At 38.7% G+C, this 143037-nt stretch overlaps 12 protein-coding genes across 16 annotated transcripts in view; 4 read left to right on the top strand and 8 right to left on the bottom strand.

Moving 5' to 3' along the window:
• Positions 1 to 1377, bottom strand: part of LOC122006645 (G-type lectin S-receptor-like serine/threonine-protein kinase SD2-5) — a 2761-nt gene extending 1384 nt beyond the window's left edge. The window contains exon 1 of the mRNA XM_042562216.1: positions 1 to 1377. This exon is cut by the window's left edge and continues 1384 nt beyond it. Within this exon, the coding sequence (XP_042418150.1) occupies positions 1 to 1318 (1318 nt within the window). The 5' untranslated portion in view covers positions 1319 to 1377.
• Positions 1378 to 1483: 106 nt separating this feature from the next.
• Positions 1484 to 4259, top strand: LOC122006646 (transcription elongation factor 1 homolog). The gene is made up of 5 exons (XM_042562217.1): positions 1484 to 1629; positions 2510 to 2642; positions 2825 to 2895; positions 3892 to 3913; positions 3982 to 4259. The coding sequence occupies exons 2-5, from the start codon at positions 2530 to 2532 to the stop codon at positions 4040 to 4042; spliced, it is 267 nt and encodes an 88-aa protein (XP_042418151.1). The 5' UTR covers positions 1484 to 1629; positions 2510 to 2529; the 3' UTR covers positions 4043 to 4259.
• Positions 4260 to 16968: 12709 nt separating this feature from the next.
• LOC122006647 (serine/threonine-protein phosphatase 5-like) lies at positions 16969 to 38880 on the bottom strand. 2 transcript variants are annotated; one of them, XM_042562218.1, is made up of 13 exons: positions 38726 to 38880; positions 34424 to 34568; positions 31208 to 31377; positions 31063 to 31134; positions 30608 to 30758; positions 25765 to 25873; positions 25573 to 25690; positions 23040 to 23187; positions 22708 to 22956; positions 18512 to 18637; positions 18341 to 18441; positions 17651 to 17725; positions 16970 to 17335 (listed from the first exon to the last, which is right to left on the bottom strand). In XM_042562218.1, exons 2-13 carry the CDS (start codon positions 34536 to 34538, stop codon positions 17276 to 17278), a joined length of 1494 nt encoding a protein of 497 aa, XP_042418152.1. In that variant the 5' UTR covers positions 34539 to 34568; positions 38726 to 38880; the 3' UTR covers positions 16970 to 17275. The 2 variants fall into 2 exon arrangements, with proteins under 2 accessions (XP_042418153.1, XP_042418152.1); XM_042562219.1 differs by lacking the exon at positions 38726 to 38880 and having other exon boundaries at positions 16969 to 17335.
• A 151-nt stretch (positions 38881 to 39031) lies between these two features.
• LOC122006648 (transmembrane protein 258-like) lies at positions 39032 to 41654 on the top strand. Its single transcript, XM_042562220.1, has 4 exons — positions 39032 to 39135; positions 39255 to 39355; positions 40695 to 40773; positions 40854 to 41654. Exons 1-4 carry the CDS (start codon positions 39133 to 39135, stop codon positions 40899 to 40901), a joined length of 231 nt encoding a protein of 76 aa, XP_042418154.1. The 5' UTR covers positions 39032 to 39132; the 3' UTR covers positions 40902 to 41654.
• A 2306-nt stretch (positions 41655 to 43960) lies between these two features.
• LOC122006649 (pentatricopeptide repeat-containing protein At2g36240-like) lies at positions 43961 to 46743 on the bottom strand. The gene is made up of 2 exons (XM_042562221.1): positions 45184 to 46743; positions 43961 to 44929 (listed from the first exon to the last, which is right to left on the bottom strand). Exons 1-2 carry the CDS (start codon positions 46698 to 46700, stop codon positions 44887 to 44889), a joined length of 1560 nt encoding a protein of 519 aa, XP_042418155.1. The 5' UTR covers positions 46701 to 46743; the 3' UTR covers positions 43961 to 44886.
• Positions 46744 to 51586: 4843 nt separating this feature from the next.
• Positions 51587 to 72628, top strand: LOC122006650 (S-adenosylmethionine carrier 1, chloroplastic/mitochondrial-like). 3 transcript variants are annotated; one of them, XR_006118736.1, is made up of 14 exons: positions 51587 to 51830; positions 52918 to 52988; positions 61563 to 61667; positions 65113 to 65195; positions 65657 to 65733; positions 66897 to 66987; positions 68619 to 68672; positions 68732 to 68827; positions 68979 to 69068; positions 70050 to 70101; positions 70750 to 70811; positions 70891 to 70971; positions 71781 to 72072; positions 72492 to 72628. XR_006118736.1 is itself a non-coding variant. In XM_042562222.1 (13 exons), exons 2-13 carry the CDS (start codon positions 52934 to 52936, stop codon positions 71895 to 71897), a joined length of 963 nt encoding a protein of 320 aa, XP_042418156.1. In that variant the 5' UTR covers positions 51587 to 51830; positions 52918 to 52933; the 3' UTR covers positions 71898 to 72140. The 3 variants fall into 3 exon arrangements, 2 of the variants coding, with proteins under 2 accessions (XP_042418156.1, XP_042418157.1); XM_042562222.1 differs by lacking the exon at positions 72492 to 72628 and having other exon boundaries at positions 71781 to 72140; XM_042562223.1 differs by lacking the exons at positions 61563 to 61667; positions 72492 to 72628 and having other exon boundaries at positions 71781 to 72140.
• On the top strand, positions 72627 to 76540 carry LOC122006652 (ATP synthase subunit d, mitochondrial-like). The gene is made up of 5 exons (XM_042562224.1): positions 72627 to 72818; positions 73717 to 73798; positions 75148 to 75212; positions 75355 to 75441; positions 76152 to 76540. The coding sequence occupies exons 1-5, from the start codon at positions 72645 to 72647 to the stop codon at positions 76251 to 76253; spliced, it is 510 nt and encodes a 169-aa protein (XP_042418158.1). The 5' UTR covers positions 72627 to 72644; the 3' UTR covers positions 76254 to 76540.
• A 5893-nt stretch (positions 76541 to 82433) lies between these two features.
• On the bottom strand, positions 82434 to 84770 carry LOC122004635 (zinc finger MYM-type protein 1-like). Its single transcript, XM_042559489.1, has 2 exons — positions 83440 to 84770; positions 82434 to 82461 (listed from the first exon to the last, which is right to left on the bottom strand). The coding sequence occupies exons 1-2, from the start codon at positions 84768 to 84770 to the stop codon at positions 82434 to 82436; spliced, it is 1359 nt and encodes a 452-aa protein (XP_042415423.1).
• Positions 84771 to 89672: 4902 nt separating this feature from the next.
• LOC122006653 (cyanidin 3-O-rutinoside 5-O-glucosyltransferase-like) lies at positions 89673 to 91464 on the bottom strand. The gene has a single exon (XM_042562225.1). The coding sequence runs from the start codon at positions 91390 to 91392 to the stop codon at positions 90004 to 90006; it is 1389 nt and encodes a 462-aa protein (XP_042418159.1). The 5' UTR covers positions 91393 to 91464; the 3' UTR covers positions 89673 to 90003.
• Positions 91465 to 96694: 5230 nt separating this feature from the next.
• Positions 96695 to 98652, bottom strand: LOC122006654. Its single transcript, XM_042562227.1, has 2 exons — positions 98549 to 98652; positions 96695 to 97393 (listed from the first exon to the last, which is right to left on the bottom strand). Exons 1-2 carry the CDS (start codon positions 98630 to 98632, stop codon positions 96821 to 96823), a joined length of 657 nt encoding a protein of 218 aa, XP_042418161.1. The 5' UTR covers positions 98633 to 98652; the 3' UTR covers positions 96695 to 96820.
• A 395-nt stretch (positions 98653 to 99047) lies between these two features.
• Positions 99048 to 100296, bottom strand: LOC122004636 (protein ALP1-like). The gene is made up of 3 exons (XM_042559490.1): positions 100009 to 100296; positions 99697 to 99922; positions 99048 to 99593 (listed from the first exon to the last, which is right to left on the bottom strand). The coding sequence occupies exons 1-3, from the start codon at positions 100294 to 100296 to the stop codon at positions 99124 to 99126; spliced, it is 984 nt and encodes a 327-aa protein (XP_042415424.1). The 3' UTR covers positions 99048 to 99123.
• Positions 100297 to 127918: 27622 nt separating this feature from the next.
• LOC122006655 (crocetin glucosyltransferase, chloroplastic-like) lies at positions 127919 to 129497 on the bottom strand. 2 transcript variants are annotated; one of them, XM_042562229.1, is made up of 2 exons: positions 128417 to 129495; positions 128107 to 128372 (listed from the first exon to the last, which is right to left on the bottom strand). In XM_042562229.1, exons 1-2 carry the CDS (start codon positions 129422 to 129424, stop codon positions 128253 to 128255), a joined length of 1128 nt encoding a protein of 375 aa, XP_042418163.1. In that variant the 5' UTR covers positions 129425 to 129495; the 3' UTR covers positions 128107 to 128252. The 2 variants fall into 2 exon arrangements, with proteins under 2 accessions (XP_042418162.1, XP_042418163.1); XM_042562228.1 differs by having other exon boundaries at positions 127919 to 129497.
• Between the last annotated feature and the right edge of the window lie 13540 nt (positions 129498 to 143037).

The raw sequence follows: 143037 nt of genomic DNA on the forward strand, positions 1-143037 counted from the left end.
CATTTGAAACATTCCCCCCAAACTGAAAAAGTGCTGCTTTGCATGAACAATTCTTCAAACAAGCCTGCTTGCAGCTCGCCTCATCTATATTCTCAAATGCTGCAGTTCCTGAGTATCTGAAAGTGAAGTAAGAAACATCATCAACAGTTAACAGATGGTGATCTTGCAAGGATTGGCAGGAAAGAGGAGTCACAAGGGAGCAACCGAGACTAATTCTCCGGCCATCAACCGGCTTGAAGTAGCTTGAACTAGCACTTCCTCCAGCAGGGCAGCTGCACTGCCCGTTGAAACAAATACCATATTGTCCACAAACCATCGGGTAGGCACAAACATCCAACACCAAAACATCAGCAGTCACCTGCCATCCTTGGTTCCACTCAAAAATTCTGAGATGACCATCAGACTCAAATCTCATAAATTGGACGGAGGATGAGGCCGGAGGCAGTGAGATTGTTATGTCTGGCGTGCCCGGAGTAGCAAACAGTGTGAACAGATCGAGGCTGCCATTGGTGTACTTCACATAAGATGGGGTTTTTGCAGATTTATTGCCATTAAGCGTGTACTGATAGTAGTTTTGAGGAGGAGAAGAAGCGGTGAATGCATATAATCCATCGGAAAGGACAGTTAGGTATACCGGACCCTTGGACCAATTGGTAATGGAGACGTTGGCATCAAGATTCTGCGCTTCCTGGAGCGTCTGCCCTAGAACCAAGGTGTCCGTTGGGTGTTCGAAAGATTGCCACACAGGCGCGCCACTCTGATCGAACAGAACTAGGTTTCCAGATTGGGAGATATTCATACCCGCGACGGATTTGGAGGCGGTGCCGGTGGACCAGACGACGGTGCCGTTGGCGTGGGCGAGGACGAGGTCGCCGAGGTCGGTGAGGTGGAGGGTGGCATCGGCCCCCACGGGGGCGGCTCGGTTGGCTGACCAGACGACCTGAGGAGGGGCGGTCGTGGGGTTGGTGATGATGCCGCCGCTGTTGGCGTAGACGGCGAAGATGGCGAAGAGGAAGGCGTCGCATGCGGCGTTGCAGTAGAAGCCGCAGGCGTAGGTGGGGCCGTAGAAGCGGGGGTTGCGCCGGAGGAGGATGGACCGCACTTGGGAGCCGTCGTCGAAGGTGCCGTTGTGCTGGATCTGGGAGGGGTTGTTGACCCAACGCGTGGAGAGGTTGGCGGATGGGTAATCCAGCTGTTCCTGGGCCAGGAGGAGAGGGGAAACGGTGAAGAGGAGGAAGAGGACGAGGCGGCGACGGTGGTGCGCCGGAGCCACCATGGCTGTCCGTTTGGCGTCAGCATGCGGGAGGACATCGAGCATTTAATAATACTGTTTCTCTAATAAAAAAAAGTCAACTGTCGGCGCATGCAAAATAAAAAAAAAGGAAAAAAAAATATATAAAAATATTATTATTAAAGGAAAAATTATTTGTGAGAATCAGATTCATCATAATGGGCCTCTAGCCCACATAAAGAGGAGATTGTAATGACCTCGTCTCTGGGCCATTGCTTTGTTCCTTTCGTCACACTATATATATGCTCTCTTTCTCTCCCGACTTCATCCTGGCAATCGGCGTTGGGCATCGTCTCTTTTTGATCGCTTGCTCGTGTCGCTGTAACTCGGTTTTAGAGGTAAGTCTTTGATTTCTCTCCTTTCATCTCTTTGATCTCCTCGATTGTTTCGGGTTACCATGAGCCTATCCTTCTGTGGCGTCTTTTGCGTCTCGTTGCTTCGACCTTCGACTCGATTTGCGGATTTAGGTTTTTTTCTTTCTTGCGTTTTGGTAGCGTATGAATGTTTGGTATTTATGATTCTTACGTTGTTTCCTTACGTGATTGTTAACTGGATGGGATTTTGCAATTCGGTTTGTTTTTGTTGTAGCGGGGACGAAAATTAGGGTTTGGGAATCTGGATCGGATATGGGCTAAAATTACGTTTAGTTTAAGGATAGAGGTGAAATTTGATTATTCAACTATGCTCATTCTGAATCCTACCCTATGATCATTAATCCTTCCTTTGTAGAGGTAATTTTCACATGCATGTGATCATGGTTCCTGTCTGATGCTATGTAAAAGAAAGGAATTGTTTTGGAGATAACTCTATTGATCTGATTCGCTATAAATATTACTGTATCACGTTGATCTTCTGTAGTTGTGCCCCTCTTGCCTGCCTTGATTCAATTCCTAAGGAATATCTTCAAGACGAGTAATAATTATCAGTAATAGTATACTCTTTATCCTTGACAGCGTTTGCATAGGCTTCATCCTTTCCTGTGGAAATCATTTTAGTGACTATAGTTAGAGGCATAAGGGTATTGTGAATCTTAGATTGGTTAGTCATTTCTTCATATCTGTCTCTTTTTTTTTTCTCATCTGTGAGAATGCTTTTATTTTCTAGCTTGAGCACAGCACCTCTTAATTAGGATTTGTTTTTCATATTTCCTTTCACGATATGTGACATGGTTTTTTACTAATTATATTTGGTGTAATACATATCATAAAACTGCAAAAGGGAACAAAGAGAACATCTTAATGGGAAAGAGAAAGTCAAAAGCGAAGCCACCTCCAAAGAAGAGAATGGACAAGCTTGACACTGTTTTCTGTTGCCCTTTCTGCAACCATGGCAGTAGTGTTGAATGTCGCATGTAAGTGACCATTAATATCACCTTCAATTAGTAAGAACGCAAATGAAACATTTTTTTGAAGTTTCCTTCCTCTGACTTTGATCATATTATCTAAAGTTGCCTTGTTGATATTCGATTTGTCAATTATTTTCTTCTGGTATTATGGTGGTTTAATTATTCTTGATCTGTTTTTTTTCATATAGTGACATGAAGAACTCGATTGGTGAAGCTTCATGCAGGATATGTCTTGAAAGTTTCAGCACTACTGTCACTGGTATGACTACTTGGTTTCGAAAACTCAATTTTACATGATACAGACATGCTGCACCAATGTTTAACATCATGATTCCTTTTCAGCCCATCTATGAATATTACTAATTTCATAATAGGGATAGCATGAAGTGTTTTCTATTATGGCTTAATATAGTAGGAACACTCCAAAGGCAACGCCAATTTATGATATGCCATTTCTCACTTGGGGTTCTATCTCGTACAAATGTGACTTATATACCCTCAAAATGAGCAAAGGAAGAAAGCAATGCGCTATCTAGCAGTGCAAAGATAATTATTGGGGAACAAAGCCCAACTTAAGTTGCCGTGAATAGGTTGCTGATCGGCTGTTTTTCATCTTGCTGATGAATCATAGATAGCTAGCTGTTGTGATCTTTTTTCCCACATTAATTATGGTGTTGGCTATTCTTAGAATGAAACTCATGGTTTTGCTCTTTGTAAAAGGTACGCCACAATACTAAGAAGCTTGAGTTTCTAGGAGAAAGTTTGTTAGGAAGTGATATCAATTTTTTATATATATAAAAAATCATGAAAACCTAATTTAAACTAACTGAACTTTCCTGAGATCAAATCCCTACTTGCCCCCAGTGGAAAGTAATACAATTTGAATGTGTCGGAAAATTACAAAAGAAATGGTAAGAAGCATTCATGAGGAACATAAATCAGTGATACAAGGTTGCCAGAGTGTCCATGGTTTTTCATCTTTCAGAAAGATTTCTATAGCTGCTGTATATAAATTTGATGGTGGGCATTGTTTACAGTTTGCATGTGAACTTGTTTTACAGTAAAAATAATTACTCAGTTTTCTGAGGAATGCCATGAGTTTCTTCATGAAATTTATAGATTACTGTTATTAATGTCGACCATTCTATTTTTAGAGTTTATGACCCTTTGTTACGCTTTGTCATCCGCTGTTTATCTACCTACTATTTCTATCATTCAAAAACCCTACATAACTCACGTTTTTTTTCCTTTGCAGCACTCACTGAGCCTATAGATATGTAAGTCAATCTACTTCTCCATGTTTGTTTCAACACAAGGGATTTTTAGCTAACTCGTCTGCTTGCAGATATAGTGAATGGATAGATGAGTGCGAAAGGGTAAACACCGTTGAAGACGACGATGCTTAAAAGTCTTGACTGGTTCTTCTATCACAAATGGGGTAAAATGTATTAGCTAATATGCCTGTATCGAATGTGTTTGGACACTGTGGTTTTGTTAATTTCCACTTCCAAGAGTATTGGATGCCTGTATATACTAGACAAAAATTTATCCATAATTAAGATGAGAAACGCCATGCAACTGAACATCTTAATCTGCATAATTGATGGGCGTTGTACTTGGTCAGTGTGGATTTCCATTAATTACTTTGATACTTCTTTGTTTTCGTTTTTATTTTGTTTAATCATTCTTGTGCCACTGCTAAGTATTTATAGTGCACTTAGAAAAAAAAAACATAACAAATGAACTCTTCCCTGCCTAAATAGTAAGTTATATAAGACTTCCAAAAACGTTGCAGTGAAAATTTTCTGAATTACTGCTAAGAGGATTAATGGAGTGTTTGGAAAAGTTTTTGCTTATTTAAAAGTGGTTTTTATATAGATTATTCTAAAGTTTGAGAAGTTAAAGTAGGATTTGAAAATAGAAATTAAAAGGTAATATAAGATAAAGTTAGAGAGTTATTATTATTATATTTTAAATATTGTATCAAAATTAATTTTTTTATATATAAAATATATAAAAATAATAAAAATAAAAATATGTATAAAAAATTTTAAAAATATAAATTATATAAAAATATAAAATATTATTTTAAAAATAAATATAGTAAAAGTATAGTGATACTTATGTAAAATGATAAATTTATCAAGATAAAAAATGTGATGATAATTATATAAAATGATAAATTTATTAAGGACATTGATCATGTCCGATAGTCGAGGTGACGGAAGTTGGGTTGGGAATGTGGCGCTTCGGTTGATCGTGCGATGACTCCGCGCGACCCTACAACTATGACTGCGTCAGTGCCGAGCCAGGGAAAGGGTCCCTAGAGTTGGCCCTCCGACGCTCAAGTCAGTCACCGGCGATGTGTGGAAGCAAAGTAATGAATAGTGGTAGCAACAGTAGATTCTTGCATACCTCCGTCGAAACTTGGACCCCCCCCCCCTTATATAGGCCTCCTGTAGCGCGTATGCATGCTTCCCAAGGAGTGCACGCTTCTCGAACCTTCTCTGAAAAGATGTATCAGTAAAGTATCCTTGACACAATACCTTAACGAGCCAAGCATATCTCTGAAGTGACAGTGGAAGCTTCTGCTGTACGATCTTCTTTCTAAACCAGCCGCCGACCATGCCGCCTGTCAACGGCGCATGCTCCCAAAAAGATAACATCCAACTAACGGTGTCTTTTACTGGGCTGAGCGGGATAGTCACTCGAAGGATAATCGCTCGACTCGAGGTTCTTACTTTCTGCTCGGATGAGTGTATTATTTGGCCGAGCGAGAAGGTCGCTCGACCGGCGCTCTCGCTGTCCTAATCCATGAGTCATTATTTGGACGAACGGAAAAGTCGCTCAGCATGTCCTTGCAGATACCTAGCAGTCTTTCTGAGCGTCGGAAGCTCGGAACCCGACCGAGCTATTATGATGTCGGATCGGGTCTTCATTATCCCGATCGGGCGAGCGTGCTCCCCGATCGGCCAGTGATATAGGGGTGTTTTGACCACCTTGACACTGACCTCCACCATGGTACTGACCTCCACCATGGCATCGGGGTGGGGCCTCCCCCCTTATCACCGCATCACAAGCCTCCCCTTCAAGTCTAGTCGAAGAAGGCTGTAGTTTGACTGACTGTACCAGTGTGCGCCGATTTCCTCCCGATCGACCCTCATCATTATATGGACTCCGGTCAGGATGTACCTAATCCTCGCCGATCGACCTTCTAAAAGTAGTCGCTCAATCAAGCATGCTCCTTTGATCCGGTCGGGAAAGCAAAGGCTTACACTTAGAAAAATTCTTCCTCCGTCTATCCTGGGCGAACGCAGATAGGACTGACGTCGCCCTGATTTCTCGGGAAGCATGCAAATCCTTTTTCATTAAGGCGGAGCGGGTTCCCATGCCAATCTTAATTGCCGACCAGTGATAGCGCGCCACGTGTCATGCCTGCAGCCGTCGCACGTCTGACGTGACAGGCATTGATGGCGACGTTTGGCGGCTTGAATTCAATAGTCGGATCGTCGCCTAGGTTTTCACGACCTAGATCGGACGGCTCCAGTCAGCCAAGCCCGGGTTATATGAGCTCGCTTCCTAGTCGCCTTCTCCACTTCTGCAGCCGCGTCCCCGACTTTCGTGTTCTACGGCGATCTCTCGTTCTCCTCCTCCGACGGCCTTCTGTGCGTCTTCTTCGACCATTTTTCTTCCGACGATCTACATCTTCGTAAGCTTCCTTCCTTCTTCACTTGCCTTCGATCTCCGGCTTCTTCCCGTTCTTGGTGACCTTCTAGTGGTCTTTTCGCTCTTTCAATCACGTTTCTTCCGCCGTTTTTGCTTCTTTCACAATGGCTAGTTCTTCTTAGCCGTCGGACCCCCCCTCCCGGACTCTGGTACACCACCATAGAGACCAGGTTCGATGCGGGCGACGCTAAGAGCCTCAAGAACTCTTTTTAGATTCCTCCTGATCACGAGATCATTTTAGCTTCCTCATCCGATCGGCCAAATGAACCGCCGACCGGCACCATCTGTCTATTCGGGGACCTATTTGTTGTTGGTCTCCGCTTCCCTATCTATCCCTTTATTGTTGAAGTCTGTAATTATTTCCGTGTTCCCCTTCCGCAACTTGTGCCGAATTCCATTCGCCTTCTGTGCAGCGTCATTGTGTTGTTTCGGATGCACGACATCCCTCTAACTCCTCGAGATTTTCACTACTTCTATTACCCCAAACAATCCGAACTGTGTACCTTTCTATTTCAATCTTGGATCGGGGTATTTTTTTTTTTGACAAAATGTCGATTTTCAATAAACATTGGAAGGAATACTTCTTTTTTGTGCGTCTCCCTGAGCGATCGAGCTTCCGGGCTCGCTAGCAGGTCAGCGTACCACCTCAACCCAACATAAAGAAATACAAGAGTCGTTCGGACTACCTTCATGCCGCATCCATGCTGGTCGGCCAGAAGAATGACATCCACAAGTTGTTGCTTGAGGATGTGTTGTACATCTTTGGCCTGAGTCCGATCTGCACTGGGCTCCCGACCAGCTTAGGTAAGAGGTTCCATGTACGTTTTTCCTTTGATTCTAATTGATTTTTCTGCTTCTTTTGTAGCCGAAGTCATGTTGTGTGCTCGGATGTACGGCCTTGCGAAGTTTCAGAACACCCAGATCGAAGCGGTTGCTACTGAAGAATTGGCAAGCCGCGGCCTATAGCCGGTCGACTCTCAAGATGAGAGCACAGCGACTCCCGCCCTTGCGAGTGGAGGGGTGGCTAGCCAATCCCCTAGTGTTGAGGTTGCTAGCGGCTCGAAGCAACCATTTGAGCAAGTGCCTGTCGTCCGAGCGGAGAGTTCAGACTCCTCTGACGAACCATTGTTAAGGCGCAAGAGGCGTCGAACATAGTCTTTGCGCTCTGCTGCTTTGGCGGTGGGATCTGCTGAAAGGGTTGAGGTCGGCACCTCGAATCCCTTCGCAGCCCCTGAGACCACGCCCGAGATATCCTCCGACTGGACTCCTTCGATGGTCGAGCTATCGCAGGAGCCTATTGCCGCAGAGCCCCTGGCCTCCATGCCGCCATCCTCGCAGCCGAGGGTTCTGCGATCGGTCGTCCTCATGGCGTCTGCGTCCCGATCGGTTGGCCCAACAACCTCGGCCCACTCGACTCCGGGCAGCCGACGATCCTTCATTTACCAATGGAGGAGTACAGCGAGCCGAGCGCCCAATCGCGCACTCCTAAGCATCAAATCATCATCCGGGGTCCGCTCGCCCAAGTCTGGGAAGAAGCCCGAGCCCGAGCGATGGTGATGCCCCCGGGAGCGCTCGCCAATAGCCATACCCAAATAACAACTGGGGTAAGCTCTTATTGCAATTATCTTTTCTCCGATCGACTCTAATCCTTTTACCTATTTGTAGTATTGGGTGGAGAGTCTGGTCATATGCCACAGGCTGACTTATCTGGAGGATGAGTTCAGGAAGCTCCAAGTCTCAAGCAACCAACCATCCGCCGATCCGAAGGAGATGACCAAGCTGAAGGCCGACCTGGAGAAGGCGACCAAGCTCCTTGACGCCGAACGGGCTAAAACCTCTTGCCAAGAGGAGATACTGGGCCGACTCAAGAAACAGGTCAGCACCTTTGACAAAAAGATTGAGTTGCCCACTGCTAGGAAGAACCGAGCATTCGAGGACCTAGAGCTGAAGAACAAAGAGGCTTGAGACCTCGCCAGCAAGTTCAAGGAGGCTGAAGATTTCATGGTGACCGAGCGAGCTAGTCAGTCGGCGCGAGAAACTGAGCTCCAAGGACAGCTCTCCACTAAGGACGTAGCACTGAAGCTGGCCCAGGATGAGCTAGGGAAGGTGAAGGCCGAGCTGGAGGGCTCCCGAACGGCAATGAAGATTTATTAGGACGTCGAACCGAGTCGATTTGCAACACTGAAACAGAATTACATCCGCTCGGACGCCTTCAATGATAAAGTAGTCGCCCGTTATCTTCAGCTCTGTAACCTCGTGATAGATGAGACGATCAACCCTCAAGACGGGCGGCCACCTTCCCGAGACCTTGAAGGATAGTGTTATCAGTCAGGATAAGATGACCGAGCACTACCCGACGACGCTCTGCCTTGAGTGAGGTTGAGCGCTGAAAACTTTTTGAAGTCTTAATGTAAGCTCGCCCATTTGGCGAAGCTCTTATCTTTATCTTGCAACTGTAATCCTAAAATGTAATCTTGAAAATTTTGGTTTTAATATATGTGTGCTCGTTCGGCAAAGCATTTCCTTTCACAGCGTTTCTTGTCTTTGACTGTAAATGCCCATGATCTCGTATCTGCGACTAACCGCTCGACCATAAGAGCAAGCTCGGATTTAAGGTCGTTGTTCGACCGTTAATGAGGACACGCGTTTAACGTCGCCGCTCGACAATTCGGTGAAGACTCGGGTTTAAGGTCACCACTCGACCATTGATGAAGACGAGAATTTAAGGTCGTCGCTCAACTGTTGGTGAAGACTAGGGTTTAAGGTCGTCGCTCGACCGTTGTTGCATACATGCGTTTAACGTCGCCGCTCGATAATTTGGTGAAGACTCGGGTTTAAGGTTGTCGCTCGACCGTTGATGGAGACGAGAGTTTAAGGTCGCCGCTCGGCCGTTGATGGAGACTAGGGTTTAAAGTCGCCGCTCGACTATTGTTGGAGGCATACGTTTAATGTCGTCGCTCGATAATTTGGTGAAGACTCAAGTTTAAGGTTGCCACTCGACCATTTGTGGGGGCACACGTTTAATGTCGTCGCTCGATGATTTGATGTAACATTTGGCATGTAGTTTAGAAATCTTTTATTTTAACCTTGCATTCAGAGAGGATGTACAAAAATGTATAAATACACTTCTACACTTGCGCACCTCTCATCCGGCCCAATAGGGTTGAAGATGGTTTGCGCTCCATGGTCATTCGAGCCGCCTCCCCGTCTCGTCCTCCAGATAGTAAGCGTCTGAGCAGAGCTTTTCCACGGCCTTGAAAAGCCCTGCCCATGGAGCTTTGAGCTTGGTGACGTCCCCAACTGACTTGACTTTCTTCCAAACGAGGTCACCGACCTGGAAGGACCTCGGGATCACCCTTCGGTTGTAGGTTTGCTTCATCCGCTGTCGATACACCATCAGCCGAACGACTGCTTTGTCGGGCACTTCGTCCACCAAGTCCATCTCCAAAAGCCTCTGCTCGGTGTTGCCATTATCATAATGTTGCACCCGATCAGACCCTAATCCAACTTCGACGGGGACGACCGCTTCACCGTCATACACCAGGTCAAATGGGGTCAGACCGGTCCCCTTCTTGGGTGTTGTGCGGAGGGCCCACAACACACTCGGGAGCTCATCGACCGAGTTGCCTCCCATATGATCGAGCCGAGCGCGCAAGACTCGGAGGATTTCCCGATTGGTGACTTCTGCTTGCCCGTTGCTCTGCGGATAGGCCACGGAAGTGAAGGCTTGCTGAATGTTGTATCCCTCGCACCATTCTTTGAGCCTTTAACCCGCTAACTGCCTCACTTTGTCGGATATGAGCCGTCGTGGTATGCCGAACCGGCATATGATTTGTTGCCAAATGAACCTTATGACCATCTGTTTGGTTATCCTTGCAAGCGGCTCGGCCTCTACCCACTTTGAGAAGTAATCCACGACCACGAGCAGAAACTTCCGTTGGTCGGTCGCCATGGGGAAGGGCCCGACAATGTCCATGCCTCATTGGTCGAACGGACAAGAGACTGTGGATGCCTTCATCTCCTCGGCGAGTCAGTGCGAGATGTTATGATACTTTTGACAGGACAGGCACGTGGTCACCATCCGAGCGGCGTCCTGCTGGAGGGTTGGCCAAAAATATCTGGCCAGTAGTATCTTCCTTGCCAATGATCGACCGCCTGGCTGTCCTCCGCAAGATCCTTGATGTACTTCTTGCAATACGTAATCGGCGTCTTTCGATCCGACGCACTTGAGAAAAGGTCGGGAGAAGGCTTTCTTGTACAGCTGGTCTCCAATTAGAGTGAATCGCCCGGACCTTTTTCTCAACAACCGAACCTCCTCCCGATCGGACGGTGTCGTTCCTGACCGTAAGAATTCTATCAGTGTTGTCCTCCAGTCGTTCGGGAAAGTAAGTCCTTCCATTCGATCGATGTGTGCCACCAAAGAGACTTACTCGATCAGCTACTCTATGATAATAAGCGACAATGAACTGGCTAGCTTGGCTAATTCATCAGCAGCCTGATTTTTCGATCGGGGGATCTTCTGTATGACGACCTTTTGAAAGTTGGACCTCAGTTTTTCAAAGGCCTCTGCGTAGAGCTTGAGTCGGACATTGCTTTTCTTGAACGCTATGGCCAGTTGCTGAGCGACCAACTGAGAATCCGAGTGGATCAAGACTTTGACTGCTCTGACGTGTCGAGCGGCCTATAAGTCAGCTATTAGCGCCTCGTACTCGGCTTCATTGTTGGTGGCCTTATAGTCTAGCCGAACGGGCAACTGCATCCGATCTTCTTTCCCGGAGATGAGTAGTATGCCGATACCGCTCCCCTGTCGAGTGGATGAACCATCCACATATATCCTCCACACGGCTTCTGGCTCTGGGCTCTATACCTCCAATGCATCCATCCAATATGCAGCATATAAAGTGCATCAACCACAAGCAAAAAAATGCATATCCCATATGCATGTCAAACAATGCATCCACAAAAAATGCAGCATATAAAGTGCATCAACCACAAGCAATAAATGCATCATGCATATGATGCCAATGACATGTCCTAGTCACCCCTGATGCTAATCAGCCATCTCACACACAATGATGAGACCGAGTGGGTAGGGCTGTGACAACCGTGCACTCTGTTGTCACTGCTCCTGATGAGTGACTGAGTGGACGGGATGCTATCCGAGTACGCTTATCCTCCTACCCCAAATCATAAGTGAGGGAGCGCAATGCTCTCATCTCCCTGAGCTAGTCTAGAGGAGGGATCTCTGCCGGCTACCACGCTGCGTCACACTACCCATGAGCGGACCAACGGAGCCAAACAGAGCAAAACTCGTCTGCCGGCTACCACGCAGCGTCACTAGACCAGCGGAGCCTAACAGAGCAGAACTGTCTGCCGGCTACCACGCTGCGTCACCAAACCAGCGGAGCCTAACAAAGCAGAACTACCACACACCCTGCCTGATATACCACTAACCCATGAGTGGTGGTGTGTGCAGATCCATGTAACTGGCGATGTGCTCAACAATAATGGAGTTAACTATTGCACAGCATGCAATCATGCGAGATGGTGCATGACACTAAGCATAGAAATATCCTGATCCTATCTACCTCTATAAAAACATGTACCATATACGTGGATCAAATAATATGATCTAGGTACACGGTCAGGTATGGTATCTAACCAGTCTGGTATATCATAGAGCATGACATGTCACTACCTCTATAACATAAATAGTAAATAGAGCATGAACGCTAAACAAGTAACAAGCAAAACATGCTCGGAAACAAATAGTGGCATGCCAATGCAGATATAAACATAATTATTACTACTTGTTAAGATATACTAAACATATCAACAAGACATATCAAAATGGATAGGTCAAGGTACCCGCCTCCAATGTAGATCAAGCTAATCAACCTTTACTTCAAAGTGCTCATCCCGAATCCGAATACTGCAATAAATCGTATAGTTTAGCTAAGTTTAATTATAAGCAAAATAGCTAAACCCAATTTATTTTCTCCAGGAACCATAATTAAATAGTTAATCCAAGTTAACTATCCCTAATCTGAAACTTAGATTAAACCCATTATTTAATCCCTATCTAAATTTAGTCATATTACATTATCAACCAATGAATCACTCCTTTCAATTACCTTCACAAATTTTAATTAAAACTTAGCAACCAATCCTCCAAAACTAGATCTACATTTGTGTCAACTCCAACTCATACCAACTACTGACCTAAATCTGAGTTTAAACAACAAGCTACAAATGCTAGCCGAATTCATGAAATCAATTACATACCCTATAGCCAAGCTTCTCCAACAAGCCCCACCATTCCGGCAGTCACCCAAAACCTAATAATCAGTTAATCCAATCCACATGTTAATCCAAATCTTATCCCACTTATATAAAGAATTTAGTTTTTCATAGATCCTGGAACTTGGAACTCAAAGCTTACCCTATGTGGCAGTCCCTCGCTAACAATCAAGTGGCAAGAAGAGCAAAGCTGGCTTGATCTGCTGGCACAACACGGCAGAGGGAAGAAGATGCCCAAGGGAGAAGATCAGTCACGATCGACTCAGGTGATCGCTGGAAGCGGTGCCTCGGTGATCGGCTCTCAAGCCCCTCCAGAGCTTCACAACGATCGGCTGCAGTGATTGGGTGGCGATCAGCGTTGCCTAAAGTGATCGACGGCAACACGGACCCAATCTAGGGCAAAGGAGTTTGGTCGGCTGTCGACGCTCGGGAGAGGAGAAGAGGAGAAGAAGCTCAACGTCGGTGCTGCTCTGTGCGGCGCCGACGGCGAAGCGACGCGATGGAAAAAGGCGACGAGCTCGGGTGGAAGAAGAGGAATCAGGAAGGGCGAAGGAAGAGGCGAAGCCCTTGGCCGAGGGGTTTTGTACACTCGGGGAGGAGGAGTGTCGCGTGCGGCGACGGTTAGGGAAAAGGAGCGGTTAGGGCACGAGTTCGGCGCCGTCGGGTGAGGGAAACGGGGAAGAAAACGGTGATGGGAGGAGAATAGAGAAGGAAAAAGGGAAAATAAAATAAAAATAAAAATAAAATTTTTCCTCATTTAAATGGGGTAGCCTAAACAGGCTTTTCGGGACTCAATATTTACCCCCGTAACCTAAGCCATACGAGCTCCAAAAAATTTCTAAAAATTTTAAAATTTTCCTTATAATTATTCGCCCTTTTTTTGGCATTTTACACCTTTGGGCATGCCTTGTTCAGGTTACAGAAGTCAATGCAGACTCGCCACTTGTTGCACGATTTGGAGACGAGGACAACGTTGGCGAGCCAGCTTGGAAATTGAACTTCCCTCATGTGTCCGGCTTGCAACAGCTTTTCTACCTCCGCCCGGATGATCAGGTTCTGCTCGGCGCTAAAATCCCTTTTACGCTGCTTTACCGGACGAGAGTCCCGTCGGACATGTAGCTCATGTTGAGCTATGCTTGGAGAGATGTTGGGCAGCTCATGTGTTGACCATGCAAACACATCATGGTTTTGTTGGAGACAGGCGATCAACTCCGCCTTCTGCTCGGCTCCCAGATCCGCAGCTATGAAAGCAGTTGCCTCCGTTGGGCGAGAATGGATTTGGACTTCCTCTTTCTCTTCATAGACTAGGGCAGGAGGTTTTTCAGTAACAGTATTTACCTCTATCCGTGGAGTCTTTCTGCCAGATTTAGCTTCGGTTTTGACCATTTCGACGTAACAGCACCGTGCGGCTAGTTGATCGCCCTTGACCTCCCTTACCCGGTCGTCTACTGGGAACTTGATCTTTTGGTAGTAGGTAGAGACTACTGCCCGAAACTCATTGAGGTCGGTCGGCCCAGGATGACGTTGTAGGCTGAGGGGGCGTCTACCATGATGAAGTTCGTGGTGCTGGTCCTCCTGAGCAGCTCCTCTCCGAGCGATATGGCCAACTTGGTCTCGCCAATTGGCAAAACCTCGTTGCCGGTGAACTCATACAATGGGGTCGTCATTGGTAGCAGCTCGCCCTGGTCGATCTGTAGCTAGTCGAATGCCTTCTTGAAAATTCTGTTCACCGAGCTTCCTGTGTCAACAAAGATACAGTGAATGGTGTAATTAGCGATCACTGCTCGGATGATCAAGACGTCATCGTGAGGGATCTCGACTCCCTCCAAGTCCTGGGGTCCGAAGCTGATCTCCGGCCCATTAGCCCTCTCCCGGCTGCATCCTACTGCATGGATCTCCAGTCGTCGTGCGTACGACTTCTGGGCTCGATTGGAATCGTCGTTGGTTGGACTACCGGCGATGATGTTTATTTCTCCCCAGAAGGCATTGCTCCGATTCTCTTCTTCCCGAGCGGAGGGTCTGCTTCAGTCGTCTAGGCCCCGGGCGTGCTCAGTGTGCTCTCTTCGTTGGTGTTGTCACTCGGGCGATCTTCCCGCATCTCGCTGCCCAGCCGATTGATGTCTGTGTCGCCGGTCGGGAGAGGGGGATCGACGGCGGTAGCTTCGCTAAGCCGGTCGACTGACGATAGGCGTCAATCCTCGGCAGTCATGTGTGTTGTGCGATGCGGATTGGTGGAAAGAGCAAAACATAGGTGTCCATACCTTGCCCTTTGAGGCTTTCGGTCGGCCGAAGGCAACATGCTCCACGGCACGCGTCCTTGTCTTATGCGGCCGCCCTCCTTCGGCTCTTGGCCCCCTGGGGGGCTGGTGGTTGCTCATTGGTCCGCGTTCGGTCGGCGCCGAGGGCTCGGCTAGTGTCTCCTTCCTTCTGGCCGCTTGGGCTTCTTCCACGTTGATGTACTCATTGGCCTTTTTTAGCATGTGATCATAATCCCTGAGCGGCTTCCTTATGAGCGATCTGAAGAAGTCTCCCTCGGCGAGCCCTTGAGTGAATGCATTCATCATGGTCTCGGATGGGACCGAAGGAATATCCATGGCCACCTGATTGAAGCATTGAATATAGACTCGTAGAGCTTCTCTCGGTCCTTGCTTTAAGGAAAATAGGCTGACGCTTATCTTTTGGTAGCGTCTGCTGCTCGCAAAATGGTGTAAGAAGGTCGTTCGGAAGTCTTTGAAACTTCGTATTGATCCGTCCGGCAGCCTTCTGAACCAGCGTTGCGCCGAGCTAAAAAGTGTGATGAGGAAGACTCGACATTTCACTCCATTCGTGTACTGGTGGAGTGTGGCTTCATTATCAAACCTACCCAGATGATCGTCTAGATCGGTCGACCCGTTGTAGGACCCGATCGCCAGCGGAGTGTAGTGCTTAGGGAAAGGATCTCGCAATATGTCTTCAGAGAACTGGCGGTTGATCTGCTCGGGAGATGTGTTGCCCCGAGGCACCTTGCCCTTCCGTGCGTCCCGAACGGGCGCTTCGTCCGAAGAAGATCCCCGCTCTTGGTTGGCTTGGGCTATCTTCAAGGGTATTTGGAACAATGCCTGATGAAAAGGTATAGGCGTGGGTGGCGCCTCTCCATGCGTGCCGGTTGGCACTGGGTTCTGCCCCAGATAGAAAGTTGCTCCGAGCGGTCCTCCTGCGCTGCTCGGCCTCCTGCTGCGGGCGTTGCTTGTTATGCTTGCCGATCGGCTAACGCCTTCTGTTGTTGCTGCTCGACTATTTTCTGCGCTCGGGCTCACATGAGCAGGTCAAGCTCTTCTTGGGTGAGTGTCACTGTGTGAAGTCGTCCAACATCTTCCATCCTCTCGGCTCAAATACAGGTTGTGTTCCCACAGACGGTGCCAAATTTGATCATGTCCGATAGTCGAGGTGATGGAAGCTGGGGATGTGGCGCTCCGGTTGACCGTGCGTTGACTCCGCGCGACCCTACAACCACGACTGCGTCAGTGCTGAGCCAGGGAAAGGATCCCCGACGTTGGTCCTCCAACGCTCAAGTCAGTCACCGGCGATGTGTCAAAGCAAAGTAATGAACAGTGGTAGCAACAGTAGATTCTTGCATACCTCTGCTGAAACTTGGATCTCCCCTTTATTTAGGACTCCTGTAGCGCGCGTGCATGCTTCCCAAGACATGCACGCTTCTCGAAGCTTTCCCTAAAAAGATGTACCAGTAAAGTATCTCTGACACAATACCTTAATGAGTCGAACATATCTTTGAAGTGATATAGTAGAAGCTTCTGTCGTACGATCTTCTGTCTGAACCAGTCGTCGACCATGCCGTCTGTCAGCGGCGCATGCTCCCAAAAAGATAATATCCAGCTAGCGATGTCTTTTACTGGGCTAAGCAGGATAGCCGCTCGGCTCGGGTTCTTACTTTCTGCTCGGATGAGTGTATTATTTGGCTGAACAAGAAGGTCGCTCGACCGACGCTCTCGCTGTCCTGATCCATGAGCATTATCTGGACGAGCGAGAAAATCGCTCGGCGTGCCCTTACAGATACCTAACAGTATTTCTGAGCGTCAAAAGCTTGGAACCCCGTCAAACTGTTGTGATGTCGGATCAGATTTTCATTATCCTGATCGGACGAACGTACTCCCCAATCAACCAATGATATAAGGACATTTGACCACCTTAATTCTGACCTCCACCATGGCAGCGGTCTTACTAATGGCTGAAAACTTAGAATTCAGCGTGCAAGGCAAGCAACAGCTTTTTACAGAAATACTCAAGCCAAGACAAATATCAGCAGGGAGGAATTATTGTGTTCAAGTGATTAATTTCTCTTAAATGAAAACAAACCATTGTACATTTACAATGCACCTATTTGACCTCGTGAAAAAAATAATGATAAAGATGGCAAAAAAATCCTTAACTAAACTAGAATTTCAGATAGTACTGAAACAACAATGCAAAACTGTATTGTAGCAAAATTCAGCTGCTGCTTGTGTGAAAAAATTCTGCGTCATTGCTACAGCTACAGCTGTGGATACGTATAAGTAATGAAGCAAGAGAAGGTATTATAAGTTGGATCCTAGGCGGCAGCAACACTCTTGATTGGATCATGAGAACATCCGCAGGAAATTGCTAGCATATGCCATCGGCTTGACATCCGGATGTGGCTGCATGTCACAAACATGAGAGGATTTCATTAGCTCGTTGCAATCTAATGGACCAATGTTCTTGACAGACCCTGGAGACTCTTAAGGATCAAAATAGTTGGGCATTAATTGAAATGATACAAGAATTGGGTTTTTGATTATCATCTATCCAGCAAAGGATACAACAGTCATTTCATCTATATGCAGGAGGAACATTCAGGTTATCAGTTCAAGTGTTCTTTGAGGAGATAGATGGGAAACAGAGATCAGCAGCTTATTTCCAATAAGGTGAATGATTATGAAAAATTATTAGTCTAAAATGAATTTAATACCCACCACAGATGAAAAAGAAATGATGTCCGGCTTCAAATCAGGAGCGGTGAAACGAATAAAAGCACCCTTGTTCGCCATCTGTCAGAATTGTAAGCTCATATTAGCTTTTCAAACAAGATGGCTCATGATAACAAAGTAATATAACAACCAAGTGCAACTGAATATGTATACAAAGTACAAGCGAGATAAATGGCCCTCATTCTATGTCTAATAATAGCAAAGTACATCCACTCACGAAAAAGTGCAGACAGATTCTTATTCTCGTCGCCAAAGCACATGCATGAACAGGTAAAAAATGAGACAGAATGATAATGTCCCAAAACTGAAAAATTAGAAGATGCAATAAGCAAGAGTATAGAGCTAAGCATAATGATAATGTCCACCTTTTAGAAGCAAAAATGGTTAAGTTGATGAACTACAACCCTGTTCGCTACTCGATGCATTTCTAGAAGACAAAAATATTGCTATATATCTCCAGTTCTTGAAGTTGGCCTTCTACTGGATCAAGTCATGTGTGAATATTTGTTTCGCTACAAAATTAAGAATGTCAATGTTTTGTTACAGATCTCTCTGTTCAAACAAGTTGTGATCTCTCATGATCAGGTGCGAATACTTATCTTTATAGACTTTTCAGTTATTACTTCAAAACAGGAAAATACAAAATCAATGTCAATACAATTACACTATAGTCACCTGATCACAATAATTTGGAGCAGAAAATACAGTAATAAGCTTTCCATCATGTTCAATCTCATATCCCTCTTCTTTAACTTCGTGTGATCGAACCACAAGATCTGTAAACACAAATGCTTTATTAAAGCATCACATCCTCAGGCACAAAACTGTAAAAAGGAAAAGTATTACCCAGATTGTTTTCTTGTAGAAATCTCTTGGTGACATCTTCTCCAAAAGAAAGTCCAACTCCTCGCTTGCTAGGGCCTCTTCCATATTGAGGTTGTGGGTCACTCCAAAGCAGCTCACACATTAAACCTACAAAAAAAAAAAAAAGTGTGCTAAAATAAGCAATAAAAAAAATATCATACATAAAATACTTTCACACTTGTGATACTTGGACTCTTCAGTTTGTACTAGTGTCAGATATTAACTTGGCACAGAGAACACATTAAGACCCAACACAAACTGAGAATATTTCAATGAAAATTCCAAATAAGGAAAGGAAACACCCACATTAAACAGAAGGTTAAGCTTAATAAGGAGTACCCTCCTAAAAAGAGATGAAAGAAGCCATCAACGAGTAAGAACTTGAAAGAAATAGAACCAATAAGCATAAACAAGTTACTTGGTTGTGTACCTTGTGGCTAAGTTGAATAACCAAAATAACTACTCAAAAACTGGAAAAACAGAGAGTTTTCTATAAACAACTTAAAATTTTCCTTATTCCAGTGATAAACAAATTTTAAATAAACCTCTTATTCCCATTTGAGGAAAAGATATGAATTTGTAACTAAAATTTAATATAAACAAATTATATAGGTTCCCCTAACTACAATTGCCAGCTAAGCTTTGAACTGCAAAACCAATCTAAAATATTAGATGTATGATCAAGAATGTTCTAATTTCTTGCCATAATGAGGTCTGGGGTTCGAATCTCGGCAAAGCTGAGGTAAATACCTCTCTTATGTGCTAGTCATTATTCCAAAGGCTAGTAGCCACCCGTGATTTACCTCCTCCGTGTTGGCCTTGGGACGGGTTGGCGGGGGCGCTGGGGGCGAGCGTATTCGCCTTTTGCCATAAAGAATGTTCTAATTTCTAGGCAGTGATCTAAGCTATGACGAACGATCACGAAGGGCTCGTCACTGTCGTTTGATGTGGCAGATTTCAACGAGTTCGCAGAGGTGATGAAGCAACTGAAGCAAGAGACCCAGGAAGCTCACTCCAGAAAGCCAACTGCCAAAGCTCAGGAATCTCAGCAAATACATGTTGAGGCAGATAAGAGAACGGAGAAAAAACTGTGAAAGCCCAAGATCAACCAGAGCAAGCAGGCAAGAAAGTGGAAGAAAAACTGTGAAAGCTCAAGATCAATCAGAGCAAATGGCAGCAGCCAAGAAAATGGAGGGGAAAATGTTAGATATATTTGAGGATAAGAAATGCTTGACATAATATATTTCTTGGTTCCTAACAGAAAAAAGGTAGATATACTATGACTACTTTATATGCATTTGGAAGGTACAAATTTGTATGGAAATAAATATTGGAGAATCTTATGATTGAAGAATAAGATGACACAAAGCTAACTGAAGAGGAAATGTTTGCACTTGGAGACTATTGAATAAAGCCTATCATCAGAGACTACTGAATAGAGCATATCATGCATAAAGTGGAGACTAGAAAAAAATTAGCACCATGTGATACGATTAGGGAACTAGGTGACAAACGCCTAATACTCATACAGAAACTTCTACATGAACCCACATAATATAGCTTGCACAAAATAGAAAGCAAGTCCCATTGAAATATTTGGTGAAGATATCTAGAATCTACCATTAGAAGAGCATATGTTTGGTCTGATAACCCCTCAAATTGGCAATGGAAATATGATCTTCAATGCTGAAATTGATAGAGAGAGAACTAGAGATGAAATGAGAAACATAGTAACAGCTTAAGGCAGAAGGAGAAGAAGATTTGCAACTTCAGGATCTAAGTTGCTGCTTGTGATGGAGAACAAGGGTAACCAAGGATTGTTGCTAGTAGAGAGAAGACAATAGTAAGCTTTTAAGGAACTTTTGTCAATGAGAAAAGATGTATGACTAGAAGCATTCAAGATTTTTGTGTCAAAAAGTATGACTTTCAATTACTTCAAAGCTTGTAACTTCTTCTAAGGTACCACCCATTCTTTTCGAACATGATTTTAGCTTAGTCTGAATCCTGCTTCAGATCTGTATCTACCAAATTCTCTTTGGGATTTAGGGTCCATGTAAAGCTTGAACAAAATCTAGATGAAAAATGGTTCACCACAAAATTGTACCTTCCTTCCCATGCTTGATCTTGAAAGAAAGGGTAGCACTAGGGCTCTTTGATGACACATGAGAAACAGGTTTACAAGGGCTGTCCATTGGCTAAGGTTCACCAAGAATGCACCTCGGTTGGAGATGACATGTTCAGGAGCACCATGGACATCTAATAGGAATCTTGGTCCATTGTTCATCAGAGAATCATTGTCTGTCCATTCGCCCTTTCCAAGCTTTTCAAGTTATGGGACAAGAAAGACAATAGATCATGAGCTTGAGAGATTGAGACTATATGCTTTTAGCAGGGTCACAATTGATACTTTAGGAAAAAGCAGCCATATTCCTGGACAGGGTAATGTGGTTGCAACTTGAAGTTGCAAAATCTATGGAGGCATGTGAAGCCGGTTTTGTTATCCACAATCTTATTGCAAACTTGGCAACCCTGGTTGTGACCTACCGTGGTCCTAGGGCAAACTTTTTAGTGGCTTGGGGGAGAGAGCTGGCAAGGTTGTGAAGCAACATTATGTGTTGGGCTTCAGATGAGGGGGTGTTCATCATATGGTTCAACTAAAAAAATTAAACTGAATTGTATTAAAAATTTAATGTGCTTTGATTTTCTATTAAATCATTTTAATTTGGTTCAGGTTGATGGACAAACATTCAGATTTAGATCTGTTGCTAGTTTAGTGAATTGTAAACCAAACCAAACAAAAACAAATTATTATTTTTTAAATAATAAGAAAAAAGACTTAAAAGTTCGTCAAAATATCATGATATGACAATTTAATTTAATTTTTTTGGTCCATAAATGTTGAAATTTAATATTAAAATTACAAATTATTACATTTGGATGCAAATTTAGGAAAAATTAATAATTTTAGCTCAGTTTTAATTTGAATTACATCAGTTCAATTCATTTGGTTCAGTTTGGATTGAACCGAAAAAAGCTCCTAGCTTTGGTTTTGTTAGCTGACATGGGTATGAGAGGTAAACTATGGTGTTCAACAACAACTTGAACAAAGGAGGGGATGGGAAGGGACATCAAATCCTCAGCCTCCCCTTACAACAAGCGTGGAAAAAAAAAGAACACCAAGAAAAAAAACTATTTAATAAAGGGGAAATAATTACATTCAGATGCTTTATTAGTGACAAGTATGAGGCTCGAGCTCGGGCTCGGTTCGTTATCCCTAAGCTCGAGCTCAGCTCGAGTTCGATTCGAGTTTTAGTTCGCTCGGCTTGTAATAAAATTAAATAACTCGAGTTCCGCTCGAGCTTAGTTAAAAAAAAGGTCATTTAAAAAATTAAAGGAGTTTACTTCGAGCTCGTTTAAGATAATCAACTATATAATAATTAATAATACATTATTATATATATATATATATATATATATATATATATAAACGAGTCTCTTAATGAACATATTCGCAAGCCTCTTAACGAACACGTTCACGAGCCTCTAAACGAACATGTTCGTGAGTTCACAAGCCAAATACCGTTAAGCTCGAGCTTGGCTCGATAATGTTTTCGAGCTCGAAATCAAGCTCGAGCTCGGCTCGTTAACTTAATTGGACGAACTTTTTTTCGAGCCGAGATCCGAATAGCTCATGAGCGGCTTGGCTCGTTTACACTCCTATCTATATATAAAGGAGAGGGTTATGAAAAATGACCACAAACTAGTCTAACATGAGTACTATAATACACAAAAAAGTCTTGTCATTGTCTGAAAAAGAGATAAATCATACAGCTTTGCACTGTGGGTAACCTACAAAAAAGAATCCCCTCTATATATAAAGGAGAGAGTTAAAAAATAATGACTATGAACTAGTCTAATATGACTAACACAATACATAAATCAATAAAAAAGTCTTGCCATTTTCTGAAAAAGAGAGACATACAGATTGGTACTGTGGATAACCTACAGAGTCAGCTTTTGAAGTAGCATAAACAAAAATATAATGTAATTGGCACGTTATATATGGTGATACAACAATAGTAGCACATAGAAATAGTTGATTTAATGGGTTTTAAATGCAAGCTACTTTTTCTCACCATGCGAAAAATAACAGAATAGATCAAGAACTATAAGAGTACCTTCTTCAGGGGGCTCACAGAAGCGGTCAATTGCCTGAATGTCAGAAAGTTTGACACCATCGACGCTAAACAGTCCTCCATGAACTACAAAGATTTTCTCATTTATAACATGTGCCAAGGGCAAGTAGCAAAATACTTCAGCAAAGAGTTCAACAAATGTCTCGCCCAATTTGGATTTGACCTCTCCCTCAAAACCATAGATTTTGTTCATGCTCTTACTTTCATGATTACCCCTTGCAAGATGCATAGCTGAAATTTTATAAAGCAGACATCTCATTTTAACTAAAATTAAGGGAATTGCAACAATTTTGCTTAGGATAGTAAGTGTTGACCTGTTGGACACATGCACTTGAATGCAAATAGAGTAAGAATAACTTCGACAGAAAAAGATCCTCTGTCCACAAAGTCTCCATTGAAGAGATAGGGGTTCTCCTCCGAAGGAAGCCCATTAAGCTCAAATATATTTAATAGATCATAAAACTGCAATCGTTCAGAGTATACAACTTAGGTACAGTCCAATAACATGATAAATAAAGTTTTAATAGAAAAAATAGGCCCGAAACAAAATAAGAGTTAAAATTAACAAATATATGATTGACACTAAATCAAGTGTTCACTTCACAAGATAAATTCAGTCCACTTGCATTATACTATGAGGTAAGCATATTAGAAGAAAAGAGAAGCACAAAATCAATAAAGCTAGCTTTAAATGGAAAGAAGTGTCGGCGAAATAGAAGCACATGCCACCAGAAGCCTAGAGCTAGTAGTTCCAATCTGATGCAAGTGCATTGTGTAAAAGTAACAAGCAGGAAAAAGATAGAAAAAAATTTCTATTCACATCAGTTTATTCATTTGGTCTAAGCAATTGGAACTTCTAAGTTGTGAATCTTCGACCAAAATATTCTTATGCAAAATTAAAATTGAGACAAAAAGTGAGCAAAAACTATATATCATTCCCAGTTAAAAAGGAGTACCAAATCATCAAAAACAAATCGGGCTATGCAATATTATCAGTATAAAGATGTATGAAAACTAGTGCACATTCAGTTCTAAAATCTTAACTTTCTACACAAAATGCCAATCAAAACATTTAAAGTTGACTTTCATGAGTGTTATCATAAATCCACGGCAAGATTAGTCTCTGCGTCAAAAAAACAACATGCTATGCAATTGATAAGTTCATAAAGACAATTAAATTCTTGAAGCAGAAAAGGATATTTGTGTGACTAATCACCAGATACTAAGCAATTGATAAGTTGATAAGACAACAAATTCTTGAAACAGAAAGACATATTCGCTGATTCATCTATATTCAAAATTAGATATAACCTGCAAGTTTAAAATATTGTGTCATTCCATAATTTGGTCTCTAGAACAGTTTTTCACTGTCATGCCGACACTCAACATGCATTGGTATGCACCCAAGCATGTCAAGATGAATTCAAATATTATAATTATCATCCACTTAGCTTGTTTCAAACATATCTATGGCGATTAAAAAGTTATTTGTCTAATTTGTCCATTTGTTTACCTCAATGAAAAAAATTAAATTAATATTTCAAAGCAATAGGTTACAAAATATCAGAATCGCCATAACTACTAACTACACCTTGCTAATACCATCAAGTGTTGTGGATTGAACAACATTAAAGTTAAAGTATCATTTCATGTTAGAATTTTGGTCACCACCTATAGCGATATGATTTCTTCATCATGTTGCTGATGCTCGACGTACATCAAAGCATGCCAAGATAAATTTAGATAGCTTTTACACCTTAAATATCATTTCACTTAGTTTATTTACTTCCCCCTTCCTCTTCCCATCCCAGTGCTACAAATAAAGCAATCGTCTTCCTCTTTCTTACTCAAGAAACAACTAGGCCCCTTTACCTCCCTGCATAATATCGTTCAACTCCAACCTCCCTCGGTGCGTGACATAAGCCATTATCATGCCCACAACCCATGAAGTGTTATGTCAACACGAATACAAGAAGGGTCTTGATCTCTTAGTCTTTTAGGCAAAAAAATGACAATCATGTGAGGGAGGAAACCAAGGGATAATTTATAGAATTTAGGGTTTAGATTATTTAATTGAGTTACGAATTAAATATTAAATATGAAGTTAAATAATAAGTTAAAGCAAAAATAAGCTTTGTAAGATTTACCCTCGACTTTAATTAAATCTAGGGATTAAAGAGACTTACAATAATTAATCTCTAAAGTTTAACCAAACACTATTAAAATGCTTATATAGTTGAATTAACATATTATTATGGTTATCTATAGTAGTTTAAAAAGTTATTAGTGATACAAAATATAAATTAGTATTTTTAAGGAAAATTTACTAAAATAATAATCTAAATCCTATCTTAAATAACTTTAATTAGTTAACAATTATAAAGGATGAGGTTGTTCTAATGATAATAAATTAACAATTTGAAATATATTGATAATGTAATGAAATTCAAATGCTAGAATTATCATTTATAATTCATGAAAGAAAATTTACATCTTAGGTAAGATCCAACTCAATCTATCTTTCTTAATTTTCCATGAGGATAGTCTCTTGCACCCATCATTGGCAGAATTTTTATCTTTTGCATATCTCCTCCATTAATGAATTTTATTCATTTATTTTTCTAAAGAAAAGAATATCATCAATTGGATCCAGCCAATCCTAACAATCCAATACAACAAATACTTACTTTTTGAATAGCCAATGCCACTACTGATACCAATTCTATCAAACCATGATGTAGATAAAATAAACTCACAAGCAAGAAACAAAACTTTCCAGACAAAATATTTGCTAGAAGTAATGAGACATATTGTTAGTTCAAACTTCAAACAAATCAATAGTAATACTTGGCCATGTACATCCCCACAGATTGTAAAAAGGTGACTATCTGGAACGTTGATATCTACAAGAGAAGGCATAGCTCGCAACATTTCTCGGACTTCCAGTACAATCTGGTAAGCATATCTGCAGCAATAATTCAGAAGAAGAATTAAAATGGGAATAAGTAGTAGACACAAGAAATTAGTGGTTGTAAGAACCTTTTATGTAGATGTTTCTGGTTTTTGAAATCATTCATCATTTTCTTCACAAAATCCAAGGTAACAACTTCACCTTCTATTCTTGCACCAGTGTACTGTGCATCCACCTCTGATAACATGTTTTGAGAAGACAGAACATTAAAAATAGGAAAATTTTCAAAATATAGCGAATGTTTTTGGATTTATTTCACAAAATTTTCTATTATGTACCATATTTCAATTTTGTCATTTCAGCATGTACTTTTGAACGTCTCAATTATATATACCAAAACTTTAATTTGGTTTCAATTTTAGCTTGCACGTTAAGAAGTTAAATATATGCATCAAATTATTATTTCAGTCTCTAATTTATAAACTTTTTTCAGAACATAGTTTATAATTTTTTTTATTAAATGTGGCACACCAATATTGTAATATTAATTGAGAATGTAATTTTATGTAAAATTAATAACTAATTTAAAAAGTATTTATTTAAAAAAGTAAAATTACAGTGATAAGTAAATTATTTTTCAATCTGTTAACATTTCAATTAAAAATTATTTTATTACTTATATCTATCATTTGATTTATTTTCAAACTGAAATTTAAAAAAAATAATATAAATATTTGTATTTTAAAAATAAAAAAATCAAATGAATTGCTAAATTTTAAAATTATATAAATTTAAACTATCTATTCCTTCTTAAAACTAAAAAAAATAGGTTTAATTTTTAAAAAAAAATAGAATTCAAAGATACTATTAAAATTTCGTGCTGGAACTGGAAAAAAAAACGTGATGGATATAATTAAAATTTTCTAAATGTGCTCAAATTGAAAGAAAACAAAACTTTGTACATCAATTAAAACTTTCTAAAGTATGTGCTACATTTTAGAATAAACTCTAAAGTGTGTGCTATATTTCAAAATTTACCATAAAACTAATAGAAAAGCTAAATGCATTTATAAAATTTCATTCAATCTCCAAGATAAGAGTTCAATAAGTGGATGACGATGCAAATGTTTCCCTATATTGTTGCACAAGGGGGAAAAATTATAGCCCCAGTAAGTCTCTACATTTGTGAACGCTTAGCTAAAGTCATTCACAGAGAAGCTGCAACTCTCAAGTGAAAATTCTAGCCCCAATAAGTCACATCATTTGAAGTCAAAAGAATTTTTTAGAGACTCCATTTCTTCATTAGAGAGCGACCCTGAAAATTCTATGATTTCTCAGAGCGCCCCTAAAAAAGTTTCCTTATTCCATAATTTAAGTCACCTGCTAGTTCAGGGGTATAATATAGATTGGGCAGGTTCATCTACAAATAGATGATCTACTTAATTTCATAGAAAAGTTTTAAAAAAAAAAACTATAGTAGTTCTGGTCAAGTGACGCAGAATCCAGAACAATGGCACTAGCAGCATATGAACCTATTTGGTCAGGTAGCAAACAATCGCTGACCGAGTTAGGTTGTGATCTCATGGAACCAACAAATCTCTTCTGTGAGAATCAAGCCACTATGCGCAAAGCTTCCAACCTAGTGCTTTATTGCAACAAAAGTGAAGCCGTCACCTTAGCAACCCCTTCAAAGCAGCCCCCACACGCTCTGGAAGGGCATAAATCCAGGGGGCATTTGCCCTAGCGCAGCAATTCTTTGCATGGAGAGGCCAGGCACCCAGCGAAGTGTTAGAGTGTATACTAAAAGCCTAGCTTTTTGTAAACATTTATTTTGAAATAAAGAATCACATTGGTCATATGTCTACATTTATATGCTAAGTGTAGTTGTTCAATTAATTTGTATTGTAGATAACATGGTGTGCGGTGTCACACACAGAAGATCATGTTATCAGTGCCTTATAAATTACAAAAAATAGCTCACGACTAAGATGGAAAGGAACAAATCATTGGAATAGTCGTAGTGTAATTTGATATTAGTTTATCTTAACTATAAAATTACACTAGTACACTCTGAGTGTATTGAGCAGGACCATTTAAGGAAAGTTCTTTTCATACTGACTGCATAAAAGAACAAGACCTTTGTTATTATGGAAGTGTGTGCTCTTAATCATGATATAATAACAAACGCATATATTTAGTATTTATTTATTTAATTTATCAAAAGGTGTGATTTAGTTCGATAAATCAATAGGTCCGATAAGTTGGGAAATAATATTATTTATAGTGTGTGTTGTTGATTATAGAAGGAAACTGTGTCCTAAGAATCTAGGTTGATGATGTCCCCAAGAGGAGCTCATAAGGATTGTCATATAAACCCTGCAGGTAAACTTAGTCCGACATGACGATAAGGTTGAGTGGTACTACTCTTGGAGCTAGATATTAATTGAGTTGTCAGTAACTCATTTAATTAGTGGACATTCTATATCTTAAACACAGGGAGACTAACACACTCATGATAAGAAGGAGCCCATATAGTAATATGGGATTGGTGCGGTAGTTCAATAATAACTCTTTAGTGGAATGAGATATTATTGATGAACTCGAGTTGGGTGTTAGGGGCGAACACGGGAAGCTCAAGTTCATCGGGAGACCAAAACCAATTCCTCCTCTCGGTCTCTGTCGTAGCCTCTTATTTATAAAGTCTTATATCCACCTATACCCACCTTCTTACTCATCCTTAGGTGGTCAGCCAAGCCAAGCTTGGAGCCCAAGCAAGGGTCGGCCAAGATAATCCTTGGATGGACCAAGTGGTGTCCGGCCCTAGCTTGGAGCCCAAGCTTAGGTGGTCGGCCACATAAAAAAAATAAAAGGAGTTTATTTTAAAATCTTTCCTTATGTAGAAGTCATGGTTTTAAAAGAGAGTTTAAAATTAAAATTTTTCCTTTTATAGCTTTCTACAAAAGATTAAGAGAAAGGTTTGATATCTTTCCTTATTTGTAGTTAAAAGGAAGATTTTAATTTTTGATAAAACTTTTCTTTTTTTGTAACTATCCTCATGGTTTTAAAAGAGAGTTTTAAAATTTAAATCTTTCCTTTTATAGTTTTCTACAAAAGATTAAGAGAAAGATTTGATATCTTTCCTTATTTGTAGTTAAAAGGAAGATTTTAATTTTGGAGAAAACTTTCCTTTTTGTAATCATCCACATGTTTTAATAGAGAGATTTTAATTTATAAAAGTTTCCTTTTATAACCAACCATGAAGGGAATTTTTAAAAGAGAAATTTTTATTTTAAAATTTCCGGAAACAAATTAGGAAGTTTTAATTTTGTGTTTAAAACTTTCCTTCCTTGGAGGATTTGATATGGCCAGCCACATTCATAGAAGAAAAGGAAATTTTTATCAATTAAATTTTCTTTTCATTGGCAAGAAAAATAAGGAAGTTTTTATTAAAACTTTCCTTATTTGCCAAGACCAAGGAATATAAAAGAGAGGGTAGAGGTGTCTCACATCACAACAATATAACATTTATTATTGCCTCTCCTCTCTTCCTTGGTGATGACCGACCCTCATCCTCTCCTCCTTTTCTTCTTCTTTGGCCGGCGGCATCAACTCTCTAGGAGACTCTTGGTGGCCAGATTTTGCTTGGAGAAGAAGTAGAGAAAGGAGGATTTGTTTCTTTGCATCCCTTGGAGCTTGGTTGGTGGCCGAAGTTCTTCATCTCAAAGAGTTTGTTGATTGGCCGAAACTTGCTTGAAGAAGAAAAAAGCTTGGGTGGATTCTCGTCTCGGTAGATCGTCGCCCACACGACGTCCGAGATAAGAAGAGGAATACGACAGAAGATCGTGAGATCTATAAGCTATAAAAAGTATAACTAGTTATTAGTTTCCGCATCATAACTAGTTCATCCTTTTATTTAGATCTTGAAATACCAAACACAAGAGGCTAACGTTTCTAGGTTTCGAATTTATGATTCGAGTTTGTATTTTTTTTTTTTTTTTTGTCTTTTTCGATCTTGTGATTCGATTGTTCTTAATGGTTAAACCTAGGGTTACTATAAGGAGATTAAATATTGAATTTCGTTGAAAGACTTTGTCTAGGAAGTGGTGGATGATCCCATACCGAAAAAGACCTAGTGCCTCGTCATGTTTAACCTGGAAGTCGATATCTGAAATAAATATTTAATCAAATTTGTAACATAGGTGGATTTGGATTAATAATGTCAAGCATCGTTTGCGATCCAAGTCTAAACCTCTCAGAACAGATAAGTTGAATTTGGAATCAATAATGTTAAGCTCTGTTTGCGATTCCAAATTTAATTTTTAAATAACACAATAGGTTGTTAGGAATGATTCAAGACTTGTACAAAATTTTTATACAAGGAACCAGTATGATATTCCGAGTAGCAACCAACATGAGGCATTTTCACACCTACTGAGAATTCGGACTTATTGCAGCAAACACCCATGCAGGTACCAAGTGCACCAACCCGTGGGCGCACCAACCTAGTGCTTTATGAAAGAACAAAACTTATCAAGATTGACTGTAACTTTATCAAGTGTAGTCCAATATCAAGATTGATTGTAACTTTATCAAGTGTAGACCAATAAGATCACTCCTTTCCTCATTAAATCTGATGTTCAGTTAGCTAACTTGCTCACTGAACAAAGTCCCAAGATTGAGTATATTGTAACAAGTTGAGTTTCCATCATATATTTGAATCAACTTGAGGGACAATGTTAGATATGTAAAGAGTATAGAGATCAAGATGTAAATAGTACAATAATCAAAGGATCTATTTGTAACATTGTTTTGTGAATAATACAAGGTGAAAAGAGGTAATGAAAACCTCTGGAACAATCTTTTCCTGTTACAATAAAAAAAATAGGCAAACAATAACAAAAGCAAAGCAAATACTATATGCAGAAAAGTGGAAGGATAAGCAATAAGGACAATTTTGGTTTTGCATATCACCTATAGTACGGAAATCGATAGAATCCGCAACTGAGCGCCTTTCTGATTCATCTACAGCAATGGCTTCTTCAAATCTAATTTTCTGCACAGCTTTTTCACATTCCTTCAACTTCTTAGCTGCATCAGGATCATTTGGGGAAATTTTTTTCACCTATTGATATGCATAAATGTGAAAACAATTGTACAATATAACAACATGGCTTGAATTTAGCATTAACAAGGCAAGAAAGCATAATAAAAACTTTGTCCCAATTAGATCATTGTTAAAAAATGAAGACATAATAGGAAGCAGGAGGTTCCAAGAAATAACAAAGAATCATGAAGCATACTAGCAATCTAGTGCATCAATAAGTCTACTTCAAATAACTAATTATAGCACCATTAACTTGATAAATGGCACCAATATGGACTTCTCTTAACACGAATGAGGAAGCTGGATGTGATTAAGAATATGCCTGTTGGAAATCTTTCAAAGCTTCCTTAAACTTTCCCATGGCAAGATATGCTGCACCTCGTCTGTAGTAAGCCTGCCAACAAAAATCACGAATGTAATTAACCTAGTCAAATAGAACAGGAAATAATATCTATAAATTTTCTCACCTTAGAATATCTAGGATCAATCTCAATAGCCTTACTAGCATCTTGCACGGCACTACCATACTCCTCGAGCTTGGTGTGCGCAAATGCACGATTTGCCCAATATACAGCATTAAGGCCGTTCAGTTCAATAGCTTTGCTATACAGAACTATAGCTTGCGAAAACTTGTTGGCTGAATGAGAAGCAAACAAGTGAATCAAAGATTGCAGAGCATGTGTTCTATCATCATGAAAATAAAGAATAATACACAAAACATGCTTCAGTAAAAGCCTAATTCAACTAAATGCATCTGAATAGCCAAAATATACTGCACTGAACCAATATACAAAAAACAAATTAATTTTTATAAAAACACAATATACAAAAATTAAATTAATTCTTATACAAATACAATATTCAATAAAATCAAGTTATTTAATTCATATTTATCATGATTCATTAATGTCAAGAATATAAAAGTATAAATGAGTTATTTCCTAATAGCTTTACCTTGTCAAACAAGCGGTCATCCAATATAACAAACATGGTACTAAAGTATTCTTTCAATAGTGCTAGCATCAGTACACAACAACAACAACTAAGACTTATCCCACTAGGTGGGATTGGTTATATGGATCCTTCTACGTCATTGGGCTCCATCTCCTACTATATCATCATTTGAATTTAAATAAATTTTATCTTATTTTATTATTGCTAACCAAGTTTTTTTTTACTTCCTCTTTCTCGTTTGATATGTATATTTGTTACAGTTTCACATCGTCTAACTGAAACATTTATTGATCTTTCTAACTATATATTTGTACCCTCTTAAACGTGTCTTTCGGAGTTTTCCAATAAATGCAACCTGACTTTCTCTCTAATATTTTCATTTATTATCCTATCTATCCTTATATGTCCACACATCCACTTAACATCCTTATCTCTACAACTCTCATCTTCTAGTGCTCGATTCATAATCCAACATTCAACTTCATATAACATAACAAATCTAATCGTCATTTTGTAAAACTTTCCTCTTAAGTCTTAGAGATACTTTACAATCACAAAGAACACCTAATGCTTTCCTCCATTTCAACCATCCCGTTTGTATTCAATATAAAACGTCTCTCAATCCTTCCATCCTTTTACAAAAATAATCCTAAATAGTTACATAAAACTCGTCATTTCTATCTTAACAATTGTCTTATTACATTTAATATTGCTAAATTTAAATTTCATATTTGTGTTTACTCTACTAAGCCTAAAACCTTCCACTTCTAACATTTCTGGCCAACATTCGAGTTTAATATTTACTCTTCACATGTCTCATCTACCAAAATAATATCCTCTGTAAATAATATGCATCACGGTACTATATCTTGGATGTGTCTAATAAGTTCGTCTTGATTAGCATAAAAAGTTAGGAAATTAGAGTTGATCTTTGATGTAATACTATCCTTAGGAAACACTTCGGTTAATCTACTTAGAGTCTTTACTTTTGTCATTATATCCTCATACATATCCTGAATTAGTTCGATATACGCTATACTAACACTTCTCGTTTCTAGAATTCTCCATATAATTTTCCTTAGGACTCTATCATAAGCTTTTTCTAGATCGACGAATATCATGTGTAAGTCTTGCATTTGTTTCTGATATTTTTCAATTAATTGCATGAGAAGATGTATAACTTCTATTGTCAACTTTCCAACATAAATCTAAATTGATTTTCATTCACTATTTTTCTTCCTTATTCTTTCCCAGAGTTGTATGACTCATTAATTTAATATCCTTATAGTTTGCACAATTTTATACGTGTCCTTTGTTGTTATATAAGGAAACTATAGTACTTATCCTCCATTGACTAGACTTTTTTTTTATTTTTAATATTTCAATAACTTTGTAAGTCATTCAATGCCTTATTTCCCTAAGCACTTCCATACCTCTAACAAAATATTTGGTCTAACTACTTTTGTATTGTGCATCCCATTTAAAGCTATTTCTACTTATGAAGTTTGAATTCTATGATGAAAATTTACATTGTTATACTCATTTGACCTACTTAAATTACCAAAGTTAAGTTGATCATCTAAACCTTTATTAAAAAGTTGATGAAATTCATTGCTCTTTTATTTCCTCATCATTTAATAATACCCTATTGTATTCATCTTTAATACATCTTATTTAGATAAGATCTTTTGTCTTCCTCTCTCTCGCTTTAGCTATTCTATAAATGTCTCTTTCACCTTCGATGGTATTCTATACAAGCTTTCAAAAGTTTCATTCGATCTTTTTCTTAGCTACTGTATACTTTTTTAAATTTTCCTCATTCTTACACATGTATAATATGTTATAGGTTGTTCGTTTTTCTTCACTTTCTCTTGTACTTTCTTAGTACACTACCAAGATTCTTTACTTAGCGGTATACGTCCCTTTTGACTTACCGAAAACACACTACTATTTTTAACTTTGATATCATCTTATCCCATGTCAGTACAACAATTAAAAATAATACACCTCCAGTTAACTATGGTTAGTCCAAATGTTGGGTTCAGCTTAGTTGAGTCCAATCCAGTTTCCTATATACACAGAGAGGATTGCTAGGATATAAAGCATAAATATTGTTCTTTTCCAATAAATTAAGGTTGTTGGATATGTGTTTACCCAATCAACCTTAATTGTAATACCAAATGGAACCTAGTATATTATCAGTAATGATGGGTGACCTCAAATTATATCACAATTGTCTGTTTATATTATTATAGTGACCTTCACCCTCTGCTTGTGCGTGTTAAGTAGAGGTCAAAGCAATCCTTCATATGATAATCTACTCCTCTCCTCATTGAATGATCTTCACTGGTTAGGTATGAGTCCCTCCCTTTGTCTCGGCTACTACCCAACAAGACAGGTTTGGTACTCAGTATCGCCCCATACTGACATGGTTTCAAGCTACATAAGTGACACAATTGCAGACTACTTGTATCAACCAGGCAGATATTGGTCTTCCTACACATACAGAATGCACAAAATGTTCAAGATAGGTATCCAAGGGACTCCAAACAACAAATACTAAAACAGTTACCTTTCGCAAGTCTATAGCATTTATGTCAATAATGCTAAAATGCTTGGTAGTACTAGACCCCTGATTTGTTGCATGTTACAGTAGTGATGGTATCCAAATATGTTACATGCAATTGAAGAAAAAAACAAAATCTTAGAAATGGACAGTCTGAGTTTACCTTTGAATGCTTCATTAGCTAAAAGCTTAATTTCTTCTGCTTGTTCGAGGTTAGAATTTGTTGATTCAACCATACTAGTCATTTGGGAGAATATGGTTTGGTTGCACTGGTTCATCAACTAACAAACTTCATCACCAAATCTATGCTGCATGATAAATTAGCAGACACATCAAGAAATAAAAAAACAAACTGCTCCAGAAAGCACAAAGCAGTAGCACTAAGTCGTATGAAGAAATCACAATTTCATGTCATAGGTAGTCTAGTACAAAAAATTAGGGTTTGTAAGACTATTGTGTAGGATACCAAGAATGTGTAATATAAGGGAATATTGACTAATTCTAGAGAGGTTAAACCTACAATTTAAAACCAGCAGTTTAATCAATATTGCTCCCAAGATTTAAAATCTCGACCTATGTCGAAATTTTAGTCCTAGATCGAAATGATATGATTTTAGTATCATATCGTTCCGTGCCGATATAATTTCAGTATTTTTTAAATATATAATATATTAATTAAAAAATAAAATATTTAACATAAATATTTAAAATATAAAAATAATCTTTTAAAAAGGAAATAAATATGAAAATAGATAAATAAATAAATAAAAATTTTATTATATTTTTTTAGAATTAAAATATATAATTAATTAGATAATTTTATTAAGGTTAATAAAACCTCTTTATATTATCCCTATCTTAGTTAGGAGTTGATTAAAGTAATTAACGTAAGTTTTAATTACAAAACACTCGACCCACTCGCAATGCGAGAAGAATCGCATGACTACAGCACTGCCGCGAGTTCACGCGACTCCAGCGTCGCCGCGAGGTCGCTCGATGCCTCAGTTGCTACTGTGGGGGTCACGCGATGTGTCCGCTGTGGTCGCGGGGTTGCACGGCGCCTCTTTGCTGCCATGGGGCAGGTGTCGCATCGTGCCAGTCGAGGGCGGAATGAGATGTTTTACTCGTTTCGACTGGTTGAACACGGTATTTTAATCTATGATTGCTCCCTACAAATTCTTATTAGCAAGATATATGAATTTCATATCAAATTGCAAACAAGAAGACAGTAATAGTTTGATATCAGTGGTAAGATGATTAAGGTGGATGGTCATCAGGAATCTCTTCTCTCAACCACAAACAGTTTCTCAATTTTTGATAATTCATACCTAGAACATAAGATCCATGCTCATGGCAGTAGACATTTTCTGTTGGTTATAGATCAAAGTGTAGGTTGTTAGGAAGTAACATGTATAAATTATTGAGGTAGTAAAGATGGATATGCTAGGATGGATACAATGTATTACTAGAAAGCTTAAAATCAAAATATTAACATATTGGTGTAGTTCCAACAAATGATAAAATAAGATAGACTAGATTGAGATAGTATGGAAAAATTCCAAGTTGACCTACAAATTCTATAGTTAGAAATGTTGAATCAACTAAAGCAGAAGGTGCGAGGGTAGAGCTCAATGCAGGAATAAAATCAATGTAGTAGCCTCCAAATAATTAGGACAAACATTCCTAGTTGATGAATTGATGATTATGATGATGTACCTAGAATATAAGGTCTCTATATTTGATTAAGATCAAGTATTATCAACAACTAAAACATCAATGCTACTAACAGGAACCCATTTCCTATCTAGGGGAGAAACAAAGAAAAGGAAAAATAAAAGGGAATGATCAGCTAGAAAGAATCAGCCCTCCAAATGGCAAGAGTCTATAATTCTTTTAATTTATTTTATTAAATTTCTGAACATAAAAGAGAAACATATGATGATTATTCATAAGCATCCAAAAGAATCTCATCTATGATAAATGAAGAAAATCTAGAAACACAAAGATAATAACTTATCCTACCAAACATATAGAGCATAGTTATTTAAGACGTGAGGCACCCACAAGCGCATAGGTACTATGGGCGCTAGGTGTAAGGTGAGGTGCACACCTTACCGCAGTAAGGCGCTTTGGGTATAAATTTATACAATTCTAGGAAATTTATGCCAACATATTTCACTAACAAAATTATAATCCCTAAACTATTAAATAATAATGTAAATATAAAATTCACTAATATAATCAAAATCAAACTTCAAATTAAAGAAAGAAAAAACAAATTTCAAATATTGAATGCGGAGAGAAATAAATTTGCAAGGGAGGTTGATGTTCATTTTCTAGGAGAGAGGAAGAGTCACTCAAGAAAAATGTGTAGGATGCATGCAATCTAATTAAAGGTTGATGTTCATTTTCTAGGGTAGAGGCATGCTAAAAAAATGTGTTGCATGCATGCAATCTAATTAATTTAAAGGGTAATTAAAGGTATGGGTTGGGCTTTAAAAAAAAAATCACTTCAATAAGGCGAGGGAAATCACACCTTAAACACGCCTTAACCTCTCAAAAGGCGCGTGCTTAAGCACGCTTCTTTCAAGTATTGCTCCTGGGTCACTACCCAAGCGCAAATGGCAAGCCTGGTTGCGCCTAGGCGCAGCTAGGCACGCACTTTTCACAACTATGATAAAGAGAATAACTTTAAAAGGATTAGAAGAAATAACTCATTAAAAGGTAGACTGATACGGGCTCCCGGGGAAGGATTTATTGCAAGCAGCCTTATCCTACTTTGCGAGAGGCTAATTCTGAGACTCGAACATGTGATCTTCAAGTCACACGGCGACAACTTTACCGTTGTGCCAAGGCTCCCCTTCAAATAACTCATTCTAATAGAAAAAAATAATTAATTGAATCGTTTATTGGAAGGATAGTTAGGTTAATCCATCAATTACCAATTTTGAAATTAGAACCATGGCCTTGTTTGATTCATGATTTTTTTTTTTTTCAGTTTCCAATTTCGGAAAAATAAATAAAGCACTTTAATTGAAAATAAAAAAATTAGACATTTATTCCATCATTCACCTTTAATGAAAAAAAGTCAATTCTAAATATTTCTTTTATTTATCTTTCAAATTATATTTTCTAAGAAATGAAAAAAAAAAAGGACAGATTTTTTTTTTAAACCAAACAGCGCCTCGTGCTTCTGTATTTTTGTGACAAGCTAAGATGAGTGTAGGAAGCAATCAAGTCAGCAAATGATATAATCCAAAAAATCAACTTATTCAAAAATTAATCTCTTCCTAAATCTGCTAAGGAATAGGTCAGGTACTTAAAATGATATTTTACTAGTGGTAATTCTAGAGTTAGATATATCCTAATTTATTTCTAAAATAAGTTAATTTTATTAGAAGTATTCTTTCTAATTATGGACAAGGCGCCTCTTAAATGCCTGTAAAAAAGCATGTCATGTAGCACTTCGGCATCAAGCAAGTTTATGAATTAAAAATCCTTAGCTATTGGATGCCAATTCCCACAAAATGGTCTTCCCTTTTCTCTAATTTCCTATGAGATAGTACACAAGATGCAAAGCCACCGCTCTCCCCCAACAAATACCTTTGAATCACAACCTCTCCACCATCCATTACATTACAACATCTTGTACGCCATAGCCACGATTTTAAATGAATAGTATTTGGCTCCTTTTCCTTGACTTCCTATGAGAAAGGATGCGGGCTATTACCAGAAAAAGTTAGAAGTGTACAAAGAATCGAATCTTGGATACCCAATATAGACCAAAATTAATCTCTTCCTAAATCTGCTAAGGAATAGGTCAGGTACTTAAAATGATATTTTACTAGTGGTAATTCTAGAGTTAGATATATCCTAATTTATTTCTAGAATAAGTTAATTTTATTAGAAGTATTCTTTCTAATTATGGACAAGGCGCCTCTTAAATGCCTGTAAAAAAGCATGTCATGTGGCACTTCGGCATCGAGCAAGTTTATGAATTAAAAGCCTTTAGCTATTGGATGCCAATTCCCACAAAATGGTCTTCTCCTTTATCTAATTTCCTATGAGATAGTACACAAGATGCAAAGCCACCGCTCTCCCCCAACAAGTTCCTTTGAATCACAACCTCTCCACCATCCATTACATTACAACATCTTGTACGCCATAGACACGATTTTAAATGAATAGTATTTGGCTCCTTTTCCTTGACTTCCTATGAGAAAGGATGCGGGTTATTACCAGAAAAAGTTAGAAGTGCACAAAGAATCGAATCTTGGATACCCAATATATACCAAAATCCACTGTCGCGCCTCTTTTAATACCACGTAAAAGAATTGAATCAGACAACTGCCAAACTCGATCGTGCAGTTCCTCAAAGCCTTCAACTATCCCCCTTTGCTTGTAAATTCAAGGACCAAAGAACCAGAGATCCAAAATGACGAGAGAAAGAGCGGAGAAGTCGAACCTTTGGTATCTTGGATGCGCATGAACGACGCTGGTAGCTCGCCAACGGCGTAGAGAACCCGAGAACGGTCACAGGGTTTGAGAGAAAGAGAAGTCGAGAGGGCAGGAGGCTGAGCGAGCGAGCGAGACCAAAAGAGGTGACGGAAGGTTGGGGCATGTCGAAGACCCATCATCATGGGCACGTCGTGTCCGTTCGATCAGATCGAACGGTTAGGATTTTAGAAAAAAATAACATTTGCAATAAAGTGCTTTTCTTTTGGTAAATTTAAAAGGAATCCACGTAAGTTCCGACGTTTAAAATAGGGTACAAAAGGATCCCATCGTCCTGGCGGAAGCGGCAGATTCGGGCTCGCGACTCGTTTGTTTTCGTCGCCGTCTTCTCCTCCACTTCTTTCTTTCATCCTGCAGATGGTAAGATCTCTATCGATTTCAATCTCTCGTACCTTTTTTTTTGTTCCAGCCCAAATCGTTTTATTTTAGGATTTCGAGATCTTTTGGTTTCTAAGGCCTCTAGGGGGTTTTTTTCTCAGGCACCGAAGCCCGTCACGAGCCCCATCCCCATGCATTTATACCCAGCGGTCTCTGCTCTTTTGCTCGTTGTTGGTCTCCTCGTCTCTGCGTTCTTCTTCATGTAAGCTTCATCTTAGATTCGTGCGCATTTCCTGGGTTGGTCTTGTTGTCATCTGTTCGCATAGACTACGGATGGATCTTTTTTGGATCAAAGTTTAACAATATATTTTAACGTAAATTTTCCTTTTTTATCTTATATACATACCATTATGTTCTAAAATTGTTCCATAACAGAACTCGATTTTGTGTCCTGTGATTGTTTGTACCGTTTGGAAAAATGGGCGATACATCTAGTGAGTGTTGAGTCTTTTGTTAAAATTTTGGATAAATTAGAAAAGATTGCATGAGAGATGATTCTAAACGATTATAACTTCCGGATGATAGAGTTGTGGTCGTTCTTTTACGAGTCACAGAAGAAGTTAGAACTTTAGAATTTGGATCTTGTGTATGATTTGAATCTTCATGTAGCACTTTTAGCACCCAATACAATTGAAGAGCCCTTTTAATTGCCTCAGCTGAAAGGTTATTTCCTTCTTTTTAAGACTAGTCCTTACATTTTTTACTGGGAGGAGAAGAATTAGGAGAGAAATGGAGCATATGTAAAGGGAAAAGAAAACAATGTTTTACCAAAGATTGGACCAAAAGTTGTGCAATACCCTAATGACCTAGTTCAGATCCTCTATCCCCATTTTTTTCTGTCTCCGTGTCCCATTGTCGATCGGACGGATCAGATTAAATCTCAAGGACGCTTTGCACATCACGAGAATACTACACATATATTAAAGATGTCATGATACCTTGAGATTTAATCTGATGGACGACAATGGGACACGGAGACAGGGAGAAATAAGGACAGAGGATCTGAACTGCTAATGACCACCGAATTTACCAATGTTTTTTTATAAACATAAAATCCACATCTCCCTCAAACATAAAAATAGGATGTGGTTATAGAATCCCATTGTTATACTCAAATGTAGCCAAGCACGGCATAGGTTCCTTTTTTGTCAGAATTAGGATTATCACTTGGGAAATTTTGGAACATTTCTTGTTCGAATACTGATTAGCGTTGATGTCTATGTTTCTTATATTTTAGATTGTTACACCATTATGGATGATGATTGAGGCAAGTAGCATATTTTAGATTGTTACTTGCACATCATGATCAAAACTTTATCAAGGAACCAAAATTTGATTTATTTTTTTCCTCACTTCAAAATCTATGCATATCTTCAGTGTTTCCTCGCCCTGATACAATGCACACCTAGATTTTCTTGTCAAACACATGCATGTTCTGATTCTGGTAATCATAAAGTATTTGTCTGTCATCCTCATCTTTCAACTGTTTTTTGGATCTGTTTGTCGATTGAACTCTTTTCCTGATACATGACCAATTTCAGTTACGAAGCTACTACATCCACTAGGAACCGCAGACTAGCTAAGGAGCTCGTGACTGCTACCATTGCATCTGGTTTCCTGGTAATTAGAAATCGGTGATTTGTGCACCTTTGTGAGAAAGTTGTCAGTAGTTGTGCTAACTATTTCTTTGGTTGTTGCAGGGCTTTGGGTCTCTATTTTTGCTCCTTGCCACTGGCGTGTACGTTTGATATTGTCGACCAATGAATCTTCGAATCAGTCAAGCACTTTCTGAATATGATAATCGACTTTAGTAAAAAAAAAAGATTTTTGTAGTTAGGTAATATAGCGAGCCAATAAAGATTGTTCCATGATTTTGGCCTAGCACCGACTGATACCTAGCTGCAAACACAGGTTTTACGTTTCAATTTCTGTTCAAATTAATGGTGTTGCTCAATGAGCAGGTACTTGGTGGATCACAAAACATTATATGGTTTTTGTTTCTAGATAGTTGATAGCGGTGGCCGTTTTATCAATAAATCTGAAATTGATCAAATTTGTCTAAACTGATTTTAATTGAAAATTTTATATGCTGATTTTAATTAAATTTGTCTACAGTTTAAAATGAAGTGGATTTGTATGCAAACAGAATTCTTTGTTGGTGTTGTTAGAATACGCTGGGAAGAACTGGGTTGAGGGCTTAGTGCCAGCATCTTATAGACAGGGCAAACTATGCTAAATGCTATCGAGGCACACAGGAGATGAGGATGGACACAGGAAACATCAAGCAAGAAAAGAGGGTCATGATCAGGCACTTCTTGTTCGAATAAGGGTGGCAAAGCAAGGGGCGAAACAACAGGAGAAGCTTCTGCAAGAGACAATCACATCACGAGAGACTACAGGAAAAAGATTGCAAGGCATGCAATGGGGTTTACTTGTATATATATAGGCCGAACTGGTTTTATCTAGAATGTAGGAATAAAATTAGACCAATTCCTACTTAATCTAACAGATACCAACTGCAGTTCATATTTTTTAAAAAAAAAAACTCACATTCAATCTAAATGTCCTGTAACAAAAAAAGCTGACTTCTGCTCATAGTTCTTCAAAGAACTTGCAGATTACAATCATTTATCTTGCCAAATCACCTGCTTGTATTATGTCAGGCCACTTGCTTAGCCGTTTCACATTTCGGTTCCAGTCAACTAACAACTTAATCTCAATGTTCTATGGAGTGCCATTAATTTCACAATGATCACTCTCTTTTATGTATCAGTACTCCAACATCAATTTTTCATTAACTCTTTGAATACCCAAACTGGGCATAGAATAAATCTGAGACAAACACTTGCACGTCTTTCATCTGGTTCAGCATCCATTTCGCTCAATTGATTGGTTGAGGTACATTACCCTGTTATATCTGATGAAAAGCTACCAAAAGAATCTTTTCCGTTCATGCACTGGTGGAACACGTTGAGTTACATATCCTTCTTGAATGACCAACATCAGATAGACAACTACCACAAAATTTATTCAATGCTGCACCTTTTGTTACTATTTCTCTGTTTCAATCACTAGCTTCTTAAATTTGCATGCTCAAGTATAAGCTACTTCACCTTCTCTTCCTACTTTGGAGTTGGAACTCAAATTCAGCTGGTTTTCCAGAATCGCATAGATAGTTTGTCAGCTAATACATAAGGCAAGCAATGGTCAATCCAGTATTATGAGCCATGTAAGCCCAGGATTATTCATGTATGCCCATAGAATAAATGAAGCTGACGCAGCCAAATCTGTCGCTTCGCTGATAAAGCTTAGAGCTGCATGTATCTACATGCATCAGAGGACACCGAGAGTCATCCCGCGCGTAACCCCTCCAATGCTTGAGTAAGTCTCTCAGAAAGAGAACTGAAGAGAGAAGTAAAAGAGAGAAAATGGGAGAAAGTCTTTACCTTGGTGGATATATCTGATATAGGTAGGAGACCACACTCAAATAAGGCTTGTGATGAGAATATACCGGAAGTTCCATCTAAGTAGTACATTTATCTATAGGTCATGCCTAAGTATACTTAGACCATCTCCAACCATATCCCTTCTACACCATTTTAGTGTAAAAGGGATACCAAATACACTCCAATGTATACCTTAAATTTACACCATTTTAGTGCAAGTGAACAGTTTCACTTGCACCAAAATGGTGCAAGTGCTGTTTTTTTTAAAATAAATATAATATATTATAATATTAATTTTATATTTAAAATATTCTTAAATATTATAAATTAATATTATTTGATTTTATTTATTATTTAAATTTTATTCTTGATACAACAATAAATAGGGTTGTAAATGAATCAAGCATTCACGAACAAACTTGGTGTTCGGCTTAGTAAAAGTTTATTTATGTTCGTTCAATATACATAAGATTAATTAAACAAACAAGCTTGAATAGCTCGTTAAGCTAAACAAACAAGTTTGAACACATATGTGTTCAGCTCGTTAACGTTCGTGAACAATGTTCGTGAACAACGTTCACGAACCATATTCATTAATAAAACTCTTTTCAATATGCTAAACAAACAATACAATAAAATTAATTAAATAAATAAATTTAAATTATCAAGCTCAATAATCAAACAAACAACTAAAAGTTTCAAACAATCAAACAAGCTTGAATTGAGAGCTTGATAACATCTAAACGAACCAACTCGAACCAAGCTCAAGCCAAGCTTGAATTGAGAGTTTGATAACATCTAAATGAACCAAGCTCAAGCCAAACTTCAAACAAGCTCAAGCTCATAAAAAATAAACCAAGCCAAGCTTGAACACTCATTTCAAAAGCTTGGTTCATTTTAAGCTCGACTCGGCTTGATTACCTTATCAAGCAAACTTGAACATCCCAAAGCTTGGCTCGACTTGTTTACAGCCCTAACAGTAAATGACAATACCCGATTTCAAGAGTTTCTTGCTAGATATGAAGGAATCAAAAATAAAATTGCTCACTTGGCCCTTAGAAATGCATTAATTGAACATTTGTGGGAACAATATAGTAATTCTGATAATTAAGGTTCATAATGATGTATTTTCAATGAAGTGTTATTTGTTTTGTGAAAATATTTATAATATTTTATCTTAATTGTTTATGGTTGTGTATTTTTGTTAAATATTAGTATGTCTACTAAATTATTTCCACCAACATTAAGAAGGAAGGTACTATTTTTATTTTCTTGTAACTAAAAACATAATATCATAAAAATTAATTATTATGTATCATAAAATTATTAATTTTAATAATAATTATTATCACAATAAAAATATTTAACAAATTAATATGTATGTTGAATAATAAATTATAAGATGGGAAAATAGAATATTCTAAGGAATATTCCTTTTAGGGTAGGAAATGGTGTATTAGTTGGAGTTGGAAAAATATTTGGTGCTCAAATGACACCAAATTGGTGTTGAAAATGCACCAAAATGAGTTTTATGGTTGGAGATGGTCTTAGGATGACATAGGGACAAGCAAACACATGGGGGACCACATCTAGGAAAAGTTACACGAACAATTGTCACAAGCTCAAGAAGACTCATCAGCTCGGACCAACTCAGAAGCTCAAATGACTTGGCAACTCGAAGATGCTTGGAAGCTCAGAGTGACTCAACCTTATGAGCCGTTCTTATAATCTAGTAGTCGAGGCTCTTATAAACTAGTAGTCGAGCACCTCGTACTTTGTACATAAGACAATAGCTTGAGCTCTTTGTACATAAGACAATAGCTTGAGCTCTTGACAATTGCCCCTCCGAACATCTCCGAGTTGGCAAGTCACTTCGATCTTCCAAGCCAATTCGAGCTAAGTCTTCTCGAGTTCTTGAAGATTGCCCATGTAACCTTTCTTGAGCGTCTACTCATAACCATACTTAAACATGATCCCCATGTCATCCTATGTCATACTCAGGTATGACTCATTGCAAGTACATGTACTACTTAGACGTGACTTCCCATCTACCCTCATCACAAGCTTTATTTAAGTATAGTCTCCCACCTATCTCCACATATAAGTATGTATTCATCAAGGTAAAGGCTCTCTTCCATTTTCCTCTCTTTTAGTTCTCTCATTTCATTTTCACTTAAGTTTTTTTGTCAGGAAGGCTTACTTCGGAGGGGCCATCGTTGGAATGACTCCCAGTACCTTCTGATAGGTGTTGATACATGCAAGTCCATCCACATCATGAGAGTAAGCTTCAGCAGATTATCGCCACATCAGACTCCATTGACTTGTTAATCCTAAAGTACAAATTCCAAAAGATCAAGTCTAACTGAAAACGTAGTTAGACTCATTCACTTTCTCAATCAGTCCATAACTTCAGCTACTGAAAAAGGTGGGTAACAATACTAGCATAAATTCAGAACTTCCCAAATGATCACAAACTAAAATAAGTCGAGACCATATTTTCTCATGGCCTTGGATAACTGTTAATCACAACAATCTATGCAGAAGGTTAAAATCTGCCTCAAAATAATTTCAAGAGTTTCCTTACCTGGCCTTTACAATTTGGCGACTTGAAGGATTCTTTCTAGTAGGCAGTCTATCCATCAATGTGTTATAAGTAGCAATATTTGGTATAAATCCGGCATCGAGCATTTCATTGATGATAGATTCCCCCTCAGTTTTTCTCCCTTCTCTAGAGAATCCATGAGCCAGTATGCCAAAAGTCACAGTGTCAGGTTTAAAACCCTTTTTGGATGCTATCACTCTCAATCTGTTGGCATCGGATGTCCTTCCGATATCGCAAAGTGTTTCCAAAAGAGTGTTGAAGGTGATGGTATCAGGAAGCATTTCCTTCTGCAGCATTCTCTCCAATAAGCCACATGCATCATTTATCTTACCTGAACTTCTGAGTCCCTCGATCAAGGTAGAGCAAGTCACCTCGCTGCAAAAATTGCCCTTCCCCCAGAGTGAATCAACTACTTCCAAGGCTCTCCCTGCACTACCACCATCTTTACAAAATGCCTCCACCAAAACAAAGCAATCGAACCCGTTCGGTAAAGCTCCTTTCTGCAAGAACTCCTCCAACAGTTTGCTTGCTTCCAGACTCTTGCCATCTTTACAGAGACCGTCCATTAGAATATCGCAACTAGCAACTGAGAACCCATAGCCCAGTTCAAGCATCTCCCTGGCAACTCCAATTCCCTCCTTAAATTTCTTCTCCTTGAAGAAGCCTCTGATGAGAGTGTTAAAACTGACGACGTTTGGCTCACATCCCCTTGCCCTCATCTCTCGGAACCAATCCAGCGCCGAATTGAGGTCCGAGCACCGGAGGCAGCTGCTGATCAAGATGTTGAAGGTGAAAGTGTCGGGTTTCACGCGATCCTTGACCATTCTGTCATACAAGCTCTTGGCTTTCTGATATTCCCTTCGCCGAGCGAACCCGTTGATGAGGGTGTTGTAAAGAGCCACACCGGGACGGCCGTCGACGGACCTCCGGGAGTCCTCGAAGGCGGAGATAGCATCATCAAGGCGTCCCGCGCGGCAGAACGCGTGAATGGCGAAGCCGATGATCGGTTCGATGCGAGGGCAGGCGAAGATGCCGTCGGCGCAGGGGCAAGGCTGGGCGAGCATGCGGTGGAGGAGGAGGCGGAGAGGGCCGAGGCGGTCGGTGACGGCGAGGGTGCGAGCCATCCACTCGTAGGTGGAATGGTCGTGGCGGAAGGAATCGACGCCGGCGGCCCATTGGAAGACGTGGAGATCGTAAGGGGCGAAGGCGGGGTGGTGGCGGAGGCGGCAGCTGAGGAGGCGGAGGAGGTCTGCTGGGGTGAAAGAGGGCGGGAGGTGGGACTCGAGGAAGCGAATGAGGCGGGAGGGGGCGGCGGCGGAGAGGGAGAGCGTGGGAAGAGGAGGGGCGGAGGAGACGGCGGAGGGGGAGGAGGGGTCGAAGACGGCGGAGAGATCGAAGCGGGCGACAGGTTTAGGGATGTGATCGAGGTCGGTGTTACGGCGCAGAGAGTTGAGAGTGGAGACGGACGGCAGGGATTTGGCGAGTCGCCTCGATGCCATGGGAACCGAAGAAGGCCAGTGCCGAATGGTGGTGTACTGGTATTGAATTGCAATGGCTATTCAAAGTGGTTAATATAGTGTTTTTTTTTTCTCATGAGCTCAAATTCGATTAAATCGAAATAATTGATCAAAATCGTGTTCTCGATTAATTCGAAAATTAATTTAAAAAAATCGATGATTATAATTTCTAAATTGTAAATCCCAAAATCTGTAAAGGCCGAATAAAAATCCCTAATTTCTAATTTGGTTTGCTCTCTCCTCCTCGCTACGGTTGGTGTAATATTTCCTAGGTTAAGTTTGACCTGGTTAATTAAGTTTGAGATAGCTCAATCTTGAGTCTTAATGTTTGAGTTTTAATGTTTGACAATACATAGAGACTTATACCACATGGAGATTACAGGTACAATCGTTTATTTGGGGAGATTGTTAGTACAATTCTCCTCTGGTCAAGGTTGGTCAGTTAGATGTGAAAAAGAGTCAAGTAGGTCAAAACTGACTGAATACTTGACTGAGAAGTCCTGGTGAGTGAAGCCAGACAGTTGGAAAATCCTAGTGAGTGAAGCCAGATGAAAAGTTAGGTGAAAGTCCTGGTGAGTGAAGCTAGGCAGAAGGGAAGTCCTGGTGAGTGAAGCCAGGCACGTGGAAATCTAGGTGGATCAAAGTTGACCGGACACCTGGTGTTGAGAAGTCCAAGTAGGTCAAAGGGTTGACCGGATACTTGGCACGAGGAGAAAAGTCCAAGTGAATCAAAGGGATTAACTGGACACTTGGTGAGGAAGTCCTAGCAGGTCGAGGGTGACCGGATGATAGGCATAATGTCCCAACAGGTCATGGTTGACCGGATGTTGATTTTAGGAACTTTGGACGTGATTTGGCAAGTCACAAGTGAGTTCAATCAATCAACTGATCGATTGACTCATGCCCAATCGATCGGTTGATCGATTGGTTGAGTCCCACGACAAAAGCTTCTCCCAATCGATCGGTTGATCGATTGGGGAAGAATTGGCGTCACACAGAACGCCTCCCAATCGATCACCCGATCGATTGGGAGCCTCCAATCGATCGGTTGATCGATTGGAGCGCAGGAAATCATGCGAGAATCCTGAATCGACCGGGCAATTGATTCAGACGATTTCTAGAGAGCACAGAGGCGCTATGGATCGATCGACTAATCGATCCAAATCCTCCCCAATCGATTAAAGCAATCCAATCGATTGGGGTCCGACCGTTAACGCTCGATAAAGTCGTTGCAAGCATCTTCTTCAACACTTCTTTTCAGATCTCTCGCCCGATTCATCTCAGATCTTCACAACAACTTCTCTGAGCTCTCACCGCCAGTTTTTGAAGGTTCTTAGAGGCAAGTGCTTGTGCACGTCCAAGTCAAGAGGCAATCTACGACAATAAAAAGAAGCTAGGGTTAAGGTTTCAAGTGTAAATCTTGTAAGATTTCAATTGTATTTGCTTCCCTTTCTTTCTTCTTGTACTGAGAGTGTTGTAAAACTTCTCTGCCTTCGGTAGTTACCGTAAAGGAGTGTTTAAATAGTGAAGAGTGCATGTCGTGTGTGGATCCTTGGATTAGTCACCTCTTTTTGAGGTGGATACCAAGTAAATCCTTTGTGTTAGCGTTGTATTTTTGTTTTTTGTATTTTTCGTTGCTTATCATCACCAAGAAGCAAGACGACGAGCGCACAATGAGCTATTCACCCCCCCCCCCCTCTAGCACATTTCGACCCTAACACTTACAGGTAAGGATCTCATTACTCTGACTTTTACTATGGCTTTCACATGTTTAGCTAAGTTGATAAATAATTATTAATTTATCATATGAAATCCAGAGGTCAAACTTTAAGGTTGACAGGATGCAAATCCTTATAATCCATATTTCACCCCCTTTTTTTACTCGCTGTTCAATTATTGTGATTTACTTCCTTTATGTTGGTTCTGAGATGGACTGATGAAGATGTTGAGACGAATGTAATCACATTTTACCACATGAAGATCTAGTGGCTCGAGGCACCTCCTAACTTTTGGCTCACACCTTCACATGCCACAGCTTCGTCAACCCAAGGTGTGAGATGATCGTGTCGCTCTTGCACCACTCTTGCCCAATACTAAAAGTAGCACCGAGTGAGACACCCTCGGGAGGGGTTAATTTGATCTGTTTGTACAAGCACTGTCTGGATAGGTTTTGTGGGGGGGGGGAGGAGACTAGATCTCCTGATCTACATTTGTATAGACCAGGGGATGGACCATATGGAATTACGGTTGAATTGTGATGGTGATCTGATCGCAATTAATTCTGATCCCTCCCTGGGTTCACCGTCCCCCAGGTTATAGTTGTAAGAAACTATAGCGCTAAACACGCCGAAAAGCACAGCGGAAAAATAAGTTTCTATTCAGAAGATCCATGCAAAGGAAACCATATACTAAGTTTTGTTAAAAGATATATACCTTTGCTGCGTGCCCTTCGCAATCCCGACATCAACGTTTCTTTAGGATGTAGATCTTAGCGTGATCAACACGTCCACGCCTCTACGGTATCCACACGAACACGTTCTCCGTCTGTCTCACGAGCTCACGAAATGGAGAAAGAAACAACCAAAGGTTGTGCTAGCAACCTCTTGTGGAAGTTTTGGCCAAGAGTGGAAGAAGGAAGAAGAGCAAAAACCAAGAATATCACATCACCCAAAAGGTCACTTCATCTATATAAAGTGACTTCACAAAAGAGTTACTTTACCAAATAGATTACTTCACCAAAATATTACTTTACCAAAAAAAGATTACTTCACCTGAAGGTTACTTTTACAAATAGATTTTGCATTCATCCAATGAATACAAAAATATTTTTGTCTCTTGATCTTCCTTTTGATTAATGATAATATATTAATCTCTATTAATATTCATTAATCTTAATGGGTTGGATTTAGAATATTGAATTAACCATTAACCCAATAAATCAATAAGTCTAACACATTACTCAATAAGTATAATCCGAATTCATTCGAGTTTAACTCAATGTATATAATTCAGATTAAACTTAACCTCATAATCCATCTCCAAATTAATATGTTTTTTTGTGTATGACCCAATAGGCTCTCATAACATTGGCAATGTATTTAAAATCATTTTAGATATATAAGCAATGAGCGACATCTAGCAATGTATCATTGCTACCCAAGTGATGAGAATGTCGAGATCCGACCTAATCTTTCCGTGGCTATTATCTTGTATGACTCAATTCTTTTATCCTTGATATCTAGATTGATTAATGAAATATAGAACACATCATCCTCTTATCAATCTATGTGTTTCTTGATCTCTAAGTAGACACACTTAATCAAATAAGTTCAATATCGCATATTGATTCATTTGAGCATGGACATGCATTTTTGTGTCCTAAAAATCAATGAGCCCACAGATATCACTTTTGTTATATGAAAGGGATAGATCCTATGTACATCACTCACATCCCTCCGCATAACTTATTGCATACCTAGTAATCGACTTTATAGTCCATCTTGTTACAGGTGACGTTTACCGATACCAAAACACACAACTCCTTATGTAGGGAACCGTAGTGACTTCTGGTCTAAGAATTATTCATACTAATAGCAATATAAGAATGTTTATGACACTCATATAACGATCTATGAAACATTCTCATGGCGGGTCATTCAGTATATATTCTCTAATATATACCCATGTGTCAACATGATATCTTATATCTATGACTTGTGATATTAAGTCATCCGTTGATCTACATGCTAGTCTCAACGTATTGATATTGTCCTTGCATATTAATGCTTGACTAGGAATAGTTAGGAGTAATATTCTATACATATCTACAATATTTTACTATCAATTTAATCAATTGATATGTTGTAGATTAGAACCTCCTACTTTAGGATATTATTATATTTATTCATTCGACACTGAATTGAAATAAATATAACAACCAACTTTATTTTTTTATTAATAATGAAATATAATATAAAAGGAGTCCTTTACAATCATCTCATAATTGGTACTGGGACTAATACTAACAATAGTTTGGGTCAGGACGAATAGTTGGAGGCTGCCCGAAGGTCGCTGGTAGTGGGCAAGTAACTAGGTTGTTGGTCGTTGAACGGGGGTGACCTTTGGACAGCCTCCGATCACCCGTTCCAATCTAAACTATAATCTGGATGAACTTAGGAAGGGATCACAATTAATTACGATATCCGACCACAATTCTATATAATTCATCCTCTTATCTATAAAAATATGAACCAAGAAATCTCCTCCCCTGATGGGGTGAACCCCACTAAACCCTGAGTGGGCACCAGCCACTCCCACGAATAGTACCTACACAAATACTATCAAACTAATATGGGGAAGAATACCGTTGCTCTGGCTATCCACGTCCTCCACAATCTCCACAAATATGGCATCGAAGTATGCTTCATCCTTGTTCTGGTTTAATTATTTTTATTTTATTTTTTTTATTTTTTGCTCTTGATTCCCCGTCTTGTGCTATTTCTACTCTTCCTTGTTCAATCACTCTTCGTAGATTTGAATTGATCGATTCCTTTATTACTGTACTGTAGGTTCCATTTACATGGTGAGCAAAAGGAGGATTAATTTGACATAATCAATATTGATTTTAACATTTGAAATCGGTTAATTCAAATTCGAGTGAATTCGATTTTTAAAATTTTTATCTTAAAATTTGATTCAATTAATTAATTGAGTTCGATTTTCAATTTTCCTTTTTAATCCCCAATATTTCCTTTAATATCTTAAAATTAAAATTTAAGTATAAATATTTTAAATTAGTTCCATATTCTTCCCCAAATCGGATCGGTCTAGGATATTGGAAACAAATCCGACCCGTTTACGTCATCGCCAAACCAAAACACTGGATCGGGACTTGGCTGCGGCGGCGAACGTGACACACTGCTCGTATCGCACAGTCCATCTCAAGCTGCGGCTTTTATCCCCGCCAGCCTCCTCCCACGCCGGCCACTTCTACAGTTCTACTCCGGTGGGCCTACGAGGTGCGCTTCGTTCGCCGCTCTCTTCTGAGAAGCCCGCCTCCCGTCGCTTGCCGTCGACCTCCCCGCCCTCGCTCGGACGCAGCGTTTGTTGGGGGTAAGAGTGTCGGTGTTCACTATGAGTAGAACTTTGTGATACAGGACGTGCTGGTTTCTTACGGCCTGTTATGAAAATTTTCTGGAATGCGATTCCAGGAATTGGGGACAAGTGTTGAACTCGTGTCGTTGCCGGTCGTATTTCAATTCATTATTTGTTTTTTTTTCAACGATTACAGTATGAATTTGAGATTAGAGATGCAATTGTCTTTAGCTGGCGCGTTTGCTATCCGGATACTCGATTTACATGGTTAACGGAAGCATTTTTTTTCCTTTTCTTCTGTACGAAGATAATCGTTAAAAGTATGCAAAGTTGCAAACTTTTCTGATTGGCCTACGTTGTCATCGTGCCATTTCTAGCGCTAGACAATGATTGGATCGAGGACCACTGTGTGCCATTTAGGTAGCTTGTTCTCTTTTGATTAACCTTTTTTCTTTTCCCTCTCTTTGAACATTCGTGCTGTAACCTTATGCCTGGAAAAACTACGTCTCCTGGCATTAATACAGGTTCAACTTTTCATAGAAGTCTGCTGTAATCTGTGCATGGAAGCTCTACATTCTCCTTGCATAAATGAACTCCAAATAGAGGTGCCAGCTAGATCATCAAATTTTCGCATGAGGACCTAGAATCACATCTTACTTTCTCCATTTAACTTCTCTATGCAGTTCAATTTTACACCTATGTGTAAATGTATTTTATTGTGAACAAGAGATTTGTGGTAGCCACAACAATACGATCAGCTATACTATTTTCTGACCTTATAATTGTTTTCCATTGAATGACTTCAACCCAGGAGAAAATATATGGGCAATTATAAGAAATGAGTTTCTGTAAGTTCTAGTGTTTTAATGTATACAATTAAAGAAGAAGAAAAATACAACTTCTCATCGATAATTCTGTCTTCCTGGTTGCTGTGACCTACATGTATTAGTGCGTACATATTCTTTCTAATGAATGCAGGGTATAAGCATGATAATCATTGCTCCATAAAGTTTTGTTGCATATGAATTATATTTCCTTTTGAGTTGTTTTGGCAATCACCCCTTGAAATATTGCTTCTTTTTGGATGTGTTGTACCATATTGTAGGCATAGCATAGCTCTCATGGGTCCTCCAGTTCTTTCTACTGATGGTGGAAGCTGCCCTTCTAACCCACCAGGTTGCCTCACAGCACCTACTATCTGAAACATTATTTTGTTTAGGATCATCAAATTATTATGTTCCTGATATAACAGATATAGCATGCAGCCATTTAATAATATTTCCTTCTTGGTAGTGTTGCAAGTTGACATAGTCAGGGTGTTTCAATTTACTACTAGTTATTGATCTGTCAATGGAAGTTTTAGATTCAAATGTAGTATAGGTATCCAACTAATTCATGTTTGAGTTATTCACACCTTATCCATTTGTTGGTCTCCGTAAATAGACATACACATAACTTAATGAAGACCATCTCAGTCTATAGTTTCATTTTAAAATTAGTTTTTTTCCTTTTTACCAACTGACTTTTTTAGTAGGAGTACCTTGCCTACTGTTCCTAGTTAACGTAGTTAAAAGTGATTCAGGAGATATGTACTTTACTGGTGATAATAGCCTTGCATAAGTTTAATGAAGGGATAAGATCCATCTATACAATCTTAATGTTAGGAGTAAGATGTTTGTTGATATTGATGCCTATGATGGAATATGAACAAACATTTTAGGAAATTATTCCTGGTGTTAACAGATTTGGTCAATACATTTTTATTAGTAGTTTCCTACCTGAACTCTTCTAATGCTTGTTCAGATGATGAAGATCAGATCATATTAATAATTGACTGAATTATGAGTAAAAGAAAGTCTATGACAATTTTTTCTGTGACATTCATTGTGTTTGTGCTGATCATTACCAACCATTGACCTGGGGCATAGAAGCTGTGCTCAAAGGAGAATAGGAAGAAGCGGCAGCCAACATCAGATAAAACTAAGAAATTGTTGGCAAGGAGAGACGGGGCAGCTCCATGTGTATAGGGAAGAGGGACACTCCAATTAAATAGTGATTTACAATTAATTATTAATTACAAAATTTAAAATCAAATGTAATCATTTAATTAATAGGTTTAATTGATATAATTTTATAAATTAGTTCTAAATAAAAAATAGTTTATATATATTATATATGTGAAATTCTCAGAAATAGCCTCTTGCAAAAAAGCAGAATAAGGCTGCGTACAATGGATCCTTCCCCGAGATCCCACATGGTGGGAGCTTCGTGCACTGGGCTACCCCTTTTTTATATTATATATGCGAAATTATATGTAAAAGAAATTAAGTTGACAAATTTTGACACTAGTAGAGATACTATAATTCAGTAAGGCAAGTCATTAGTTTAGATGTTTATATAATTTTTAAAACTTGTTTCTGTTAGGATCCTTCGTACGCGGCTAGAGAGGGGGGTGTGAATAGCCGACCCCAAATTACTCGTTTCTTCCTACGATTAGGTTAGTGCAGCGGAAATACAAATAGAAACGAAAACAGGAGAAGAAATCAAACCTCAACGCAAGGATGTAACGAGGTTCGGAGATTAGGGCTCCTACTCCTCGGCGTGTCCGTAAGGTGGACGAGTCCAGTCAATCCGTCGGTGGATGAGTCCCCGGAGAACCGGCTAATACAATATACTCCTTGTGGGTGGAGAAACCTCGCCACAAACGTTTGCAACAGCAAACAAAGAGTACAAGTACAAAGAATAAGCAAGAAATACAATAAGAATACTCAAGCACTCTACCAATCTTGCTTTCTCGTCGACTGGAGTCCGGATGAAGCAGCAGCCGAAAGCTCACGCGAAGCTTTGGACGAGCTCAACAAAGCTCAAGCACAGCAGCACTTAGCAACAGGAAGGAGGAAGAAGAAGAAGAGTGAGGCTCGCAGCAGCAGCCCTCCTTTTATAACCTGCGAAGAAAGCGAAGAAAACACAGAAGAAATCTAGCCGTTGCGTCTGGGCCGTCTCTGATCGGCCCATGGACCGATCAGTCCGTGATCGGTCCACGACCGATCCATTCCTAACTTTGCTTCGTCTCGATCGGTCCACGGACCGATCGAAGCTCCGATCGGTCCACCGATCAGGGGAACCTCTGATCGGTCCGTACCGATCGGCTTCTCTCCCGAACTTCTGCGCCTCGATCGTTGTCGATCGGTCCGCATCGATCAGAACTAATCTGATCGGCCATCCGACCGATCAAGAATCGAGAGCTTCGTTATCGATCGGTCACCGCACCGATCGAGCAACAGTATCACCGGATCGGTCGGTGACCGATCCAGCTTTTTTGCCCAAACCAAGTCCCAAGACTTCCAACCAATATCCGGTCAACCTCGACCTATTGGTACCATCCCTAGCATCCGGTCACTCCCTCGACTGCTACTCCTCGCCAGTGTCCGGTCAATCCTTCGACCTACTTGGACTTTCCAACACCGAAGTCCGATCATCCCCGATCCATCCGGATTTTGCCCGGCTTCACTCACTGGACTTTCACCTGCACTCACCGGGATTTCCACACCGCCTAACATCCAGTTAGGACTTTCTCACTGCCTGGCTTCACTCACCAGGACTTTCCCACTGCCTGGCTTCACTCACCAGGACTTTCCACACTGCCTAACATCCCAGTTAGGACTTTCTCATTCACCTAGCTTCACTCACTAGGATTTTCACCTGGCTTCACTCACCAGGATTTTCCCGAATGCCTGGCTTCACTCACCAGGACTTTCACCTTCACCTAGCTTCACTCACTAGGATTTTTCCCCGTGCCAAACTCCCTGTTTGGACTTTCCCCGTGCCAAGTCTCCATACTTGGACTTTTCGCGTGCCAAGCTCCCTGCTTGGACTTTTCCAGTGCCAAGCTCCCTGCTTGGACTTTTCCGTGCCAAGTCTCCATACTTGGACTTTTCCCGAATCAGGTCAACCAGGTCAACCTTGACCTACGGTTGCACCAATAATCTCCCAAACATCTATTCTTGTCCCACATCAAGAATAGAACTCTCTCACGAGTGTCAAACATCAACATGCAACACAACTAGGTCAACCTTGACCTAAGGTTGCACCGACAATCTTCCCAAGTCAAACATCAAAATACAACTCGAGTCACGTCAACTCGAGTCGGGTCAACCAGGTCAACCTTGACCTAAGGTTGCACCAACAATCTCCCCCTTTTTGATGTTTGACAAAACCATAATCAAGTTAGGTTAACCCGATAACCTAACTTAGGTTTTCAATCATCTTCCAATGTCCAATGTTCTTTCCTTGAACATTCTCTGGACATTCTCCCCTTGGTTAACCCGATAACCTAACTCGGGTTCTCCAATAATTCTCCCCTTTTGACACACATCAAAAGAATTCCAATGTTCTTCCTTGAACATTCCTTGACATTCTTTCCTAGCTTAGGTTAACCCGATAACCTAACTTGGGTTCTCCAATAATTCTCCAATGAACACTCTCCCTTTTTGACACATCAAAAGAAAAAGAGGGTATCAAGGTCAAGAGTTTCTTCCTAATGAAAGTCCCATACCTTTCATTGAAACTCTTAATTTCCCCCTTGATACTAAACTCAACAATCAACTTAGTGATAATCCCATATCACTAATCCTCAAAAGTCTTAAGGAGTACAAACTCCCCCTAAAAGTCAACTCCTCTTGACAATTAGGTAAAACTCCCCCTAAAGGTCAACTCCCCCTTGACCATTGCACCAACAATGTCTTTGAGAGTTCCAAACCTTTAGAAATCCACAAAACCCAACTTCCAGAAATTTCAGACCAACAGCTGAAAATCGAAACTGGCACGCGATCGGTCCCCGGACCGATCGAATCTGGATCGGTCCCCGGACCGATCCACGCTTCATCGATCGCCTGGATCGTCACCGATCGGTCACCGACCGATCAGAACTTCCCTGGATCGGTCCGGTGACCGATCCACACTCAATCGAGATTTCGATTTCCCTTCCCGGAAATTCAGAAACTCCTAATAAATTCCAGAAAATTCCAAAAATCGTAAAATTTTGAGGATACACTCCTCATACCATATACTATCACGGAAAAATAATTTTCTATGAAAATAGTTTCCATTTTTCAATCTTGATACAAAATTCAAAAACTTTGAAATAGTTCAAAGTTAAGTCAACTTTGTATCACAATGTTCAATGATGAATGCAATCACTAAGATGGCTTCATCAAGGTTTTTCAAAACAATTTTGAAATGATTTCAAACCCTTTAATTTGGGACCACAATCTTAGGGCTATATGTACATGACTTGTACACAAGCTTTCCCTATGATCCCCCATATCTTGAATTAGGCTCATCTAGGTACAAGAGCTATGCACCTTGATCCTAAGTCATGATCCTAATATCTCACACACATGTAGAGTGTATCAAGCACATCCATGTCAATTTTGATGTGAGATATGGGTTTAGGTATCTTAGGCTAAGGTCTCATGCATTTTCTAAACACAAATTTGATCTCAATATCAAAATGTGTTTTTCATCCTTAAATCAATTCAATTGATTATTAATGCAAGAGATGATGACATGGCATAAAATGGTATCATAAATGAGAACATGTGCCAATGTCATGATGTCATGGCATAAAGTTTGAAACTAAACTAACACATGACATATAAACTAGCCTAAGTATTATCATGACATTTCAAATGATAATAAGACTAAATATGATGTCATGACATGGCATATGGCAAACAATCATGGTAAGTTAGCACAAATGAAATACCTAGATTACCTATCTAAGTATCCTTAATCACTTAGCTAATTTAACATCTAATCCTAGATTGCCCTTATATCCCTAAGGGAAACCAAAATCCCAATTATGGTATTTCCCTAGGTTTTCCTCAAATTGTGCCACTTAAGATTAAAAATGATATTTCCACCATTAGGCACATTTAGCTCTTCAAGGAGTAACTAGTAATTCTATTTCATTTTCAAAGGTTAACAAAACCTTGAAAATGCTCCTTGAGTGTCAATTTCCTCAAAGTTGGGTTAACTACCCTTCTTATTGGAGTTGACACTCTCTAACCCATCTATGGGGTAGAGAAAATGCTCCTAGGAACCCAATACCTACTTGAGCTCATTGGGTTCACTAAATATTCACTAGGGATAACTTCCCTAGCAACCCTCCTAATGACCCTCTTAGGCTTTAAAGCCTTGGCCATTTGGGACTCATCAAGATCAACTCTAGGGGTGACTCCCCTTGTGACCTTGGCAATGGTCTTCCTAGCCCTAGGTTTTGTTCCATAATCGAATGGAACATTATGATAAGTGGGCTTGACCATTTGGGACTTAGGTTTGTGACCCAAACCTTTCTTGTCCTTGGACTTGGGTTTTTGACTCTTAAACCCTAGAGATGACTTCTCCATGTTTTTAAGAGCCTTTTCTAAATTATCAATTCTTGACCTCAAGACTTGATTTTCCCTCTCTAATACCTCAAGTTTTAATTTGTTATTTTCTCTTGAGATATTCCTAGGCATGTGTCTAGTCTTCTTGAGATTTCTACCTAGGTTTTCCTTAACTTTAGAAGCGTTAATCCTAGGGTTGGTATTTCTAGTGTTATCCTTACCTAGGCTAACATGTTTAGCTCCTAAGCACATGTATTGGTTCCTAAAGTTAACATGCTTATCATTATTAACAATTGCAACAAAACTACTAGCATGAGTTTTATTAGAATTGCAATAATGAACCTTAGAGGTTACCTTAGGGTTTGCCTTAGCTCCCCCTATCGATGTGCCCGGTCTCTTGCCCTTGTGAGGTTGCCTCCCCCTCGGACATTGGCTCCTATAGTGTCCCCTTTGCTTGCATTGGAAGCACACCACGTGCTCCTTGCCTTTGCGTATCGGGACTCCGGCTTCCTTGACCTTTGGCGCCGGTGGAGTCTTTCTTACCCTCTTTGGACACTTACTCTTGTAATGTCCATGTTCCCTACACTCAAAGCACATAATGTGTAATTTAATTGAACTTAAATTGCTCGAGTTACCTAGGGTTGAGGGTGGATGCGAGCTCTCTTCTTCATCTCTTTCGGAGGTAGAAGCTTCTTCTTCTTGCTCCAAACTTGAAGAAGAACTTTCCTCCTCTTCGTCCTTAGATGTTGAGTAACCCTCAACTTCTAATTTGCTCCCTCCATGATGTGAGCTACTTGGCTCACTAGGCTCCTCTTCATGGCTTGAAGTGGAGCTCTCTTCATGGTACTTGGCCAAGTTATCCCATAATTCCTTGGCATTGTTGTAACCTATCTTACACAAGATGTTAGTAGGCAATGAAAATTCAATTATTTTCGTTACCTCTTCGTTAATTTCGGATTTGTGAATTTGTTCTCTTGTCCACTCCTTCTTCTCAAGTGGTTTTCCTTCCTTATCCACCGGAGGAGTAAATCCTTCTTGTACACAAAACCAATTCATTATGTTAGTCATAAGAAAATACTTCATCCTTACCTTCCAATACGCGAAGTCGCCGCATTCGTAGAAGGGTGGAATGGTGACATCTTCTCCATAGAGATCCATTCTCTAGCTTTGCTCCCACGGGTGTTGATCCGATGAAGAGCGGCCTCGCTCTGATACCACTTGTTAGGATCCTTCGTACTCGGCTAGAGAGGGGGGGTGTGAATAGCCACCCCAAATTACTCGTTTCTTCCTACGATTAGGTTAGTGCAGCGGAAATACAACGTAGAAAGAAAACAGGAGAAGAAATCAAACCTCAACGCAAGGATGTAACGAGGTTCGGAGATTAGGGCTCCTACTCCTCGGCGTGTCCGTAAGGTGGACGAGTCCAGTCAATCCGTCGGTGGTCCCCGGAGAACCGGCTAATACAATATACTCCTTGTGGGTGGAGAAACCTCGCCACAAACGTTTGCAACAGCAAACAAAGAGTACAAGTACAAAGAATAAGCAAGAAATACAAATAAGAATACTCAAGCACTCTACCAATCTTGCTTTCTCGTCGACTGGAGTCCGGATGAAGCACCTAAAACAGCAGGAACCCAGCCGGAAGCTCACGAAGCTTTGACGAGCTCAACAAAGCTCAAGCACACCAAACAGGAAGGAGGAAGAAGAAGAAGAGTGAGGCTCGCAGCAGCCCTCCTTTTATAACTGCGAAGAAAGCGAAGAAAACACAGAAATCTAGCCGTTGCGTCGCAGCCGATCGGCCATGGACCGATCAGCTCGTGGATCGGTCCACGCACCGATCCATTCCTAACTTCGCTTCGTCTCGATCGGTCCACGGACCGATCGAAGCTCTGATCGGTCCACGAAGCTGGGAACCTCTGATCGGTCCGTAGACCGATCAGGCTTCTCTTCTCTGCTAGTTTGGTGCGATCGGTCCGGCGACCGATCAGAACCTGGATCGGTCCATCCGACCGATCAAGAATCTGCTGGATTGGTCAGCCGACCGGTCACCGACCGATCGAGCAACAGATCATCGATCGGTCCGGTGACCGATCCGGCTTGGTTTTGCCCAAACCAAGTCCCAAGACTTCAAACCAATATCCGGTCAACCTCGACCTATTGGTACTTCATCCCTAGCATCCGGTCACTCCCTCGACTGCAGAACTCCACGCCAAGTGTCCGGTCAATCCTTTCGACCTACTTGGACTTTCCAACACCAAGTCCCATCCTTGGATTTTCCCTTCCTGCTTCACTCACTGTGACTTTCACCGGCTTCACTCACCAGGATTTCCACACCGCCTAACATCCTGTCAGGACTTTCCACCGCCTGGCTTCACTCACCAGACTTTCCCACCGCCTGGCTTCACTCACCGGACTTTCCACACCGCCTAACATCCCGTTAGGACTTTCTCATTCACCTAGCTTCACTCACTAGGATTTTCACCGCTTCACTCCAGGATTTTCCAATGCCCGGCTTCACTCACCAGGACTTTCACCTTCACCTAGCTTCACTCACTAGGATTTTTCCCCGTGCCAAACTCCCTGTTTGGACTTTCCCCGTGCCAAGTCTCCATACTTGGACTTTTCCAGTGCCAAGTCTCCATACTTGGACTTTTCGCGTGCCAAGCTCCCTGCTTGGACTTTTCCGTGCCAAGTCTTTATACTTGGACTTTTCCCGAATCAGGTCAACCAGGTCAACCTTGACCTACGGTTGCACCAATAATCTCCCAAACATCTATTCTTGTCCCACATCAAGAATAGAACTCTCTCACGAGTGTCAAACATCAACATGCAACACAACTAGGTCAACCTTGACCTAAGGTTGCACCGACAATCTTCCCAAGTCAAACATCAAAATACAACTCGAGTCACGTCAACTCGAGTCGGGTCAACCAGGTCAACCTTGACCTAAGGTTGCACCAACAGTTTCTTCTCAACTTCACCAACAAATTGCTACATTAATATTCTTAAAGGAGCGAAACTAAATAGACCTCAACTTGGCACACACAGAAATATGTCGAGTGTTGACATGACATGTTTATTGGAATCGTAACATTCTAGCCGTGTACTAAAATTTCCAACATGATATTGATGATTCAAAACTTGCATGCATTGCTTAACTTAGATATCTAATCTTTTTGGTGTTACTCAAAATTTTAATGATCACTAACTGTGAACAATTCATAACCTCAAGAAGAAAAGAAACTAGAAGAGCAAGATCTTGCCACCGTGCAATTTTCATACAATCATATACATTTTCTCATGATTTGTATTTGTTTTTAAATATTTTCTATCTAATCAGCATTTTATGGTGTACTTGTAGCTATATGCAGAAGTAAACTGGCTAAATCTACAATAGAGCTAAGGAAGCCGTTTGCTTCGGTCACCATGAAAGAGGAACCATTTAACTTCTTACGCACTTTATGTGGTAACTTCTTCATCTATTATCTAAATCAATTTCAAGCTTTGCAAGGTCAAACCATATCTCTTAACACCACTGGATTCAGGCTCACAGGATGATGCTAGATTTAAAACTGAGTTAGAAAATTTTTATACTGGGCGCAATGATGTATGTGAGAAGATGTAAGTACTAACAGGATTGACCAAGAATAATTTCCTGTTAAGGCCTAAGTTCTTATTTTAAACTTATTGAATATAGGTAGCCATAGTGGATCATATTTTAGTTCAAAATATTGCTTTGAACAACCAGAATTGAGACATAGAAAATAACTTCTCTTAAAATTACCTTAGTCTCTTTGCAATTATGCCAAGAAAGATTAGTTTAGTGCATTAAATTTGTTTGGAGGGAAATCAAGTTAGTTAATCTAGAGTCCCCTCTACCTACGTATGTCATTAATCAATGTAAAGTTTATAAACAGGTCCTTGATGTTAATGGTATTTATGTCTAGGCATGTAGGTCAATAACATTCCTCAAGCTAATTTAAATATAATTGAAACTCAGTTTATTATAAATAAACTTATTTCTTGAGTTCTTCAAAGATTTTGTTAGGAAATCTACCTTTTAATTATTGAAACTAACAAAAGTGGCGTCAATGTGATTTGTTGCAATTTCTCAATTGAAGTGATAATGGTGGCAAAAAGGCGAATACGCTCGCCCGCAGCGCCCCCGCCAACCCGTCCCAGGGCCAACACGGAGGAGGTAAATCACGGGCGGCTACTAGCCTTTGGAATAGTGACTAGCACATAAGGGAGGCATTTACCTCGGCTTTGCCGAGATTCGAACCCTAGACCTCATGGTGGCAACACCTCATGCCTAGCTACTAGACCCATCGAGGGGACTCAATTGAAGTGATAATGATCCATGGTTTGAAATCTCATAACGTGATGGGCGAAATGATTGAAACATATTGTTTCGATAAATGACCGAAATTTGATACCATGCGGCACATACAAATCTCTTTCGTATGGTTCATCTCCTTCCTCCTTCAACTCCCAATCCGTCACCAACACCATGCATTAGAACATCGCATGATACCATCCTACATGGTTCAACTTTTTGAATCTTGCTCTAGATATCAATTGAACTACTAATGTGGGTCGATCCACATGTAGAATTGGATGTTGGTGGAATAGAGAAACTTGTAGCATCTATATGTACAAGGTTGATAAATCATAGATGTGATCTGAGTCTTTATTAACTAACTCCAGAGAAACATTATGAGGAATTTGATGGTAAGAAGCTTATCCAAGTGATCTGCATAAACTTGTCATCTAGTGGTGGTTAAAGTCTTTATCAACTAACTTAGGATAGACTATATAAAGGAAGAAGATGGTGAAGAATTTCATCCAACTGATCCTGCATAACCCAGTAACCCACTATTGAAGATGCCTCTAAAATTAGCTACAAATTCTTAGAAATGGTTGATATAAGTGATTATAATGTATTACCGGCACACGACTATGAGTGGTGAGGGCAATGGATCCCATTTTACATTTTTACTAAGCGGAGAGGGCAGAGTGGCACGAAGCTCAGTGCCCTCCTAGCAGCTAAATTACTGAGTCTGTTTTTTGACAGTTTCAACCTGGATCTGAATTTATTAAATGTAGTACTTGGAAGCAGAAGAATGAATCACTTCTTTGCATGTCCCACTAGCTCTCTCTGTGCGGAAGAGTGGATAGGCACCTAGGGATGCGGAGGAAAGGTTGGTCCATTTGACTGGGCACTACTCTATCTGAGTTGTGATTACAATCAAAAGTGAGTTCGATAGGCGATATGGGATCTTTTGATGAGATTACCAATTATGTTGTACGCTCAAGAGATGCCACACATATCAGATTCCTAGCTTGTTTCCAAGTCGTGTAACACGAAAAGAAACATCAAACATAAGCATAGTTATTCCAATTTAGTTTCCCCGCTGTAATTGTCTTTGAGCCAAAAAGACCTGAAAAACTAGTTATGGGATGTATAGGGGAGGTAATTGAAGACAAATATTTGAATTAAGAGACTTATAGAGTTCATGAAACAAGCTTCTGTTCTACTGTAGTAACTTTTTTTGGTTGAAAATTAATCAATGAAGATCAATAGGTGAATGTGTTACTTCTTCTATGATTATTGCAATGAAGAGGGATCAACTGAAGTAGATGAGGGATCAGTAGATGAATCAGTGTGGAGGTTGAACTCCCAACCAATTGAAGAGCCTCACGAATGAGTTCTCCCTCCTCTATCACATTAAGGTCATTAGCGATGTATCCAACAACCTCTTGAGATAATTGTGGTTACATTTTCAATTGGTGCATATTGTGCTCACAGAAATAGAAAGTGGTGCTAAGGGAGGATTACAAGATTTAAGGAAAGACTAAGGGAAAGTAGATGAATCAATGACACAGCTGGGTCATGGGCATAGGAAGGCCAAGCTTCTTCAACCTAGAAAGACAATAGAAGTGGTTTCACATGAAGATCGTGAGTGGGTGGAGCAGATGTATCTGCAAGTGGCATGGTCACATGGTCCTGTAGGAGGCAGAAGGAGGTGGCACTAGCAGCAGCACACTTGGACTGCTCACACAGGAAGATTACTGTGGATTTGCTTGATGCCAATAGAGGAAGCTGGGGTTTTGGTGGGCTTCTCTCGATTCATGAGAGAAGGCCACTTGAGGAGACTTGATTACCAAGGAAGAGGATTGGTGCAGTAGAAAGTGAGAGGAGAGATCAAACATGATACATAGGGCTCTAATAACATGTTACATGGAAAAATCAACTTAGTTACCCTAGATAATTCCCTCTACCTGTGCATATTTTTAATCAATGTAAAAATTACAAATACATCCTTGATATTAATGGCATTTACATTTAGGTCTGTAGATCCATAGAAGAACTAAAGAGAAAACTTAAGAATAATAGAAGAAATTGGGAGTAAGGGGTGAGAGAAATTTTGACAAGACATAAAAAAAGTCAAAAGGGTGGTGCACAACGTTTTTTCCTATTGTTTCATCATTCATTCATTTGAGAGATACATAATCTCATAGTTATTATCTTGCTAGCGTCAAAGATGATTTTTAAATGGTTCAAAATATTATTATTTTATTTGTTCTCATGCATTCTTTTTGGTAGATTGTTCAATTATTGGTGGGTCAAGTGCACTGCTTTCTTCAATGAACATGTTAGCAAGTGAATATGCTAGGACTATTCCAATTGTTTCGGAAGCATCACAACTTTTTTGGGCATATCTTTAATTTCTCTGAAGTAACATTTACAAATGACCTTTCTCCGAAGGATTGCCCTTTTCACTGTTAGAAATGTGGGATTGTCTTTGCGATTGAGATACTATCTAGCACTAGACTTTATTATTTCCACTGTAATCAAATACTTGCAGCTGATATTCTCTTCTGTGTTAAATTATTCTTTTCCTCTTCAGATGGTGTGGTAGCTGGAGCTACTGCTGGAGTGGTTGTTGAAACAGTTCTTTACCCAATAGATACTATAAAAACCCGGCTTCAGGCAGGTTAATTATGAAGAAAGCTTTCTATTGTTTGTTTTTCCTTGTTCAAGCAAACTAGCCTAGTTAACAATTCCATTTTAGCATGATTGAAATGACAATGGCAGCGAGAGAAATTTCAGAAAATAAACGAAAAAGTGAAAAATAAATGAAAAAACAAAGAGAAAATACACAATTTTTTTTAATATTTTGCATGACATTCTACATGTTTGATGCTTATAAGTGCACTATCATAATCATTTCAAGTATCTGTTGTGCTGTAACATTTTGACAAGATCTACAGGCACCTGTGTGCCTGAGACTAAATTTATACTGTATGATAAATTTCCCCTTTTAAGCTAATCTTCATATGCTGACTCCAATCCTTGTTGCTAAATTTTCATTTCTTATTGGACTCTAGAGCATTTGGTATTAGTAGTATTTTCTGCAAAAATGGTTATGTCTTCTTCATTGCTTTCCTTAGGCTGCTCGAGTTGGAAGCAAAATTCATTGGAAAGGCTTATATTCAGGATTGGCTGGCAACCTGGCAGGAGTTTTACCGTAAGTATGCTATGCCCTACTTGCTAGATTTATCATATGGTCCTCATATCATCTTTACATCATAGTACTGTGCTATTTTATTCTTCCTATTAGGGATCATGCTACTATTTTGATAACTGCTGGTAGTGATGGAATACTTCTTTGCGCTAGTTAATGTGAATACAACCTCCTATGTTCGTGGAAATAACAAATTCACAGAACATGGAGAAAAAAACTCACAAAACAAGAAGCAATAAGATAAAATAAGACATAAGTTTTACATGGTTAGACAAAATTGCCTGCCTCTGTATTAACACCAGGGAGATGTCACCATCAAATCACACCACATCACCAGTATTTTGTGCTACTGCTATTGCAGCACTCTTCTAGACCAAGGATTGTGGGGGTAGATAAATAACAAATACCGTATTTATCAGGTCGCCTTAGGAGTGGCTTTCATCTTCTTAAAATTGGGGGATGAATAGATGGAAATTTTAGGCTGGGAATCAAATAAGTCAGATACCTTGACTTGTGGGTTCAATTGAACAGCAGGTCTTGAATCAGTTGATCTGGATGTTAGAACCCTGGGTTGGATGGGAACTTTGTTGAGTTGTGGGTTCAATTGAACAGCAGGTCTTGAATCAGTTGATCTGGATGTTAGAACCCTGGGTTGGATGGGAACTTTGTTGAGTTGGTAGGTCCAAGAGCTACTTTTCTACTCCAAAATTGCAGTGTGTGTCTCAGGGAAGTGGTGTTGCCCCTGCACTCACAGCAAGGGCACATTGGTCTTGCATCCCCAATAAGCTCATCAAGGAGATCCTGCATAGTGCATCATACTGCACAGTGTATCTGTCAAGCCCAACACCTCCATTGTCTTCTGTCTTCCTATTGAATAACCAAGATTAAAATAGTTATTATCTCACTGATTCTCTATGTATGATTTTGGCGTTCTATCCTGTAGACTAAATGATCCTCTTTATTAGTAATTGTTAAAACTTTCATATTTGTTTTTCAAAGGAGAAAAGCATGATTTCTGTGTTTTTGTTAATTATGATTATATAGCCCTTTTGCTATTAGTTTCTTCTTCTTTTTTTTAAAATATTTTATCTTGGATAATTCTTGTATCGTCTCTCTTTTTGTCCATTGTTTAAAGTTTCATATATAGATTTACAAATTTGGAGCAGGGCCTCTGCCATATTTGTGGGGATATATGAACCAACCAAACAACAACTAGTGAAGATGTTTCCAGAAAATCTCAGTGCTGTTGCCCATTTGGTAAGTTAATGTAATTTAACCAATGTTTTTCTACTTATATATGCTAAACAAAAGTTCTAGTAGATTAGTGTTCTATGTAGTATTATTATACAGGCACTTACACGAACATTAAAAAAGATTAAGATGTAGTTAGTGGACATGATTTAGAGGCTTTTGTCAGTAATTCTAATCTAAATGCTAAGAGTCTGAATTGAGTCTTATGTAAATGAAACAACTTGAACTTTTGGATACACGATCATTCAATTAAATTTAAGATGGTGGTAGACCAAAATTTACAATGTTCAAAATCCTGCTAGTGTCAATACCTAGAATTAGTTATTGCCAAAATCATACCCAAAGTATAACCTCTTATTCAATTTGGTGTACAAACTTTATTAGTCACATATCATATGTGAATTTACAAGAGTATAACAAGTTGATTGCCCCTTCATTTTTTTTAACAACGCTAATTGGAAAACTGACCAGGGCACTCAACAACACTTTTTTAGTTAAACTTTAATTTTATTTTTATTGCTTCCTATACAAAATTTATTCTTCTCTCTCCCTCTCTCTCCTGCCTTTTTTTCCCCCTTTTTCTCCCTTCTCCTTTCTGTTTCACAGATGGGATCTTGAGACACCCCAAGTTCCTCATCTTCTCCATTCTAATCTGTTCAGTTTCAGGAAGGACGGGGAGTAGGGAGCAGGGGAACTGGGAAAGAGGAGAAGAAATTTTGAGCAGAGGGTGTTAAAATAAATATAATATTTTAACTAAAATGATGCCATTTCGAAATCCCAATTGGTGTTTCCTCCACTTTCATCAACTTGATTTGAACAAGTGAACAACTTGGTACACCTTTGTACTTCATGCGTTCATGTATGAAATTGTGAAAAAGGTTGCCTAACAAATTGGAATAAGAGTTATAATTTGTGTATGATTTTGGTGATGAACCTTCTAAAATAATATGTAATCACCCTGGTTAAGTTAGTACATGTATTGGACTTAGGCCAGTTCAGTTCAGGTACTCTCATGTTTAATGTTGAATGTAAATGTAGGCGATGCTTTTCTTATCAACCTAAACACCTAACCTTTTGTGCAAATTGGTGACACAATCAAATTTAATATTTTTTTTTGCAAAACTCATATAATTGTTCCTGGTTGTGCTGGAGATGGAAGCATAGGAATTGGCTCATTGGTGGTTTCTGGTTAGCAAAGCACATAATCAACCTAACTGACTTCTAGGGCAGTGCCTTTTTAAGAAGTGATCCACCCTCTGATTTCTTCATAAAATTTTATCTGTTTTTTGCAATTTACTATTGGAACATATGCTTGTGGTTCTACCAATATTGGGTTTGTTCACCTGCAAATGCACCAATTAAAACATATGCTTGTGCATTTGCAGGTGGTTCTTCACCTGCAAATGCACCAATTAAAACATATGCTTGTGGTTCTACCAATATTGTGGTTCTACCAATATGCAGGAGAACTTATGGTTTTGGGACATATGCTTATGCTTCTAGGGCAGTGTCAGCTTTCTTCTCTTATAATATTTTTGATGATTTTGGACACCCAGACTAAGAGAACTCATTGGTGGCCTATGCTTATTATTTGGTATGGTGGCCTAATTTAGTTTAATTTGTCTTCAATTATTTAGACCGCTGGCGCTATTGGTGGACTTGCTGCTTCACTTATTCGTGTTCCAACAGAGGTGAGATGTGGTTTAAGTTTTTTTTTTTTTTAAAATTTTCTGATAGTTGTTGTTTCTAGGTTGTCAAACAAAGGATGCAAACTGGGCAGTTTACCTCTGCACCTAATGCTGTTCGTCTTATTGCTGCTAAAGAAGGAATCAGAGGTTTATATGCTGTATGTACAGTCAATTTTAAAGTTTACCTTGGTCTATCATTATCTATCAGTGCAACTATTGGGCTGAATTTTCTAGGATTAATACTCGTTAGCTGTTTCACTTAGGTGCTGTTCAGATACCTAACATAGTTACTCAAATTTTCTTTTCCAGGGTTATAATTCTTTTCTTTTACGAGATCTACCTTTTGATGCAATCCAATTTTGTATATATGAGCAGCTCCGGATTGGGTACAAGATCGCAGTAAGCTTCCTATGAACTCAACATAACCTTGTTACCAAGACATCCTTTGCTTGTGATTTGATGGTCACAACCATTTGTTTCTCCTTATTTTTGTCAAATGTGTCTTGTGAACAATGATGAAAAATCTCATGTAACCATAACTTTGAACTGTTGATCAATTAGGAGAAAATTTTTGGTTTTTACACAACAAATTAGTTACCTACTTCCAATTTCTTTTCCAACCTATTAAATTTTGCTCTCTCCAACAGAGTTCAGGCCACCAGCTAGGCCAATGACATTTCTCCTATTCAGCAAATATATAAGTTAAGCAATAAGATGGATCTGGTATTTGCTGCATGTTGAAATGAATCAGACAAAGCCACTTTAGATGCAACACTACAAAAATGTTAAGTTGTAGTTGCATTTATAATATACCATATCATTAACAATTTTATGAAAAATGTCACCGATTCAAATTGGCAATGTTTATTGCAAATGTCTATGCTGAGAAATTGTTTGAGCAGTGTTGATGAAAATGCGACAGTTTGTTGCATGAAAGCTATATAAATAATGATACTTTTTTCCCAATGTTATTAGTTATGTATTTATTTTTGGAAAATAATGAATACACTTTAGGAAATTTATTACGTTGAAAACTTTTTGTGATAGAATTAGTGTCGTATATAGATATATATAATGCAGCTAATGCTAATGCTAATGCGACAATATGCCTAGTGAAATATATAACTAAAATTGATTAAAAGATAAAGGTCAGTTGTGGTGGTTAATCTTCACATTTTACCCTAGATAGGAAACTAGGTTGAGTAAAGAACTAGGTTTAGATGCATCAAGCCTTCTTGCCTGACAGCTTTGCTGCTGTTTTTTCATCATCCCCTTAAATAGTAGCTTTCCTCTAGAGAAATCTAGCACATAGAATGATACTGCTGCTTAATACAACTGAGAAAAATAGTGATACTTTCTCCTTTTTCTTTTTGCATGCAGGCAAGGAGGGAATTAAATGATCCAGAGAATGCTTTAATTGGTGCATTTGCAGGTGACAAATTATATGTTTCTTGTACTCTTTTCTTGTATGGCTTCTTTGTGTTCTACTGAGTTCTCAGAATAGTTTTTTCCTTTTGAAGTAAGATTGACTAATCGTGATGCCACACAGAAGAATCTCTTATGGAGATTTAACAAAGAGATTTTTTTTAAAATTATTGTAAAGATAATTAATACATTGAAATGACACTTCTTTTATGAGTTCAACCTTAACTAAACTAGAGAGCAAAAGTATCACAAACCAAGATACATGATAACCAAAACTGTACTGCACTTCTTGACAACCAAAAATAGAACAAAATCCCAACTTTACTGATTAAAATTCAAAATCCAAATTCAAGCTCAATTGATTTTGCATCAAAGATGATTTTGGAATGAAGATTCTGCATGTCCTCTAGCGTAGTGTCACATTGTTTGTCTTCAATATAGTGGCAAAATCCCTCTAATGTAGAAGCCTAATCTTGGCTGCACTTTTGTTTTGTTCCCTGCTTAGTTTATGTTCTCGATCTGAGTTTTTACCCTCACTATATGTGGCTTCACCTTAAACATTAAGGGATAGGTTCTCCAGCTTGAAGCATACCATTTGCACTGGACTTATTGACTAGAGGATTTAGATTATACTCAAAAGCATTCATTATATCAGGTGCAATAACTGGAGCTGTAACTACACCACTTGATGTGATGAAGACTAGATTGATGGTTCAGGTAGCAACATTTGTTCCTTCAAATCTAATTCTAAACTATCACACCATATATAAGTTTCACGTTTCATTTTGGTTTTCAGGGTTCAGCAAGTCAATACAAGGGGCTGATCAATTGTGCTCAGACAATTTTGAAAGAAGAAGGCCCAGCTGCTTTCTTAAAGGTTTTTTTTCTGTGCTTTTGTACTTTATGGCAACATACTTTGAATAGTAAAGAATGATGCAGATTGTACCAACATTGGCCTTGCAGTGTCGATCACTGCATAGCCCTTAGTGCATATGCAGAACTATTGGTAAAAAAAAAATAGAAAAAATAAAAAGATCTACATAAAACTCAATTAAAGGTGTTCTTGTCTTCCCACCTGACATTTAGTGCATAATGAAATATAAAGTATATGAATGTCTCCTTATTGAATATAGTCAAAGTACTATAATCTTATTTCTGATGTTGAAATGGTACTGAATCTGGATAATATAAACATAAGGGAGGTTACATCTCTCACCTTCTTCTTGGTGAAGAATAAAAATAAGAATTAGATCTAAATTTTTATTATCTAATAAGAACATATTTGTGTCTATAAAGAAACTACAAGAGAAAACCTCATGCCAAAATTATTGGCACTTGCTAAGAAATTAATTATTTGATAGAATTCCCACAGTTATTGTAATCCTTATTGATTCCTCATAGTACTGTGTTCATTTAAATAAGATCTATTGGAGCAAACAGGTGAAGCCATTACCTTGTTCTTTTAAATAAGATCTAGTTCATTAGTTTTGTTGCCATTGAGGTACAAATGAATTGGTGCTCTTTTAAAAAGAAACTTTGACCATTTAATTTGCTCGCTTATTTTCTATTCCCTTAAACAATATGTTAATTTTATTGAAGTGTAAATGTTGTGAATAATACGAGTGCAGTCTCTGTTCTTTGTCAGCGACTAATACGTTTTCTTGATCTTCATTATTTTCGTCGCAGGGCATTGGACCAAGAGTATTATGGATTGGCATCGGCGGCTCAATCTTCTTTGGCGTTCTGGAGAGGACAAAACTGTTGCTTTCCCAGCGACATTTCGATCAGAGAATCAAATCTTAGCCGTCTACATAGCAGCATATTGCTGGAGTTTTCCAGCAACCACATCGCAGAGATGACTAGAACTCTTCTTCCCTAGAGATTTACAAACAGCAGGGACTATTTTATCGACATTGTTCCTAATCATTTCCCCTCTTCAGTATTTTCACAATGCTATTATGATACCTCAAACACTTGGGTAAATCTTGACATTTTGTTTCTCCATTTTGCAACTTCAAAGCTAATAGAGATTTTTCTCGGAATTAAGTTAGCTAGTGTTCTAACTACTAACATGTCCTAGAATTGTCAAAATGTGTTTTTTTTTAATATTTTTTATAGATATAATAATACCTTAATGAGAATAACTATATTTTAATAAAGACATAATTATGTGTTATAGATATCGCTTGCTTGCATTTTAACACTATTTGCATTTGCATACAATTTTTTCTAACAAGCCAAAATATAATTTCATTGGACCTGTTGCATTAAAAGAATTAAAATATTTTTTTGACAATTGATATTAAACAATAAAAAAGATATTAATTATATCTTAAAATGTTATTGTGACTATAGAATATATGACATTTTTTAACCCTGAAACGTTGCTGGTGACAGACGGCCAGATTTGAGCTAGGGGCGCTGGTGGTCCGTTTTCGACCGTCAGATCATGATGTCTCAGTTCTTAAGGATATTATTAAAGGGCCGCTCGATGAGTTGGGCTCTGTGAGCTTCCTGCGAGACCTTGATCGAGCGAGCGAGCGAGCGAGGATGAGCGGGAACGGAGCGAAGAAGGTAGCGGAGGTGGCGGCGAAGGCCTCTAAGTCGATCGATTGGGACGGGATGGCGAAGCTTCTCGTCTCCGATGAGGCACGCAAGGAATTCTCGAACCTCCGCCGCGCCTTCGACGAGGTCAACCACCAAATCCAGACCAAGTTCTCGCTGGTACGAATCCATCCCAATCGACGACGGATCTAGGGTTTTCCACCTTAGATCCGCCATGTTTTTTTCTCATATTCGTCTTGTTGCATAGGGATATATTCGATGTTTGTGTTTGCTGAAAAAAAGTTTATGAAATTGGTGACAACATACATTTAAATTCGCGGCCTACTGATTTAGCCACCCCTGCACCACTGGTAAATTGGTCTCCTCTACCGGGAAAAAAAACCAGAAAATTCTCTTGTCTGTTAGTTGTTATTAGGAATACATTGTAATTATCTTCGTTCATCTTATGATTCTTTATAGAGTCTGATTTTGTCCTCTCGGATGGATCTAGTGGCTAGTGCATGAGGTGTTGTTATCATGAGGTCTGGGGTTCGAAAAATACTTCCCTTATGTACTAGTCACTATTCCAAAGGCAAATAGCCGCCCGTGATTTACCTCCTCCGTGTTGGCTTTGGGACGGGTTGGCGGAGGCGCTGGGGGCGAGCGTATTCGCCTTCTGCCATCATTTATAGAGTCTGATTTTATTTTTATATTTTTATTTTTTTCCTAATGCAAAGTTTGCAATATTTAACTTTCCTAATGATTTATATCACCTGTGTAATTTATGTACCCCTGTAAAGTCCATAATCTTAGTATGATCTCTCAATTTTGCACTTAAATTTTCTTTATTTTTTTTCTACGTAATTTTTTCTTCTCTTGTTTGCCTCTTAGTTTTGGTATGAGAAATTACAGAAAACACCATGCTAACAGCATGACAAATTATAATCATATGAACTCTTTTTTGCCCATGTAATCTTGTATCCAGAGTCTTATTTTTTATCTTATTGGATGAAAAATGTACTTGTTTTGTATTTACTATATTTTATGAGTGTGACAATACAGTTTTTATTATCTATAGGAACCTGAACCCATTGACTGGGACTATTACAGAAAAGGAATTGGTTCACACCTGGTAGATCAGTATAAAGAAGCATATGAAAGTAAGTCTATATTTGACATGCGAAGGTTCTGTTTGCATTTCATGAACTATTTGAAACATGGTTGAAGGAGTGTTGCACTATAGAGATGCCATGTAATTAATTTGGTATCACTTGTTTGAACTGAAGAGTTAGGTTTTCTTTGGAACAATGATTGTTCATTTAACACACATGCTCCTATGTTAAACATGTTATACATTGATATAGCAGTAGAAAGTGATCTTTTTGTATCTTGGCTTTGACCGTGATATAACATTTCAAGTTGGGTCAGATGTTTACAAAGTAATTCCCCTTTCTAATTGGTAAGTTCATAAACTAAAATCTTTATTAGACCCTTATCACCAATCAAGTTTTCTGGAGCTTCCTGATAGAGTGGTGAAAAGTGTAGACATTGGAAAGAACACCAACAGACAAAAGCACTAGTCAGAGTCACTAGCTATTACTTTTCAAGCATAAAACATAGCCAGAAATGTATTGTGCATTTTAGCTTTCCTCAGATTCCAGAATGGTTAGTAAAGCAATACCCAATATGCACATCAATAGCCTAGCACAACTGAATCTAGAAGTAAGGCATTCCGCATGCCTTTAACTTTTGGTTGAAACCAAGTTCTTACTTAGCAAATCTCAGTTTTGGATGGTCATCATGCACATTGAAGTTAGGTTCGATCTTTGATATGCACATGATAAAATGACATTGTAGTACATAAGATGTCAACCACTAGCCTTTTGAAATTGAGGAATTAATTTACAGAAGCACACCTTCGTCTGTATTACTACACTCTTAATTAAGAAAATGACACCATCACTCTTGGTGGAGGAATACTCGCACTCGGATCACTTCACTTCTAGTCACTCTAGCTAATGGAACATTTTCACTCCATAAAGGTATGAATCTAAGAATTGCTGAGTGCTTAAGAGCGTCCAATCATTTTCAAGATACACTAGAGCCTAGAAATAATGAGATGGTAGAAGAATGTGATGGTAGAAGGTAGAATGATCTAGAATGACAGAAGTGATGATGATTCTAAGATTCTTCTAATAATTGACTTGCTTTAATATTGCAATTGTGTTGTTTTGATGTTCTGAGCTGTGGCTCGCATTTCTTCTGGGTACTGCTGACAGAAACCACACTTTTTCCATGCAAATCTCTTCTTACTGTTTGGGCTTCATATCAAAACATGAGAGCCAATACAGCACAATGCATAGTTGCAACATACATGTTTAGTAAGCTAATATCTTGATGGTATCTGTGTCATAGAGAATGAGGATTTAGGTGTACTTTATTCTCTTGTATGTTTTTTCATGTTTTGCATTCAATTGGCATTCAGATTAACGCAGATAATCATTTACAGGCATTAAGATCCCGAAGTTTGTTGACACTGTGACTCCAGAATACAAACCCAAGTTTGATGCTCTGGTGAGAGATTTCTATTATGTTTTATCCTTCCATGAGTTGTGCAGGAATACTTGAGTTGAATAGGGATAGCTGTGTTGAAGGATGACAATTTTTTTCGTTTGCAATTGACTTAATCGACACAGTTCATTTTTCTATTCCACAGCTCGTTGAGTTCAAAGAAGCAGAAAAGCAATCTCTAGAGAGATCAGCACAGTTGGAGAAAGAAATTGCAGAAGTTCAGGAGATGAAAGTGAGAATGCACCTTTACAACCCTAATCACTTAGTGCTAAATTTAGGAATAATTGCTACATCTAACATGAACTATTGATGTTTTAATAAATTTAGTATGAACTTTCAATTTTAACAAATCCATACATATAGTTTTTATTTCATGATACATATAACATATAAGCAATTTAGTACATTACATAATATATTTTTAAATTTGTTAATAAATTAGCATATCAGCATATGACATTTTATTTACTTTTAATTTATTAACATATTAGCATATGCCAATTTGACCATTATAGTTCAAAAATTATTTTAAATCAAAAAGCAATATATTTATATTTTTATTGCTTAGGATTTCTTATAAAAATATCATCTAATATTTGTGTTATAGATTGACGTTTTGCAAGAAATTTTTAAAAATAAAAAGATCAATATGTTTTTTCTTTAATTTAAAATGATATATATTTTTTAAAATTAAATTGACTTAATTTCAAATAAGTCATATATTAACTATTAATTGACTTAAAAGTTCTGACATATTATGTAGTGTGTTAAATTGATAATATGTTATTTGTTATGAAATTAAAAACATGTACAGATTTATTAAAACGGCAAGTTGCTTTGGTAAAATATCATTATACTAGATTTAGCAACCAATTTATTAATCGTTACTGGATGTGTATGATATTTTTGCTGGCTCTGATAAACGGCTTCTTATATTTGCAGAAAAAGATATGTAATATGACAGCTGATGAATATTTTGAGAAGCATCCAGAGCTGAAGAAGAAGTTTGACGATGAAATTCGTAACGACTACTGGGGATATTAAGTATAACCCACTTTTTCCCTTCAGTAGCTTCTTGCATGTCATGAGATCTCTAATAAGTTAGTTGATCATGGTTTATCTCAACATTGGAATGACCTCTATTTAGAGCAGACGTTTGATACTTTTATTTTTTCCAAAGTCCTACTTGCTGTCTTTTATGATGCACTTCACTATGTTGGATTTGCCTTAACTGGCATCTCTCTTTACATTTTTTTTAGCTAATAAATATGTTCGCCAATACTTTCTTGATAAATAACATTGGAAGTGTGTGGTCGAGATTTCTTCATTAATATCATTTTTTTTCCGTTTCAGCTGCAGCTATTCAACTATGTTATTGCTATAAGTTCACTTCAGAACTTAGGTTGTATTCCACTGAGGTTTTGTTTCAGTGAAAGGAAATAAGAAAGGGAGCAATAATTTTATGTAGGAAAGTGAGTAGAAGAAAAATGATAGGATGATTTTTATTTTAGGAAAAAGAAATATATAAAATTTATGTAACATTAAGTAGTAGTCACTAGCCAGTGTTTGTTTTTTTTTTTTGAGAAAAAGGAAATATGGTATGGAAGTTTCCTACCCCACCCAAAGGGTATGTTAGTAGGTAATAAGGTTAAGCAAATGCAGGACCATTATAGTACAAAAGATTAACTAAGCTCTGAGACAGTTATTGTGAGATCAAGGCCAAACAAGGACAAGCTAAGATGGGCTTCTCAACAGATTTTAAGGACTAGTTGAAATGTAGATGCACCTCACATGGCTTTCAATCTTCTGCAATGACACATTCTATTTAATCGGCCTTTTCCCCCTTTGCACGGTTAAGCTAAAGTTTACAAAAGTTGAGCCAAAGTTTACAAATGTGCTGAAGGGTAGTGAATTCTTCCACTTCTGAAGATGATCTCATTTCTATACTTAATCACCTTCCATGTCCAATCCTGCTCGAACATAATAGCTGCCTTGTTAGAGAGAGCATCTATGCTAAAAAGAGTCTATGATCTCCATCAGCTTAGAGAGATCATCTACAAGAGAGTCTACGATCCTAGGTTATTCATTACTCTCTTCGTGCTCCCCCCCACAAGTGTTGGGTTGCTTAGCAAAACTAAATATGAGAGCACAGCGGAAAAAGAACCCACCAATGATTCATGCGAATTCAAATTAATTGTTTGTTTAGAATATTACCTCTTAATGTGCAAAACCTTTGCGAATCTAGAGAATTAAGTCGATCTCAGCACGATCAATACGTTCGCGTCTCAATGGTATCCACACAAGCATGGTTGCTTTGCTGCCCGTCTCACAAGCACAATTGGAGTCTACTAGCTACCATGCATATTTAAGTTCAGATCAAACCTTAAATTTTAGAGTTATCACAATCTTATCAAATAAGACGTATTCTTAACCTATGCAACCACCAAGTCTTATCTAATAAGACGAATAAAGCGTGGTCAAGTCTTATTAGAGTCTTATCTCATAAGACGTTATCTAATAGAATGTGGGCATGATGGGCGTCTATTTGAAAAACCAAACACATATTTATTAGATTAAACCATTAATCCAATAGATTTAAGATCCAAAACAAACTTAGGCACAGTTTATTTAGTCATTCTAAAATAAACTAAACTCCAAAATCAATGTGCTCCCTATGTGTGACCTAATAGGTTCTTGTAATGTTGGCAGTGATTCTAAAATTTCATTTTAAAGACACAGACAATGATTGACATCTAACAATACATCATTCTTACCCAAGTGACGAGATGTCGTAGATTCGACCTAACATGTCTATGACTATTTTATTGTATAACTTAGTTCTTTTGTCTATGACATCTAAATTGATTTATAAGAAGATTGTGTCATCCTCTCATCAATCTATATGTTTCTTTGATCTCTAAGTGGACTTAACCAAATAAGCTTAATATCTCATAAAATTTTTAAGCATGATCATGCATTTTAGTAGTCCTACTTAATGAAGGAGTCCATAGATATTACTTCCGTTATATGAAAGGACAAAATCCATCTACATCAACATCACTTCGCATAACTTATTGCATGAGTAAGTATAGAAATGAGATCATCTAAAAATAATTCTGTAGATAGCCCCCCTCCAAATTATTATATCTTTCTCCTAGGACAATATCTAACTTGTTTCAGTCTGCTGATCTCTTCAGGGACTGAGTTTTCTTAAACTGCTCATCATTTGCTCCTTGATGGAGTGAAACTGGCAGGCTGTGATAACTTTGCCCCTACATAAACAAGTTGTGGAAGTCATGCTTTAGTAATATATTCCCCAGGCATCTATCAAACCAAAACTTTGAATTTTTTTTTAATTGCTAATATCTACATTGATACTTAACAGCACTTTCATTAGGGTTTTCCATGTAAAGGACCAAATTTTATCAAGTTTGAGCCAGGCAAGATGTTCATTTCTGATTTCTTTTCTTTTCTTTTCTTTTTTACTTAACATTTTCCGATCAAGACAAGTATTCTTCCATAGAACTAAGCAAACTCCACCACCAGTGCAAAACAAAGCATAGTTGTGATATTGCGGATTCACAATTCCCAGCCCATCATCCTCCAAAGATTTTGTACAAGATTTACTCACATGGGCTATCTGTTTATTGACACAAAATCTGGGAGGACATGCACACTCGTAGGGTAAACTACAATATAGCTAAGAACATTATTCATGAAAGTCAATCTTGTTAGATAATCTTGATTGCTTCTATCAAATCTTGGAAATTCTATAACAGTCTGGCATTTATTTTCTACCTCATTCCTAAAAATCTAAATTCTTAAAAATTCTGAAATTAACCTTCACTTTTAGCACAGGATTCTAGAGATCTGGATTGAGATATGTTTGCTGAGTTTCAATCTAGTAACTAATTTATGCTTTTGTCTCTCTCTCATTGATGATTACCATGAAGAAAGTAGTATATATTTCCGAAGCTGTTCTTCATGCATCTGTCAGTTTAATTGTTTTGCTCTGCTGCTGCTGCTGCTGCTGCCTGTGTTTTGCTTTTCAGATTAAGCTGATGTACCATACAATGCTGTGGCTGTAAACTATCCACCTACTATTTCTACTGGACTGGAAACAAACAAACAAACAGAATGAACAAAGAAATAAATAACACATATATGGCTTCACATGTATACATAGTGCAGAACAAAGCAACGCACGTTGCTTACGTTAATTAAGCAGAATATATATTGCTTCTGCAGCTGAAGAATCCACTCAAGATTTCATCTTTGGTCCAGCATGAGAAGAGGAGTCAAATTTCTAGCCAAAAACGACTTGCCGGCTTCCTCAAACCAGCAAAGGCCAGAAGCACCGGCAAGTCATTCTTGGCTGCAAACTACGGCCTCTCCCTCCCATGCAAGGCCTCAGATGATCGAGTTGGCCTACTCCAAAAGAGTGAAAGAGAGCACAGTTACATCACACAGTCTATTACGGTGTAACAATATGTACTCTGTATGGCAGCAGCAGAAGGCAGCACTGCTCGAAAGGGCATGGGGAGAAGTATTAGAAAGGGAAGATGCAACGACTTTCACTCGAGGAGTTGGCCAATAGAATGGAGAGGAGAGGGGAAGAGAGGGGGGCTTGTTATATAAAGCATGTCGAGGGAGTTCGGACCGGCGGAGAAAGCATGCAACAGCTTGGTTGGGTATGAGGATCTTAATTAGTGGTACGCTAGGATTTGACGTCGCATGGTGAGGTAGGAGAAACCTATGAAAACTGAAAAGTTAGTCGCTTTATCTGACAGAAATAAAGCTCATTGAAAGATACATGTACAGGGCTCAAGCCAAGCAATTTATGAGCACAGTGAAGTACAGTCGGCCATCAGGTAAAATCCCAAATAACTTACTTCTCTCTCTTTCTTTGCCTCCACTTGCATTTGAAACTCTCCCACTTTCGAAATTGACTTATAGTCTTTAGTCGATAACGATGGATTGAGAAGGCAAATTTAAGTGGCAATTTTTTTTTTTTTTTGGGTTTCAATGCTAAACACGAGTTTGTGAGGTAAAGTTTCCCTACTTTGACGTCTGATTTCATTTATCTTGTTTTCTTCATGTGGTATTCATGTTAGGAGTGTTCCAGAACCACCTTAGTGGAATCATATTGATCAATTATTGATCGGCTAATCAATAAAGTAATACTAAACCAAATTTAGAAATGTAAACTAAGAATATAAACAAAGCAGTTGTTGATCAATTAAATTTATGAATGGTCAAATTTAACTTGTAAGTAGTTCTTACTCAATTTCCAAATATTTCCACCATTATATTACATTACTCCACTCTTCGTTATCTTAGAAGTTGGCCTCTGAGTGTTAGTGCTTTGAATTTATCCCGTAGATGAACTGGAAGAGATGGTTGTCTACCATCGGATGAAGTCTGAACACTTGAATTATAAAATAAAAATAAAAATTAATGGGATGTTAGTTTTTTGAAAAACTTATTGCCACTGTTGAATCCCTTTGGCTGCTATTAATTGTCATTGCTAGGCCAGAAAAGGCAAACTCTTTATGTATTTGTTTTTTTTTTAAAGTTTGCACTAGGTATCCAAGCCTCTGACTACTAATTCTGGAGATGGTTGATCCGATTCCATGGAAATTTCGCATCAAGCATTTATATAAATTGAAAAAATATATATGGAGGTCCATCTTGATAATCAGTATTCTTAGGTCCATTATTTATTAGGGAGAAAATCTTCTATGATACACAGTTAAGTTTCAAATTCTAGATGCTTAGTCTTAGTCTTATGGCACTCTGGGACAACTCTTTGCTTCTATTGCCATGTAGCAAGGAGGTTCATCAAATTAGAGGATATAACGTGCATAAGATTAGATATGACATATAGCAGCTTAGAGTACATTCTACATATAGAGTACAAGGGCCAAAGAGACGAAGAAGAACGATTGCCATAATGATATGGCTAGCTCGATTGTCAGGTCTTTCAACTGAAAATTGAATGATAAAAGAATTACTTATGTTACCATCATAGCCCAATGAGCCTATATATACAAGTTAGTCTAAGGGATTTTAGTATACAATCATCAAGATGGACCCCTGCTTAGTTAAGATATTAATAATCTGAACATGTAGGTCACTCTTTCCTTTGGAGATATAACTACATGATTGTGCAGCAGTGAGGAAGCTGAGCCACAAACCCTGAGGGGAAAACAACACGGCTACTGCTTCTAACATCCACGTCCGGATGCTATCTGCCTCACAGGCTGTCTGCCTCCTGTGAGGTTGACTGGTGAGGGTGAGCTGCATCACTGCATCATACAGAGAGATGGCGTTTCATTTGAAAAGAAAGACGGCGAGTAACATGGACGATCGAGTTGGTAAAGCAACCAACGAAAGTCTCTAACTTGAGCTTGATGATCACGGAACTCCCAAACCCCAAATTCAATCGTGTCGTTTTCAACATTAAAAGTAGTGTTTTGTTTCCCGTCACTCCCACTCAGTGCTCCGTCGGCCAATAATATGCACTAGCAGACAAAGAACCTTGGACGAGATTATGAAAATATCACTTCTTTTTATCCTTTCTTTTCTTTTTTTAAAAAAATCAAATTAAAATTTTAAATTTATGTATTAAAAAATATGATTGAGTTCGAGTTGAGCTCCAACTTTTTATAAATAATTATATACGTTATGAATTGACTTCATAAAAAAAAAATATATATATAGTGTAACATATTTAATCGGCATTACTATCCTAATCAAACAATGTACTAGTTCCTTGGCATTATCCTACAAATAATAAATCAACGTGTTCTTCTTATCTCCTGGAGTTATTATTACACATTTGTTCAACCTATATAAAGGACAAAAACCAAAAATTATTGGAGTTCAATCGACTGTGTCGCTGGGCTGCCTAACCTCGGTTTTCCAAATTTATCTAATGGACAATTCTTGGACGGATTAATCCGATCGTAAAAGTTAATATTTAGATTACCGAAAAACAAAAATTATTACTCTCTCTCTCAAATCAAAACCAAGCATCTTCTTCTCTAAACTTGTTTACTCGTGTACATCCCCACATGGTGCAGCGGCAAAAACATTCAGTAAACTTCTAAGCACAAACAGTTCAAATCCAACTACGATGTTTTGCATTACATTTTCCACCAGTGAATGAAAATTTTTAAAACTTGGCTGCTAGGCAATTTCATTTGTTCGGTTGCCGATTGTCTACTCATCAACATCCACCTTCAATGAACTACAAAATGGAAACAAATACAGAACAAAAAAACAACTTATTTCGTCAATCTCTACTCGAGCAAATCAAGTCTCCTCCTCTCTCCAATTATATACTTGATGCGATAGCAATCTGCCGCTAAGGTAGGATGTTGAACTGGATGACAACAAGATGAAAGCTGGATGATGTGGATGTGGGGTGAAGTGGTGATCGTTAGGCCCCAACAACAGACGTTCAACCTGCACACACTAGAGAGAGCATCAAAGACACCCAAGTTGTCTGGCAAAATCTTTCCCATGTTTAAATCACGTACGAGTGGAAATAGAAAAAACAAAAAAGAAAAACATCCAAAAGATAGTCACAGTATGTAAGAATGTGAACTTTTTGTCTATATATACTTGTGTTTTTTTTTAATCGGCGTCAAATATCCCGCTTATGTCGATAAATTCTATACTAACTGATTCAGTTGTAAGAAAATTTTTCACCGGTCACTGAAATGAATTAGAAAACGCTTGTAACGGATGACCTATCAATTTAGTATTCTTAGATCAAGCGTATATTAAGAAAAATTCATCCGTTAATTTATCAAAATTGAAACTCGATTTTTACATGTCTGAAAAATTAAAAAGCCAACCTTATTACTCAGACTGATATATATATATATCTAAGTAATTATAGGGGAAGGTAGTTGAGAAACCATGCCTATATAATCCATAATTGCAAGGGACCATGTCTAGAAATGTACTAGATTTATAAATGACAAATTACATAGGAGGCCATCGTTTGATACGGCCCACAAATTTAATGGGAGGTCATTCCACGACAAAAAGATTGGCCCGTCTTGCGTCTTCTTCGCCAGCTCACATCTCCGTAACATTGAATGCCGTTGCCAGCTTCGAGACGGCGCGCCCACTTGGTGAAATGGATATATCTCTTAAATATAAAAATTTAATTATTTAAATTTAATAATTCATGAAATATAAATATGAAAGAAAATACAGGAATTGACCGATCAGATTTTGAGAAATTCTCAAATCACGCCCCGTCCATTGAGAAGGGCTGAAGGACAAATTAATTTGGATGACCTTTCCATTTAATGGTGGCGATACAGCCAGTACAATGTTTTGATTCTTTTGTTGTAAGGTAAGTGACAATTCATTTGTGATTCCCAATAAAGATTTCATTAAATGCATCACAAACACAAATTCATAACTCTCCATCTTATCAATTAAACTGGTGGCGATACTACTATTATCATCATTAATACCATCATCATACACATTTTCAAGCACTTGTAAAACAGAAGTCCACGTAGACATCAAACGGATAATAGTCATGTAATGTGAACCCCAACGAGTATCCCCTGGTCGTTTTAAACCGATTTTCTGATTTTTTCCTTTGCCACTAACAATATCTCCTTTCTCCAAACATTCTACAAGTCTATCATGTTTAAGTTGTCTAAACTTATCTTTTCTTTTGCATGAAGCACCAGTAATATTCTCAATCATAGTAACATATTGGAAGAAATCATTCACAATTCGATTACTTTTAGCAACTGCAACAACAACTAGTTGAAGTTGGTGAGCAAAACAATGGACATACCTTGCAGATGAATTTTCCTTCAATATAAGAGCCTTCAATCCATTATACTCACCTCGCATATTTGAAGCTCCATCGTATCCTTGACCTCTCAATCTTGATAATGACAACTTATGTTTTGCAAACAATTCATCAATAACCTTCTTTAAAGAAATAGCAGAAGTGTAAGACACATGTACAATAGCAAGAAATCTTTCAATAACACATCCATGTTTGTTCACGTATCTTAAATCAACTCCCATTTGTTCTTTGACTGAAATATCTCGACACTCATCAACCATAAGAGAAAATATATTGTCTTTTATATCATTAAGAATGACATTTGTGACTTCAGCAGCACAAGCTCGTGTTAAATCCTTTTGAACTGTTGGAGACTTCATTTGATTGTTTCCAGGGGCATTTTCATTCATGGTCTTGGCAACCTCATCATTTCTTTGGGTATACCACTCAATCAATTCAAGAAAGTTACCTTTATTTGAAGAATTCAATGACTCGTCATGTCCACGGAAAGACAAACCTTGTTTCAAAAGAAAGCGTGTAACATCTAAAGTTGTCGTTAATGGAGTGCGATATGCAACCTCCATTTCACGCCCTTGTGCTTGTAGCAAATGTGACACACTTTGTCGTTGATTTTTAAAAGCCTCAAGTTGTGTTCTCGCATCATTGTGAGCACTAGCTACACCACCAACATGCGTATTAAATACTTCCATTGTTTTTCTCCAATTAGTCATCCCTGAATTAGTAAATGCCTCATCTCCAACTCGACATCCTCTATGAGAATTTTTAAAGAGATAACACCAAAAACAAAAAGCTGCATCTTTTGATATGCTGTACTCTAACCATGAAAATTTTTTAAACCAAGCAACTTGGAAACTTCTATGCTCTTTACCAAATTGTCTTTGGGGATAACTATGACCAAATGGTTGACAAGGTCCTCTAATCAAATATTCTATTCGAATATGATCTCTAATAGAAATATCAAATTCATTAATTGGTTTACGTAGCCCTGGGTCACTAACAACATCATCCGGGTTGAATTCAACACGAGAATATTTTTTCTTACTATTTTCTTCCATAGAATTCTTGGAAGACTCAATACTTCGTTTTAAAAATTTCTCCATAACCTATGTCAATTTCTCAAAATTATTAATTTATGCAATCAACATAACAATTAATGTACTACCAAGTATAAATCATGAAATTAGAAATTAGATGAAATAAGGAACAAGATTCACCTAAAATTGAAGAGATTTTGCTTGTTGTGGAGAATCACCAGCGGAGCACAATGGCAGCGGCGTCGATAGTGGCAGGCTGGCAGCGACGTTGACGGAACAGGCTAATCGTGAACAGTAGTGGCGTCACTGGCGTGAGGCGTTGACGAAGTGAAGAGACGATAAAGATGAGGGTAACGGTTTGAGGAGACTGGAGAGGGGGAAATAATGAGATCTCTTAATGCGATTAAGGTTTTTGGTTTAAAGAAGAAATTAGAAAGGATTAGCTTGGAAAAAAAGGGTTCGGCGGCTGATGAAAAAGAAAACGAAGCTTTGCTGTGGCAGAAAAAGGATCGAAACAAGAAAAGGGGGAAAAGGTGTTTTTAATGGCACTTTTGTGAAAAAGTCCAATAATTTTAAACAATTATAATTATGCCCTTAAGTTTTTAATCATAACTATTTTTTTTTTCTCTAGAAGCAAGGGGGTGCTTCCGCACCCCCTCGCGCCCCCTGCCTCCGCCAGTGATTAGCACTATGATGATGATGACTTCTAAAAACTAGTATCACAATGGTGGGGAGATTAGGACCAACTTAGTCCTTATTTGCTCATAGATTAGGTCCAATGTGATCTTGGTGTTTATGAGATCATGTCCAATCTTGGTGTTTACGAGATCATGTCCAAGCATTCTAATTGAAAGTTAACATAATATTAAAGCATCTCTGGGGAGGTAGAAATAAGTAATGGAGAGCATCTTTAGACTCCTTACAACCTCAGAAGCTTACAGGACTTGAAATGAGTGCAATCTAAGTTCTTTAGATCGATCAATGGATTTGATTGAAACTCATTGATAGATTTAAGCTATTTGGATTTCTATAAATTTATACTCATTTGGTAGAGTTGAGTTAAAGAATGTAGATATGATGTTAAATCTTAATTCTGATCAAGAAAAATTGTAGGCCCGGTGTGAGAAGACTAGGACCACTTTAGGTTTGATATAAGAGTAGATTAGGCACAACTTGGTCTTGGTTTCTAGGAGACCAAGCCTTGGGCCTGGTCTAGTCTAAGATCAAGTCTAAAGTGTGCTTGGTCTTCCAGAGACGAAGATCAAGTTGTACTTGATATACTCTTAGATCAAACCCAAAGTGGTCATGGTCTCCCCACACTGGGCCCACATTTTTTCTAGATCAGAATGTTTGACATCATACTATTTTCTCTCACTCAACCCTATTGAATGAGTGCAAGTTTATAGAAACCCAAATAGCCTAGGTCTATTAATGAATTTTGATCAAAACTTATTGATTAACCTAAAAAGTTAAAATTATATCTATTTCAGGTCCTATGGGGTTCTGAAGTTGTAAGGAGTCTAAAGGTGCTCTTCATTACTTATTTCTGGCTCCTCAAAGGTGCACCAGTATTATATTAACTTTTAGCTAGAACACTTGGATCCTAGAGACAAAGACCATGTTAGGCTTGATCTAAGAGCAGACCAGGACTCCCCACCACCGTAGTGTTGGTTATAAGAAACCAGCATCACATTAATTATTTCATGCATATAAGCAAAATAGAGAGAAAAAAGAAACAACAAATTATCAAACGACGTAGATGAACTTTCAGAATACCTAAATAATGTATCTAAGTTTTAAATTATCAAATCACATGCCTCATACTCATTTTGCCCCTCCGCATTTACCCCAATCAATAGCTACAGTGTAGCAATCGATTCGGGATATTGTTTATCAGCATAGTAAAGTCCCTAGTCGATTGCTACACTGTAGTAATCGACGATTAAAAAAAATCTATTTTGTTTTCAAAAAATTACTGTTCTCAATATAGTGCGTCAAATTTATGTTTAAGAGCATGAATATAATTAAGAGAAATAGACGCACCCATAGGACCTAGGTTGATGTCATTCCGAGCTCTCTAGGTCCATTAGATATTTTCGACCGAAAATGGTTGATGAATTTAGAGAGCTCGAAATGACATGAACTCATATCCTATGTGTTTTTCTATTTCTCCTAATTATATCTATGCCTTCAAATATTAATTTGATATACTATATTTCAAGTAGTCATTTTTTAACATAAATGTATTTTAAAAATTTAATTCTTGTTTAAAAAATCACTGCTCTCAATATAATATGTTAAATCTGATTTATGTTAAAAAAAATCACTGCTCACATCATATTTACCTTCTCTCACTCAACACTACTAAAAAAGTGCAAGTTTACATAAATCCAAATAGCCTAGGTCCATCAGTAGATTTTGGTCAAAACCACTAATCCAAATAGCCTAAATTGGTCAAAACCCACTAACGATCTAAAGAGTTCAAACTGAACTCATTTAAGGTCCTATGATTTCTAAGGTTACAAGGAGTCCAAAGTTGTCCTTCATTACTTATTTCGGACTCTCCAAATGTGCTTTAGTATTATGTTAACTTTCAGCTATAACTCTTGGGTTTGCTCTCCTAGCAACCAAGACTACGTTGGACCACATCTTAGAGCAGATTAGGACTCTCCACTATAGCAGTGCTAGTTTTTAGAAACCAGCACTGTAATGATTGTTCCATGCACACATGCAAAGGAAAGAGAAAAAAGAAACGATAAATTATCGAACCATGTAGATAAAGTTTCAGAATACTCAAATCATGTACCCAAGTTTCAAAATTATAAAATTATGTACCTCATACCTACTTTGTCCCTCCGCATTTACCATAATCAATTGCTATAGTGTAGCAAGATTCTGGATATGGTTCATCAATAGAGTAATGTCCCTAATAGATTGTTACACTATATTAATCGATTAAAAAAATTTATTTTGAATTTTAAAAATTATTATTTTCAATATAATGTGTCAAATTGATATTTGAGGATATGTATATAATCATGAAAACTTGATGAACACATAGAATTTGATTTCATGTCATTCCGAGCTCTCTAAGTCTATCAACCGATTTCATGAAACTAGATCATATATGTTCATCTAGTTTTGTTGATTATATACATGTCATCAAATATCAATTTGACACATTATATTAAAAGTAGTGATTTTTTGAATATGATTATGTTCAAAAAATTTGATTCATGTTTAAAAAATCATTGTTCTCAATATAGTGGATGACATAAATATAATCAGAAGAACTAGACAAACACATAGAACTTGATTTTATGCAACTCTTTAGCTCTTAGTCGGTTTTGATCAATTTCGGCCAAAACTAGCTGATAGATCTAGAAAACTCAGAATGACATGAAATCAGGTCTTACGTGTTTGTCTAGTTCTTTTAATTATATACATGTCCTAAAATATAAATTTGACATAATATATTAAGAGCAATGATTTTTTTAACATGAATATGTTAAAAAAATCAATTTATGCTTAAAAAAAACTATTCTCAACATAATATATCAAATTGATATTTGAGGATACGAATATAATCAAGAGAACTATGTGAGTACATAGAACCTAGATCCATGTCATTCCAGATTCTATAGGTCTATTAAATAGTTTTGACCGAAATTGACTGATAAATTTGGAGAACTCGGAATGACATGAAAGCATGTCATATGTATTGGTCGAATTCCCTTACTATATTTATCCTCTTAAATATCAATTTAACACTATATTGAGAGCACTATTTTTCTAAATACAAAATAAATTTTTTAATCGATTACTATAAGTGTAGCAATTGATTAGGGATCTTGATTTAAATATAAAGGGATAAAATAAACATGAAATATGTAATTTGATAATTTTAAAAGTTATTTAGGTGATTTAGATATTTTGAGACTTCATGTAGGATAATTTACAAAAAAAGAAAATTTTGATGAGATGGAAAATCATCTTTGAAAGGAAAACAGAATGGAAAAATCATCTTAAATTAGTGCGATTCTAATCATTCTCAAAATATAATACAATACATGATTTAAGAATTTTTCTTAATTTACCCTCTTCGGATCGATTCTTTTCTAATAAAAAACTGACTATATTCATGAAAGTATTTTTGACTGTCAATTCATGCTCTGTTTATTTGTTTATTTAGGAAAGTGGAAAATAAAAGTATGGAAAATTATTCGTAGTGAAAAAAATTTCATCATTTATTTAATTAAAATTAAAAAAACAAAAGAGAAATATAATCCTTCAAATAGTTTTGAAAATTTTCATTTATAAAATTACATCAGATGTATTAAAAAATAACCCATATGTCCTTTATAATATATTTTTTTAACTCATAAAATTATATTAGATATTTAAAAAACATTGACGTAATTAAAATTTAAAAAATTATATTGTAGGTATTTATCTTCAATTAAAATAAATAAATATGTAAAAAAAATTATTTTCTATTCTCCCCCTAAATTTATTAGTAAACTTTACAAATAAACAAAGCATGAAGGGCGGAATGGATTGTTCGGGTCATTCCTGACATAGCAAAAAATGAATATATTCATCCTAAGATCTCAGTCAGTTCGTCCTAAAGATCAACATAAAAAAAATAAATCATAGCGACTAAAAAAATAAATAACGACTGGAGTGAGGTGTATACGAATTACAAGAATTTACACCTTGTCAACTTGGAATATCAACCCACCTTATGTGTCTCAGCTAGCCCGTTATGGCTAAAACAGCTCGTCATAGCATACGGGTAGATTTTTTTATCCAGGTTCCGTAAATATGTTAGATTGAGCAGCTTCATGGAAAATACAGAAATATTCTCAATTATTATTTTTTTTTCAGAGAGAGATGGAGCAGATAATTCTTATTTCAACATCAGTTGACTCGAACTTGCTGCCATCTCCTCCACGAACGCCCTCAGATTGTGATCCGACGACCCACCTTCCGCCACGGCCTCCCTCGCCCGATCCTTCCACATCTCCGCCCTCCGCCTAATCTCCGCCGCTTTCTCCCCTTCCCCCATCACACTCTCCACGCACCTCCCCAACTCCGCCGCCTCCGCCATGCCCTCCGCGTCCGTCTCCGCCCTCACTCCCGTTCCCCACACCTCCAGCAGCTTCGCGTTCGTAAGTTGATCCGCTAACTGCGGCACGCCCACCATGGGCACGCCGCACGCCAGGCCCTCCGCCGTCGAGTTCCACCCGCAGTGCGTCACGAAGCACCCCACCGCCGCGTGCGACAGCACCCGCACCTGCGCGCACCACTCCACCACCATTCCCTTCTCCTCCGCCGCCGTTTCCTCCCTCGCCACGCCTACCACCTCCTCTCCGTTGTCCTTCCGCACCACCCACAGATACGATCGCCCGGTCGCCCGCAGGCCCCGGGCGATCTCCTCCGCGTGCCGCTTCTTGAGCGCAGCGAAGCTCCCGAACGACACGTACACCACCGACCCCTCGGCCTTTGAGTCCAGCCACTCCATGTACCTCTGCTCGTCCGGCTTGAACAGATTGGGTCCATTAACGCTCATAACCGGACCGATCGCCATCAATTTCAGATCCCGGCCTCCGACTGTGAGCGCATCGGCTTCCAGTTCCTCGAACGTGTTCGCCAGCACTCTCGCCGTGGACGCCTCTCGATCCAGCACGTCGAAGTCCTCCTTGAACAATTTCCGGATCAATGCCATCGGGTGTTCCATATCGGTGATGGTGAGGAAGGTGGGGAGGTCGCGGATCCTGAGCGGCAGCAGCCCGGGAAAGGTCACCGGAACCTGTGGATCGTCGTGGGAGCTCACGAATCGGTCATAGCCGTGGAAGTAGTGGTAGCAGAGGGCGAAGACGGTGGCGGACTGGATCCAATTGTAGACCGATGGGAGACCGTGATTGCGCGCAACGTCGGCGACCCAGGAGAGGAGGATCCCGTATATGACGCAAGTGACGGGCTGGCCGCGGGAATCCAGGGAGCGGAGGATGGCGGAGAGGGAGTCGGAGCCGACGGATCTGGTCCGGGCGAAGAAGTCCTTCCTATCCTTGTTTCTCTGGCCGTCGTCCTGGCCGTCAGAGAAGGGAATGAAGGAGATGGGCCCGTCATGAACTTCTTGGTCGGCGGAAGCTGGAAACATGCGTTGATGGCCGGCGACGGTGGTTGAAAAGGTGATCCTGGCGCCGGTGACCTGTGCGAGGCGGCGGGATAAGTTCAGGGCGGGGCTGACGTGGCTCTGGTAACCGTAGGTGACGACAAGGAAGTGGTGCTCCATTTTAGGAACGAGTGAGCTGATCGAGAATGATCAGTAGCAATTATTTATCGAGCACAGCTCGCCTGCTCGCCATTTCGTTCGCAGATGGTGGATTTTTTTTTGGACGGATGTGATGATACGGCGTATTGTCATTAGTCCGGATGACGTCGTAGTCAAAGATAGGATTGTGACCTGATGGTCAAAATCAGGTATACGTATTCGGATCAAAATCACCTTTCAGGAATAAGGATCCCAATATAAATTGGGATGGACTTAGATCTGACTTCGACTATGAAGCACAACTCCATATAGCTTATGGACTATTCTATAGCATATGGGCTATTCTATAGCATATGAGTTATTTTACGGGCATAACACTTAATATAATTTTAGGTGGATTTAGAGCCGGTTGGATTTTCATAATATAATTGTTCACTTCAATATAAATTCTGGCAAGTATAGATCCAATCGGACATATGAGATTCAGTTCATCGGACTGGATATACGAGATTCAGCTTCTCACTTTTCAAAGAGCAATGTTCGTAGCTTGGAGTCAGTCAGTCTTAGAGTCGGTCAGAATTATATGACTTAGTTATCTACCTCTCAGTATTTCTCAGAAGCAAGACTCTCAGCATAATCCCGAGCGAACACAGGGCTAATTGGATTTATTGCTTCACACTCCACATTTTATGGGCATAGCTCCCAATACATATCGCCGCTCAGCTCAGAGCTAGTCGAACCTCCAGAGTCTAGTACCTCACTTCTCCCAACATATTTTATGGGTTCGACTCTCAACGTATTGTAGGATCAGGTGAGGTTGACTAAAAGAGAGTGAATAACCTTGAAAATAAGTTAGAAAAATTCTCTTGCTATTTGAATTAAGGACACAATATTAATTAAACACAAATAATTAACATAAAATAAGAGTATAAGAAGGTTTACTTAGTTATAACATAAGTGGTTGATCGGAGACGCCTCTAAAGAGATCCATGGTGCCTCTAGTGTGGATAAAATTTTATCCTCAATGTAACAGTTGCCAATGTCTCTACCACATTGGAAGGCTCCTTCATGCGGATTGAAGGCGCTTTTGAGCATCTGCTTAAGGCACCTTCGAGTTTGCTCAAGGCACCTTTGCACCTTTTCATATGAAGCGCTTTGGGTCTCGAATGCGGCAACTTCTTTACCAAAGCTCAAGGCGCTTCTAATATTATTGGAGGCGTCTCGTGCACTGTTAATTCGAATAGTCTTTTTCTAGTGATCACTTGGGTGATACTCTGGCTGTCCAGAATTGAGCTCACCTGAACTCAACTCCAGTCTTCTCCTCTAGCAGACTTCCTCCCTACCTTCTTATCCCTCGGACCGCCGCGTGTGTCCTTCTCGCTCCACTAGTATACTCTTCTGTAACTTCTTATATCTCAGATGCACCGAGCTCATTGACCGCTTCCCATGTCATCCTTCTTGTTTGCTACGTCTTTCACTTAATTTCTTATGTTCCTAAACTCCTGTACACTTTGACACAAGGTATCAAAAATAAACATGACCCAACTTAATTTGGTTGATTACATTAAAATCAATTTGAGATATTTATAATCTTCTCTTTTTTTTGATGTGCTTCAACATAAGTTAAAGTTAAGGTTAAATAAAAAAAATAATTTTAAAAAAAATTAGAAAAATAGTTATAATATGCATATTACATTTAAGTCCAAAAAACAATACAAGTAATATTACTTTTAATTACCCCCTAAATTGAACAACTACTACTTTTAATTACTCCATCAAAATTGAATAACTATTACACTCTTCCTTTGATCACATAAAAATAGAGGTAATTAGTGAAAAAAATCTAAACAATATTTCTAAGGGTGAAAAATAGAATATTTACTAATCTACCTTTTTTACCGAAATTAATTTTTAAGGACATAATTTTTTAATGATTTAATCTAATGATTTGGAAAATTATTTTAAGGTCTCCAAAAATCTTAAAATTTTTTGTCAATAACAAACACAATTAATCAAAGTATGATAAAAATTTCCATGTATAAAATATTTTTATTTTAATCGTAATAAATATTTTGAGTAAATAAGGTTATTTTTGAAAATAAAATATTTTAAAATAATTTTCAAGTCCTAAAAATTTGGCTAATTTTTCTACTCATTGAAAACATAACGTGATTCTAAAAAAATTTCAAACAGAAAATATGAACAGTAGGTATACGAACTAATTAAATTTTAAGCAATGTTAATAATTAAAGGAAATTAAATCTAAATCATGCATAAAAAAATTAACTTTCATCATACTAAGCATGATTTAGGAACCCAATATAAGTTTCTACCTTTTGAATTAACAAGATAATTTTTTAGAATATCTTTTCATGTCACTTTTCTAATTTATCCCTTGTGAAATCTAAAATACCAATGAAGTCTTTGAAAATTTCTAAAATTAGAACTTTGTGAAAATTTTGAATTTAGGTATGCAGAGTCTTTTTTCAATTTTTCTAGTTGATTTTTTAATTTTTCATTTTCATCCTTATGTTTGTTAAAATTTTCTTGTAGGCACTCATAGTCTTTCTTTGACTTTTTATACTTTGTCCTCTTTTTACATAGACTTCTAAATAACATTTTTATGAACTCATATAATTTTTCGGGAGGTAAGGAACACACCTTATTTATCATGTTGTTCTCATAGTTTGGTGCTTCCCTTTATTGTTGTTTTCTTCCGACAAATCTCCCCCTTCATCGATGCTCATTTCGGACGAGCTTTCGTTGTCGTGAGGTGATATTTGGCTATGAGTGATATTTCGACAGTCTCCTCAGTCTCAGACTCTTCTGAAGACGAATTGATATCTATCAAAGAGTTGGATTCTTCTTCTTTAGGTTCTTTGTGAAGTTATAGAAGCTTATCCCAGAGAGCTTTGACGGATTTGTATGTGTCGATTCTGTCAAACTCTTGAATCGGTAGTACACTTATAAGGTGAAAATCAGCCTTACCATTTGCCTTAAACCGCCGCACTACTTTTTTGGTCCCGATGTGTTCTTTAAGTTCTTCTCCATTTTGTCTTTTGGTGCTTCAAAACCATTGTTAATAAAATATTAAAATTTGTTTTAAAAAAATACTTCCATCTTTCGGTTCCATAGCGCGAACTCCCTCTTGAACATTAGCCGATAGATGCTTGTTCCGGCCATCGTCTTCTTTGCTTCAGACGATGGTTAGTCCTTCTGAAATGTCCTTGCTTTGATACCAATTGTAGAACCAGGTGTGGTCGGCTAAAGAGGGGTGAATAACCATGAAAATAAGTTAGAAAAATTCTCTCTTGTAATTTGAACTAAGCAATGACACAATATTAATTAAGCACAAATAATTAATATAAAATAAGTAAGAGGACAATAAAGTTTACTTGATTATAATCTAAGTGGTTGTTAATTCAAGGCAGTTAAAAGCTATCTAAAGATGTTCTTTGTTGAAGGCGGAAAAACCTCTTACACACTTTTAAAGCTCAGGAATTACTAGAAAGGTAGATACAATTGTTGTTATTAAATTTATAGCTCTGGGGGGCTTTTTATAGTCTCCTGGGATGATGTTACCGTTGGCTGACGTGGCTCGGAGGCGCCTCCAAAAGGATCCAGGGCGTCTCCAGTGTGGATAAAGTTTTATCCTCAATACAACGGTCGCTAACGTCTCTTCCACATTGGAAGGCGCCTTCATGCGGATTGAAGGTGTTTTTATGCGAATTGAAGACGCCTTCGAGCCTCTACTTAAGGCGTCTTAGAGCTTGCTCAAGGTGCCTTTGTGCCTTTTCATCCGAGGCGACTCAGGCACATTGTAGGTGCCTCGAGTCTTGAATGTGGCAACTTCTTTGCAGAAGCTCGAGGCGCCTCCAACACCATCGGAGGTGCCTTAAGCATTGTTCATCCGAACAGTCTCTTTCCCATGCTCGCTTGGGTGATGCTTCGACTGTCTGGAATTGAGCTCACTCCCAACTTCGATCTTTTTCTCGGGCAGACTTCCTCCCTAGCTTCTCATCCCACTGACCGTCATGCACATCCTTCTCGCCCCACCAATGTACTCTTCTGCAGTTTCTCATGCCTCAAATGCACCGAGCTCATTGACTCATTTCTCATGTCATCCTTTTTGTCCGATGCGTCTTCCACTCAATTTTTTTATGTTTCTAAGCTCCTACACACTTAGACACAAGACATTAAAAACAAATAAAATCCAAATTAACTTGGTTAATCACATCAAAATCAACTCAGGGTACTTACACATATAGTTGCCTGACCCTAAAGCTGGTTGGATCTATGGGACTCAACTCCCCACTTCTCAGTATTTCTCACAAACAAGGCTCCCAACATATAGTCGTCTAGCCCTAAAGTCGGTCGGATCTATGAGACTCAGCTCCTCACTTTCCAAGGGCCAGTGCTCCAAGCCTAGAGCCGATTAGTCCCAGAGCCGGTCAGATTTATGGAACTTAGTTATCCACCTCTCAGTACTTCCCAAAAGCAAAACTCTTAGGGGACGTTTGGTTCAAATTTATCAATCGGAATGATAATGAGTTTGATTATAGGGTCAATGGGAATGAGAATCAGGATTGCATTATCAGCGTTTGGTTCAAAATCTGGAATGGATATGATTATAATTGATAATGTTTGTTTCGAATCAACATTAGTAATGGGAATCAAATAAATTTTCAGTTTTACCCTTATTAGTTAATGCATTAAAAATTATTAAAAAAATAATATCTATATTTTTTAAAATAACATACATGTTATAATAATCACAAAAACATTTTAATTTTTTTATTTTAATTATTTATGTATTTAAATTTGATTCATTTTAATTTGAAATAGAAACACACAATTTTAAAATGTAAAATATTGAACACCAACACGTAGTTGCTCAGGTTCTCATCTTCACAATTAGATAAAAAAAAATCTTTGAAAACAAATATGTGAGATTAGACCTAAGCAACACTGTTCAAATCAACTTCACATCAAACCGAGTCTTTCTGCATGAGCCAGAAGTTGGCACTAGTTCATAGAAGTGTTTCACAGTCACAAGAAAGGATCATTTCTTGAAGGAAAAAACATCACAAGGTCTCTATTTATTCAAAGAGTTGACTCCAGAAATATGAAATACTCCAGACTCAATCAAATTCCAGAACGAGCTCTAAGTTCATGCATACATCATCTATCCATTTTTCAAGTAACATATTCAAAATATCACCAAACCATTTTAAACAATTATCAAGTTACATATTCAAAATATCACCAAAAATAATATCAATAATAATGCTGCCCATAACCATTTTAAACATCATCTACTTGTTTAATACAAAATAAAATGTCTCAATGCAAAACCAACTATGAGAAGCAAAATATAAACCTATCCATAAACATTAACCTCAATAGTTGAGGATAACAATGCCAAAATCAGGATCTTAACCGAATTTAGTTATATTAAAGTGAGCACATATTCCCTCACTTCAGTGGAATCTAAACTGAATAACAAGTCAATATTCAAAGGATCTTGACAAATTACTTTAGAAGCCTTGTACTTATCTGGACCACTGAACCCATGCTTTTCTAGTAGTTCAAGAACTTGTGGCATTCTTGAGGTTGTACCTTGCATCCAAGTTGACATTGTGCTAAGGTGACCATCAAGACTCTTCATAAAACCCCGAATTTCATCATTAAATTCCTTATACTCAGTTTCAACATTCTTCACTGGTGCAAACTTGGTTTTCTTTGAAGCTTTATGAACTTGATGAGTGCATTTTTTCTTGGCAGCAGATGAACTGGAAGAATTAGATGGCAGTGACTCCATGGTAGATAAAAATTCAATTTCAGTGTTGGAATCACTCTCATCTGTCACAGTCAAAGTAACAGTAGCATTTCCTAAATTCTGCTCAGCAGCAAGTGGATCTTCAGCCACATCTCCCGTTGCTCGATCCTTGCCATACACCATATCCAAATCCGTAAAGTAAGGGAATGAGACATTATATAAGCCCTTAGCATCTTTGTGAATCTGTAAAAAAAATACAAAGCCAAAATTGTAATTAGATTCTACATAAAAAAAAAAACAACATAGCCATGTTAAAGTACAGATTCATGAATGGCTGAACACATAATTGATACACCATATCCAGATGCTAGCTTTTGCATCATTTGGAGGCACACTAAGGTTGAGGACCTAATACACATAACTGATTATGGCTACTACTCCAACTTCAAATTAGAACTCTGTTTGCTACAAACTGTATAACCTAAAGTTGCACACCTGGCATAAGTCAATACAGTAGAGTCATTAACAACAAGACAAACAGAGATATTACCGATCATCATCGTAAATAACTCACACAGCCATACAAGAGTTAAGACCTGGATTGCTAGTGGTTGGTCATGTAAGAACTCAAATAGGAAAAAGAGGATGCCAATCATAATCTACAGCGGCAAAAAATATCAGATGAGAAGTGTCATCAACTTGATTTAGCAAACTTGACAAATTACAAATCATCAAAAAAAGATTAATTTCACTTGTTCACTTACATGTACAAAGACCAAAGACTCGATTACATGCACAAAATTAATTGAAACGTCGGAAGGTGATTACGAGCATGGAAATACAAAGGATTACTACTAACAAAAAAAAGAAAAGAACAAACCTATAAAATCTAAGCATCCGAGATTGTGTTCCCCTCGAAAGTAGATGAAACTGACATCGTAGTGGTAAAGAATACAAACAACGGCATGATGAGCACACCACATTTGGTGATGAAGTTCTACTCTACAAAGCTAGAGTGAATCAATTTCGGGTCAAGAACATTAGCAAATTGATGTGTTTTCAAGAGCAAAATAAGCGTTGTTCATTTCACCTAAATCTAATTGGCTGAGGTATATCACCATCTATAAGAGTCAATCACATTAAAATTCATGCGCATATTTCATCTCACAGGATTAAAAATCATAGTCAGAAGAGCATTTTTATGTTTTGTCAAAATAGAAGCATTGTAGATAGCATACAAGGTGATCCTTGGTAGAGACTGCATGGATTGGGCTAGATTTGGATCAAACCAATTGTGAATTTGTGTAAAAAAAAGGTACAACATCAAAGTAACATCAGCATATACCTCTAACAGACAATATTATAAAATTACAAATTAAAACACATGAATTGGCATACCTTAATCCATTCGGTATACCATGTAAATTCACAAGCAATCTTTTTTTCAACATCATTCCAAGAACATCCACTCTGCTTGCACATTTCATTAATAGCATGATACCTTCCCTTCAAGAACTTGATCCTAGAGTCAATGTGTTTTACTTCAATTATCAACTGGGGTAACTTTTGCACCATTAATCTTCTTATCTCATTCATGTAATTGTTCTTAAAGCCACCATATGTTTTCCAAAGAGGATTAATGGCCATATCTTGTAAACATCTAATTAAAATCCAACTTTCCTCCTCTGTCCAAAATCGCTTATTCTTGCCTCTTCCGTATTCCACTTCATTTGTCTCTTGGTTATGCACATCCACTGTACTACTTTTCATCATACTGTGGTTCAAAAAATACAAATTCCAAAAGTATAATAATGTAATTATACACATTATATAACAACTCAAAAATATAAATATCAAATAATGTTGAAACAGTTAGGCAGTACATAAGGCAGCTAACAGAGTCATACAACATCCCACATCAAATTGAAAATGTTCTAATAAAAATACAACAAAATCACAAACATATGCAATAGTCATCCCATATTAAAAACTCCATTTCTCCAATTATTAAACATTTCAATTGCCATATTATTTCTGAACGCATTCCACTGGTCAGTTGGGGCAATTGTTCGTATGTATTCCACTTCATCATCATCATCGCTTCCCTCATCTTCGCTTTCTTCATCATCCTCTATAGATTCCTGAGGATCTGTACTCATAAATTTGCGAATCAGATTATGGAGTAGACAACAGGAAATAATAATACGGACTTGGGTTTGTATTGGGATGAAAGAAGGGGATGCTAGAATTTTCCAACGCCCCTTCAACAAACCAAAACACCTCTCAATTACATTTCTTGCTCGAGAATGCTTCATATTAAAATATTCTTCCGGAGTCTCGGGTCGATGACCATCAAACTCATTAAGATGATACCTATGTCCACGATAAGGCGCAAGAAATCCAGAAGAATTACAATAACCAGCATCCACCAAGTAGTAACAACCTTTGGCAATAAAACAATATTAAATGTAAGACTACAATAAACAACTTAATTTAGAAATTTAAAATTAAGGTAATTAGTTAATTCACAACTTGTTTATATATACCTTGAGGAACTTTAAGCCCAGTAGGCCTACTAATGGCATCACGAAGAACACGACCGTCGTGAGCAGAACCTTCCCATCCAGGTAACACATATATAAATTGCATATTTGGGGAACATACTCCCAACACATTTGTCGCTATACCTCCTTTCCTTGTGCGATAACGTTGTTTTTCTTCTTTAGGAGGTGTTACTGGAATAAAAGTACCATCTAACGCGCCTAAGCAACCCTATATTATTCAAATGAATTAATAAGAAATACTACTAAAACATAATGACCCTAACATGTTACTAAATATTTATCATATATTATTACCTTAAATGGTTTCCATCTGTCATTTTCACAGTTTTCGGATATAGGTTCTGGTGTTTGGAGTAATATGTGGTGAAGCTTCAAAATTGCATGAAGACACAGATTGAAGTGACGACTCACAGTCTCTTGACTTCGATGAAAAAGTAGACTAATTGTTCTGTTTTTCTTGTGATGTGCCAGAACATAGATAAAAAATGCAACAATTTCATCAACAGACGCATTTCTTGTGTCTTTTAATCCCCCAATGTCTCTTACCATATCACATAATATCTCAAAGGTTCGCCTATCCATACGGAGTTCACTAATACAAAATGCATCACTCTCTTTTGTAAGGCTAAATATCCATTGCATTCGCTTAATTCGTTTTTCTTCCTTATTTTTTATTCGGCAAATTTTAGTACGTCGATATATTCGATACGAATGTTGATAGAATATGAGAACCATAACAACCATAAGTATAATATGTGTAACCCACAATGTGCACATTAAATTTTGACTTCTGCTATTAAAAGGAGGTCGTGCCATGCTTTTCTACAACAATACAAGTAAAAAGACATCAATTAAGGGATTGAAAAGTACAAAAAAAAAAAAATAGAAGAATTAAAAAAATGCATGATCAATATAATAAAGATCAATTGATCTTAATATAAAGTGTTTCTGCCTTGGATAAAATAAATTATGTTAACATCTAAAGTATGACCCATGCATCTTGAACCAAGTTAAACACGATTAAGGTCAAGCTAGCATATATTGAAATACTTCCTAATAAAACTCTACCTATTAAATCATCTACTGGTTAGTTATGTTGGCAACATTAGATTATCTCACACAATGTCATGACTCTATATGTTTGTTATAATCTACTTTCAAATGTAATCTCTTGAATCAAACGGCCAAAGGAAGTGCTAATTTTTTTAGAGGTAGATTAAATAATGGTGTTCACTTGTCTAGATCTGACTGTGGGTCTCAAATCCTCATCATTTCTCATGATCTTGCCCCATCCAAAGAGGGCCCTACCAGTGCTATAAACAAGGAGAGTTTCACTTCCGGTATGTAATACTCATGATGAAGAAATAGATAGATTGACTTCTATAACATATATACCTGAAGTGGAAGTCTCACTTCTTTTCTTCTTAAGATCTTCCAGGTATACTTTGTAGTTCCTCTTCCAGTGCCCGATCTAACCGCAGTGGAAGCAGGTAGCATCCTTGGCAACCCCTCCTTTGGGTTTCAGTGCCTTGCCTTTGCCCTTGGCTTGGGACTTTCCCTTACCTTTGGGCTTGCCCTTGCCCTTATGCTTTTGTACCATCAGAATGGAATTGGGCTTAACCTTCTTAAGGTTGAGCTCGGCAGTTCTTAACATGTTAAGTAGCTCGGGCAGTGGCTTGTCAATTTCATTTATGTTATAATTTAGAATGAATTGACTATAGCTATCTGGCAAGGATTACAAGATCAGGTCAGTGGCCAGCTCTTGGCCAAGTGGGAATCCTAACCTCTATAGGTTTTCTATGTACCCAATCATTTTGAGTACATATGGGCCTACGGGAGTCCCATCTTGCATCTTGCACTGAAACAGTGCCTTAGAGATCTCGAATCTCTCGTGCCTCGCTTGTCCTTGATATAGTTGATGAAGATGTTCAACCATATCATAAGCGCCCATCAACTCGTGTTGCTTCTAAAGCTCAGAGTTTATAGTCGCGAGCATTAGACATGACACATATAATGCGTCATCTTGATGCTTCTTGTAAGCATCACGATCAGCTCGCGTGGCAGTGGCAGGAGGTGCCTCGGGAATGGGCTGCTCCAGGACGTACAATTTTCTTTCCTGAGTGAGAACTATTCTCAAATTTATGTACCAGTCCAGGAAGTTAGCTCCATTGAGCTTGTCCTTATCGAAGATAAAACACAGGGAGAAGGAGTACTGACGACATGGTAATTTACAATAGAAAAATGTAAAAAAATAAATATCATATTCCAATTAATCATCTAACTAGACCTTTAATTAAATGATGCTCCCACTGAATTATAGAACTTTTGTAGAATCAAGTCATGGTCGTGGTCAAACCACACTTACTAGATTCTAACTAGCTATAATTCGTGCGGGACAAGATCCACATCATACTACGCCTTGAGTTAGCTTTGGCTAAATCGCCCAAGACTTAGTATGATCGGTAGGTAACTAATTACCAATTACATCTCTATGCAACTCTTGTTTATAGGATCAAGATTCGCATGTATATTAAAACTTGAGTTAGCTTTGGCTAAATCGCCCAAGAGTTAATATAAATATAATTTTGACCTATCTACCAACCATTGGAAAATGCCTATAGTTAAACTCGATCCAATTGAGTTAACTAGTTACTCAATCTAATTGAGTTGTACTCACCCATGCGTTGATAGGCGAGACTAAGATTGTCCCTCCGTACCCTACCAAGATAATATGCGTTGCTCTGCTTTGGCAGATTCAACAACAACAAGTGATCGAGGTAGTGATGAGTATCACGGCATGGTAGGCATTTCGAGTTGATGCGATTGAGATCTAATCTAATCGACGATATGTATCATATACGTGATTTAGATCTAATCTAATCGTGGAGGTGCATCATGTACGCAATTTAGATCTAATCTAATCGTTAAGGCACTAATTAATTACTATTCTAGCATGCATCACATATACACACACAAGCAATTAATTAAATTTTGTGATTAGTCATGGCCCTACTACGATATTCTCAAGCCAATGAGAAGATCGGATGGTTAACCTAGGGTCAACAGCTTCCTCAAGCTCCTCCCTTTGACCGTCATGTGTTGCTCGCACCCTCCTCGTAACTCCGTCTCAAGTAAACCTTCCACCGCTCCAATTTTGTACATTACAAAAGGTGAAACTCGAGTTACATTCGAGTTTAAAAACTATTTTACAACGGGAATATAAATAGAAGGGCACGACGCGCAGGTCGCGAATCAAGTACAACACGCACAAACACACAAAATGACGCGCAGGTCATATTATGAATTACAACACATATTTCCAATCAAATTGGGTTCTTTGGGTCATGACCATCACAAAATGATACATAATTCTAAATTATGTAATTTCTATAAATTTCTATAATTTTTTTAATATTTTTACGATTTTATGAGTTGCAACTTTCCGGCGGTCCCAATTAGCGATTTTCGGGCGCAATCGCGGAACGAAACCCCTTGCGGGGTTAGGGGCAGCACCCCTACTTGCGATATAACCATCGTAAGTGTTCCTAAGTGATCCTATAGCGCCTTAAGTCGCTGTCCCAAAATGTATTGGGCGAGACCTTGCCGATTCGGAAGGTGTTTCTCGGTAGTCGAAGCCTACAAGTGTTCAAACACTTGTTGCTTCGCTTCTACGAGAAAAATACCCATATAATACATAAAAATCATAAATTTACAGAAAGTTACAGAACTAATATTTTTCATGAAAATACAAACGAAACTCATACACACTTCGCACATGGCTCTGATACCACTGTTGGGTTTTTCGGACCGTAAAAACCGCTTTTTGCGTTGCGGAAACCCCGAATCCCATACCACCGGATCCGTGCGAAGTTATAAAATTTCGTAAAAACTTCGTGTACATATTTTCTAGCCTAGATCTGCACTAGATCTACAAGGAAGAGACTTATACCTTTATAGCGAAGCCCTTCGCGTATCCCGCTCGTCCAAGGTTCGCCGGATCTCAAGGTTGTCAAGTGTACAACCCTCTATGTGAATCCACACGAACAATAGAGATGGAGAAGAAATCTTGAGTGTGCTAGCACTCCAAGAAATCCCGGCCAAAGAGGAGGAGAGGGAGAGAAGAGAAGAAAGCAATGAGGAAGAAGATGGGAGTTACACCAACCACACAAATGCACACATAAAGTGGCTGGCCACTTCATGAGGGGATTTTATCTCCATGGGATACCAAGAGTCACAACTCTTGATCTCCCTCATGAGGTGGCACACACATAAGTCAACCTTGATATGTGGAACATCATCATTGGCCCACTTAATGCCAACTCACAAATGAGGTGGCAATGGTCAAGTCAAACTTGACATTTCATCTTCCTCTCAAGTTAAGTCAAACTTGACCACTTCTCTCCCATGGTTGATCAAATCTAACCATTGGTTCAAGTCAATTTTATTTTAATGAATCTCTATTCATTGAATTAAATTGGCTTAATGAGTCTAAGTGTAATATCCCGGTTCTGAGATTCTAGTTAAGTATGGCTTAAAAGGTTAGATGGTACTATCCATATCACCAAGGTGCACCTTCCTTTTCGGAAGCCCTACCAGTGCCATCAAGCTATAAACAAGGAGAGTTTTAATTAATTAAAACTTCCTAATTTGTCTCCAGAAATTTATAAAATTTCTCCAATAATTTAATCCCTTCATGATTGGTTTATAAAAAGGAAATTTAATAAATTAAAATCTTTCTTTTAAACATGTGGATAAAAAGAAAGTTATCTCTAAAAATTAAAATCTCTTTTAATCTACAAATAAGGAAAGATTTCAAATCTTTTCTCAATCTTTTGTAGAAACTAATAAAAGAGAATTATTAATTTTTAAACTTTCTTTTAAATCATGAACATGGTTAAAAAGGAAAGTTTTCTTAAAATTTAAAAACCTCCTTTAATCAACAAATAAGGAAAGATTTCAAATTTTAAACTCTCTTTTAAACATGTAGATGATTTACAAATAAGGAAAGTTTTACAAAATTAAAACCATCCTTTTAATCTACAAATAAGGAAAGAGATTAATCTCTTCTCTTAATCTTTTGTAGAAAGTTATAAAAGGAAATTTTTAATTTTTAAACTCTCTTTTAAAATCATGATATCCACATAAGAAATAATTTTAATAAAAATCTTTTTTAATATTCTAGTGGCCGGCCAACCAAGCTTTGGCCGGCCACCTACATGACTCATCCACTTGGTCTTGGCCGGCCCTAGCTTGGGTTTCAAGCTAGCTTGGCCAGCCCCATTGGATGGGTAAGAAGGTGGTATGCGGTGGGTATAAATCTCTATATACTAGAGGCTACGATAGGGACCGAGAGGAGGAATTGGTTTTGGTCTCCGATGAAATTAAGCATCCCGTGTTCGAACACACAACTTAATTTCATCAATAATAATTCATTCCACTAAAGAACTATTATTGAACTACCGCACCAATCCCAAATTACATTTTGGGCTCCTTCTTATTATGAGTGTGTTAGTCTCCCTGTGTTTAAGATAACAAATGTCCACTAATTAAGTAAGTTACTGACAACTCACTTAATTAATATCTAGCCCCAAGAGTAGTACCACTCAACTTCATCGTCATGTCGGACTAAGTCCACCTGCAGGGTTTAACATGACAATCCTTATGAGCTCCTCTTGGGGACATTCTCAACCTAGATCACTAGGACACAGTTTCCTTATATAATCAACAACACACACTATAAGTGATATCATTTCCCAACTTATCGGGCTTATTGATTCATCGAACTAAATCTCACCCATTGATAAATTAAAGAAATAAATATCAAATATATGTGCTTGTTATTATATTAGGATTAAGAGCACACACTTCCATAATAACTGAGGTCTTTGTTTCTTTATAAAGTCAGTATAAAAGAAACGACCTCTAATGGTCCTACTCAATACACTCTAAGTGTACTAGTGTAATTATATAGTTAAGATAAACTAATACCTAATTACACTACGACCTTCCAATGGTTTGTTCCTTTCCATTATGGTCGTGAGTTACTGTTTATAATTTATAAGGTACTGATAACATGATCCTCTGTGTGTGACACCACACACCATGTTATCTACAATATAAATTAATTGAACAACTTCATTTATCATAAATGTAGACATTTGACCAATGTGATTCTTATTTCTAGATAAATGTTTATACCAAAAGCTAGGCTTTTAGTATACACTCTAACAGCATCATCCTCTGATAAGTAGCTCCTGCATTCCGTAGACCGAATAGCATGACTATATAATAGAAAGTATTGTTACCGTGATGAAGCTAACTTTTTCCTGGTCTTCTCGGGCAAGCGGAATCTGGTGGTATCCTTGGTAAGCATCGAGCATGCAGATCATTTTGCAGCTCGAGGTTGAATCCACCATCTGATCAATTCTCGATAGTGGATAGCAGTCTTTAGGGCTAGCTCGATTGAGGTCTTGAAAGTTGATGCAGTCCCTCCACTTATTGTTGGGTTTGGACACTAGGATAATGTTAGAAAGCCAGGGAGGGAATTGTACTTCTCTAACTTTTCCTGCCTTCAAGAGCTGATCAACTTCAGCTCAGATGATCTAATTTTGTTTGGCCGAGAAGTTTCTTTTCTTCTACTTGACCAATCGGGAATCAGGCAGGAGATACAACTTGTGCTCAGCTACCTTGAGCTTGACTCTCGGCAGCTCCTTGGGGGACCAGGCGAAGACGTCCCTATTGCGTGTCAAACATTAGACTAGATTCGTCTTAATTTCGATCGGTAGGTTGCTTGATATGAAAGTGATCCTCTTCGGACGATCAGGATAGAGTTGAATCTCCTTCTAGGGAATGAGTTCTTTAGCTATAGGCAGAGGCTCCTCTTGGATGACTTGGATTCTTCCATCCTGGGTTCTTTGAGCTTTGTGGGTCTCGACCTTCACCATGTCGATATAGCACCCGCGGGAGACCAGCTACTTGTCTTTGATCTCCCTAACCTGGTCTCCCACAGGGAATTTTATCTTCTAATGAAAGGTGGAGACTGTCGCTCGAAACTCGTGTAGGACGAGTCTCCATAAGATGACGTTGTAGGAGGATGGAGAATCCACTACGATGAAGGTGCTCCTTTGTGTCCTTACCAATAGTTCGCTACCCAGAGATATGACAAGCTTAATTTGACCCATTGGTCGTACTTCATTGCCTGTTAACCTATACAACGAGGTGTTGGTTGCTACTCGGAAAACCTAAAGGTTCCACTGTACAAAAATTTTGTACAAAGGTCTGAACCTTTTCCTAGCTACCATGTGTTCTTTTAAATTAAATTTTGGATCGCCTACGGAACTTAACACGTTTGATCCAAAACTTAATCTATTTGTTCTTTTAGGTTTTGACTTGGATCTCCTGCGGAACTTAACACGTTCGACCCAAATCACCTTAAGTTATTAATTCCATTAAATATTAATTTCCATAATTGGTTCCCAGTACTGACGTGGCGAGGCACACGACCTTCTTGGATATGGGAGCAACCACCATCGACTAGACAAAACCTTTTATAGAAAGCTAATATTTAATTTCCTAAAATAACTTTAGGTTAACCGAAAAAATAATCAAATCACAAGGAAAAGAAAAAACAAAAGAACACAACATCGAAAAACATATTCGAAATTCTAGAATCGTAAGCCTCTTGTATTTGGTATTATTTCCATAAATAACTAGTATGATGCGGAAAGAAAAATTACTAGTTATACCTTGTAGAAAAACCTCTTGATCTTCTACCGTATTCCTCTTCTAACCTCGGACGTTGTGTGGGCAACGATCTTCCGAGATGAGAAACCACCAAGCACCTTCTTCTTCTCCTAGCTAGGTTCGGCCAATCACAAAGAAGCTTCACCAAGGACGAAGAACAAAACACCAACCAAGCTCCAAGGGATACAAGCTTTCTCTCCTTCTTCTTCTTCTTCTCCAAGTAGTATCCGGCCACCACAAGAACTCCAAGCAAGAGATAAGTTTGGCCACCCCAAAGAGGAAGAAAGGAAGAGGATGGCCGGCCACAATAATTTTCTTCAAGGATGAATAATTTCGGCCACCACCAATGCTCCAAGGGATGCTAGAGATGAGACTTGCTTTCTCTCCTTCTTCTCCTTCCTTGATCCGGCCATAAACAAAAGCTCCACCAAGAAGATAGATTTCGGCCAACAAGAGGAGAAGAGAGAAAGGGAAGGGCCGGCCACCACACCAAGGAAAAGAGGGAGAAAAATAATAGAGGTTGTTCACAATGAAGGCACCCCTACCCCTTCTTTTATATTCCTTGGCTTTGGCAAATAAGGAAATTTATTTATAATAAAATTTCCTTAACTTTCCTTGACAACAATTAATTAAGAAAAAATTAAATAAATTTTCCTAATTAATTGTATGTGGCCGACCACCTCATGTAGAGCAAATAGGATAATTTTAATCAACAATTAAAACTTTCTTTTTTTGTCTTTGGAAATTTTAAAAAATAAAATTTCCTTTTAAAATCCCTTCATGGTTGATAAAAAGAAATTTCTATAATTTTAATTTTCAACATGTGAATAATTTTTCAGAGAAAATAAAATATCTTTCCAATCTACAAATAAGGAAAGAGATCTAATCTCTTTCTTTTAATCTTTTTGTAGATCTTTTTAAAGAGAGATATTTTAATTTTAATTCTAATTCTCTGTAATAAATTATATCTTCCACATAATAAAAATTAAAATTAAAATTCTTTTTAATTTAATGTGGCCGGCCCCCACTAGCTTGGGTTCAAGCTAGGGCCGGCCACCCAATCTTATACCTAGGCCGGCCCTAGCTTGGTTCCCAAGCTAGCTTGGCCGGCCCCTTATTGGTGGGTATAGACGGTGGGTATAGGTGGGTATAGTACTCTATAAATAAGAGGCTACGATAGGGACCGAGAGGAGGAATTGGTTTTGGTCTCCTGATAAAATTAAGCATCCCGTGTTCGCCCCGAACACACAACTTAATTTTATCAATAATAATTCATTCCACTAGAGAACTATTATTGAACTACCGCACCAATCCCAAATTACATTTTTGGGCTCCTTCTTATTATGAGTGTGTTAGTCTCCCTGTGTTTAAGATATCGAATGTCCACTAATTAAGTGAGTTACTGACAATTCATTTAATTAATATCTTAGTCCAAGAGTAGTACCACTCAACCTTATTATCATGTCGGACTAAGTCCACCTGCAGGGTTTAACATGACAATCCTTATGAGCTCCTCTTGAGGACATTATCAACCTAGTATCTCTAGGACACAGTTTCCTTTTATAATCAACAACACACACTATAAGTGATACCATTTTCCAACTTATCGGGCTTATTGATTTATCGAACTAAATCTCACCCATTGATAAATTAAAGAAATAAATATCAAATATAAGTGTTTGTTATTATATTAGGATTAAGAGCACACACTTCCATAATAACCGAGGTCTTTGTTTCTTTATAAAGTCAGTATAAAAGAAACGACCTCAAATGGTCCTACTCAATACACTCTGAGTGTACTAGTGTAATTATACAGTCAAGATAAACTGATACCTAATTACACTACGACCTTCCAATGGTTTGTTCCTTTCCATTATGGTCGTGAGCTACTGTTTATAATTTATAAGGTACTGATAACATGATCCTCTGTGTGTGACACCACACACCATGTTATCTACAATATAAATTAATTGAACAACTACATTTATCATAAATGTAGACATTTGACCAATGTGATTTTTATTTCTAGATAAATGTTTATACCAAAAGCTAGGCTTTTAGTATACACTCTAACAATCTCCCACTTATACTAAAAGACTAAGCTGCTATATCTGCTGCCATACATCTGATTCCTAACCCTTCAACATGCCCATCAAAAGCTCTTGCCTTAAGGACCTCAGTGAAAGGATCTATAGGTCATCACCTGATGTAATCTAGGCGGCAACAACTTCTCCTCGTTTATACGATTTCTCGTATTGGGTGGTACTTGCGCTCTATTGTGTTTACTTGCCTTATAGACTTATGGTTTCTTCGAGTTTGCTACTGCACCAATAAATTGTAATAATCTTTGGACAAACCAAAAATCATATCTAAGTCTATCTTGAGGTTATTGAGTCATTCAGCTTTTATGGCTACCTCAGAGGCTTGCCATATACTAAGCTTCTATGGTGGAGTCCAGAAAAATACCTATGCTTATCACTCTTCCATAGTTATGACTTTACCTCCTAAAGTAAACACAAAACTCCGAGGTTGACTTATTATTGTCCCTATCCGATTGGAAGTCAAAATCCATGCAACTCACAAGGACCAAATTAACTGCCTTGTAAGTTAGCATATATTCTCTAGTGCCTCTAAGGTACTTCAATATATGCTTTACTGCAATCCACTGTCCTTGTCCAGGGTTACTTTGATATCTGCTAACTATGCCCTTGGCAAAACAGATTTCTGATCTTGTGCATAGCATACATTAGGCTTCCGACAGCCGAAGCATAAAGAACTGCCTTTATTTCTTTTATCTCCTTTGATGTCTACAGAGACATATCTTTAGATAAAGTTACTCCATCCTGAAAAGTTAAGAAACCTTTCTTGGAGTTTTGCATGCTTAAAACGAGCAGGGATTTTTCTGATATATGAAGCTTGGGATAAGTAAAATATTCTTTTCTTGTGATCACTTATTACTTTGATCTCAAGAATATACATTCTCCCAAGTCCTTTATATCGAATTATTTGGACAACCATACCCTTACTTCCGACAACATTTTGATATTGTTTCCAACTACCAAAAATGTTATCTACGTATAGTACAAGAAATACCACCACGCTTCCATCACACCTTTTGTATACACAAGACTTATCCGGTTACTAAATCCATAGACTTTGATAAACCGGATGTTCTAAGACCTTGAAGCTTTGCCTCAGTCCATAGACTGATTGAGCTTGCACACAAGATGCTCTTAGCCCTTTGTAATGAACCCTTCTGGTTGCTTTATATGGATGCTTTCTTCAAGACTTCCATTAAGGAATGCTGTCTTGACATCCTCTTGCCAAATAGATAAAAGAATCCGGATAGACTTAAGCATGGCTACCAGTGAAAAAGTTTCCTTTTTCATCAAGCCTTTCTTTGAAAGTTACTACCTTCCTGTCTATCCCTCTTTTCCTATTATAGACCTTTTTACACCCAACGGCTTTTACACCATTTGGTGATTCTACAAGCTTCCAGATTTTATTAGAATACATATATTCTAATTCTGTTATTCATTACTCTTTGCCAAGATGCTGCATCTTTATCTTGGAGTGCTTCATTATATGACCGGAGATCAGGTTCATGTCCTCCAGGGATCGAGTCCAAAAACTCTCCCAAAACATGAACCTATTTAGGTTGCCTAACAACCCTCCCACTACAACAAGGCACTTTCTGTAATTGTGTATCATTTCTGATACGTGTTGCAGTTTCCTTGTGGTATCTCATCTTGTACAGTTGGTACTAGATTAGACATATCTTTTATTATTTCCTTAAGAACAAATTTTCTTATGAGCACATGGTTTATTACATAGTCCTTTTCTAAAAATCGGTCATTGATGCTAACAATGACCTTCTGATTTTTAAGACTATAAACCTACTTTCATTTCTCTAGGATAACCCACAAACAAGTGAATTCCTGTCCAACTTATCATTGTCTCTCTTCTGCATATGTGCTGGACTACCCGAATCCGAATATGCTTCGAAATAGGCTTACGCCTATTCAGCAATTCTATATGAGTAGAGAGTTCTGTCTTTGGAAGGTACTATATTCACTTCCGTTTCCAGAGTATATCCTTAAAATGATTTTGGTAATATTCTAAATAACTCATCAATCTACTTATTTCCATAAGAGTCCTATACCTTCCTTTTTCTACACCATTCTGTTGGGGTGTACCAGGTGTAGTTAGTTGGGATTGAATCCCTACTCTTGATAAGTGACTCCTAAATTCTCCCATGAGGTACTTGCCACTACGATCTTACCATAGTGACTTTTACTTTAACATTTCACCGCATCAGCCTTGTACTCTTTGAACTAATCAAAGTACTTAGTCTTGCGGTACATTAAGTAAATTTATTTGTATCTTGAATAGTTGTCTATAAAATAGACAAAATATTCAATACTACCTCTTGTCTGGATAGTCATAGGATCACACAAATCAGAATGAACCGATATCTTTGACTCCATACCCCTTGGACTTAAAAGCTTCTTGGTTATTTTCCTTCCAAGTAAGACTCGCAGGTTGGAAAGATTTCCACTACCAATGAACCCAAAAGTTCATCAGCTACCAATGAATTCTACTCAAGTATAATCTAGCTTTAGATGTCAAAGATATAATTGGTTCATTTCCGAAGGTTGCTTTCTCTTAAAATTAGAAGATGTGTTACTAATTTCCATTTGTTGCATCGTGGGAGTTATTGGATTATAAATTGTCAACCATCATACCAGAATAGATAACTTCCCTATTTTTCTTGATAACAACTTTGTTATCAAAATAGACACTATATCTATAATAGTTTAGAAACTGAAATCATGTTCTTTCTAAACTTGGTACGTAAATACAATCCGTATATTATTCTTATAAACATCTCCCACTGCAACAGCTACCACTTTTACAGTAGTGCCCATGTGGACGGTGATTTACCTTTCATTTAGTTGTCGGGTTTCCTGGAACCCTGTAATGAATTGCAGACATGATTAATGGCATCTTGTATCTACACTCCAGGTTCTGGTAGATAACACCACTAGACATGTTTCAACTAATGAATTAAATACACCTAAATTGTTCTTAGTTCTAAGAAGACAGTCTACCTTAATGTCCAAGTCCTATTTCCAATCATTACAATTGTGACTACTAAGTCTTTTTCTATAGTATGACTACTAGGGATTGACAAACATCCTAAGAATCACAAAAATATTTGGTCAAGATCAACTCCTTAAAATCTCCATGAATTTTATGTATACAAAATCGAAGAGGAGATTTTATTCATTAATTTTATTATCTCGTCAACTTTACTTTATGACGAATAAAATTAATAGTTGATCTGTCTTTGATCAAATATTTGGTCAAAACTCTTTGAATTTAAAATAACATTGATTCCTCAAACAATATTATTTAAATTCACCAACACCTCAAATACCGTGAATTTTGCATGCCACGTTAGTGTGGACGTATACAAATTCATCATTTGTAAGAGGAGGGTTTTACCCATTGACTATCTTGTCAATATAACTTTTTGACAAATAAAATTACCTCAAACACCATGAATCTTGTATGCCACGTTAGTGTGGACGTATACAAATTCTAACATTTGTAAGAGGGGTTTATTAATTTTATTATGTTGTCAATCTAGTTTTATGACAAATCAATAGTTGGTTTCCCTTTGGTCACACAAGTGATGGTAGTGACTCCGTTGGGGAGGATACTATTAAATGTGTCTAAGTGTATACAATTACTTGACACTAAGTCCATTAATAAGATTATGCCCCTTCCGTTGGGGAAGATCACACGCTCTTAATTAACTTCCTATAGTCATCCAAAAATGAAAGTCTGTTCTAGTGATCTACAAACAAGCTCATCCGTTATGGAGGAAGACACTCAGAGCCAACGCGCAAGCTTGTTTGCATCACTTACAAACCAGTAATGGAGACCATGGGATTTATTTAAAAATCCCTCTCCCACTTAGTTATTTATAAACCAGGAATTTTAACTATACTAGTCTACTAGTCATGTATACTAACATGCACACACAGCACAATATAAAAGCAATAAATAGAAAATCTAATTTTCAACTATTATGACTTTTATCTATTGTTGTCCTTCGTGTGTCACCAACCCTAGCTGCTGCCATCTTTGGCCACCGCCACCGGGTCTAGTTGTCGCATCCATCTTGCTCCTTGTTCCGCTGCGCCTCTGGTCCTCAAAAGGTTCCACGCCTTGCAAGATTCGATCCGCGACATATATAGAATTTTTTACATTTTTCGATCCTATATTCCTCGAAGGAATGTACATGTAAACTAGATCGAACATAAAATAAAATTTACATCCATCGATCCTATATTCCGTAAAAGGAATGTACATGTTTCTAGATCAAAAATAAAATCCTAATAAAACTAAATACAGCTCCTGCTGTATTTTATAATACAATCATGCACACACAATAAAATGCCCTTGACATGTCCAAGGGTCCAATCACACACATAATAACTAAAAGCCATAATAGTTGGATCATGCATCCACAAAGTTAGCACATCCTACTATTATCCTGCCTAAATTATGTATGACATGTGCATAATTAAACTAATACCAAATACACAGAGGCAAAACCCTAGCTCTGATACCAATTGTTGGTTGCTACTCGGAAAACCTAGAGGTTCCACTGCACAAAAATTTTGTACAAAGGTCTGAACCTTTTCCTAGCTACCATGTGTTCTTTTAAATTAAATTTTGGATCGCCTGCGGAACTTAACACGTTTGATCCAAAACTTAATCTATTTGTTCTTTTAGGTTTTGACTTGGATCTCCTCCGGAACTTAACACGTTCGACCCAAATCACCTTAAGTTATTAATTCCATTAAATATTAATTTTCATAATTGGTTCCCAGTACTGACGTGGCGAGGCACACGGCCTTCTTGGATATGGGAGCAACCACCATCGACTAGACAAAACCTTTTATAGAAAGCTAATATTTAATTTCCTAAAATAACTTTAGGTTAACCGAAAAAATAATCAAATCACAAGGAAAAGAAAAAACAAAAGAACACAACATCGAAAAACATATTCGAAATTCTAGAATCGTAAGCCTCTTGTATTTGGTATTATTTCCATAAATAACTAGTATGATGCGGAAAGAAAAATTACTAGTTATACCTTGTAGAAAAACCTCTTGATCTTCTACCGTATTCCTCTTCTAACCTCGGACGTTGTGTGGGCAACGATCTTCCGAGATGAGAAACCACCAAGCACCTTCTTCTTCTCCTAGCTAGGTTCGGCCAACACAAAGAAGCTTCACCAAGGACGAAGAACAAAACACCAACCAAGCTCCAAGGGATACAAGCTTTCTCTCCTTCTTCTTCTTCTTCTTCTCCAAGTAGTATCCGGCCACCACAAGAACTCCAAGCAAGAGATAAGTTTCGGCCACCACAAAAGAGGAAGAAAGGAAGAGGATGGCCGGCCACAATAATTTTCTTCAAGGATGAATAATTTCGGCCACCACCAATGCTCCAAGGGATGCTAGAGATGAGACTTGCTTTCTCTCCTTCTTCTCCTTCCTTGATCCGGCCACAAACAAAAGCTCCACCAAGAAGATAGATTTCGGCCAACAAGAGGAGAAGAGAGAAAGGGAAGGGCCGGCCACCACACCAAGGAAAAGAGGGAGAAAAATAATAGAGGTTGTTCACAATGAAGGCACCCCTACCCCTTCTTTTATATTCCTTGGCTTTGGCAAATAAGGAAATTTATTTATAATAAAATTTCCTTAACTTTCCTTGACAACAATTAATTAAGAAAAAATTAAATAAATTGTGAGGGGAACCATTAGGTTTTTCGACTAGCAACCAACACTCTGCTCTCGAGCAAGGATTTACTTGATTGCCCTGTTGCAGTGGGCGGGCTGGCCAACAACTTCTGAAGCTTGGGCGCGATTTCAGGCGGAGGCAGACTCAGTTTGGCTACCCGCCGAGAATCTGGGTTAATTGGACGCAATATCCTGTAGAATGAATGTGGGACCTATGTTAGGTGCAATAACGAGACCCCCACTGACCAGGCCTGGGGGCTTGAACAGCTTCAACTTGTTGTGCCACCCTGGATTTCTGTGTTAGTTATAGCCCTAGAGCCAATCATTTGATGATTGTTGTATGGACTCGTTGTATCATATTCTTAGGTATATAAAGGCATTTGTTTATGGTTATTATGCTTACTTGTATTGGTGCCAAATAACTAAGTATAATAGCATCTTTGAGTAGAAGGTTCTTATATATATCAATCGATTGGTTGAATCGATAGTGAGATGATATAGGGAACACTACTCTTAATCATTCCCAGTCAAGTATTAACATTCAGGGACAATGTTAATGCGACGAGACTAGCATGTAGGTCAACTCGATGACTTGATCTCACAAGTCATGGATATGGAGATATCAAGTTGACACATGTGTATGCATTGGAGAATGTATACTGAATGACCCGCTATGAGAAAGTATCATGGATCGTTATATGAGTGTCATATACTTTCTCATGTGGCTATTAGTATGACTATTAGTCCTTGGCCTGAAGTCACCATGGTTCCCTACATAAGGAGTTACATAATTTGGCTTCGTCAAACGTCACCCGTAACTGGGTGGACTATAAAGACGATTACTGGGTATGTAACAAATTATGTGGAGGGATGTGAGTGATGTAGATGAGATCTATCCCTCCTATATGACGGGAGTGACTCATTATTCTTAATAGAGTGAGATCACTAAGTGCATGGCCATGCCCAAATGAGTCAATATGAAATGTTGAGCTCATTTGATTGAGTGAGTCTACTTGGGATTCAAGATTTAGATTGATTAGAGGATGACACAGTCTATGCCTCATATTGATCAATCTAGATGTCAGGGATAGAAGCACACTTGTCATATATTGTGAGGGGTCATAATTAGTAGTCACAAGGTGATGTTGAATCTCAACATTCTTGTAACTTGGGTAGTAATGATGTGTTGCTAGATCCCGCTCATTACTTATGCTTCTAAATGGGTTTAGGAGCATTGCCAACGTTACAAGAACCTATAGGGTCATACACAAAGGGAAATTAGATAGAGATTAGGTTCATTTGATGTACCTAGAGGATTAGGTTCATATGATGAACTAAATTGGATTAAGGGTGCGTTTGGTTCGGGGTTATTCTTGATAACCTTGGTTATCCATCCAAGGTTATCAAAAAAAAATCTTGTTTGGTTTAGGTATTCGATGATTCCCAAGTAATGTTCTATGCCCGACACGTCAGTAAAAGGGTCATGCAGCCCGAAATCGGAAAACCTCATAAAACTAAGGTTTTTCTTGATTCCGGGGTTAACGAATTTTTTTACCAAAAATATCCTCCGATAAGAAAAAACCCGAAAAAATGAGAAAAAATGTAAAAAAATATAAAAAAAAGTAAAAAATTAAAATAATGTTTTAAAAAATTTAAAAATTTAATTTTTTAAAAAAATAAAAAATTTAAAAAATGTTAAAAAAAATTTAAAAATTTTTAAAAAATTTAAAAATTTTTAAAAAATTTAAAAATTTTTAAAAAAATTTAAAAAATTAAAAAAATTTAAAAAAATTAAAAAATTTAAAATTTTAAAATTTTTAAAAAATTTTAAAAATAAAATAAATAAATAAAAATTAAAATTAAAAAAATGTAAAAAAATGAAAAATATAAATATAAATAATATAAAAATATAAAAACATTAAAAAATAAAAAAACACATAAAAAGTAAAAAAATATACAAGAAAAAGAAAAATAAAAAAATATTAAAAAATAAATAAATAATAATAATAATAATAATAATAATAATATTATGTATAGTTAGTTTTGTAACTGAGGGTAATACGGTAAAATATTAAAGTAGGGTATTCATTAAAACCTTCAAACAAACAAGTTTTTGTTGCATTACCTAAGTTGAACCAAACAACATTTGGTTATGTTTTATTCCCTATAACCTTGGTTATGTGATTACCTGTAATCACATAACCAAAGTTATACATGATGACTTAAACCAAACACACCCTAAGAGTAATCCAAAATAAACTAATTAAGTTGGACTCAATTTGGTTCATGTGTTAAATGAGTCTAATTTGGACTTAGTGTAACGCCCCGGCCTGGGCGGGCCCCACCCGAACCGAACCGAGCACGCCATCAAAATTACCCATCGGGTTAACGACTAACTCCACAGACCACCAGAGGTCCTTTCAGCGTGCTTTGTCCTCACTCGCACACATCCTGGGAAGCTTCTCAGGAGGTCACCCATCTTAAGATTTCTCCAAGCCAAGCACGCTTAACTTTGGAGTTCTTAAGTTTGGGCTTCCGAAAAGGAAGGTGCACCTTGGTAATATGGATAGTACCATCTAACATTTTAAGTCATACTTAACTAGAATCTCAGAACCGGGATATTACAATCACCCCCACTTAAAGACACAATGTCCTCGTTGTGTAACCACAAATCACACCACAGACAAATCTCAAAATCTCCCTCGCTAGGTGGTGCCCTGGGTGCTCCTGCCACAGGCGCACTCACGGTCGCAAGGTCGCTCTGATACCATCTGTAACGCCCCGGCTCGGGCGGGCCCCACCCGAACCGAACCGAACCGAGCACGCCATCAAAATTGCCCATCGGGGTAACGACTAACTCCACAGACCACCAGAGGTCCTTTCAGCGTGCTTTGTCCTCACTCGCACACACCCTGGGAAGCTTCCCAGGAGGTCACCCATCTTAAGATTTCTCCAAGCCAAGCACGCTTAACTTTGGAGTTCTTAAGTTTGGGCTTCCGAAAAGGAAGGTGCACCTTGGTGATATGGATAGTACCATCTAACCTTTTAAGCCATACTTAACTAGAATCTCAGAACCGGGATATTACACTTAGACTCATTAAGCCAATTTAATTCAATGAATAGAGATTCATTAAAATAAAATTGACTTGAACCAATGGTTAGATTTGATCAACCATGGGAGAGAAGTGGTCAAGTTTGACTTAACTTGAGAGGAAGATGAAATGTCAAGTTTGACTTGACCATTGCCACCTCATTTGTGAGTTGGCATTAAGTGGGCCAATGATGATGTTCCACATATCAAGGTTGACTTATGTGTGTGCCACCTCATGAGGGAGATCAAGAGTTGTGACTCTTGGTATCCCATGGAGATAAAATCCCCTCATGAAGTGGCCAGCCACTTTATGTGTGCATTTGTGTGGTTGGTGTAACTCCCATCTTCTTCCTCATTGCTTTCTTCTCTTCTCTCCCTCTCCTCCTCTTTGGCCGAGATTTCTTGGAGTGCTAGCACACTCAAGATTTCTTCTCCATCTCTATTGTTCGTGTGGATTCACATAGAGGGTTGTACACTTGACAACCTTGAGATCCGGCGAACATTGGACGAGCGGGATACGCGAAGGGCTTCGCTATAAAGGTATAAGTCTCTTCCTTGTAGATCTAGTGCAGATCTAGGCTATAAAATATGTACACGAAGTTTTTACGAAATTTTATAACTTCGCACGGATCCGGTGGTATGAGATTCGGGGTTTCCGCAACGCAAAAAGCGGTTTTTACGGTCCGAAAAACCCAACAGTGGTATCAGAGCCATGTGCGAAGTGTGTATGAGTTTCGTTTGTATTTTCATGAAAAATATTAGTTCTGTAACTTTCTGTAAATTTATGATTTTTATGTATTATATGAGTATTTTTCTCGTAGAAGCGAAGCAACAAGTGTTTGAACACTTGTAGGCTTCGACTACCGAGAAACACCTTCCGAATCGGCAAAGTCTCGCCCAATACATTTTGGGACAGCGACTTAAGGCGCTATAGGATCACTTAGGAACACTTGCGATGGTTATATCGCAAGTAGGGGTGCTGCCCCTAACCCCGCAAGGGGCTTTGTTCCGCGATTGCGCCCGAAAATCGCTAATTGGGACCGCCGGAAAGTTGCGACTCATAAAATCGTAAAAATATTAAAAAAATTATAGAAATTTATGGAAATTACATAATTTAGAATTATGTATCATTTTGTGATGGTCATGACCCAAAGAACCCAATTTGATTGGAAATATGTGTTGTAATTCATAATATGACCTGCGCGTCATTTTGTGTGTTTGTGCGTGTTGTACTTGATTCGCGACCTGCGCGTCGTGCCCTTCTATTTATATTCCCGTTGTAAAATAGTTTTTAAACTCGAATGTAACTCGAGTTTCACCTTTTGTAATGTACAAAATTGGAGCGGTGGAAGGTTTACTTGAGACGGAGTTACGAGGAGGGTGCGAGCAACACATGACGGTCAAAGGGAGGAGCTTGAGGAAGCTGTTGACCCTAGGTTAACCATCCGATCTTCTCATTGGCTTGAGAATATCGTAGTAGGGCCATGACTAATCAACAAATTTAATTAATTGCTTGTGTGTGTATATGTGATGCATGCTAGAATAGTAATTAATTAGTGCCTTAACGATTAGATTAGATCTAAATTGCGTACATGATGCACCTCCACGATTAGATTAGATCTAAATCACGTATATGATACATATCGTCGATTAGATTAGATCTCAATCGCATCAACTCGAAATGCCTACCATGCCGTGATACCCATCACTACCTCGATCACTTGTTGTTGTTGAATCTGCCAAAGCAGAGCAACGCATATTATCTTGGTAGGGTACGGAGGGACAATCTTAGTCTCGCCTATCAACGCATGGGTGAGTACAACTCAATTATATTGAGTAACTAGTTAACTCAATTGGATCGAGTTTAACTATAGGCATTTTCCAATGGTTGGTAGATAGGTCAAAATTATATTTATATTAACTCTTGGGCGATTTAGCCAAAGCTAACTCAAGTTTTAATATACATGCGAATCTTGATCCTATAAACAAGAGTTGCATAGAGATATAATTGGTAATTAGTTACCTACCGATTATACTAAGTCTTGGGCGATTTAGCCAAAGCTAACTCAAGGCGTAGTATGATGTGGATCTTGTCCCGCACGAATTATAGCTAGTTAGAATCTAGTAAGTGTGGTTTGACCACGACCATGACTTGATTCTACAAAAGTTCTATAATTCAGTGGGAGCATCATTTAATTAAAGGTCTAGTTAGATGATTAATTGGAATATGATATTTATTTTTTTGCATTTTTCTATTGTAAATTACCATGTCGTCAGTACTCCTTCTCCCTGTGTTCTATCTTCGATAAGGACAAGCTCAATGGAGCTAACTTTCTGGACTGGTACATAAATTTGAGAATAGTTCTCACTCAGGAAAGAAAATTGTACGTCCTGGAGCAGCCCATTCCCGAGGCACCTCCTGCCACTGCCACGCGAGCTGATCGTGATGCTTACAAGAAGCATCAAGATGACGTATTATATGTGTCATGTCTAATGCTCGCGACTATGAACTCTGAGCTTTAGAAGCAACACGAGTTGATGGGCGCTTATGATATGGTTGAACATCTTCATCAACTATATCAAGGACAAGCGAGGCACGAGAGATTCGAGATCTCTAAGGCACTGTTTCAGTGCAAGATGCAAGATGGGACTCCCGTAGGCCCATATGTACTCAAAATGATTGGGTACATAGAAAACCTACAGAGGTTAGGATTCCCACTTGGCCAAGAGCTGGCCACTGACCTGATCTTGCAATCCTTGCCAGATAGCTATAGTCAATTCATTCTAAATTATAACATGAACGAAATTGACAAGCCACTGCCCGAGCTACTTAACATGTTAAGAACTGCCGAGCTCAACCTTAAGAAGGTTAAGCCCAATTCCATTCTGATGGTACAAAAGCATAAGGGCAAGGGCAAGCCCAAAGGTAAGGGAAAGTCCCAAGCCAAGGGCAAAGGCAAGGCACTGAAACCCAAAGGAGGGGTTGCCAAGGATGCTACCTGCTTCCACTGCGGTTAGATCGGGCACTGGAAGAGGAACTACAAAATATACCTGGAAGATCTTAAGAAGAAAAGAAGTGAGACTTCCACTTCAGGTATATATGTTATAGAAGTCAATCTATCTATTTCTTCATCATGAGTATTACATACCGGAATCCATGTACACCAACCAAGTATGGACTTTGGTTGATCCACCTGAAGGGGTAAAACCCATTGGGTGTAAGTGGGTCTTTAAGAGAAAGACTGACATGGATGGTCTTATTTATAAGGGTTGCTTGGTAGCTAAAGGTTTCAAGCAAATTCATGGTATTGACTATGATGAAACCTTTTCTCCAGTAGCGATGTTTAAATCCATTCGGATCATGCTTGCTATTGCAGCGTACCACGATTATGAGATCTGACAGATAGATGTCAAAACCGCGTTTCTGAATGGAAACCTGCTCGAGGATGTGTACATGACACAACCTGAGGGTTTTGTAGATCCACAACATACTGCCAGAGTATGCAAGCTGCATAGGTCCATTTATGGGCTAAAACAGGCTTCTCGGAGCTGGAATCTTCGATTCGATGATGCGATCAAACAGTTTGGTTTCATCAAGAATGAAGATGAACCTTGTGTCTACAAGAAGGTTGTAGGGAACACAGTTGTCTTCCTTATATTGTATGTGGATGACATACTACTCATTGGGAAGGACATCCCTTTGCTGCAGTCTGTCAAGACTTGGCTAGGGACTTGTTTCTCAATGAAGGACATAGGTAAAGCATCCCGCATTCTAGGCATACAGATTTATAGAGATAGATCTATGAGATAGCATGGCCTAAGTCAGAGTACATACATTGACAAGGTATTACTTCGGTTTGCCATGCAGAACTCCAAGAAGGGATTTCTACCGATGTCATATGGCGTGAGTCTTTTGAAGAATCAAAGTCTTTCTTCTAGAAAGGAGAGAGACCGCATGGATCAGATCCCTTATGCTTCAGCCATATGATCTATCATGTACACCATGCTATGCACTCGTCCAGATGTCTCGTATGTTTTGAGCATGACGAGTAGATACCAGTCAGATCCAGGTGAAAGTCACTGGATAGCGGTCAAGAATATTCTTAAGTACTTGAGAAGGACTAAAGAATATTTCTTGATATATAGAGGCGATGATGAGCTAACTGTAAGGGTTATAGTGATGCTAGCTTCCAAACTGACCAGGATGATTATCGATCGCAGTCTGGGTTCATGTTTTGCATAAATGATGGTGCTGTGAGGTGGAAAAGTTCGAAGCAGGACACAGTCGCTGATTCTACAACAGAGGCCGAGTATATTGCTGCATCGGAAGCAGCAAAGGAGGCAGTTTGGATCCGCAAGTTCATTACTGAACTTGGGGTGGTTCCTAGCATAGCTGATCCCATAGAGCTCTATTGTGACAACAATGGAGCAATAGCACAGGCTAAGGAACCTCGCTCACACCAGCGGACCAAACACATACTATGACGCTTCCATCTCATTCGAGAGATCATCGATAGAGGAGATGTGAAGATTTACAGAGGCTAACATCGCAGATCCCTTGACCAAGGCTTTGGCACAGAGAAAGCATGATGGTCACACTAGATCATTGGGCCTTAGAGCCTATAATGATTGGCACTAGTGCTAGTGGGAGATTGTTAGTTAGAGCCCTAGAGCCAATCATTTGATGATTGTTGTATGGACTCGTTGTATCATATTCTTAGGTATATAAAGGAATTTGTTTATGGTTATTATGCTTACTTGTATTGGTGCCAAATAACTAAGTATAATAGCGTCCTTGAGTAGAAGATTCTTACCTATATCAATTGATTGGTTGAATCGATAGTGAGATGATATAGGGAACACTACTCTTAATCATTTCTAGTCAAGTATTAACATTCAGGGACAATGTTAATGTGACGTGACTAGCATGTAGGTCAACTCGATGACTTGATCTCACAAGTCATGGATATGGATATATCAAGTTGACACATGGGTATGCATTGGAGAATGTATACTGAATGACCCGCCATGAGAAAGTATCATGGATCGTTATATGAGTGTCATATACTTTCTCATGTGGCTATTAGTATGACTATTAGTCCTGGGCCTGAAGTCACCATGGTTCCCTATATAAGGAGTTACATACTTTGGCTTTGTCAAACGTCACTCGTAATTGGGTGGACTATAAAGGCGATTACTGGGTATGTAACAAATTATGCGGAGGGATGTGAGTGATGTAGATGGGATCTATCCCTCCTATATGACGGGAGTGACATCATTATTCTTAATAGAGTGAGACCACTAAGTGCATGATCGTGCCCAAATGAGTCAATATGAAATGTTGAGCTCATTTGATTGAGTGAGTCTACTTGAGATTCAAGATTTAGATTGATTAGAGGATGACACGGTCTATGTCTCATATTGATCAATCTAAATGTCAAGGATAGAAGGACACTTGTCATATATTGTGAGGGGTCACAATTAGTAGTCACAAGGTGATGTTGAATCTCAACATTCTTGTAACTTGGGTAGTAATGATGTGTTGCTAGATACCGCTCATTACTTATGCTTCTAAATGGGTTTAGGAGCATTGCCAACGTTACAAGAACCTATAGGGTCACACACAAAGGGCAATTAAATGGAGATTAGATTCATTTGATGTACCTAGAGGATTAGGTTCATATGATGAACCAAATTGGATTAAGAGTAATCCAAAGTAAACTAATTGAGTTGGACTCAATTTGGTTCATGTGTTAAATGAGTCTAATTTGGACTTAGACTCATTGAGCCAATTTAATTCAATGAATAGAGATTCATTAAATTAAAATTGACTTGGACCAATGGTTAGATTTGATCAACCATGGGAGAGAAGTGGTTAGGTTCATTTGATGTACCTAGAGGATTAGGTTCATATGATGAACCAAATTGGATTAAGAGTAATCCAAAATAAACTAATTGAGTTGGACTCAATTTGGTTCATGTGTTAAATGAGTCTAATTTGGACTTAGACTCATTGAGCCAATTTAATTCAATGAATAGAGATTCATTAAATTAAAATTGACTTGAATCAATGGTTAGATTTGATCAACCATGGGAGAGAAGTGGTCAAATTTGACTTGACTTGAGAGGAAGATGAAAAGTCAAGTTTGACTTGACCATTGCCACCTCATTTGTGAGTTGACATTAAGTGGGCCAATGATGATGTTCCACATCATCAAGGTTGGCTTATGTGTGTGCCACCTCATGAGGGAGATCAAGAGTTGTAACTCTTGGTATCCCATGGAGATAAAATTCCCTCATGAAGTGGCCGACCACTTTATATGTGCATTTGTGTGCTTGGTGTAACTCCCATCTTCTTCCTCATTGCTTTCTTCTCTTCTCTCCCTCTCCTTCTCTTTGGCCGAGACTTCTTGGAGTGCTAGCACACTCAAGATTTCTTCTCCATCTCTATTGTTTGTGTGGATACACATAGAGGGTTGTACACTTGACAACCTTGAGATCCGGCGAACCTTGGACGAGCGGGATACGCGAAAGGCTTCGCTACAAAGGTATAAGTCTCTTCCTTGTAGATCTAGGCTAGAAAACATGTACACGAAGTTTTTACAAAATTTTATAACTTTGCACGGATCCGGTGGCATGGGATTTGGGGTTTCCGCAACGCAAAAAGGGGTTTTTGCGGCCCGAAAAACCCAACATTCTGACCAGGCTAAAATGTTGGTTAGGCATCCTTGGAGCGGGGAAAAGGTCGAGCTAGAGGTTGGGGCGGCCTTCTCTCCAACTTGTTGGCAGGAGCATGCGTCTTGTCTGCTTTCCTCCGGGCACCCTGAACTTCTTTTACATTAATGTAGTTTGCTGACTTCCCCAGCATCTCATCAAAATTCTTCACAGACTCTCGAATGAGAGCTCGGAAGAACTCCCCTTCCACCAGACCGTGAGAGAAGACACTCATCAAGATCTTTGAAGTAGCGGAAGGGATATCCTGGGCTACCTGGTTGAAGCATTTTATGTACGCCCTCAGGGGCTCTGCAGGTCTCTTGCCTGAGGGCGAATAGACAATGGTTAGTCTTCTGATATTTCCTGCTACTAGCGAAATGGCGCAGGAAAGCGTTCTTGAAATCCTGAAAGCAAGTGATGGATCCGACCGACAATCCATCGAACCACTTATGTGCCGAGCTGGACAGAGTGTTTAAGAACACCTGACACTTAATGACGTCATTGTACTGATGCAATAGCGCATCATTCTGAAATTTGCGAAGGTGATCTTCTGGATTCTTGTTATCGTCGTATTCTTCGATGGCTGGGGGCTTATACCCCTTCGGTAATTTTTCTTCGAGCACCCTCACAGAGAAGGACACTTGCAACTCCTCAGGCAACTCCCTCGGCTCCTCCCTGACAACTATGACATTCCCTTTCATTAAATCTCTGGGCGGGGAACTCTCGGCCGTGGATGCCTAGTACTGCTCTTTCTTGTTATAATACTCTGGGCAGGGGTTGCGATAGAAAGCTCGGAGGAAATCCTTGAGTTGTTTTCTCTTAGACCCCTTGTCTGAAGCATGAGTCTGGTCTTTTGAAACTGCAGGCATCTTGCGTGGTTGTGAAGCAGTGGTGTGCCTTTCGAAAGCCGCTCGCCTCTTGGCTTCCTTGAACAGTTCATACTCTCTGGCTGTCATGGTGATGTTGATCTTGACAGTGCCCTCCATCGTCATGTTTCAGAACAGGCGAAGGAGATTCCCACAGACAGCACCAAATTGATTGTATCCGGAATCTGAGTCAGACGGAGGTCAGCGGAGATGGCGCTGATGTTGACGGAGAGGCGACTTTGATGCACCCGATGTATATACGCCCGAAAGGCCAACCCCCACGTGGAAGTCCCTGATCTATAGTACGAGAACTGGTGGTAAGCGAACTTTGCACACACTCAGACAAGCACCCGGAACGTTAGAGACCAGAAACCAGGGAAACAGTCCCCAGCGCAGGTCCTCCGACGCTCAAGTCATGTCCTCTTTCCCCAGAAAAATAGTGTACGATGAAAAAAGAACTGTTGAAGACGAGTGCGTATGCGCGCGTACCTAGCTAAGGAAGAGGACCTCCCTTTTTATATGACGTTGCATACCTTCAGATCCTACATGTTGTCAGAAAATGTCGGGTGTCAGGGCCTGCCGAGTGAGAGAGGATGTATGGTTGCCTCTTATTGGTGGAAGGAAGGTTCCATTCGTAGGTGATAGCAGACCACTGGAATATTTCCTGATGTATGACAGTTATTCCCTGACAGGAGGTTACGATTCCTTGACATTGTTGTCGTTTAGCGCTTTCCGTCTCTCTCGGGCTTAACTACAGACAGCTCGGGATGACCGTTCAAATGTACCACTGGGCTTGAGTCTTGATGAGGAGGACGAGCTGTGGCGAGGAATCCATCTTTCATGCCTTAATTGCTAAAGGACCGGGCGGGAGTTATCTTAGTGAAAGTACCAAGCCTGGTTATCGACTTGAGCTGGGGAAGTCTCATTAGTCAGGGGCAAGTTAAGAACTAATACAAGCAACATCTTATGTCTCAGATCTGGGGGACCTGTCCTGCCTGTACCCGCCAGGAATTATGTGATTGATGATGTGAGCCGGTTTAACTCCCTCTTTCTCCTGACTGTTGACTGCCACATCTAGGGATGACAATGAGGTGGGGCGGGGGCGGATTTGTCATTCTCATCCCCGCCCCGTTCTCATTTTTTCGGGTTCGGGGATTCCCAGAACCCGAACCCACGGGGATCAAGTCCCCATCCCCGTCCTCATCCCCGCCTCATTCCCAAATTTAATTTATATTATTATTATTATTTAATAATTATTATTAATGATAATATTAATATTAATATCAATATTAATAATATTATTATTAATAATATTTTCAAAGATTTTAATATTAATATTAACACTATTATTAATATTTTTAAAAAAAATCATATTATTATTTATTAATATTAATAATAATAATATTCGAAGCGGGTTCGGAGATAGGGATAGTATTTCCATACCTGTCCCGAACTCGTCCCATCCCCGAAAAATCGGGGATCCACATTCCCATTTCAGGTTTTCCCCGTGGGGCCCTAAACCCATGGGGAAAATTGTCATCCCTAACCATATCCCCTTTATTTTTAACTATTATATCCCCTTGACTTTTGACTGTCACATCCCCTTGATTATTGACTACCCTTGACTATCACGTCCCTTTAACTTTTGACTATCTAATCTTATCGAGCCCCATCTTTATGCACCGTATCAATTATCATTATTAAACTAAGAATAATACGATAAAATAACACACTAAGTTATATGATAAAATCTTTAAATAAATAAAATTTTATTATATTATCTAAATTCAATAAAACATCCTCTGATTATATTTTATTTTTTATAATTTTAATTATATAATTATTAAATAATTATATAATTAAAATTATGCAGGATAATTTTAATAAAATATATCATAAATTTTATAGGTAGGTAAATGATATAAGAAATGGTAGAGGAAATTAAAGTCAGTAACGGTGTCTTTTGAGAATAATGAAACTTGATTGGCTTCTTGTACAAAATCAAATTTAGAGTTCGCTCTTTAAAAATTTACCAATTTTATTAAGTAGAAAGAGATTTATTTAGAGCGCCCTTCCAATTTTTTGCCATTCTAATAAGAAATGATGGGACTCAAACTTGCCGCCATGTCCTCCACGAACGCCCTCAGATTGCGATCCGACGACCCACCTTCCGCCACAGCCTTCCTCGCCCGATCCTGCCACATCTCCGCCCTCCGCCTAATCTCCGCCGCTTTCTCCCCTTCCCCCATCACACTCTCCACGCACCTCGCTAACTCCGCCGCCTCCACCACGCCCTCCGCGTCCGTTTCAGCCCTCACGCCCGTTCCCCACACCTCCAGCAGCTTCGCGTTCGTCGGTTGCTTCGCAAACTGCGGCACGCCCACCACGGGCACGCCGCACGCCAGGCTCTCCGACGTAGAGTTCCACCCGCAGTGCGTCACGAAACACCCCACCGCCGCGTGCGACAGCACCCGCACCTGCGCGCACCACTCCACCACCATCCCCTTCTCCTCTGCCGCCGTTTGCTCCCTCACCAGGCCTTTCACCTCCTCTCCGTTGTCCTTCCGCACCACCCACAGATACGATCGCCCGGTCGCCCGCAGCCCCCGGGCGATCTCCTCCGCCTGCCGCTTCTTGAACGTAGTGAAGCTCCCGAACGACACGTACACCACCGACCCCTCGGCCTTCGAATCCAGCCACTCCATGTACCTCTGTTCGTCCAGCTCGAACAGATTGGGTCCGTTAACGCTCATAACCGGCCCGATCGCCATCACCTTCAGATCCCGACCTCCGACTGTGAGCGCCTCGGCTTCCAGTTCCTCGAACGTGTTCGCCAGCACTCTCGCCGTGGACGCCTCTCGATCCAGAACGTCGAGGTCCTCCTTCAACAATGCCAGGATCAAGGCCATCGGGTGTTCCATATCGGTGATGGTGAGGAAGGTGGGGAGGTCGCGGATCCTGAGCGGCGGCAACCCGGGAAAGGTCACCGGAAGCTGTGGATCGTCATGGGAGCTTATGAATCGGTCATAGCCGTGGAAGTAGTGATAGTAGAGGGCGAAGACGGTGGCGGGTTGAGTCCAATAGTAGACGGATGGGATGCCGTGATTGCGCGCGACGTCGGAAGCCCAGGAGAAGAGGAGCCCGTATATGACGCAAGTGACGGGCTGGCCGCGGGCGTCCAGGGAGCGGAGGATGGCGGAGAGGGAGCCGGAGCCAACGGATTTGGTCCGGGCGAAGAAGTCCTTCATATCCAGGTTTCTCTTGCCGTCTTCCTGGCCGTCAGAGAAGGGGATGAAGGAGATGAGGCCCTCATGGACTTCTTGGTCGGCGGAAGCTGGAAACATGCGTTGATGGCCGGCGACGGTGGTGGAAAAGGTGATCCTGGCGCCGGTGACGTGTGCGAGGCGGCGGGATAAGTTCAGGGCGGGGCTGACGTGGCTCTGGTAACCGTAGGTGACGACAAGGAAGTGGTGCTCCATTTTAGGAACGAGTGAGCTGATCGAGAATGATCAGTAGCAATTATTTATCGAGGACAGCTCGCCTGCTCGCCATTTCGTTCGCAGATGGTGGATTTTTTTTATTTTTTTGACGGATGTGATGATACGGCGTATTGTCACTGGTCCGGATGACGTCGTAGTCAAAAAGATAAGATTGTGAAGTGATGGTCAGAATCAGGTCTACGTATTCGGATCAAAATCGCCTTTCAAGAGTAAAGATCCCAATATAAATCTGGATGGACTTAGATCTGACTTGGACCATGAAGCACAACTCCTCATAGCATATGGGCTGTCGAATAGCATATGAGCTATTTTACGAGCATATCTCTTAGTATAATTTTGCCGGTTGGATTTTCGGAATATAATTCTTCACTTCAATATAAATTCGAGCAAGTACAGATTCGATCGGACATACGTGATTCAGTTTACCGGATTGGATATACGAGATTCAGCTCCTCACTTCCTAAAGAACAATGTTCCTAGCTTGGAGTCGGTCAGTCTTGCAGCCGGTCAAAATTATATGACTTAGTTATCTACCTCTCAGTACTTCTCAGAAACAAAACTCTCAATATAATCCCGAGCGAACACAGGGCTAATCGGATTTATTACTTCACACTCCATATTTTATGGGCATAGCTCCCAATATATATCGCTGCTCAGCTCAGAGCTAGTCGAACCTCCAGAGTTTAGTACCTCACTTCTCCCAACATATTTTATGGGTTTGACTCTCAACGTATTGTAGGATCAGGTGAGGTCGACTAAAAGAGAATGAAATTCTCTTGCTATTTGAATTAAGTAAGGACATAATATTAATTAAACACAAATAATTAACATAAAATAAGTAAGAGTATAAGAAGGTTTACATAGTTATAACGTAAGTGGTTGATAATCTAAGATAATTGAAAGTTCATTAAGGATTTCTTTCGTTGAAGACGGAGAACCCTTTTACACACTTTAAGGATGCGTTTGATTCAAATTATCATATATAATTTTAGTTATATGATTACCAGATAATCACATAATCAAAGTTATAGAAAATAAAACATAATCAAATGTTGTTTGGTTCAACTTAGGTAATGCAATAATTTTTTTTTTGAAAGTTTTAATAAATAATCTAACTTAATATTTTACTATATTATCCTTCGTTATAAAACCAATTATACATACTAATAATAATAATAATATTATTATTATTATTATTATTATTTAACTCTACATTTTATTTTTTTACTTTCTCTCTTTCACATTTTTCTTTATTTTCTAATGTTTTTTTTCACTTTTTACTATTTTTTACATTTTTTATTATTATTTTTTAATTTTTTTATATATTTTTTAAATTTTTTTACATTTTTTCTATTTTTATTTTTTAAATATTTTTTCTATTTTTTATTTTTTACATATTTTTTATTTTTTATGTTTTTTAAATGTTTTCCATTTTATATTTTTTTACATTTTTTTATTTTTTATGTTTTTTATATTTTTTATATTTTTTTATATTTTTGTATTTTTATATTTTTGTCTATTTTTTTTTTGGTCTATTTTTTATTTTTAAGTTTTTTTACGTTTTTTTATTTGTTTACGTTATTTCTATTTTTTAAAAATATTTTTTTAATGTTTTTATTACTTTTTTTACATTTTTTTTTGTTTTTTATTTTTTTTTACTTTTTTCTCTTATCAGAAGGTATTCTTTGATAAAAAAAAATCGTTAATCCCGAAATCAAGAAAAATCTCAATTTTTCGAAATTTTCCGATTTCGGGTTGCATGCCCCTTTTGCTTATGTGTCGGGCATGGAACATTACTCGAGATCATCGATTACCTAAACCAAACAGAGTTTTTGTTGATAATCTTGGATGGATAACCAACGTTATCAAGGATAACCCATCAACCAAACGCACACTAAAAGCTTAGGAATTACTAGAAATGTAGATCCAATTGTTGTTATTAAATTACTAACTCCAGTGGGCTTTTTATAGCCTCCTGGGATGATGCTATAGTTGGATGATGTGTCTCGGAGGCACCTCTAAAGGAATCCAGAGTACCTCTAGTGTGGATAAAATTTTATCCTCAATGTAATGGTTGTCAACGTCTCTAACACGTTGGAAGGCGCCTTCATGCGGATTGAAGGCGCTTTCGAGCAGAGTGCTTAAGGCGCCTTCGAGCTTGCTCAAGGCACCTTTGCGCCTTTTCATCTGAGGCGCCTTGGGTCTCGAATGTGGCAACTTCTCTGCCAAAACTCAAGGCACTTCTAACATCATTGGAGGGCTTCGTGCACTGTTAACTCCAATAGTCTTTTTCGAGTGATCGATTGGGTGATAATATGGCTGTCCTGAATTGAGCTCACCTGAACCCTGTTGGAGCAATCTCGATGGTCCGCGGGACCATGTGTTTTGGTGTTTGGGCAAAGAGTTTAAGTTAGGTTCACCCTTGTATTTGATATGTGTATTTGAATTGTGCAGGTTTGCAGGATACACATGTGACTCAGGTTGATGGCTTCGGATCCGGTGAAGGATGGAGCATCCGAGGGACCGTGGACAAGGTAGCGAGGACAAGGGCCAGGGAAGCGACTTTGAGGCATACGCGAAGGATGACATTGGGAACGAGCCGCGGGCTTGAATGCATCCGAGGGACGAGAGCCAAAGGAAGTAGGCTTGAAGGCAAGAGGTCAAAGCTGCAAATGAAGCGTCAAATGAGTCATAAGGGTGAGGGTACAAGTGCATGAGAGATTGTACTCGGAGTAAAATCCTAGTTTTAGGGTTTTACTGTAGCAGCACTGTAGTGCTACTGTAGCAGTACTGTAGCAGCCGACTGCATGTTTTAGCAGTCGACTGGTGCAGTCGACTGGCAGCGAACAGAATGTCTCTGTTCGCTCGGTTAGTGAGGAATCGAGCCGTTGGGATGTAACGGTCGAATTTCCACAGAGGGCAGTCGACTGCATGTTTTAGCAGTCGACTGGTAGGCGGGGTTTTCCAACCCGTGACCTGTATAACCAAGCATTGGGAGCTTGGTTGCATTTGACGAAATAGAGGTGGTAAACCCCTATTAGTAGTCTACCAGTGCCTTAGCTTCTCAAGAGTCCTTGGTAAGAGTTGTGGTGAGGTTTCTCCACCCATAAGGAGCTAAGTGAGTTAGCCGGAGGTCTTCCGGGGAGTAATCCACCGACGGATAGGGATCGTCCACCTTACGGATACGCCGTGGTGTAGGAGCTTTATCTCTGAACCACGTAAATGATCGTGTAGCTTGGTTTGCATTCTTTCCTTTAGTATTTAGCTTTCTACTTGCTTTGTTTGCATTTCCGCTTGCGCACTAACGTTGTAGAAAGAAGCGAGTATTTGGGTGCACCGTCTATCCAACCCCCCTTCAAGCCGGCCGTCCAATCCCCAACAAGTGGTATCAGAGCGAGGACGCTCTCTTTTGGACTAACCGCCAAGGAGGCAAAAGATGACCGGCTTGATTGAACCTCCAAAGTTTGAAGGAGGAAGCCTTGGGGACATCACCTATTGGATGATGAAGATGGAGATCTTCTTCAACACGGATTGGGACACCATGATGATGGTAAAGGAGCCATTCAAAGTCCCAAAGAACAAGAAAGGAAAGAAGCTCCGAACACGACATTGGACGGAGGAGCAAACCTCACGATCGGAGGCAAACTCAAAGGTAATAGCAATTTTAATTGATTTATTGCCTCCTAATGTGATAAGTGGTGTAGGTAAATATGAGAACGCCCATGAATTGTGGAGCAAAGTGAAGAAATTACCATGGGAGGAATTTTTGCCTACACAAGAAGAAGAAGAAAAATTCGAAGAAAGTGATGAAGTGGTCCAAGAGGAGAAGAAGGACCAATCGGATGTGGAGACCAATTCAACATCAAAAGGATGAAGAAAGGTCATCCACAAGTGTGGATGAGGAAGATATAGCATCTACATCCTCAAAGGTTGAAGAAGAAGAAGAAATCTTGGAAGAAGTCAACCTAGTGAGCACCTCCACCGAAGCAAAGTCAAAAGATCACATCATTTGTTTCGGGTGCAATGAGAAGGGACACTACAAGAGTAGATGTCCTATGGGTAAGAAAGAGGTATCTCCTAAACTCAATTCAATCTCTTTAGAATCTAATTTGAGTTGTAGGAAGAAGAAGGAGAAAAAGCACATTAGATGCTTCACGTGTGGAGAACTTGGACACTACCACACAAGATGCTCAAGGAAGGGAGAGTTCAAGAAGTTGGAGCATCTAAAGAAGGAGGAGAAGAAGTGGAGGAAGAATGGAGGCTCATGTCAAGGGGGAGCTCCAAAGGTAAAGGGTAAGGTAAACCCAAATTTAAATTTGAAATCAAATTTAAATTCCTCCATGCATGCTAGGAATAATTGTTATTATTTACCCATGCAAAATTTTGGATTTAGATATCATGATAGGAATAGGGTTAATGTAGATCAAAACCCTAGGAAATCTATGCATGAAAAATCTAGAAACAATAGACCTAGGGAGACCCAAGACATTAATCCCGAGAAAGGGAGACACATTCCTAGGAAGGGTAGGTCTAGGAATGTCCAATTTGGACAAATTAACTCTAGGGTTAGAAACCTAGAGAAGAAAAATCAAGCTTTAAGGGGAAAGCTTGATAAGTTAGAACAATTCCTTAAGAGATTCAATGTTGGATCTAAGAAATTAAGGATGATGTTGGGTAGCCAAAGACCCAACAATGATAGATCGGGCTTGGGATACCGATCTAGTCCCTCCAAGGCCAATGAGAGTTCATATGCTAGGGTGACAAATGATCATGATAAGGGAGAGGTCTCCAAGGCTAAGGGAAAGTCTTATGCTAGGGTTGCATATGACTATAGTAAGGAAAAGTCAATAAATGACAAGGGAAAGTCATTTAATGGTAAGAAGAAATTAACCAAGGACAAGGTGTCCAAGGTTAAGAAAGTTACGTTTGTAGGCCAAGTGTCACCGGGGGTGGACCGATGTGGCCTAGCCATTGTGGATGAGTCACCTAGGGAGGTGGCTAAGGCTAAGAGCTCTAGGGGGAGCTCTAAGAGTCAATTTGGGACCCATGACCAATAGATCTCAGGTGGGTTTTACTTGGGAGTTTAGGTTGGGTCATGGACTGTGTCAAGTGGTTTGAAGACGGACTTGAGTCTCAAACTTAGGGATTTGACACAATTGGATTGTGTTTCATGCAAGAAATATGACATTGGGGGTCATATAGCATGATAATTGATTTTGGATGTATAGATGCCATTTAAATCAATGCTAGAGATGCATTGTGGGTTGACATGGGCAAATACATCAAGAGGAAGCCAAAACTAGGACTTTAGGTCAATGTTCTATTGAACCATTTAAGCTAGTTTTGGATTTTGTGTCAATATTGGGATTGGTGATAGATACATTTTTGAATGTATTTTTTCCAAGTAGACATGGGTAAAACAGACCTCTCCACAAAATTTGGGGATTTTTGGAGGTCTGTGGAATTATTGGTGCATTTCTGAAATTGGGTCAGAAATGTTGAAAAAGGCTGAAAAACTGTGCCAGTCGACTGCTAGTTTTAGCAGTCGACTGAACCAGTCGATTGCATGTTTTAACAGTCGAATGGCAGGAATGAAAATTGAGCACAGAATGTTTCTGTGTGTTGTTTCGATAAGGGCAGTCAACTGGTACTTCTTGCAGTCGACTGATACCAGTCTGAAATTATTTTCAGCATTGGATTTTGACCAAGTCAACTCATACAGGTGTATGAAATCCATGAGGGATTAATATATGAGTTTAGGGTAAATTTGGATGACAAGTTTTCAACAATTGGGATATTGTTGGAGAACTTTTTGGATGTTAGGCAAAGGGGGAGAAGGAAGGTTAAGTTGGGAAAACATTAATGCCTTTGCGTAGGGGGAGCCTTGTAGGTTCTTAAAAATACCTGTGGTAAAATCCTAACTCAATTGGGAGTTTAGGTAAAGGGGGAGCTTTGGAATAGGTCCTTAAAAAGCCTGTGGTAAAATCCTAGCTCAATGGGGAGCATAGGTGTAGGGGGAGCCTTAGGATAGGTTCCAATGCATGATGCATTGTTATGGCTGTTGCCAAGTGTGTAACCTTGGCAACGTAAGTCCATTCGGCAGTGTAAGTCCAAGTGTGTAGCATTGGCAACGTAAGTCCATTCGGCGGTGTAAGTCCAAGTGTGTAGCCTTGGCAACGTAAGTCCATTCAGCGATGTAAGTCCAACTGTGTAGCCTTGGCAACGTAAGTCCATTTGTTTTAGCATGTTTATTTGCTATATGTTTTCCCTAACTTAAACGTATTGCCAAACACCAAAAAGGAGGAGATTGTTGGAGCAATCCCGATGGTCCGCGGACCATGTGTTTTGGTGTTTGGGCAAAGGGTTTAAGTTAGGTTCACCCTTGTATTTGATATGTGTATTTGAGTTGTGCAGGTTTGCAGGATACACATGTGACTCAGGTTGATGGCTTCGGGTCCGGTGAAGGATGGAGCATCCGAGGGACCGTGGACAAGGCAGCGAAGACAAGGGCCGAGGGAAGCGACTTCGAGGCATACGCGAAGGATGACATTGGGACGAGCCGCGGGCTTGAATGCATCCGAGGGACGAGAGCCAAAGGAAGTAGGCTTGAAGGCAAGAGGTCAAAGCTGCAAATGAAGCGTCAAATGAGTCATAAGGGTGAGGGTACGAGTGCATGAGAGATTGTACTCGGAGTAAAATCCTAGTTTTAGGGTTTTACTGTAGCAGCACTGTAGTGTCACTGTAGCAGTACTGTAGCAGTCGACTGCATGTTTTAGTAGTTGACTGGTGCAGTCGACTGGGGCAGTCGACTGACAGCGAAAAGAATGTCTCTGTTCGCTCGGTTAGTGTGGAATCGAGCCGTTGGGATGTAACGGTCGAATTTCCACAGAGGGCAGTCGACTGCATGTTTTAGCAGTCGACTTGTAGGCGGGGTTTTCCAACCCGTGGCCTATATAACCAAGTCTTGGGAGCTTGGTTGAGTTTGACGAAATAGAGGTGGTTAACCCCTATTAGTAGTCTACTAGTGCCCTAGCTTCTCAAGAGTCCTTGGTAAGAGTTGTGGTGAGGTTTCTCCACCCACAAGGATCTAAGTGAGTTAGCCGGAGGTCTTCCAGGGAGTAATCCACCGACGGATGGGGATCGTCCACCTTACGGATACGCCGTGGAGTTGGAGCTTTATCTCCGAACCACGTAAATGTTCGTGTAGCTTGGTTTGCATTCTTTCCTTTAGTATTTAGCTTTCTACTTGCTTTGTTTGCATTTCCACTTGCGCACTAACGTTGTAGAAAGAAGCGAGTATTTGGGGGCGCCGTCTATCCAACCCCCTTCAAGCCGGCCGTCCGATCCCCAACAAACCCAACTCCGGTCTTCTCCTCTAGCAGACTTCCTCTCTAGCTTCTTGTCCCTTAGACCGTCGCGTGTGTCCTTCTCGCTCCACCAGTATATTCTTCTGCAACTTCTAGTCCCTCAGATGCACCGAACTTATTGACTTGCTTCCTGTGTCATCTTTCTTGTTTGCTACGTCTTTCACTTAATTTCTTGTGTTCCTATGCTCCTGTATACTTTGACACAAGACATCAAAAATAAACAGGACCCAACTTAACTTAGTTGATCACATTAAAATCCATTTGAGATACTTATAATCTCTCCTTTTTGATGTGCATCAAGTTAAGGTTAAATATACAAAATAATTTTAAAGAAAAATTAGAAAAATAGTTATAACATGAATATTACATTTAAGTCCAAAAAATAATGCAAGTAATATTCCCTTTTAATTACTCCCCTAAATTGAATAACTACTACTTTCAATTACTCTCTGAAAATTAAATAACTACTACTTTCCTCCTTTGATCACATTGATCACATAAAAAATAAAGGTAATTAGTAAAAAAAATCTAAACAATCTTTCTAAGGGTGAGAAATAGAATATTAAGTAATCTACCTTTTTACTGAAATTAATTTTTAAAGAGATAATTTTTTAATGATTTGGGAAAATTATTTTAAGGTATCCAAAAATCTTAAAATTTTTTGTCAATAACAAACACAATTTATCAAAGTATAATAAAAATTTCTATGTACAGAATATTTTTATTTTAATCGTAATAAATATTTTGTTTAGATAAAAATAATTTTCAAGTCCTAAAAATTTGGCTAATTTTGCTACTCATTGAAAACACAACGGTGATTATAAAAAAATTTAACAAAAAATATGAACAGTAACTATACGAACTAATTAAATTTTAAGCAATGTTAAAAATAAAAGGAAATAAAATCTAAATCGTGCATAAAAATTAACTTTCATCATACTAAGCATGATTTAGGAACCCAATGTAAGTTTTTACCTATTGAATTAACAAGATAATTTTTTAGAATATCTTTTCGTGTCACTTTTCTAATTTGTCCATTGTGAAATCTAAAATACCAATTAAGTCTTTGAAAATTTCTAAAATTATAACTTTGTGGAAATTTTGAATTTAGGTATGCAGAATTCTTTTTCAATTTTTCTAGTTGATTTTTTAATTTTTCATTTTCATTGTTATGTTTGTTAAAATCTTCTCGCTCCACCAATGTACTCTTCTGCAGTTTCTCATCCCTCGAATGCACCGAGCTTGTTGACTCATTTCTCGTGTCATCCTTCTTGTCTGATGCGTCTTCCACTCGATTTCTTATGTTCCTAAGCTCTTGCACACTTAGACAGAAGACATCAAAAACAAATAGACCCAACTTAACTTAGTTAATCACATCAAAATCAACCCGGGGTACTTACACATATAGTTGTCCGACCCTAAAGCTGGTTGGATCTATGAGACTCAGCTCCCCACTTCTCAGTATTTCTCACAAACAAGGCTCCCAACATATAGTCATCGAGCCACAAAGCTGGTCGGATCTATGAGACTCAGCTCCGATCACTTCCCAAAGGACAGTGCTCCAAGCCTAGAGCCGATTAATCCTAGAGCCGATCAGATTTATGGAACCTAGTTATACACCTCTCAATACTTCCCAGAAACAAAACTCTTAGTATAATCCTGAGCTGACATAGGGCTAACCAGATCTATAGGGTTTAGCGCCCCATATTTTATGGGTACATCTCCCAATACATACCACCGTTCGACCCAGAGCCAGTTGGATCTGTTGGTGAAATCAACTTCCAAGGTTTTAATGTCCAACAAATATGTTTAAGTATGTTTAATTGAGCATGATCATGAGAAGTCCTAGTTATGGCTCGGCAAGGGCGAGAAGTCAATCGAGTGACTAGTCTTAACTGCAGTTAGGCAAGAGAAGTCCTAGTTGTTAGTCAGGCAAGGGAAATCTCGGTAGATCGTGGAAACCAGGTGGATTCGATAGGTCTGGAGGACCAGATCCCTGGGTAGCAAAATATTGAGTCTTGGTGAGTGAAGCCAAGTGGAGAAAACCCTAGGGGATGGTAACCTTAGGTTCTGGTGAGTGAAGCCAGATGGAGAAAATCCTAGGGGGAGATAACCTTAGATAACGAGAAATCTTGGAGGAGTGAACTCCAAGCAAGGATGATCGGATAGTTTTTGGTCGACCGCGCGCAGTCGACCGGACCAGCGAATCTCGGTATATCTAAGTTTAGGTTTACTATAGTATTCTGTATTACTATTATTGCTGTTAGCTAATGTAGTATTGCAGGAAAAGTCTTATTAGATCAGATGATCAGACACTGAGCAGGCAAAATCCAAACATGTCTAGAGGACTAATATTTGGCAGGTAGGTTCAGGTAAGCAACTGGAGGAGCGACATTGAGGTCATATTCCTGAAGGGAACAACCTAAGGTCGCTGATCCAACTGATGAAACCGGGAAGATTTCCAAGTTGAGATCAAGACAGTTCTATTGTCTAATACTACTTATGCATCATATATATTATTACTATACTAATCTTTGTTTTACAAGAGTATACTGTCTAACACTATTTTGCAGGTTTGGCCTGATCAGTTGATCGAATAGAAGGATCGGTCGACTGAACAAGACCAACTTAAAGCAAAAGTCAGTTTAGACCAAAACAGAGCAGGGTTCGATCAAAGCTTGATCAGTCGACTGAAACAAAGGATCGGTCGACCGAACCCTGATGACTCAGCACAGTTCAGATCGAGTAGAAGCGAAGAAGGAAGAGCGACTGATCGGTCGACCGAACCAGGGGATCGGTCAACTGAACAATCATCACTTAATGGCGCATTAATTCCAGATCTCGACGAATTAGGAAGGATCTCTGTTCGGTCGACCCAACAAGGGGATTGGTCGATCAAATACTTAATTGTCATTAAATGCCGAAGATCGAATCAACATCAGATCTCAGCGAAAATGGAAAGGAGCTGGTTCGGTCGACCGAACCCAAGGATCGGTCGACCGAATGTCGACGACTCTTATAAAAGTGAGCTCAAGGTCTGAGGCTGGGTAATGAAATCTGATTGGTTCAAAGTTCATCTCTGTGCAAGCTACTGTCCGTGCTACAGCTACTCTACACACGCAAGCTACTGCTCCAAGAAGTGCTGACAAGCTGCATACTCATTCTTAAGTCGGTATAATTTTACTAGCTTGTAATTATACTTATTTATTAGTAAGATAGTAGGTTGTTACTATCTTACTCATTTGTACGCACTACTTTTTTCCGAGGTTTTCGGAAAGAAGAGTTTTAGTGGATTGCCAATCGGTACGATCAAGGATCGCAGACCTTGGAGTTGGAGTCAACCTAGGCTTCGAACCAAGTAACCAAATTGTGTTTTCTATTTTCGGTTGCACGACTTTGATTTTAACAAGTAAAAGAATTATTTTTAAAAGTACGATATTCACCCCCCCTATCGCACTCTTTCGATCCTATAGGATCTCCATAGCTTAGTGTCTCACTTCTCCCAACATAGTTTATGGACCCAGCTCCCAGTATATAGCCACCCAGCCCAGAGTCGGTCAGATCTTCAGAGTTCAGTGCCTCACTTCACGTAACATATTTTATAAGTCTAGCTCCTAGCATATAGTCGCCCGACCCTAGAGCCGGTTGGATTTATATGACTCAACTCCCCACTTCTCAGTATTTCTCACAAACAAGGCTCCCAGCATATAACCACTCGACCCTAAAGACAGTCGGATCTATGTGACTTAGCTCTCCATTTCTTAGTATTTCTCACAAACAAAACTCCCAACATATAGCCACCCGACCCAAGAGCCGGTCGGATCTATGAGACTCATCTCCTCACTTCTCAATATTTTTTATAAACAAGATTCCCAGCATATATCCGCTCGGCCCTAGAGTTGGCCGGATCTCTAAGGAGATAACATTGTTAGAGAATCACAACAAACTTGTCAGAGAATAACAACTATTCACCAGAGAATATTCCGTTATTCTGACACATACGTGTAATGGAACCTTCCTCTGCATGCAATGCACCCTCTATTACCTGATATGTTCTTGCACCAAATATTCTCTATCATCTCATTATTACGGAGGTTATAAGAAACAGTATAAAAAGGGATTTTTTCTGTTGGCCAGGTACGCTGAATAAATGCTTTAGAGACACTTACTTACACATCTACGCTACTATTCATCTTCTTCTTTGCTTTTCTCTTGGCTACCATTCTGACTTGAGTGTCAGAGTGCCTGTGCTAGGGTGCCAAGGACCCTCTCTCTGGTTCCCGCTTTAACATATTGTTAGAGTGTATACTAAAATCCTAACTTTTGTAAACATTTATTTTGAAATAAAGAATCACTTTTGGTCAAAAATGTCTACATTTATTTGTTAAGTGTAATTGTTCAATTAATATATATCGTAGATGACATGGTGTGTGGTGTCACACACAGATGATTATGTTATCAGTTCTTTATAAATTATAAACAGTTGCTCACAACTAAGATAGAAAGGAACAAACCATTGGAATAGTCATAGTGTGATTAGGTATTAGTTTATCTTGACTAATAAATTGCACTAGTACACTCTAAGTGTATTGAGTAGGACCAATTAAGGCAAGTTCTTTTTATACTGACTTAATAAAAGAACAAGTCCTTAGTTATTATGGAAGTGTGTACTCTTAATCCTAATATAATAACAAGCAGATATATTTAATATTTATTTCTTTGACTTACCAAAGGGTGAGGTTTAGCTCGATAAATCAATAGGCCCGATAAGTTGGAAAATGATATTACTTATAGTGTGTGTTGTTGATTATAGAAGGAAACTGTGTCCTAGTTATCTAGGTTGAGAATGCCCCCAAGAGGAGCTCATAAGGATTGTCATGTTAAACCTTGCAGGTGGACTTAGTCCGATATGACGATGAAGTTGAGTGGTACTACTCTCGGAGATAGATGTTAATTAAATGAGTTGTTAGTAACTCATTAAATTAACGAACATTCGATATCTTAAGCACAGGGAGACTAACACACTCATGATAAGAAGGAGCCCATAATGTAATTTGGGATTGGTGCGGTAGTGCAATAATAACTCTCTAGTAGAATGAGTTATTATTGATGAACTTGAGTTGTGTGTTCGGGGCGAATACGGGATACTCAAGCTCATCGGAAGGTCAAAACCAATTTCTCCTCTAGGTCCCTGTCGTAGCCTCATTAAAGCCTCAAGTCCATCCAAATAAAAGCCCATCTTGGTGTCCAAGAGAGGGCCGGCCCAAGGCTTGGTGACCAAGCCAAGGGTCGGCCACCATCTCCTCTTAAGGGGCCGACCCCTTGCTTGGTGCCCAAGCAAGAGGGGGCCGACCACATTAATTCAAACAAGGAGGGGTGTTTTGAATTTTTAAAATCTTCTCTTTGTAGAAATCTATAAGTTGTAAAAGAGAGATTTTAAATTTATAAAACTTTCCTTATTTGAATTAGGCCACATGGTTTAAAAGTTTTAAAACTTTCCTTATTTAACCATTCTCATAGTTTTTTAAAAGAGAGTTTAAAATTTAAAACTTTCTTTTTTTTCGTAACCATGTTAAAAAAGAAAATTTTAGAAGAGATGTTTTAAATTTTAAACTTGGTTTTAATTTTTAAAACTTTCCTTTTTTAACATCCACTTTAGGAAATCAAAAGAGAGCTTGTAAAATTTTATAAGAGCATTCCTTCTTTGCTTTTAAAATTTTTACAAGAGATTTATTTCTTTCCTCATAGGGCCGGCCACCCTTGCTTGGTGCCCAAGCAAGGGGCCAACCAATCAAATTAAATCATTGATTGATGATTGTATCAATCAAGAGAAAGGAAAAGGAAAAATAAAAGGGGAAAAGGAAAAATAAGAGGAAGATTTTTATTTTTTGTAAAAAGTCTTTCCTTATTTGCCTTGGGCAAGTAATATAAAAGAAGGGGAGGAGAGACCTCATGATACAACAATTCTTATTCTCTTGGTGGAGTTCCTCATTGTGGCCGACCCTCTCTCCCTCTCTTTTCCCCTTGCTCTCTTTTGCTCCTTGGTGGTGGTGGTGGCCAAATTCTAGAGGAGGAGGAAGAAGCTCTTTGGGTGGTGTTCATCTTGGAGGATCGTCGGCCACACGATGTCCAAGAGGAGGCGAGGAATACGACAGAAGATCTCGAGGTTATTAGCTTACAAAGAAGAGGTATTACTAGTAATTTTCTTCCGCATTATGCTAGTTA

Source organism: Zingiber officinale, chromosome 7B (genome assembly GCF_018446385.1).
Source record: "Zingiber officinale cultivar Zhangliang chromosome 7B, Zo_v1.1, whole genome shotgun sequence".
NCBI lineage: Eukaryota > Viridiplantae > Streptophyta > Magnoliopsida > Zingiberales > Zingiberaceae > Zingiber > Zingiber officinale.

What these genes read in the sequence shown, in the direction of transcription:
- LOC122006654 (XM_042562227.1), bottom strand. Translation starts at nt 98,632, where the DNA reads ATGTGCAAGCAGAGTGGATGTTCTTGGAATGATGTTGAAAAAAAGATT. An exon ending in GGTATACCGAATGGATTAAG is followed by an intron (nt 97,394 to 98,548) that starts GTATGCCAATTC and finishes TTTTTTTTACAG; the next exon opens with ATTCACAAAGATGCTAAGGG.
- LOC122006650 (XM_042562222.1), top strand. Translation starts at nt 52,934, where the DNA reads ATGGGTCCTCCAGTTCTTTCTACTGATGGTGGAAGCTGCCCTTCTAAC. An exon ending in CTTCTTACGCACTTTATGTG is followed by an intron (nt 61,668 to 65,112) that starts GTAACTTCTTCA and finishes TTTCCTCTTCAG; the next exon opens with ATGGTGTGGTAGCTGGAGCT. An exon ending in CTATAAAAACCCGGCTTCAG is followed by an intron (nt 65,196 to 65,656) that starts GCAGGTTAATTA and finishes TGCTTTCCTTAG; the next exon opens with GCTGCTCGAGTTGGAAGCAA.
- LOC122006648 (XM_042562220.1), top strand. An exon ending in GTCTCTGCGTTCTTCTTCAT is followed by an intron (nt 39,356 to 40,694) that starts GTAAGCTTCATC and finishes GACCAATTTCAG; the next exon opens with TTACGAAGCTACTACATCCA. An exon ending in CCATTGCATCTGGTTTCCTG is followed by an intron (nt 40,774 to 40,853) that starts GTAATTAGAAAT and finishes TGGTTGTTGCAG; the next exon opens with GGCTTTGGGTCTCTATTTTT.
- LOC122006647 (XM_042562219.1), bottom strand. Translation starts at nt 34,538, where the DNA reads ATGAACCAGTGCAACCAAACCATATTCTCCCAAATGACTAGTATGGTT. An exon ending in CAAGTGCATGTGTCCAACAG is followed by an intron (nt 22,957 to 23,039) that starts GTCAACACTTAC and finishes ATAAAATTTCAG; the next exon opens with CTATGCATCTTGCAAGGGGT. An exon ending in CTCCAAATTATTGTGATCAG is followed by an intron (nt 17,726 to 18,340) that starts GTGACTATAGTG and finishes CAATTCTGACAG; the next exon opens with ATGGCGAACAAGGGTGCTTT.
- LOC122004636 (XM_042559490.1), bottom strand. Translation starts at nt 100,296, where the DNA reads ATGGATAGGCGAACCTTTGAGATATTATGTGATATGGTAAGAGACATT. An exon ending in ACAGATGGAAACCATTTAAG is followed by an intron (nt 99,923 to 100,008) that starts GTAATAATATAT and finishes TGAATAATATAG; the next exon opens with GGTTGCTTAGGCGCGTTAGA. An exon ending in TGGGCTTAAAGTTCCTCAAG is followed by an intron (nt 99,594 to 99,696) that starts GTATATATAAAC and finishes TTATTGCCAAAG; the next exon opens with GTTGTTACTACTTGGTGGAT.
- LOC122006652 (XM_042562224.1), top strand. Translation starts at nt 72,645, where the DNA reads ATGAGCGGGAACGGAGCGAAGAAGGTAGCGGAGGTGGCGGCGAAGGCC. An exon ending in TCCAGACCAAGTTCTCGCTG is followed by an intron (nt 72,819 to 73,716) that starts GTACGAATCCAT and finishes TATTATCTATAG; the next exon opens with GAACCTGAACCCATTGACTG. An exon ending in GTATAAAGAAGCATATGAAA is followed by an intron (nt 73,799 to 75,147) that starts GTAAGTCTATAT and finishes AATCATTTACAG; the next exon opens with GCATTAAGATCCCGAAGTTT.
- LOC122006646 (XM_042562217.1), top strand. Translation starts at nt 2,530, where the DNA reads ATGGGAAAGAGAAAGTCAAAAGCGAAGCCACCTCCAAAGAAGAGAATG. An exon ending in AGTAGTGTTGAATGTCGCAT is followed by an intron (nt 2,643 to 2,824) that starts GTAAGTGACCAT and finishes TTTTTCATATAG; the next exon opens with TGACATGAAGAACTCGATTG. An exon ending in CTCACTGAGCCTATAGATAT is followed by an intron (nt 3,914 to 3,981) that starts GTAAGTCAATCT and finishes GTCTGCTTGCAG; the next exon opens with ATATAGTGAATGGATAGATG.
- LOC122006653 (XM_042562225.1), bottom strand. Translation starts at nt 91,392, where the DNA reads ATGGAGCACCACTTCCTTGTCGTCACCTACGGTTACCAGAGCCACGTC.
- LOC122006655 (XM_042562228.1), bottom strand. Translation starts at nt 129,424, where the DNA reads ATGGAGCACCACTTCCTTGTCGTCACCTACGGTTACCAGAGCCACGTC.
- LOC122006649 (XM_042562221.1), bottom strand. Translation starts at nt 46,700, where the DNA reads ATGGCATCGAGGCGACTCGCCAAATCCCTGCCGTCCGTCTCCACTCTC. An exon ending in CGCCAAATTGTAAAGGCCAG is followed by an intron (nt 44,930 to 45,183) that starts GTAAGGAAACTC and finishes TTTGTACTTTAG; the next exon opens with GATTAACAAGTCAATGGAGT.
- LOC122004635 (XM_042559489.1), bottom strand. Translation starts at nt 84,770, where the DNA reads ATGACTAATTGGAGAAAAACAATGGAAGTATTTAATACGCATGTTGGT. An exon ending in AATCTGATCGGTCAATTCCT is followed by an intron (nt 82,462 to 83,439) that starts GTATTTTCTTTC and finishes TCCATTTTGTAG; the next exon opens with TTCATTGAAGGTGGATGTTG.